Genomic DNA, 143,981 nt, shown 5'->3' with positions numbered 1-143,981 from the left:
CTTTTAATCCAAACAATTTTCTATAATAATTGCGAAAGTAAAAATAATGTTTTCGTTGATTAAAAGAAAAAAATAAACAAATATGACAGAAAGTAGAAACATTTCTAAAATTAGGGATGATTTGTAACTAAGGGAACATACTAGAGAAATGGCTAATTTCCAAAATTACTAAATGTAACACGCCAGGATATTTCTACGCAGTTATAACTGCGGTTGAAAATTTAATACGACTAATCAGGTTTCTAGGAATAGGTTTTTTAAACTACGTAGAAACTCTGGCTAGCAACATATACTGATTTACATGATAGTTTTAGAAGCACTTTTTAAACTTCGACGTGACTAAGGGGCCGCTTAATTAAAAAAAAAAATCACGCGCACCAAGTGGTACTCGCCACACTCCACGGGAGTGAGCCACGCGTGGCCCCCAAAGACGCATGTGGATATTAATTTTCTTAAGAAAATGACATTGCTAATAACTTGGGAGAGGCAGCAAACAATTGTATGTGAATTACTAAAACACAAGAAAAAAATGAATAAATTAGTAATGAAATTATTGTAAATAAATAAATAAATAAAATAGTTATCAAATTAAAAGAAAAACATAAATTAGCTAAACTTTCAAAAATTGAAGAGAAAGCCAACATAAGAAACATTGATCTGGTTAAAATTTTCATGTGAAGATCTGTCCAAATATGACCTTCTAACCTTAGAAAAGTTACGAATATCTGGTTCTTGAGACAATTTCTGTTGAAAATTAGCTCTAAAGTTTTTCACTGACTAGACAGAAGATGTTCTAAAGGAAAATTCTAGTGAATCACGGAGCAAACGGTTTAGGGGCTTTGCGGACTACATGGAAACACTAGCTAGCAACATTTTAATTGTGCATATTAAAATACTTACGGCACACTTCTACATTCCCCCCCTAGAATTCTGTAGAGGGAATTTCTAGATAATCAATCAGTAAAAAGTTAAAACTACATGCTTTAACTTTTTACAGACATTTTTATGCTATAATATTAGCACTAGGATATCTAGTTAAGGGCCGCCGTGCAAAAAGTGGGGTAGCAAAGTAGCAACGCTACTTGGCAGGTTTCAAATTTGTTGGCAGATTTGGTCTGAAAATATCATTTTTACATATAAAAATAATTTTTAGTAAAAAAAAGCTGTTAAAACACAAGTTGTTCTGCTAAAGTGTTGGCAGCTTTTGGAGTTCTGCTACTGGCAAGTTTGGAACATTTCACACACCTGGTTAAGGATTTCGCAGACTACGTGGACCAATTCGTTCAGAAACAAAGGATCTTTACACAGCGACGTTTATAACGTTCAGTTTATTTTAATTCAGACAGGCATATTTAACTGAGGTAATCCCCTCCTCCTCCATCCTTTTTCACAAGAAAAAACGTATTTGTTAAGAATGAATAGAGAAAGAAAATACGAGCACATGTGTCTCCATCTGGCACTTTATCAAGCCTCAGTCACATGAAACAAAAGGTGATTATTTATTTTTATACCAGACAGGGTCTTATTAAGTATTTGTCCTTGAGATAAAGCAAAATTACTGTTTCTAAGAGAATAAAAGAATCAATAATGCATAAGGCCCTAGAAATGCCATATCGTTCAAAATGGATATCCTATATGCAGAAACTGCATTTTCAGTTGGCAAAAAAAAAGCTAAGCAAAAAAAAAAAAATGAAGCCTTCTCTCGAGTTACATCGATTATGTTTCCACATGGAGACACGTAACGTGTTAATCTTTAGATCAATAAGATAGCTAATAGTTTATATAATGTAATTAAATTAAAAGACTTAGCACCAATTTATAAAAACATGGCAGATGGGGGGGGGGATTTTTTAAATTTGTTCTAATGAAGACACCAGAAAATATATATTTTAAAAATCAAGGAGATTTTTTAATGAAAATATCAAATAAACCATTTTAAAAATCAAGAGAGGACGATTACCCCCTGTCCCCTCTAATTATTACCCCTGATTATCAAAATAACTGGAATTTACGTGCAAGCTTTCTTGCATGTAAGATGCATTTAGCTTCACGTTAAGATGCATTTTTTATTTAGATAAACAAAATTTTGCAAAACGCAACAAAAATTGTTAATATATAATTTTTTTTACATTTTTCGAGTTGAACGGTATATAGCCTTGATATGAAATACATGTTTTTATTTAGGGTACAAAAAAAGGAAATATTTTATGCTATGCAGTACAGCGTAATCTATGATCAAGGTTTTCAAATTACAGTAGACAACTGAACCTTCAATTTCGAATAGAGTAAATGAATTTCTAAAAGTAGTCTTCAAGATAGAGGTACTGAAAAATGTCAAACCAAATGGTTACAACTGCCACAGAGGGACAGGGACAGTTTTAGGGAAGGGACAGAGGGAGCACGTGCCCTGGACGTAGAAATTTTTGGGACACAATAATAATAAACAATCTAACAGTTATAGTTATTTTGTAGTTTCTGAAATATTATTAAATGAAATATTAAATGAAAATAATTAATGAATTACTTATTAATTACAAAAACAAACGAAAAAATAATTAAATTATAATAATTAATAATAATTAAACAATTAAAAAAATATTTATTAATTAATATATGTAAAACAATTTTGTTAACAAATGAAAAGTTTGCCTGAAACTTTTGTGGTGGAAGTAGGGGGTGTAATCAATATTTTACCCCAGGCACAAGAAAGGCCAGAACCGCCACACATTTGATATTTTCACACTTCTCAGATGATTCCCCAACACCATTTGTCAGGCTATACTTAAGAGGGGGGGGGGGATCAACACAAAATGTGCTACTGATCCTCTCCTTGAGGACAGCTTAGCAAATAGTTTTCAGCAATTATTTCAGGAGTGTGAAAATGTCAGTCAGGCATTAGTTAGGTTGGACATTGATTACGAGAATCACTATGAGTTTCCTGGCAAGCCTGCTAACTTTCTCAGTCGTTAGGAATGAAAAAGGACCATTTTATGTATTTCATATTTGGATGAACAAGAGTGTATAAATTAAATTGTATAGCTGGAGAATTCTTTTCAATTTGCAGTGGCGGTTCTGGCCTTTCTTGCGCCCGGGACAAAATCTTGATTCGTCATCTCTCACAAACTTTTCAGGCTAAACTTTCATTTACTAACAAAGTTATTTTCAATGTACTAATTAATTTAAAATTTTTTTTTAATATTTTTAAATCTATTTAATTATTATCATTTAATTGTCTTTATTTTATAACTCATTTTACTAATTAATTAAAAATTTACTAATTATTTTCTCATTAACTACACCCTTTACTTAAATTTAATAAAAACAAATTTTCGAAAATTACAAAATGATTAAAACGGTTAGATCATTTATTTGAAATTTTGCGCCCCAAAATTTCCTCATCCAGGGCATATGCCCCTCTCTGCCCACCTCTAAAACCACCTCTGTCAATTTGGAGATGGCTAGGACACGTTTAAGGACTAAATATCGTTCTCCATCTCGGGCTAAACGAAAAGTAGGTCATCCATAAATGGGGGAGGTCATAAGGAGGGAAGGAATTAGAACTTATTGGAAGGGGAATAAATTCAATAGATTTGGATGGACGTGTAGCTAAGGCAGCTTTCTTGGCCTCAGGCGACTTGGTACTGCAGTGAGTTGTCAGTAGTAGTAGTATTCGAGCTAGAAGTGCTGAAACATGTGATATGCCAATAAGGGCTTATCTTCTCTTCCTCCTATAAAGTGAACACGTCTCTCCAAAGTGGACAATAAATTACATCCAGGAGATAAAAGTATTACATATGCCCTTTGATCTTGGCCCGCCAACAAAAAATACGTAAATATGTTAACTCAAAAACATCTTTTAAAAATTATTCTTTGAAAGCAAACAACTTTATTCTTCGAAAATACAGAAAGACAAACCTGTACAGGGATTGAAACCCCTCAAATTGTCTAAGCAACTCCCTTAAAAACTTTGAAATAACAAGTTAAAATCCCATAAAACTCAGAAATATGAAAAACACTTTTAAGCATCAAATAATCTGAATATTCCAACATCCCTTAGTTTCAACCAAGAGCGCATCCAGGATTTTTGCTCATGGGGTGGGAGGGGGGGGGGGAAATAATACAAAAATACAATAAAAATTTGTTTATATGCATCTTTGTTACGTATTTACCAGTCGACAAAAATTTCAGGGGGATGGAGGGTCGAAACCGGTAAACCCCCTCCCCCAGAGACAGGGCGTTTCAACTGCGTATTCTTGAGGAAAGGAAATTCGTCTCCAAATATTGTAGGAAAAGGTCGTAAAGATTTATTGAAGCGAACATTTTTATGAACTTTCCATACAGCTTTCCTAAATTTGTAATATAATATACCATAAAAATGTAATATTCCAGAAAAGAAACGGCAGAATATTTATCAAACCAGCTCAGGGAAGAGGGTCATCAAAGAAACTCACCTGACAAGCAACACAGGCCTCTCCTCTATCCCATCCGCAATCCCTGCCACAGCTCCCATAAAAAGGTGGATAGCCAACGAGAAGAATGTAAGCAATAATACCGAGTGACCAGAGATCGCAACTCTTATCGTACACTGACTCAGTGTCTGTAACAAACGCATCAACAACTTCGGGTGCCATGAACTCTGCACTGCCCACCTGCAAACCAAATGGTATTGTATAAAAAAAAAACAACACATAAATAGATTGCAAACACAAGAAAAAAAAAAGAGTGACCAATAAGTTGATTTAACGCAAAAGTTATACAACCATTAGAAAACAAAAGCCCTTCGCTAGTATGCTTACAAATACCCAGCCGTGATGCGTTTTTTTCTAAGGGGTCCAAATCTTGGGGGGGAGATAAAAATTGGAGGATTTTAATTAGGGAAGAGATTTAACCACATGACATGTTCAGTCAAATTACATTCTTACAAGGATTCCTTCGGCTATTTTTAGGGGGAACCCCCAGTAAGATTTATAGTAGAAAATGAAGAGTCAGGTACAAAATTAAGAAGAGCAAACTCGTCTAAAAAAAGAATTGGGCGTAAAAAAATATTACCTTTTCGTTTAAAAGTATGATATAGTTTTCTGATGTATGGTTCATCATGATTTGTAAAGTAGGCTATCATTTTGTTGCGTGATTTGAAAAAAAAGAACACTTGAAACAAATAAGATTTACAATTTAGAAAGGGCAGAGGTGTGCAAAAAATATAGCCAGTCCCCCCCCCCCCCCCTAAAGACCTAGAGTAGCTTTTCGTGAAGAAACAAAATGCTTACCTGAAAAAAATTCAGAGATTGCAATCTTCCCCTCCTTCACTCCAGGAAATACATGTATGAACTCAAAAGCATTCTCAACGGAGTAAGATTTGGAGGGGGCGGTAAATACTACCATCTTTAGGAGTGACTTAAAAAACCACATTTCTGCTTGTTCTGGTTATCAATTATTGTTGACTTGCTATTAGGTAAGAATATACTGACCATATTTCGTCTAATTTGCCTTTTATGACTCCCCCTCATCCTCTCCCCCCGATATTGGGGGCTTTTTGCTGCCGATTTTCAAGAAGTAAAACTAACAATTTTTCCTTTTTTTTTATTCATATAGCCACCCCAAATGGAGCTTAGAATTAAGTGAAACAAACTCCCTTAAATACAAACTATAAATTACACCCTCCCTCCTCCCCAAAAGCAAAAAAAAAAACAGGAGAACATCTTGGCACTGGAAGTTTGTTTTATCTGCGTAACAAATCCATTTGAATTCGCAGTAAAATCTGGCGGGACTAACAAAACACAATTTAACTCTTGGCAAAACTCTTTTAGATCAAGATACAATCCAGGTCACTTAAAAATAACGGTGAGAAAAAGTCGCGAAAGTTTCGAACAGGTGATTTCAAATGCACACTAGCTTGACTTATGGTAGTGTATTCCAAAAATACAAACGGAAGTTTATGTGACTTTCATCACATCTTATGCACCAGCAAAACATGCTCTAAAACACACTTTCTCTGCTAATACTAGATATGTTCAGCAATTAAAAACCTTTACTTGCGTTTCATACTTCTTTCTAAATTTACATTATTATACTAGATCAACATAGTGATGATACAGTGATAAAAGCTAGAGTGGTGGCAGTGGTCAATTATGGTCCTGAAACATGAATCCTTCAAAAACGGAGGAGGATTTTGTTAGATGTTTTTCAGAGAAATTGTCTGTCTGTGGCTTCTTTTGAACAATAATCTGTCTGACCGAATGTCAAACAGAAAAAATGTGATTCTATGCTATAATGAGAGAAATGTTAAGATGGGTAAGAAACGTTCTGCAGATGAAGGTTGTCAGATTACCAAAGATGGTTCTTCCCGGACCAACATCTAGGGCCAAACAAAAAGCAAGCCATCTCCGATCGGTGTGGGACAAAGTTGTAAGAAATGATTTAAAGAGAATTGGGACTTCCTAGGAGTCTCTAAACAGGGAAACTTTGAATGAATTGGGATGGAAGACTGGCGTGCGCAACGATGTAGGCCTCAGGCAGCTCGGTGTTGCAGTGGTTGTTAGTAGTAGTAGTAGTGGCCTACACGTATATTGATTTGGTCTAATATATGGCATATTAAACAACCTTCTAAGGAACTGTTACACCTAATGGTTTTCTTTGTGTAAACATTCTATTATAAATAAATATCTACCTTTGTGATTGAAAGTTCGTAACTCTCAGCTCTTAAAACAACCGTTTGACATTAAAGAATGGGCATTTGGGTTGAGTATTTTAGCTTTTTTGCCTGTTCCCGATGGAATCTGCTGCTAGTTTAAGCATACCTAATTAACCACATCTTTGTCCAATTAAACATAAATTCCATAAAAATGCGCAATACGACTAGAATCGAAATCTTGGGCATGGCCTTTGTTTCGCCAGATGGTTGGGTTTTCTAATAAAACCCCCAATTGATTGTTACTTGAATGCACTTGGTGGCGCCAACTGGGAAGAGGATATGGAGGGGGTATATGCACAATAGGTCACGGAAAATTTCTTTTTTTTTATGTACTTTCATTACAAAATACTATTTTTTGGTGTTTTAATTATAAAAAAATCTAAAAAATTACTCGCCCCAGATTTTGAATAATGCAGTTAACCCCTCCCCTCAACATTTCTAAGAACTGGCGCAACTGAGCATTTAAAATCAGAATTTATGTTTCATAAAGGCATTGAACATTCTGCACTACAGAAGACACAACAGCTACAACACCATTATAGTTGTTTACTTGATACGCCTTCTTTAAAAACTTTTTTATATGAAATTTCTTCTGTTCATGACTTTAAAATTTAAAATAGTTGCATAGAAAACGCTGGCTTTTCTTGAAAAATTCAGCTTATAGGTCATTCATGGACCCTCTTCAAAGTATAGCAGAAAGCACGTCTTTCTCTCTTTCTTTATTAGATCATACAGAAAATTGAACCAATATATTTATATTTTATTTTGATGCACTCTAGCAAATTATTCCTGGGAAGAACGTCTTTGAAGTTACAGTCTCTCAGCAAATACTTCTCTATTCAACAGAATGAACCCTTGAATCTAGATGTGTTCAAAGCAAATTGGGCAAATCAGAAAAAAAATGGAATGATCCTAGATGCCCTTCTTTCATCAAATTTTTATTGAACAAATCAGATTATACAAACAAAAGCCCTAGGTCCACTTCTTTCTTCGAGAGTTTATTAATGATACCATTTCAATTCTTAAAGTCAAAATGGTAAAAACTGTTAGAGAGAAAAACAAACTTACCAAAGTGAGTAATGGAGAACTGCTGTCTTCATAGAACCTTATTCCAGACCCCAGGTCAAAATCACGGAGTTTAACCGGTAAAGTTTTCCAGTCCAGTTTTTAAATTCAAAATGGTAAAAATTGCCCAGAGGGAAAAATAAGCTTACCGGAGTGAGTAGTTCAGGAGTGAGTAATGGAGAACTGTTGTCTTCGTGGAACCCTATTCCAGACCCCAGGTCAAAATCACGGAGCTTAACCGGTAAAGTTTTCCAGTCCAGTTTTTAAATTCAAAATGGTAAAAATTGCCCAGAGGGAAGAATAAGCTTACCGGAGTGAGTAATTCAGGAGCGAGTAATGGAGAACTGTTGTCTTCGTGGAACCCTATTCCAGACCCCAGGTCAAAATCACGGAGTTTAACCGGTAAAGTTTTCCAGTCCAGTTTTTAAATTCAAAATGGTAAAAATTGCCCAGAGGGAAAAATAAGCTTACCGGAGTGAGTAGTTCAAGAGTGAGTAATGGAGAACTGTTGTCTTCGTGGAACCCTATTCCAGATCCCAGGTCAAAATCAGGGAGTTTAACCGGTAAAGTTTTCCAGTCCAGTTTTTAAATTCAAAATGGTAAAATTGCCCAGAGGGAAGAATAAGCTTACCCGAGTGAGTAGTTCAGGAGTGAGTAATGCAGAACTGTTGTCTTCGTGGAACTGTATTCCAGACCCCGGGTCAAAATCACGGAGTTTAACCGGTAAAGTTCTACAGTCCAGTTTTTAAATTCAAAATAGTAAAAATTGCCCAGAGGGAAAAAAAGCTTACCGGAGTGAGTAATGGAGAACTGTTGTCTATGTGGAACCTTAATCCAGACCCCAGGTCAAAAACACGGAGTTTAACCGGTAAAGTTTTCCAGTCCAGTTTTTAAATTCAAAAGGGTAAAAATTGCCCAGAGGGAAAAAAAGCTTACCGGAGTGAGAAGTTCAGGAGTGAGTAATGGAGAACTGTTGTCTTCGTGGAACCGTATTCCAGACCCCAGGTCAAAATCACAGAGTTTAACCGGAACTACGCTGTCCGGACGGACGCACAGTATGTTTTCCGGCTTCAGGTCGCGGTGAGCAATGCCTAAAAAAAAATAGAATTTTTAATTCGATGAATAGATATGGAGATTTCCTGGAGATGGTAGGTTTTAATTTTTTTTTGTCCAATTTCAAGACCTAATATATTCATGAGTCTTTGTCTAGTACTAGATTGGTGATGTAATCGTGGGAACTGTTGGTGAGTGGATTTCTTATCTATTTATTTTCAGGCGTAGTTCAGTATTAATATGTCCAGTTTTATTATTAATTAGTTATTGTAAGCTGTTTCCCAAATAACGGGCTTTCGATCCATTAATTCCTTAGCAACTGGGGGAATATATGTTAGTATTCGAAACTTGTCTAAGATTTGGCAATAGTAGACAGGGTAAGACTGTCCAATTTTGTCTCGAGATCAGGGATCGAATGAAAACTTTTATTTTTGGGGGAGGGGGAACATTCAAACTTTATGTTGGGGGAGAGAGGGGATTGCAAAAAGGCTTTTCTTACAGAGCCAGTTTTAGGGGGGACATTGCCCCGGACGTAGAAATTTTAGGGGCCGAAAATTTCAAATAAACAATCTAATATTTATAATCATTTTGTTATATTTTGAACTTATTTCTATTAAAACAAAACAGAGGGCGCAGTTTATTTTCCCATATCTTTCTCCACATAAAGTAAGAAAAGTAACATTTAAATAAATGAAAATTCTGAAGAAAATTTTATTCAAATTTGGCCAGAAATTTTGTAGAAGACAGAGATGGGGGAGGGGGGAGCGGGGAAATCAAGATTCTGCCTCTAAACCGCCATTTCCTTCCTCCTATCCTTGGTATTTGATAGGCTTTTGTTTTTTCTCTAACAAAGTTCTTTTTCTAAGTTAACATTCGTGCGTACTTTTTCCCTTCTTTAGCTTGTCGTACGACAAGCTTTGCTGCTAGTCAAGCAAGTCAATATTTTGGCCGGTTTTCGAACATTATCGCATTAACAATATTCTATAGTTTTTCCATATCTTAAGCTAGGTGAAAAATAAACATGATTGCAAGGCAAAAAAAACGAGGGGCTGTCAACTTTCCACAACTTGGCGTACATCTTTGAGCGCCATGTGTGCTACATACTTCAACCCCACATTATACAGTCTTTGCAACGCTTGGGCGAGTCATTTCAAAGCAAGCTGGTGTAAGTAAATTCTTAAATACATTCAAAGACCACACTGACTATACAAGACGTATGACAAACAAGAAAAAATAATATAATTAAATAACCGAGAAAACGAAGATAGTGTCAGCTAGTGGAAAGAAAAGGAGCGAAAAGAACAAAAGCAAATATTTTGGCAAGGACGTCCGCCAACATGGGTGTAATTTGCAATAGGACTGGGGGCAATTGCCTCCTACAGGTTCAAGTTTACTCTCCCCCAGACCTCAGCTTGCCCCCCAGCTGAAGTTTAGTCTCTGCAAAAATCTTGTCAAAACTAAGATAAGCCTTCATAATTCAAGTATCCAGGAAAACAGGTCAGTTTTCTTCACTTTATCTTTGATTTTATGGTAAACATATGGATCATTTTACAATTTTCACTGTCATTTTAAATTGATTTGGGAAAATTGGCTCAAACTTTGCCCCCCCCCCCAGAATTTTGACGAAATTACGTCACTGTCTGTCAAAGTGTTTTCCTATCATTTCTTCCAATTGCTTCCTACCGTCCTGGGAATTGAAACAGAGGTGATGTTTAAAATTGTCAAAAACCAAAGCCAATACCATCCTGAGAAGTTAAACCAAAGTCAATTCGAAATGGCTTTGGTTTAAACCAAAGCCAAAACCAAAAACCACAGTCAAAAACCAAAGCCGAGATCATCCTGAGAAGGCAGATAATTGCAACAGAGCTGATGTTTAAAACTGAATAATTTGCTGGACCAATATCGTACATCTAATTCTAGGGTAAAATTGCATATCAATATAAGACCGAAAATATAAATTTAAACCAAAGCCATTCGAAATAAACCGAGAGCCAAAGAACTGCCATATATTAAAAAGCTGAAAATAGAAGCGACTCTATGACCTTTCTTTGAGTTTTGGAATGTATTTTGAGTTTTCTTTGCGACAGAGAAAATAGGTGTGGTCTTCTTTCTTGCCACCCTTAGGGCGACCTCAAAATTTAATTGTTACTTATAGCAGTCATTTCAACTGAAAGACCTTAGAATGCTATAGACATCAAATATCATTATTTTTAATGATCTTGATGCGTTTTTTCTTTGTGAGTAGAAAGCATCTTATTTGACGAGTTTAGAACAAGATGGGGAAATCCAAATACAATTCTGTACAACATTCAGCACACTGGATAGTCTAATTCATATTAGGTTTATTAGTTTCAACGTAAATTTACTAACATTACTAAGATAGAGAACTGATTTTGGCCAATTTATTTAAAAGTATATCCCTACCCACAAAAATCCTAATCTTTAGAACTATCAGTAAAATGGGTCTTTTTGATTGTATACTTCGAATTTCACCCTTCCTTCCGTTTGAAAATAATATTGCCATATGAGTGCATGCAGTTTATGACTATATGGGACAGGGGAGTCCTAAGAGCAGCAAAAACGGGCAAATCATTCAAGTGAAAATAGACTGACGTCTTGTAAGGGAGGATGTGAAATTTTAAATAAAATGTCTAATCTTTGAAAGAACGAAAAACAATTCCCTAATTGAGCCCTCTGCTCCCCCATCTCCCGTGCAATAATTTTCAATTCAGTAAAATTTTGGGCAGTCAACTTACAAAAAAAAAACGAAGAGAACAACCCAGTCTGTTAAAAAAACCATAAATCTAATAAATGAAAAAAGGTATGCAGAAAAAAAAATATTTGTAGGACTGTCATAAATCGTTGTTTCATTGAAATTGTCAGCCAACAATTTTGTTACAATACCTGAACCCGGAGTTTAATTCTCGGGGGGAGGGATCAAGAAATTTAAATAAAATATCTGATCTTCAAAAGCATACAGAATTTCCTAGTTTATCCGTTTCCTCGCCCTTCCCCCGTACTATTTTATTTAGACCCGTATAAATTTCCGCTAGACTGTTTTTATTATTATTACTATTAACTAAAATATGATAAAAATGTATACAGAAAAACGAGAGTATGGCTATTTATATTAGTAGGATGGAAGCTTTTTCCACCAGTAAATGAATAAGACACAAACAATCTTTGAGGTGTGAGGTAAGGTTATTTCTAAACATACCAGAGACGGACAGCAGATTACAGACAGTAGCGTCACCTAGTAGTATTTTTTTTGACTATTTTCTAATCTGACCAATGGGTCTCTCCAATCCCAAATTAAGAGACAAAATGAAATTGGTACAAATGTAACGGCACTAAATATTCCCTAAATCTGCAGGATTATGAAAAACTAGCGTTTTGCTGAAAACACAAAACAAATACATGATTTATGGTACAGTAGGAACAAAAAGCGCTTTAAAGTGTCTGAACATAGCAAATCAGTAAATTGTTTACTCATTTTTAGTCGGACCCATGGCTGCATTCTCGAATCAGTAAAAAGTCCAAAATGAAATCAGGAAGTCCCATTCGTCCTCCAAGGTAATTTTACGGCCACAAAAATCTTGGCTGGCTTCAAGAGAGCGGTAAGCCGCTCGTGTCTGTCCCACAGGCACTGAATTTATAACTATACAACTGACACAGTAAAGGAGGAGGGGGGTATAAAACCCACCACACTTTTTTGAGGATATAATTGCTAGGAAAATCAAAATAAAGACTTTAAAGTAGTTAAGACTCCTCCTCCCAAGAAAAATAAGTAGAACCCTCAGAAAAATTGGATCTTCGCCCAACATGAAATCCCCGACTTAAGCCTACTTAAGTATACTTTCGGAATGCAATTTTCGAAATGTGGTATTTACACAATTCCTCTCTGTTTTCCCGAAAATATTTTAAAAGAGCTACACTGTAAGAAAAAGCCAACCAAATAAAAAAAAATAGTTTTTTTGGTATTTACATTGAAAAAAAATGTTTTTAGGTATTTCCATTGGGAAAAACAAAAAAATAGCCCCGTCCCCCACCCCCCAAATTTTCGTGTATTAACACTACTAAAGCATTTAATCAACATTTTAATCCTTCCAGTCTGAAAAGGTAGCACTTAGACTTACTATAAAAAATAGATGACACTTCACTCCATGGGGACGACTAGTAGGAAAACTTATTTTCTATGATTCAATAAATTGCTTCTGATGCTAGTAAATGTTCCTGAAAATTTTATTAGGCCTTCAAAATTATTCATACATTTGAAAGAGAGGGATTTAACAGGACGGGAGAAAGATATTCAGTGCCGCTGAGTTTTAGCAGAGTTTAATTTCGTTGAAATTCATTGATACCCTATAATTAAAAATTTGACTTCATTTTATTAGTAACCAATAAAATTTCAGCTACTTTGTGCGCGTGAATTATTTTAAACATGAATTTCTTTTCATCCAAGAATTAGAATTTGGTGACTATAATCGTCCCGATGCTTTTTTTTCTTACTATAGCCTAAAAGGATAGAAGTGCAAAAAATTTTATACCTTTTTTGTGTAAAAAGGCAAGAGATGAAGCCAAATCTCTAATAACCAACGAGGCTTCATGTTCAGTAAAATGAACTCTTCTTTGGATATGGCGCAAAAGCGGGCCACCCACTACCTTCTCAAAGACCAAATAAAATCTGTCATCTTCTTCAAAGAATTCAATGAGCTGGATAATATTGGGATGACCATGGCAGTGGTGAAGCGTTTCAACTTCTTTGAAAACCCGCGATCGACTATGACCAGGTACTTTTAAAATTATCTAAAACAAACGAAGAAAAATGTATCCATCTTTTATATATCCCATCTTCATATCCTAATTACACATAGATGACAGGGGAGATGGATACATATAGATGGCAGGGGAGGGAGACCGTCAGGCCTATATCCCCCTCAAGGTTTTGAGATATTTCCGAAACTTTTACATTTTCTACATAATTCATTTATATTTTCCATTATATTTAAATGCATGACCAGAAATACACCTATCCACGCACCTTAAACATATTCCTATACATATTTAATTTATCTATTTCACTTTAATTGTTGTATTCTATTTTTTTATGTGGCTCTTCCTCTGAGTAAGTGACTCATATTCTATTTCTTTTTATGTGACTTTTCCTCTAAGAAAGTGACTCGTGTCTTCCCTCTACTTTGCAGGCTAAGGTGCCTTTGGGGGAATTAGTATATTGTAACTTATGGGATAAACGCTCACGCTTTCCTAGTCTCCAGGAATACATACAATTTTGTCATATTGAGGAGAAACAAGGACTGTAATAGAAATAATAGTAACTGAATACAGTAGCGGTTCGGGCCTCTCTTCCGCCCAGGGCGAAATCTTGATAAGCACGCCCTCTACTGTCTCACAAAAATTTTCAAAGAAAATTAAAAAAGAATTTCATTTGTTTTAATCCGACTTTCCTCACTTTTGTCTTGGCAAAAATTATTAATAATCTTGTACCAACTGATTGCTTCTAATTCTTTAATTACTTTTATAGTCTTACTTTGTGCTTAAAATTTTATTTAGAATTACTTAAATTTGATCTACTTACTTTAATTTTCAAAGAATGGTGATGAAAATATGGGAAAAACGAAAATTTCTCGATTCAATTTGTTTATAATTACTGTCAACTCCACCCTCTACTTCATTTAAAATAAAAAAATTCATAAGTTATAAAATGATTATCAAAGTCAGATTATTTATTTGAAATTTTGCACCTCAAAATTTTTACACCCCGGGCAAATGCCCGGGGTGCAGAAGTAAACTTTGCCGTTTGCAAAATGAAAACGGTTGCAGTAAACTTTCACCACAAATGTCTACGGGTCAGCTCCTTTATGCTCGCATTGAATAAAAAATAGACATTGAAATTTTAAGCTTAGGAAGGTAGAATATTATACGATTATTTTTTCTAGTTTGTAAAGTTTTTTTTTTTTTATTATTAGAAGTAGCCTATCCCCGATTCAAGCAAAGCTAAAACGCAATGACTGCAATATAAAATATATTAACATACAAATATTTGACATTTAATGTATATTTTTAATTTTATTTGTATTTTCATTTTACATTTTATCTATTTAATTTATATATTATATCTAAATACAAAAATTGCAAATTTTAAATATGTTTAGTTATAATAAACATTAAATTTCAAAAAAAGTGTGCTACATTATGTTTTAGTACTATATGTCACCTGCTTTATTACTACTAAATATTTTTATATTTCGGCAGAAAGTCAACATTAAAACACATTGATCAGACAACAGACATCTGGAATCATTTTTTATTTCTTCAGTAAAATGTGGTGAATCATAGCTATTGACTTACAATTGCAGAATAGACTATAAAGACAAATTGGCATTGTGACTAAAACATATGTTTAAACAATTGTGTTTAACAGGCATCACTGTTACAACGCATTAAAGGAAAAAACACATTTTTTGATAATACCTACATAAAAACGCAAAACTAATATTCGATATCAGCAGTTTATATACAAACACTCAAATCGCATTTGAATGGTTTTTTCCCTCAGAATTTAAAGACGCAAATACAGATTAATTGCATAAGAACAAAAACAATGATGTTGCAATACAATAACAAATGAGGGGGCCACGGCTGTGGAATCGGTTATAAGCTATAACCGACTTTGATTCCAACTTCAACTATAGACATTTTCAATTTGCCGACTCTAACTCCGTTTAGAAAAAATTTATTATAACCCCGACTCCAAAGCCAGGTTTTAAAGCTTCATTTAACCAGATTTTACTATTTATAGACAACTTCGACTCCAGACATTTTCAATATCTATAAATAGGAATAAGTTTGAATGCTGCAAAGTGTTCAGGGAGGGGGTACGAAAGAAATTTATAATTTATTATAATAAATATAAATTTATAAATATAAATTTACTATAATTCCAACCCCACAGCCCTGCTTTAAAGCTTCATTTAACTAGGTTTTACAAGTTAAAGCCAACTTTGACTCCAGACATTTTCAATATCTACAAATAGGACAAAATAAGAATGCTGCAAAGTACTAAGTTCTCTTCTTTAGTTTACACGGTAGTTATGTGCCCAATAGTGTCTGTCTAGGTAATAGTGAGGTGGCACCCACCACTGCACTAACATATTTAGGTCTCCCGATTGGGTCTTCGATTGAGAATACACGAAAGCTTTTCCTGCGGAATGGTGAGCGCAAACTTAAAATTGCTTATGCTAGTGTGGTGACCTTGCAGCTTAATCTGGAACAGGAAGCCCTTTCTCGAATATATAATAGTGTGGCTCTCTTGAGCATTCTATATTTAACCCCATTTTGGGAAATTTTTTACTGAATCTGATAGGTTAGTGTTATGAATGTGCTATTTTAAGTACACGGAATTTTTGCTTCAGGCCCCTCGGTGGTTCAAGAATAGGTATATCGTTAACCGTTTTGGTGTGGTGGAACTGGTTCAGGTCGGAGATGAACAGATTCAGAAACTGAGTAACCAGTTAAGTTAATCTTAATGAAATGTGCCAAAATATGATGCAAATATAATAATTTAGTAACAAATTATTGAAAATACAAAACAGAATTATGGAAAGCAGGCCGCCAAGAATGCAATATATTAAATAACTAACCTAACCAACTCTATATATTAAAATTTTAATTAAAATATACACAGATAGTAGTTTATCTCACTCAGGCTAACTTAATTATCTCCAAATGCACACAGAGAAACCAGTTTAGCATCGGATCAAGAACAACAGTGTGGTCGCTACAATACACAAGTGCCTGGCTTTGTTTTAGAGAGACTCGTGTAAATGTATGTAAAAACTCCACCCAGGCCAGACAAAGGTGGGAGGGTATTAATATAGCCTACTTGTAGAATAACAAAAAAAGTTTCCAAGAGGAAATTTTTTTAGAGCGACTGAAAAGGGATCTAGATGACTCTGGTCAGAATCAGGCGTACTGTCACCTCAACTTTACTCACGTCCAGGTGGAGCAAAACATGTAAAAATTGGCATAGAAATGAAGGCGGAAAACTTGCTTAGTTGGAGGTTATTTCCATTATATTCTGGGTTATACATTTTGTTAATAAAAGTCACATCACAAATTGTTGTGTGATTTGGTTAAAGCTTGAAGAAATGAAGATTATAACAGGTTCTGATCAATTTTGTTGAATATCGCAGCCTCGGACTCCAACTCTCATCGACAATGCGATGCTAACTTCCCTTAGTTGCCTGCAAAAGCTAGTCATAACAGCGGTTAGCAACGCTTGCAGGTTGGAAAACACTCGTCTACAAACACAGACAATTTCAATTTTGATGTCTTGCAGTAACTAGGTTGTTACTGTTTGTTGTAAGGAAATATTTAAGGGAAATAGGAGCTTCCAGGGAGGGTGTAATCAGTGAAGCTTAAACAAGATTGGGACAGAGGAGGAGCGTGCGTAGCTATGTCGGCATCAGGCCGCTTGACGCTACGGTGAGTTGTTAGTAGTAGCCTTAGCAGTCTACAGTTTTTCCGTGATAGCCTCATAAATATACTATCTACTTATAGTAATACAATGCGCATAATTCAGGATTGTCAAATCGGAAAATCTTATATACAACCGAATTGTCAATGCATAAAGGCGCAGAAGAAACTCGTTGCTATTTTAAGTTATCACCAAGTTGAGTGCCCTACCCGACAATAGGAATATCTTGTTTAACCACACCAGTAACGGAAGTAGACATTAACAACAAAAAAAACTAGTTAACCAAGTTTTTTTTTAGAAACTTAAACGAGCACCGCTCCTTCAGACAGGAGCAGGGATCCGAAGTAGGCTCACATTTTATTTAGGTCGATAAGAACAAATACTTCTAATCTGCACTTCTACAAAAATTATAGGATTAAAAGGGCTCTTTATAGGGCTAAATACTATAAGGGCTCAAATTTTCATAAGACAAAAGTATAAGTAAGATCTGAAAAATACAAACAAATAAAATATATTCTAGTGAATCATCAGTTGAAAATAAAAAGACGAAAAAAAAAACTTAGAACCTAGATAAATTGCCCCCTCGAGTTAATTAAGTTATATCGATCTTTAAGTCGTTTCGTCGTATTTTATTTGGTTCTCAAGATATTACGGAATTTGAGTTGTTTTGCTAAATTGTTATATTCCCTTTTATAATTCACAGAAACTTTTGGGAAATCGTAAAAAAGAATAGCAACAAATATTACCCTTTTCCGGTTTATGTAAGCTTTGTGAAATTTAGTCTGCACAACACGACTCTTTTTGGACCACCGAATTGGCTAGTTTTAAAAAGTCGGTAATAACTTATAAAATCCTGTTCTATAAAGATTTAAAAGAGAGCTGTGAAGCTGGAGTCGTGAGACAGAGTTTTAGTAATTTTTTGCTGGATAGAATCGGAGTTGAAACCAGTTATAACTACAGTCGACTCCACAGCCCTTGTGCAAAAACAAATCTTCTTTTTTTAGTTTCGAGACCAATAAGCTGATTTAACGCAGAGGTTATACAACCCTTAGAAATCAAAAGCCCTTCACTAGTATGCTTACACATACCTAGCCGTGATGTGTTTTTTTTTCTAAGGGGTTCAGATCTTGTGGGGAGATAAAAATCGGAGGACTTTCATTAGAAAAGGGATTTAACCACAAGAAATATTCAATCAAGTTAATTTCTTACGAGGTTCTTTCGGACCAATTTTTTAGGGGGAACCCCCAGTAAGATTTATAATAGAGAATTAGGAAACAGGTACAAAATTAAGAGGAGCAAACTCGTCTAAAAGAAGAATTGGACGTAAAAAAAAAACCTTATTCCCTTTTCATTTAAAAGTATGATATGGTTTTCTGATGTATGGTGCATTAAGATTTGTAATGTAGACTATCATTTTCTTGCTTGGTTTGAAAAAAAAACCACATAAAACAAATAAAATTGACAATTTATTAGTTAATAAATTGACAAATAAATGATATATGGGGCGTTTTTGCTGCCGGTTTTCAAGAAATAAAACTTACAATTTTTCCCTTGTTTTATCCATATAGCCACCCAAAATGGAGCATAGAATTAAATGAAAAAATCTGTTATAGATTATACCCTCCCCCCTAACAAGTAAAAAAAGCAGAGACTATCTTGGCATTGGAAGGTTGCTTTATTTGCATAACAAATCCATTAGAATTCGCAGTAAAATCTGGCGGGACTAATAAAAACAATTTAACTCTTGGCAAAACTCTTTTAGATCAAGATACAATCCAGGTCACTTAAAAATAACGGTGAGGAAAAGTTGCGAAAGTTTTGAACAGGTGATTTCAAATGCACACTGGCTGGACTTATGATAGTGTATCCCTAAAATACAACAGGAAGTTTATGTGACTTTCATCACATCTTATGCACTAGCAAAACATACTTTCTATGCTAATACTAGATATGTTCAGCAATTAATAACTTTGCTTACGTTTCATACTTTTTTCTAAATGTACATTATTATACTGGATAAACCTATCGATGACAGTGATAAAAGCTACAGTGGTCAATCATGGTTCTGAAGCGTGAATCCTTCGAAAAACGGAGGGGGATTTTGCTAGATGTTTTTCAGAGGAATTGTCTGTCTGCAGATTCTTTTGAGCAACCATCTGACTGACTGGATTTCAAACAGTAAACTCTACGAAAAAGGTGATTCTATGCTATAATGAGAGAAATGTTAAGATGGGTAGGAAACGTTCTGCGGATAAAGGTTGACAGATTGCAAAGTATGGTTTTTTTCCGACAAGCATAAAGGGCCAAACAAAAAGCAGGTCATCCCCGAGTGGAGTGGGATAAGGTCGTAAGAATGGATTTAAAGGGAATTGAGACTTCTTAGGAGGCTCTAAACAAGGAAGCTTCGAATAAATTGGGATGGAGGGAGGGTGTGCGCCGTGGGGTAGGCCTTAGGCAGCTAGGTGCTGTAGTAGTTGTTAGTAGCAGTTGTGGCCTACCCGTATATTGGTTTAGTCTAATATACGGCATATTAAACAACCTTCTAAGGAACTATTACACCTAATAGTTTTCTCTGGGTAAATATATTATAATATAAATAAATATCTACCTATTTTATTGCCAAAGTTCGTAACTCTCAGCTCTGAAAACAATCATTTGACATTATAGGGTTTGACATTATATTATTTGGTTCATAGGTTTGACATTATAGGGTATCTGGGTTCAGTATTTTAGCTTTTTTGCCTGTTCCCGATGGAATCTGCTGCTAGCTCAGGTCTACCTAATCAACCACATCTTGACATAAACATGCACCAACATAAATTTCACAACCAACATAGGCCTAAATTCCATAAAAATGCACAAGATGATTAGAATCGAAATCTTTGATATGCTGATGGAACTTTTTTTTTCGAAGACAAAGTTGGTAAGACTCAATTTTTGGCATCCAATTTTTCTCAAATGTGACTCCATCTCAAATATGACTTATTAGAATGGTGTATGCGATATTTTTTCCATAATTATCTACTCTATCGGTTTACACCCACCTCTCTCTTACTATTAATTACAAAAAATACATTTCTAATACAATTTTCTTACCGAATGACTCGTTTATTAGGAAATAAAATTCACTAACCAACTGGAATTTAAAAAAAAAAGAAATAAAAAAAAGAGAATTATTAAAACAAGTACATACTTTGACTGCATATTCAATGTCTGTCCAGATGTTAACACAAGTTTGCACGGAGGCGTATGCTCCTTCCCCAAGAAACTCTCCAGTGAGTCTATATAGATCTAAAAAAGAAATCAATATATTTTAAAGCCATGTCAATATCATCAATATATATATATATATATATATATATATATATATATATATATATATATATATATATATATATATATATATATATATATATATATATATATATATATAAATCAATAGTAAAATCAATATATATATATATATATACATATATATAAGACGTATACATATATAACACGTATATTTAAATACAACGACAGCCTATGGCTTTCTCCTGTTTTGATAAAATAAGTAAATAAATAAACGCGATCTTTAAGACTCTAGTTGAGCTTTCGTTTAAGTAATAATTATGGGGCTGTTTTAATCGTTGAATTTTAGTTTTAACCGGGGCAGATCCAGAGGGGGGGGGGACAGGGACCCCAAGATTTTTCTGGCACCTTCATTCCTTGTTTTTATGGCACTTGGTATTAACCAAGTGACATATAGCAGTCGCCAATTCTGTCGGTCTGTCTGTCTGTCGGTCCCGGTTTTGCTACTTCAGGCACTTCCAGGTAAGCTAGGACGATGAAATTTGGCAGGCGTATCAGGACCGGACCAGATTAAATTAAAAATAGTCGTTTTCCCGATTTGACCATCTGGGGGGGGGGGGAGTGGGGGCCCGGTTAATTCGCAAAAGATAGAAAAAAATGACATATTTTTAACTTATCAGCGGGTGATTGGATCTTAATGAAATTTGATGTTTGGAATGATATTGTGTCTCAGAGCTCTTATTTTAAATCCCGACCGGATCTGATGACATTGGGGGGAGTTGGAGGGGGAAAACCTAAGGTCCCGGTTTTGCTACTTTAGGCACTTCCAGGTAAGCTAGGACGATGAAATTTGGCAAGCGTATCAGGGACCGGACCAGATTAAATTAGAAATAGTCGTTTTCCCGATTTGACCATCTGGGGGGGGGGTGGAGTGGGGGCCGGTTAATTAAAAAAAAATAGAAAAAATGAAGTATTTTTAACTTATGAGCGGGTGATTGGATCTTAATGAAATTTGATGTTTGGAATGATATTGTGTCTCAGAGCTCTTATTTTAAATCCCGACTGGGTCTGATGATATTGGGGGGAGTTGGAGGGGGGAAACCTAAAATCTTGGAAAACACTTAGAGTGGAGGGATCGGGATGAAACTTGATGGGAAAAATAAGCGCAAGTCCCAGATACATGATTGACATAATCGGAACTGAATTGCTCTCTTTGGGGTAGTTAGGGGGGGGGGGGAGTAATTCTAAAAATTAGAAAAATGAGGTATTTTCAACTTACGAACGGGTGATCGGATCTCAATGAAATTTGATGTTTAGAAGGATATCGTGTCTTAGAGCTCTTATTTTAAATCCCGACCGGATCTGGTGATGGGGCGGGGAGTTGGGAGGGGGAAAACTAAAACTTGGAAAACACTTAGAGTGGAGGGATCGGGATGAAACATGGTGGGAAAAATAAACACAAGTCCTAGATAGATGATTGACATAAACGGAACGGATCTGCTCTCTTTTGGGTAGTTGGGGGGGGGGGGTATTTCTGAAAAAAAGAGGTATATTTAACTTACGAACGGGTGATCGGATCTCAATGAAATTTGATATTTAGAAGGATATTGTGGCTCAGAGCTCTTATTTTAAACCCGACCGGATCTGGTGACATTGGGGGGGGGGGATGGAGAAACCTAAAAATTGGAAAACACTGAGTGGAGGGATCGGGATGAAACTTGGTGGAAAAAAACACGAGTCCTAGATACATGATTGGCATAACCAGAACGGATCCGCTCTCTTTGGGGTAGTTGGGGGGGGGGGGGTTAATTCTGAAAAATTAGAAAAAATGAGGTATTTTTAACTTACGAACGGGTGATTGGATCTCCATGAAATTTGATTTCTAGAAGGATATCGTGTCTCAAAGCTCTTATTTTAAATCCTGACCGGATCTGGTGACATTGGGGGAAGTTTGGGTTGGGGAAACCTAAAATGATGGGAAACACTTAGATTGGAGGGATTGGGATGAAACTTGGTTGGAAAAATAAGCAGAAGTCTTGCATACGTGATTTACATAATTAGAACGGATCCGCTCAATTGCGGGGGGGGGGGGGTAATTCTGAAAAATAAGAAAAATGACGTATTTTTAACTTACGAAGGAGTGATCGGATCTTCATGAAACTTCATATTTAGAAGGACCTCGTAACTCCGATATCTTACTTTAAGTCTCAACCGGATCAAGCGTAATTGGGGGGGGGGGCAGTTGGGGGGGACCGGAAATATTAGAAAATACTTAAAGCGGTGAGATCAGGATGAAACTGGATGGGAAGAATAGAAACCTGTCTAAGATACGTGACTGACATAACTGGACCGGATCTGCTCTCTTTGGTGGAATCGGGGGGGGGGGGTAATTTTGAAAATTGAGGTATTTGTAACTTACGAAAGGGTGACCAGATCTTAATGAAATTTGATATTTAGAAGGATCTTGTGCTTAAGTTCTAATTTCAAATTCCGACCAGATCCTGTGACATTCGGGGGAGTTGGAGGGGGGAACCGGAATTCTTGGAAAACATGAAAATTGGAGTATTTATATCTTACGAATAGATGATCGGATCGTAATGAAATTTGATTTTTAGAAGGAATTCATGTCTCAGAGCTCTTATTTCAAATCCCGACCAGATCTTTTGACATTGTGGGGATTTGGAGTGGGAAATCTTGGAAAAACACTTGGGGAGTAGGAATCGGGATGAAGCTTGGTGGATAGAATAAACAAATGTCCTTGATACGTGATTGACAGAATCGTACTGGATTCGCTCTCTTTAGGGGAGTTGGGGGGGAGGGGTTCAGTGATTTGGCGAATTCGGTGCTTCTGGACGTGCTAGGGCGATGAAAATTGGTAGGCGTGTCAGGGAGCTGCACAATTTGACTTGATGAAGTCGTTTTCCCAGATTCGACCATCTGGGGGGCAAAAGGGAGAGGCAAAATTAGAAAAAATTAGGTATTTATAACTTACGAGTGGGTGATCGGATCTTAATGAATTTTGAGATTTAGAAGGACTTTGTGACTCAGAGCTCTTATTTTAAATCTTGACCGGCATTAAGCCTCTTATTTTCCTTTTTAAATCAATCTATTGATTCATAGAATTTTGTTAAAGCTCATACCATATGATCTCTTGGCTCTTAGCTCTTCTCGCCTCGTCACAAGTGCCATATGAGCTCTTAGCTCTTGTTATTTTCCTTTTTACTCTTTCTTTAGAATAAATTTGTCAATTATTGGCAACTTTGTCACATTGCCCCCCTTCCACGATTCTGCTCATTAACGCCCTTGTCACATTAGGCTTCCCCCAAGATTTTGCTTTAGATCCGCCCCTGGGTTTAGAGATGACTTAGGACAATTATAGCTGTTATGCTAAGAATAAAAAGGAATCCCTAAGAAACAAAAGACAAAAATTGAGGTACAAAATAAAGCACAAGCACTTTACTATAACTTTTTTACTTATAAAGTATGTCATGCCCACCTCGTGTTTTTGTTTTGAATCTTCAAACAATTCAATTTGTTCAGGTAACAGAATTTTTTTTCTCCTACTGCCTTTAGAGGTAAACGTATCTTTGGTACAGCGCTTATTTCTTTCAGAATTCTACAAATATAAGGAAACAATCATGGACCGGTTTATTTGAATTGTTTTTCAAAAATATACTACATATACTGCGAAAGAATAATTTTGTTCGTTATTTTTCAACTTCAGCTTTTACTCTCATTGGAAAAGCTTATTTTTTTATAAATTAATCATATTGAAAATTTTAGGCTTTGCGCTTGATATTAGACATGGACTAAACTCTAGACCACAAGCCGTGGCCGTCATTTGAATGCAACATCAATATTAGTTTCAAGTAGAGTAGAACTTGGCTACAAGCTAGCATAGAGAACAAGTTGAACGGAACACAAAAAGCATAGATTATCGAATACCCGACACATGTCTGGCAACTTAATCGCTGACACGATTTGCATACTGAACAGCAAAAGCTTGTCTTAGGTAAGAACATAAGACAACGCGATAGAAAAGAGGCAAATACAAGTAGGATAATTTAGGGAATATTATACAAATCATTAGAGCATTCGTAGGTACAATCAGCAAATTACTTGGGGGAGAAAGGTGGAACGAACACAGAACATGATTTTAAAGAGAATACGGCCTTTTGAAGGAGAGGGGGGGGCAAATCTAAGAAAATCTAGTGAAATATATGATATGCAGGAAACATTACGAGCATTAAAACTCCCGGCATACCTGCATTCGTAGAAAAACATACAAACACTTGGGGGTGGGGAGAGAAAGATGGACACGAATATGGTAATCCATTTGGAGGAAGTACGACCTTTTGAGGGAGGGAAAATAATAATAAAAAAACACAAAAGCAGGCGAAGTGTAAAAACCTATAGGAAAAATCGCAATAGTAAAACTCCAGGTATGATAGCATTCCTAGATACAAACAAACAAAGACTTGGGGGAGAGAAAAGTGAGCACAAACACGATAATCCATTCGAATGAGTTCCACCTTTTGAGGGAGGGGGCAGATTGGACCCACATTACCTTTATACTTTCCTGAATAAAGGGTTGATAAGATTTCACACCAGTATCGGGATGATTTTTCAAAATCAAGGCTTTACATGATTTAATATTTTAATTTTGTTTTAGCTCACTTTCCACATTACTTCAGTGGAGATTTGGCTGATCTTTTAGGGTAAAATAAATCAAATCTCTCAAATAGCAACTTCTCGCAATCAAAATCTATTGCTAAGAACCAGAAGTGGTTTTCACCATTTTATGGGGGTATCTACTGAAATTTACAAGAGATATTCCTGTTCTCCCTTTTGAATCTCAAATGAGTTTAACCATTGTTCAAATGTTTTTTTTTCCAATTTTCAGCTTACTCTCCCCTCTACCAACGATTGTTCTATTGTTTCTTATAATTTTCAATTCACTCCCCCCTGTCTTCCATGTAAATGCCTGCAGATCTTATAAAAGGTTTTTTTTTTGCTTGGTTAAGAATCTCAATCGATAAAAACACATTTTCCAAAGGATATTTTTTTTATATTGCACGCTGTAATGGATCAATATCGATTGGTATTGTCATAACATGTCATCAAAATAGGTCAATACGTGAATAATGAAAAAAAATGGTATAAGATTATTTTTTTGAATGCGAACGACTACATTCTACTGTGCTAAGATTCCTTGGCGTTTCCAGAAACACTTAAGTGGCAGAGAGTACGCAACTCCTCGTAATAAGTCTAATAAGTGCAGAATTTTGATATGTAATGGGTCACTTTCACTGGCGCCAATTCACGACAATCTGGGGGGACAATTTTTTTTTTTTAAATAAAAGAGACATTTTGGTGCTTGTGTCTTATAGCCGCCCCACTCAAGTTCTGTCGAGAAGTGAATTTTGGTTAATGCTAATGAAGCAAAAGAAAATATTATGAAAATATAATACTTTATCAACAAAATAATGAAAACTACAACTTAGAAATATGCGCCCAGAACACACAGGCCACAGACGACGATTTGTAAGCCCTAGAAGAAATGAAACGAATTGCACTAACAAATAGTGTTCTACTGTGAGGAAACCACTTATTGACACGCAAACCGAGCTGTTCATACATGGCCTAGTTGTACACTCCAAAAAAAGGTCTTTATCGAAAAAGAATCAAGTCATGCTGTGTCCACTGACGGACCATTTTGTTTTGAACTGCACCCCCTTATCCCAGAAAAGTAATTTCACTTCTTGGCAAATCCCAAACTGTCATTTTAACATCCATCGTTAGACACTGGTTCCTATCAATACAGATCGTATGCTGCATGAATTTCACCCCCCCCCGGTCTGAAAAACTGGTTATTTCATTAGAATTAACCAAACTTCACTTCTCGGCAGAATTTGAGTGTGGTGGCTATAAGACACAAGTGCCGGCATTTTTCAAAGAATATACCCCATAAAGATATTTTTTAAAGTATAGGGAAAAGGAAAAAAAACTTGAGTTGCGCATACCCCCCTGCACCCCCAATTGACGCAACTGGTCAACCCCAACTTTCATTTCCATTGCATTGTTTTTGCCGTTCTAAAATGAATGGAACCAAGTCCCCTAACAGGCAAACATGTGATGAAGCTTGGTCAAAAATGAAAGTAAAAGTCAAAAGAAGAAAATCGAAGTTGTTTTAACTGTTAAACCAAAACCGAGAGGTTATAGTCAAAACAGGAACACATGCTGTGAGTTTTGGTAAAATTCAAGAAGAGATGCTTTCACTAGCTTGGAAAATATTTGCATTAGGATAAAAAAAAATTAGGAACGAAAGCCTAAATTATACCTTAGGAAGTGGTTTTCAAGCTATCTCTCATGCCACCCTATTATTACATAGGACATACTTTTATACAAGCCCCAACGTAGGAAAATGGTATGTTTTCATGATTTTGTTAAGTATGCTTTTCTTTGACTATAGGTTCGGAAAACATAAGTCTATTGACATAATAGTATTTAATGCCGTATTGTGTTCTTTTCGAATATAACACAATCTCTAATTCGTTAAAACCGTACAAATCATGATTTAGCAAAGTCGATAGGCTCAGAACACTTGCTAGGTCTCATGGGTGATGTAGATATATCTTGGAGGTTTCTTTTTTAAAGCCCAGTTTTGACAAGCGCATGGGAGGTTAGCATCCTTTGGAGGGACAGGGGGTGGAGTTAAATACTTCAAATTACCTTCCTGAGGCACCAGCTCTGTAAAACTAAGATATTTTTGACCTAACTCAACTACGTTCCAAGATAGCAAAAAGCCTCTAACACACAATTCTATCGGGGTTTTAATTACTAGTTCTTCGAATTCTATTAAACTTAACTCAAAAGAATTAACTAATATTTCGTAGTTAAATTGGTCTTCTTCTCCCCCCCCCCTCAACAAAAGAATATAAAATGCCCCATCAATGTTTGTTTGAGCATAAGGCGCAATGAAAATCTCATCACACTTTAAATAACATTATTATCGGATATTAAATGCAAGTCTCAATAATACAACTAAGCAATTCAAAAACAGACCAATAGCAATTTTGTAAATATCAACAAGGACAGACAACATAGTAAAACCGGTTTTGGAAATTCAATTCAACAGGCATTCGCGAGGGGATTATGAGTCTACAACATTGAAAAACGCACTACTGTCAATACTGAACCGTCATAAGTAATAATAACAGATTAGAAAACGACAGCAACTTTTATCTTCTGTCATGAATTGTAAAACTGCTTATATCCATATACATTTAACGTTTTACGAAAAACGAACTATTTTATCAACGTCTGTAAAATTTCACATCAATTGGTTCTATCCCACTTTCTAGGGCTGCCATGTGAAAAAGGTAAAGATAGCTAGTACACACTGCCAATGAAAGATGACAGACAGCCAAAGATCTTTCTTTTCGGTCATAAACGAAGAGTAGGTTAAGGGGTGAAGCTTTGGGCATAAGTCTAGAATTACGACTGCTGAGAAGAAAACGTGTTAAGAAAACAATTCGTATTTCATGATAAGCAGAATAATAGTAGTTTAAACATTTTGACAGCCATTCTACTAAATCTTACCCCCACCCTAATATATAGCCCAAATTACATATTCCCCATGCCTTTTCCGGTTCTTGATTTCGTCACTTGATTCAATTTACAAGTAGACGGGCGGAGAACAAGCATGGCAAAATGCATGAATTATTTACTCGGCTATTTATTTGCCCGTTAGGGAAGGTTGGGGTACAGTATAATGAAATTTCAGTTAAAATGCGTACAACTACAATTTTTTCTGTATATTATGAAGTAAGAGTTGTTTTATTAATACATTTCTTTCTAAACAGCCTCAATTCTAGGCTCATAGCAGGCTTTGGACAGACTGAGTTGGAGTAGGAGCATGCGCAACTGTTTTGGCGTTAGGCGACTGAGTACTGCAGCGATTTGTTAGTATTTGTAGTCAAATCAATAATTAATTAAAATAGAATCCTAGTGACTTCAACACAGAGAAAATAACATACTGGCAACAGGATATTCACACTTTTGGGAAATATTTCACATTATCATGCATCAGTTCATTTCACAGAACTTAAGAAGGCCTACTGGAAAAAATTGTGTGATTGGTTAGCTTAACATAATGCACTATATTAGCATAACAATCAGATATAAGTTCAAATCTCCAGGCCAGTAACCGGTGCACCGGTCCTATTAATGTCTTATAAAAAAAAACTATTACTGAAGCAGTCCGGAATTTCGTATAAGATTATTTTGCATTTTCTCTCAAAAGACTTGTTTTACCCCAAAAGTGAAGTTTTCAAACAATACAACTAACTTGTCATTATATTATTCGTTTTTCTGTCAACACAAAAATAACATTATCGAGTGTTCCACTCCATGAGTTCATGCGACGTTTTTCTTCTCTTTTTTGGGAGGGGGCACGGGGTCACATAGTTTCTCACAAGATTTCATTTTGAACTCACAAATCTGGAAGTGTTCGAGTTAAGAAAAAGAAATCCCAGTTGTGATCTTTTTTGTCAGCACTAAAAATCGCCATAAGTGTTTCGTTCCGTAAGTGTGCGCAATTTTTTTTGGAGTGGGGGAGGGGGATCACATATTTGGAAATTTTGGAAAAAAATTGTGACTATTTTTTCAGTGTCTAAAGGTACCAAGACGAAAATACCAAGTGATTGCTTTAGCAAAAGCACGCCAAATAAATAGTGGCTTAATTGGGTCGTATTTCCAGTGATTTTCTTTTTTTTTCTAAGACCAGTGACATTATTATACTAATTCCACAACTTATTAATAAAAAGCTCTTACCATGTTTACCAAAAAGCAGAGCACCTTTAATATTCATGCATGCAACACGACTGACAGCAGTCAACACCTCTAGTAACAACATTTCGGAACACTAACTTACCATGGAATGTGGAAGAATACACACTGGAGTCGGTTCTCTTCTTCCTCCTTCGTCTTTTTTGGGCCTCCTCCTTTTGACGAAGTAATTGGGCCTGTCGCTCATTTGGTGGTAGCTCAACTAACTCCGCTTCGCCTTAAAAAACAAACAATTTATTTTTATAAGTTCTATATACAGCAAAAGTTCGTATCCAGGATTTTTTCGGAGGGGGGGGGGGTACAAAAATACTTTTCCCAGGGGGTTTACAAAAAACTTTAAAAGCGCCTCAAAATTTGCTTACATCCATTTTTGTTACATTTTTGCAAGTCGGGCAAACATTTCGAGTGGAATGAGGGGGTGGGGGGGGGGGTTCAAGTTTAGTGTAATCTCAGAAGGGAAATAACGGAGCCACAGTTTTAGACCCTTTCCGAGTTTACTGTAATTCCATTTATCTTGTGGATTTGTTTGATATCCCTCTCCCTTACCATGCCGTGGCATTTGGAAGGGGTATAGTCAAATTATATCCCCCAAAAAAAATCCTGCGCAACCTGCTGACCCCTAGGGTAGCCACGCTAAGAGACAAATATTGCTAGGATTGAATTTAACGATATATAGACAGAAGGCCTTCAATCCCATGCCCTCCTTTCGAAATATCGATGTTTTCACATTTTATATTCTTACAGTAACATTTTAAAGATTCCCACAATTTCTTATACTTTCCTTACAAATCGCTTAGTTTTTTCTTTGTTTTAAATTCGCACTCATCACAAAACTAAATACTTTTTTAGAAGCCACCAATTTTGCACTAAAAAGCTTCAAGTGAAAGCAAGAAGCTGGATACTGTCATGATGAAACCGAAAGGGTACAATCTCGCGTTTTTTAAATTCTAAGTGAGCACAGTAGGTTGTTCGTGACAAGGGTTTTCCTTTGAGCATTAACAAAATATTAGGATGCAGCGGGTTAAGGAATAAGAAAAGATATGTGAAAATTTTCACGTGCTACTAAATAACGCTCCGTGATTCGGTACATAATGCATATTAGGCAACCTTTAAGCCAAAGGTACTGAAATAGTTTTAGCCCCACTCAGGAGGTTGTACCCTACTTCTTATGAAATAAATTTTCACCCGCAAACAAAATAAATACCACATACTTGCCTGGCATTTTACATTCAGAAGCTAGGGGTGCAAGCAATAAGTTTGATGTTATCATGTCAAAAATGAATGAATATTCAAACCTACTCACAACCGTATAACTACAAATTCAAATTTCCAAGAACATTTCAAATAACCATTTTCTAAGAGCTTCATAAGAGTTCTTACAAAGCAAGGGAGAGCCATGGCCACTTTCCCCCCCCCCCACACTCCATGGGAAATTTTAGCAGGGGTCTACGATTTTCAAGCAAATTAAAATAGAGAAAGGAAATGGCGCAAAATGAAATTAAAAACTAGAATATATAGCTTTTATTTAGCGATATTTACTTGCATTTTTAAAATGTTAGACTTGTTGACTTTAAACCATTTGAAAGGGCATTTAAAGGTTTTTTTTTACAATATCATAATTCTACGCAAATCCTAGGAAGTAGAAACCTTAGAAATCTAATGAGTATATATAGACCCACTAAGTAAATTTCTTACATTTTAACTTATTTTCAAAAGTGAAAAAAAAAAAAAAAAAAAACACTTCAGTCAGTAGGAAGACAATAACTTGAATAGATGCACTTGTGTAATACTTAAGTAAAAAAATATATGGAAACTACCACAGATAATTACCTAACCAACTCTATACATAAACATTTAATAAAAAAAAATATTCCTGCATAGTAGTTTATCCCACTCAGAGTAAATATAATTACCTCCGAGTACACACAAAGAAACCGGTAATTACAAACAACAATGCACAAGTACCCTTGAATATAAATGAATATATATTTGTGATACTACTGCTATTACTAACGACTCACTGCAGCACCGAGCCGCCTGAGGTCAACAAAGCTGTACACACCCCCTCCATCCCAACGTATTTACTCCTTAACCCATATCATAGGGTCCCAGTTCCCTTTTTATCCTTTCGTGAGAACTATTCCCATTCCATTTGGTGACAACCCCTAATAATAGGGCAAATGTTGTTTCTTTTTCAACTTCTTAATTAAAGTATCCGAAAAAAAATTCCTCGATACAAAATATCAAAAAGAAAGTATTTTCAAAATCTAAGGGAGGACCAATGAGTTCGCATTCAGATCAAGAGTCATACCGGATACATAACATACATACCAATGTTATGAAAATAATCCATAAATCAAAATTTGTATTCACGGCCCTTAAATGATGATCAAGTATGAATATCATTCATTAGTATGATTTAAATATTATTCAATATTTTAATATTAATCGATTATCACCAATTTTGTCCATTTACTTGAACACACTATTTACTGCCAAAATGATATAATTGCTCAAAAATTCAATTAGACTAAAAGAAGAATTTTGAGAAAAATTTGTATGATGAGACTTGTAAGATTTCATTTAAAATAACGTTCTTACTTAAATGAAAATCTTCCACCTACATCATGGTTACAGCAGTAGCTGCAATCTAGTAAAAAGCGAACCACAGCCCGGAGTAACATAAAAGTTGAAAAAGGGCAAAAAGAAATTTACTGTCATTTCGAAGAAGAACCTGACCTCCCATGAAAATGGCGTCAGATCGAAACAAAAAGTACACCATTGGAATCAGCATGGTCGGCAACCTTGAGAAGGACGGTTACAGTCCTCCACCTTGAACACCAAGGAAAATCACTTGATTTTCACAGTGCCTAGGTTTAATTTTAGGGTGCCCTCCCCGGGTACTGGTTCATAGGGACGCTGGCTCGTAAGCCACTTTTTGATCTGATCGAGCAAAATTTGAGCCCTAATTTTTCAGCTCTAACGCCCCAGTTCGCTTTGAAAATGTATTCAACTATGCCTGTTACAGTTCCTTCTAATGAAAGATACTTAGCAAATTAAAGTTAATTAAAAACTATCTTAGACATCAGGGATAGCCAAGTAACTGTTGGCAAACTTGAGTTAATCCACATAGAACATGATGTGGCTTTAAAGCTTTCATATGAAGACATCTGCTTCGATAAAAGTATGTAAAGTTAAGTTTTAACTAACAGGACAGATTGATTGTATATAATTTAAATTGTATGTGTACTGGGTCATCAATAAAAATGTGTTTCCTGGAATCTGAGAGTTTTATCTTGAACCTTAGATATATATTTGACAATATATTAATGATAGTAAAACGATAAAATGAATATACAGTAAATAAATATACTTTTTAGAGAATAGAAATACTGTAATATGATACCTATGTTACCGTGAATGTCCAAAATCTGGTTAATCTGGTCAGATAAGACCAAGAACAGATCAGATCAGATCCAGAAAATATCGCATCAGACCGAGAAAAAAAATTAGAAATTTCTTTTTCTGTTTGGATTCAATTAGCTTTGCGAGTCAGCATTTTCAGTCTTATGCTAGCTATGTTGGTAAAAATTAAAATTAGGTTAGATTGTTAGTTTATTTTAGGTTGAATTTGGTTATGAATATCAAAAATTCGTTAACTATCTAACCGAACTAAACCCAACCTGTCATCATCAAACTTTGCATTAAACTGAAAAAGTAGACTGGCAACAGTGACTAAATCCAAGAAAAAAAAAAAATGTATTTCGGGCATTCACCAGTGAATGTCGACATTCACCAACTTCGGATATTCGCGGTAATATTTATAATTGGTTTGTTAACAAGAGGGCGCTAGATGCAATTCTTGCCCCGGGAGCTGACAGTCAGAATCTGCCCATGTAATATAGTAGCAAATCTATAGATAATCGGTGAGATTGGGTATTCCATTCAATATTGTTTCAATATAATGGTCACTAACTTGACAGCCCATCCCCAAACGAGGTCATATATTGCCCCAGGCTATACAGGAAACTTAGCTGGTTCGATTAGGTCTTATCTTCAACAAGGGTTTTCAGACGAAGTCGCCTATGATCTTACTTTTTCTGGTGGCTATAGTCCCCATTGGCGTTTTTAAAGGCTCAGAAGATCAACCAGGCATTTCACGTCAACTAAACAGAAGCAAAATCAGTATGGTCAGCTTAGGACTAAATCTTGCTCCATTAGGCCACAATTTATTTCCGTTTTTTCGTAACAGTTCTGGCTCTTCATGATTTATAGACTAAACTATTTAGCAAGTGTTTTTGTATCTTTTTTTTTAAGTATTTGATCAATATTTGATAGGTTTTGATTGTAAGTGTTATCATTTGTTTTTTCTTTATATTATATTGTAGCGTACTCCTCATTTTTTGAGGGAAATAAAGAAAATAAATAAATTAGGGGGAGAGCGCATGGGACAATTCCATTGTAGACCATTATATTTGGAAAATATGTTGAAAGGTGAACCAAATGGTACTACTCCCTTGTTTTATGAAAATTAAGTTCAGAAGAGGTTATTTAAAAGCGTTACCAAATACAATCGAGATTTTGATTCAGAAGAACTTACTATAATCATGGTTATTCTCCTATTGTTTCATATTTTTTTTTTCTAAACCAGAATTCCAACTGAGATTAGTACTTGTGTATTATTCAGAACACACTCAATAAGTGAGGTTAGGTCCTTTCGTGAAACAAACTACGATGCAGGTACACTTTAATTAGGTTAGCCTAACCTAAATGTTCCTTCTCGTAGGAGAAGTTGTGTCCGTTGACGCACTGTTTTGTTGTGGGCAACAACTCTTATCCTTGAAAAATATAATTACCTCTTTTCAGTCTTTGGCAAATCCCAAATCTTCATTTCAAAATCCATGTTCAGACACTATCTTCTATCACTATGAGTAGCAAACTAAATTGAGTTTTGTCTTTGTGGCTATGAGACCGCAAAATGTACCTTACATCGTAGTTTGTTTCACGAAAGAACATAACTTCACTTATTGATTGTGTTCTTAATAATACACAAGTACCCTGACATTTTGTTTCTTCCAGCAATTATGATAGTTTACCGGCTGTGGTTCACACAGTTGCGCAAAATTAGCTAACTTCGAAGACCACACTGCCTTTCCATGACGAAAGTAAAACAGTTCAAAATAGGGATGAAACTTTTTATTGACAGTGAACAGATATAAAATTTAACTGGATATTTCGAACACATATACAGTGTTTATCATCAGCAGTAAAACTAAAAAAAAGTTTTATATCTGTTCACTGTCAATAAAAAGGTTTCATCCCTATTTTGAACTGTTTAACTTTCGTCAAAAAAAAGCTGCTTTTGCGTTTATTTTTTATTTTTGCGGAAAGCTCGGGAATATTTCAACTGACCCGTTGATATATATATATATATATATATATATATATATATATATATATATATATATATATCTATATATATATATATATATATATATATATATATATATATATATCTATATACATATATATATATATATATATATATATATATATATATATATATATATATATATATATATATATATATATATATATATATATATATCCGTAAACGTAGGCTAAACGCACCCGTTTTCTATTCAATTTCATGTCTCTAGTTTTACTGCGCCTTAACCCTTAGTCACAGCTTAGATACCAATACAGTTATGAAAATTCGATTTATTTTTGGGACACAGTGCGCGGTAGCGATGCTAGCGGCTGGAGACAGGAAACTGGTGGTATCTAATTGGTATCAGGAAACTGGTATTGGTATCTAAGCTGTGTAGTACTGCGTTCCCGCCTATGGTGTTGTAGTACGATCTACGCGTCGGAGCGCGGGCTTGAAGGAGACGCCAAGTTCAGAGCTCTGTACCAAAAGCTTCTCATGGGCAAGATAGGAGTTTTCATAACTGTGTATTGGTATCTAAGCTGTGCCCTTAGTTCTCCTAGTGTGTAATTCGCAGAAAAGAGGAATTGGAGGAACATACAAGGGTTTCTGACTTTCACATGTCATGTACAAAACGTGGCGGAAAGTGGTGACGCCTTGACAACACATTTATTTGGCGGAAAAAATGCATAAAATAATTAGAAAATCACAGGCACTATGAGGAAAAATCACAAATAACTTTAATCTATCTTACAGAACATGAGTTGTAATCCCCTTATCGCTGATGAACTTCTCTTATTACTAGGAAGTAAAAGAATGGTAATTTACAGATTATAGCATGTAAACAATTTAACTATTATTCATTTAATTCCTGAGCACGTTTTCTCGCACGCACTGGAAAAATCCCAACATGTGGATTTGCGTTTCCGCAAAAGGACAGGTAAAAAAATTGTCCTCGATCCGCATAATCTGAAGTTTTCCCCAAAACGCACCATGTAGAATCTAGGGGCAGCAGCTAAAAAAGACCAATTTGATGTGTACAGTTCTGCTTTTTGCTGCAACTGTGTGTAAGCAGTATTGAGTTAGAAAAAAACCGCAGTCAGGTCAATCCAGGGTAGAAGGTCGATACTTATCTTTTAGCAAATACACACTCCAGAATTTGGACCTATAAAATCAGACAATAACCGATTTATTGCTGCCTGTATACGGAGACAATTAGCTTCAACTCAGTGAAAAACAACATTGCAGTTATTCTTTAATAAATATTTAGTTGGTATTTTGGTTAGGTTACATTTTGCATACAGCCCCGCTATACTTAACTTATACTTGGTGTGTGCTAATGCTGTTTCCAAATATAGCCATTACTACTATAGCATTTGCCCTTCCCACGCTTATATCTACGCATTTGGGGACACTAAAGAGTGAAAAAGGGACACGTTTTATAATCTTATTACATAAAACAGAACATTTTCCAACTCTATATATATTTTGGTAAAAAAAATAATAATATCAGTTTCACCAAAGTAGTTCCTCAATACATTTTTTTAGCATCCAGGTTTTGCCAGAGATATCGCAAGCAAAGGGTTTTCTCTAAAGTAAAAGGTTTACATGTTTATACGAGTTTCGTGCTTTAACACTGAGCATTTTGTATGAATGACTTATTTGATTTATTTCCTTTTTCACTATATTTGATGCTAACTATCTGCTTTCCAAAGCGGATTTGGGTCAATAATACAACTATTGACAAGTTTAGTCTCTAGTTTTTGAGATTTAAAGAAGGACACAATATAGCTAAATGACAAATTTGGGATGCTCAGGGGAAACATTCATGGACCAAAAACTTGGCAACCCTGAACTATAATTTTGACCATTGAGAAGATTAGGTCTATGATTGCAATAGTCTTGAATTGATATTATCAAAAAATGATTTGAAAAAACGGATAGCAATTCGGAAAACGTGATAACCTGATTAATAGAAAAACTTTGCGTATTATAAAGCAAGAATTTCATTGTTTTAGGGTTTTCTTTTAGTTTTTCATACATGCTAGGACTATATCTGGGACCATCAGGGGGAGGGGCCGTCCAAAAGAGGGGCAACCGGGGTAAGCTGCCCTGGGTGCCATAGCTGGGGGGGGGGGGACTCGACTTGTTATTTTTCTGAATGAAGAGGGAATTAGTTGCCCTGGGGGCCATCAACCCTAGAAACGCCCTGTTGAGGTGCAGTGTCAGAAAAGCGGAAACAATACTTGGTAAAAGCATAAAGTAAAGAAAATAATTGTACAGCCTAGCCTATCTGTATTTTATGTATGCGTCCTTTAGATGTAGTCAGCCCCCAGGCCAGGAATACTAATAGGCTCACTAAAGTCGGGCCTATGGGCAAACATTGCCAGGGGCTGCAATAAACTATCACTTAGTGATTTTTTTCTTAAGAAGCGGGACTGCTGTGATTTATCGTCATAGTGACAGATGCACTCAGCTGCCATAGCCTACAGCCTACACAAAAAAGGGACTTTAAAACAATATAGAAATTCCATGACCACTTATACACCGACAAAATTCTCCCAAGAAAGGCAGCTGAGAGTTTGGTATTATCTTTCTCTTTCATTACTTTTGGTTCATCAGATCCGTTCTGTTCAGTGCTTCCACTATCCCCAGATTTTCGGGGACTTACCCAAAAATTTCAGAAAAACGGAGCAACAATAAGGCTTGAGCCTAGAAGCATCAAAGCTTTAAATCCGGCGCTATCAACCCCCTGTTACCCTGAAATCCCAGTTTAGCCTTTAAATTGTAAAGAATTTTACGCAAACCATCGCAATTTTTCAAATTAATAGGCTATTAAGGGATTTCTTTTTAAGAAACGAGAAAATCGGCAAATTTTCGTTAATAGCCTAGGGCGGTAAATGTTTAATTTCGTTCCAAGAGCTCTAAACTGGAAACTATGTTGCAAAGCAGCACAATTTCCAGTTTAGAGCATTTAGAAACGCTAATTCTAGAAGCACATCCATTTCTGGTTGATCCTCCTCCTCCATGGGGCAAACTAAAAATGCTTAAAGTGGGCTCGCTTACAGGTAACATTACTTGGAGAGCGGAACGTATTAGTCCATGAGCCCCAAGGGCAGCGGAGTGAGGTCTATATTCTATATTTATTTAATAAACCTCGTTTGAGGTTGTTTTTTTTAGTTTTATCACTCTTTGTTGAATAAATATAGAATATGAACATCGCCCCGCTGCCCGCGAGGCTCATGAACTAATACGCTTCGCTCTATAAGTAATGTTACCTGTAAGCAAGCCCAATTTACACATTTTTAGTCTCGTTGGAGGGGGATTTTAGAAATCTAAAAAATGAATGTGCTTCTCTAATAATGACAAAGAAACGATATGCGATCATAAGAACCATCAACATGCAGTAATACGCACTTTAGAGCACTTGGAACGAAACTAAACATTTACCCCTAGGGCTAAAAATAAGACCTGGACAAAATCGAAATAGGGAAGGGGGCTTTGATTATATTAGGGCAGTACATTCGAAGGGACGCCGAAGATGTGAATATTTCAGCTGGTGAATTAGTAAAGAAAAGTCTTACATTTAAATCGTCATGTAGAGTCGTATCCAGGATTCTTGTTCGAAGGAGGGGGGAAGAAAATTAAAAATGCACCCAAATTGTTTAGCCTATATTCGTTTTTATGGGTTACACATTTTTTTTCTAGGGAGGGGTGTCAAAGTCCACCCTTGGATACGGCCTTGTCAACAATATCTCATTTCTTGAGGGGGCAGAAATGGCGTCTAGCTACAACTGGGGGTAATTACCTTGATCGGAGAAATTGCTATCAACGCTTTCTTCTTTAACCATCGTTGTTTCCCGTATTGTTCCGAGTCGGTGCATAGGAAGCAAATCCAATTGCAATCCAAATTAAATTCTTGTCAATTAAATAAAAGATGGTGAAAGATAAATTAAAAGAAAACGAAACTTATTGCTTTATAAAAGCGTTTATCCAACTACGTTACAACCTCCTCACATGATAGCAAACCGGCGACTAGTTTCAATTGCGTAGTTTCACCCGCTATTTGGATTCTTCTTGAAGAGCGCGTATGCGCCCTGAGCTCTTGTTTGATAACAAAGACTCGTTCCACAGTCAGCTGATATTTAAAAACAAACATCAATGATGCAATATTTTCATCATCAATTTTCGCTCTATTTATTCTAAAAATTAAATTGTTACAAATTTATCATGGCTTGCAGATAAAACTGGGTTTGATAACACTAAAAAAAAAACGGATTTTCTGTGAAAAATAAGCGTACTTCCGTATTAACCAGTACACACTCGAGAATTGAAGTTAATCCTAATCAAATATAGCAAAATATGATGAAAATATAAAACTTTAGAAACACAATTATGAGGACTACTATTTAGAATTGTGGAAAGAGGGCCACCCAGAACACATTATATTAAATACCTAACCAAAATACCAACTTCATATATTAAATATTTTATTAAAATATAGCCTAGCTACAACGTAGTTTATTTCAGAAACCTAAGCTAATTGTCGCCGAACAGAGAATTTTAAATTAGTTTTCCGCTGATCCAATTGAGTAAACTTCTCGAGTGTGTACTGGCTAATACGGAAGCAACAAAATTAAGAGCGAATTTAAAACTTAAATGCGTATAAAAATAACAGATAAAAGATCAAAAATATAAATGAGCTGCAATGACTATAAATGAAGAAACCAACAGAAAACTAAAATAAAGGTAGGCCTATAAGCCTGGAATTAGGGCTGTCGTGAAGGAAATATGTTGAGGAAAACAAGTTTTACTTCATAATATGTAGAATAATTGTCGTAAATTCATTTTGACTGCAAGGTACTTGTCTGTTACAGCGCCTATGTTAAGTTCGTCATCTAAGTAGAACCCCTTTCTCTACCTAACCCTAATGAAATATCACAGAATATGACGAAAATGTAATACTTTAGAGAAAAATTGGGGCTATATATTTGGACATTAGAGGGGGGGAGTATAGCGGATATGCATGCAAAATGTGCTAGGTACAATCATTATGTGTATTATGAAGTAAGAACTGTGTTATAACTACACTGTCCAAATACTTTACCCCTACCCCCTAATGTGCAAATATATAGCCCGAATTATATATTCCCCATCTATTCTGTTACTTGTCTTTGTCTCACGCTAAGATTAAAGAAACTAACGAAAGGAGAGCTAAGAGCTCACATGGCACTTGTGACGAGGACGGAAGAGCCAAGAGCTCATATGGTTTGAGCTCTAGCAAAATTCTAAGAATCAATAGATTGCTTTAAAAGGAAAATCAGAGGCTTAATGCCGGTCGGGATTTAAAATAAGAGCTCTGAGTCACGAGGTCCTTCTAAATATTAAAATTCATTAAGATCCGATCACCCACTCGTAAGTTAAAAATCTCAATTTTTCTAATTTTTCCTCTCCCTTCAGCCCCCCAGATGGTCGAATCGGGGAAAACGACTTTATCCGACTTCTGTATGGATCATACAATCTTACTGGGAAAGCTGCAACATATTGGAGTGAGAGGGATAGCCCTACAATGGTTTGAATCTTAACTTCAAAATAGGTGCATCTACATTGGTGACGACCCGGAGAACGACACTACTGTGAAATTTGGTGTGCCTTAAGGATCTATCCTCGGTCTTCTTTTGTTTTTAGTCCATGTAAATGACCTAACTCGTATCCTAACCCGAATCATGACGATCCAAAATGCTGCAACCCATGCTTTGATCAAACATCTGAGGACATTACTAACGAGCAAGATGAACTTAGAGCATTCGCTGACGACACTACAATGACCTGCTGCGGACTCGATATGCCTTCACTTCAGCGGAAGATTGAAAACATCATAGAAGAGACCTATCTGTGGATGGATGCCAACAAACTTGCCATCAGTGTCAAAAAATCTTGCATCCTATTATTTTCTAGGGTAGGAACCCTTCACCCAGAAATAACAGGAATTGTGACGTCTCGCGGAAAGGTTCAACGACCAGCAAATGGATGTGCAAAATATTTAGGAATAATAGTAGATGAAAACCTTTCTTTCCTTCCTCACATCCATGCTGTAGAATTAAAGCTTTCAAGGAATCTGGGTATCATGAAGAAACTGAAGCACACATTCCCACGTGAAACCCTTACCCTTCTCTACAGTGCTCTCATTAAACCCAACTTACAATATTGCGCAATGGTATGGCAGTCGACGTACAAATCCCATCTGAAAAAACTGGATTCCATCCACAACAATGCCTTGAAGATCATCAAACACACAGAAGATTATCTCTCGCTGAAATCGCTGTTTAAGCTTTCCTGCTTGGTTTTTGCTTTCAGATTCCTCTCCGGCTTTCTTCCACCGCCTTTTAGGAATCTATTCCGTTTGGTATCCGAACAGCATCTTCCAATTACAAGACTATCTGCACAGATCCATATTCGACATACGCCAACAGTGAGGTCGGATTTTTCGCCTGACATCGTCTGTGCTAAGGCTTACAATGCTGAATCTCAGTTACAAAACTGAGATGTAGGAGCTCCCTTGGTTCTTACAAAAAGAGAATTAAAAATTACTTTGTTTTGAATTAGTTTAATTTAAATAATTCTAAATAGAAAAGTGATTTTAACCTTTATGGAGGTTTTTTGTGTGGAGATTGGAGTGGTTTCGTCCTGGATGAGGAGGTGGGGACTCGTAAGGATGATTTTGTTGGTAGGGGCCATGGTTGTATCGATGAGTGGAGGGGGAGCCATAGTGTGTATTTATTTTTGAGGTGATAAGGGACTTTTTGCATAGAGATGAGAGATTATGTATGTTATAACTGTTATAATTTTTTTTTTAATAAACCCGAATGAACTGAATAAACTGATCAAGTCAATTTGTGCAGCTCCCTGACACGCCTACCAATTTTCATCGTCCTAGTACGTCCAGAAGCACCATACTCGCCAAAGCACTGAACCCCACCACCAAACTCCACCAAAGAGAGCGGATCCAGTCCGATTACGTCAATCACGTACCTACGACATTTATATGCGTTTTCCAAGATTTACGGTTCCCCCCTCCAACTTCCCCAATGTCAAAAGATCTGGTAGGGATTTGAAATAAGAGCTCTGAGACACGATTTCCTTCTAAATATCAAATTTCATCAAGGTCCGGTCACTCGTTCTTAGGTTAAAAACACCGCAATTTTTATGATTTTTTCCAAATTAACAACCCCCAGCTCCCTCAAAGAGAACAGATCTGTACCAATTATGTCAATCTCGTATCTATAACTTGTGCTTATTCTTCCCATCAAGTTTCATTCCGATCTCTCCACTCTAAGGGTTTAAAAAGATTTCCGGTTTCCAAGATTTCTGTTTTCCTCCTCCAACTCTGTATGTCCCCGGATCCAATTCGAATTGAAAATGGAGCATCTTAGACATAAGATTCTTCTATATATCAAGTTTCATGAAGATCCGATCACCCATTCGTAAGATACCTCGATTTTCACGTTTTCCAAGAATTCCGGTTTCCCCCTCCAACTCCCTTCAATGTCACCGGATCTGGTCGAGATTTAAAATGAGAGTTTCTAAAGGACAAGATCCTTCTATATATCAAATTTCATTAAGATCTGATCACCCGTTCGTAAGTTACAAATACCTCATTTTTTCTAATTTTTCCGAATTACTCCCCCCCCCCAACTCCGCCAAAGAGAGCGGATCCGATCCGGTTATGTCAGTCACATATCTTGGACTTGTTCTTTCCACCAAGTTTCATCCTGATCTCTCCGCTTTAAGCGTTTTCCAAGATTTCCGGTTCCCCCCCCTTAATGACACTGGATCCGGACGGGATTTAAAATAAGAGATCTGATTTTCGAGGTCCTTCTAAATATGAAGTTTCATTCAGATACGATCACTCTTTCGTAAGTCAAAAATACCTCATTTTTTCTATTTTTTAGAATCAACCCTCTCCCCAACTCCCCTAAAGAGAGCAGATCTGTTCCGGTTATGTCAATCCCGTATCTAGGACTTACGATTATTTTTACCACCAAGTTTCATCCCGATCCCTCCACTATAAGCGTTTTCCAATATTTCAGGTTCCGCCACCCCAAACTTCCCCTTCACCGGATCCGGTCAGGATTTAAGATAAGAGCTCTGAGACACGATATCCTTCTAAAAATCAAATTTCATTAACATCCGATCACTACTTCGTAACTTAAAAATGCCTCATTTTTTTTTAATTTTTCAGAATTAACCCTCCCCCAAAATCCCCAAAAGAGAGCGGATCTGTTCCTGTTATATCAATCATGTATCTATGACTTGTGCTTATTTTCCCCACCAAGTTTCATCCCGATCCCTACAGCGTTTTCCGAGATTTTAGGATCCCCCTCAATCTCCCCAAACTTTAAATTTCATTAAGATCCGATCACTCCTTCGTAAGTTAAAAATGCCTCATTTTTTCCCTAATTTTCAGAATTAACCCCCCCCCCCCAACTCCCCCAAACAGAGCAGATCCGTTCCGGTTATGTCAATCACGTATCTAGGACTTCTGCTTATTCTTACCACCAAGTTTCATCCCGATCCCTCCATTCTAAGCGTTTTCCGAGATTTTAGGTTCCCCTCCCCAAATCCCCCCAATGTCACCAGATCTGGTCGGGAATAAGTAGTAGTAGTAACAAGATATCCTTCCAAACATCAAATTTCATTCAGATCCCATCACCCGTTCGCAAATTAAAAATACTTAATTTTTTCTATTTTTTCCGAATTAACCGACCCCCCACTCCCCCCCCCCATATGGTCAAATCGCGAAAATGACTAACGACTAACTTGATTAATACCAAGTGCCATAAAAATTGGTTCTACAGTGCGTCAATGGATGAAGAGCTTAGCAAAGGCGATATAACATATAAGTACCGACTCAAATTCTACCATAATTTACCCCCGACCAAGGCCGTATCCAGGGGGGTTAGGGGGTTCAAACCCCCTTAAAAAATTTTCTCAACTCGTAAAAACGTAACAAAATGCATATTAACAAATTTTTGATGCGCTTTTTAAAGTTTTTTTCGTCTCTCCCGGAAAAATCCTGAGCATGGACTTGCCCCTCCCTCCTAGTGTGCAAATATGTAGCTCAAATTAAATATTTCCCATGTGTTTTTCCGTTTCTTGATTTATTTACAGTTGTTTCAATTTACGGATAGGCCTACACGGTTTGAAATAATAGGTGATACATTGGAAATAAATATGTTGGGCTATATATTCACACATTGGGAGGGGGATTGTGAGTAAAGTGGAATTGTAGTCAAAATGTATTAACTACAATTTTCCTGCATATTTTGAAGTAAATTTTTTTTTTCTTAACATGTTTCCTTTTCAGCAAAGCCAATCTTAAAAAAAACACGTTCATCGCCTGTTAAAGCTAACTATTCAACCATTCAGGCGGTTCCAAGCCATGTTAATAGCCAATAATACAATAACAATAATACAAAGCCAATAACAAGCCATGTTAATATTAATAAACCTTTATGCACCATTTTCCCATACAATTTCAAATAATATACACACGAAAAAGTTACTTTCAGAAAGTTAATTAAAACAAAAACTAAGCGTCTGCTTAAGACAGGCATCTGTACCCTCTTAATGGTCAAACGACGAGATTATGTCATAAATCCTATTATTTCTGGTAATACTCCACTAAGCATAGATCTGTTAGTACAATTAAAAGCCCCCAATTTAGGTTATTGGCAGTTTTTATTACCTTTCGCACTTATTTATAGTATAAAAATAAGCACAAGATTTAGTGAAAAAATGGTAACATATTTATTTTTTGTAAATTTTCGTAAGTTTGAGAAAATATTATCCGTATTTTTTCTGCAAAATTTGATAATCCTAACATAACCATGACCCTGAAATTTGCGCAACCTACATTAGATAAAAGAGATATGTCTAATATTAACGAATATATATAGATTTTATTTAGTAATATAAAATAAGTAATATAAGTAATATAAGTAATAAGTAATAAGCAAGTAATAAGTAATATAAGTAATAAGTAATATAAGTAATAATAAATATATCCAATATTACAAAGAGTGATAAAACACTGACTAATTATAAAGAGTAAAGCAGGTCGTCCTTGTCTGGGTTGGGAGGATGTCATAAATAAGGATTTAAAGGAAATGGGAACTTCCTGGGAGGGTGTAAAGAGGGAGGCTTTAAATAGATTAGGTTGGAGGAGGAGCGTGCGTAGCTGTGTTGGCCTCAGGCGGCTTGGTGCTGCAGTGAGTTATTAGTAGTAGTAGTAGTAGTAGTATTGCTGGTCCAGAATCCATACAGGTAATTAGTACAGCCTACTTGTTTTCGAAGACTTTTTATCATTCCCATAAGTATAGGTTTCTTTATTTATAATAGGTTTCTAATAAAGGAGTTGATTTGATATTTTCTCAATTTGTCTACAGTTAAGGAACATTGCCGTATTGCAGCCCAAATGTTAAGGTATTTTGTATATTGTAGCTCAACTTCTGTAATTACCAGTAGATTTTTCAAATTCCTCCTAATCAAAATTTCTTTCTGCTTCCATAGTATTTTTAAGCTCAGAACAATCAAAAATAGGGTTTATCTTCCGTTTTTCGACATTTTTGGGTAGATCGGTTTGTTGATCGGCTCATGTAGATCGACTTTTCCATTCTCCATTGTATGTTGTTTCGGAAAATTGAACTGCAATTCAACAACGCAGCTATGGAACCACAGAGGTCTGTAGATAATTTCTCGAATTTCTAGCCGCTTCTTACTTTTCAGATCGAGACAACTGGATACTAAATTCCAAGCCAATTTTGAAAGTCTTTGATCATTTGATCAATTTTGATCATTCTAATAATCACCTTCCTAACTTTGTAAGAACGCAGCCCAAATTGGAAAGGTTCATCACCAATCCGGATGGACCCCAAGATTAACCCTAGGGACCAAGTGATGACTGCTAAAAATATATAATTCATTGGATCATGCTGAACTTCAGGTAGGACATATCCATCAGTATAGAAATAAAGCGTGTGTCCAGTGATGGAGCAGAACCAAAGTCAATGATGGTAACATTGTATAATTCATCAACAAGTACATTGTCACGTTCCAAGTCTTTGCATGCAGTGCCAGCATCTTCCATTCACTAGACGGCATTGACTGTTTGCGTGAAAACAGAGGCAGCTGTGGATTCATTGAGACCTCCATACTCTTTAATGCATTCGCGTCATTGAAGTTTCGTCAGATTCCGTTATTATCCTTTTTTTCGTTATTAGCAATCTTAGACATCCGTCGACATCCTTTTCACTTTATCTAAGACGCAAATTTCATCTGACACCAATTCGCCTTTCTTTAGCTTTCTGAGGTAAGAGGATTTATCCTTGATAAATATTCCTGCTACTTTCTTCGAGTCACGTCGTCTTAATGCAACAAAAACCTTTCCTTGGGCATCTTCACCAAGAACCGAATCTGTTAAAATATACTTGTTACAAAACCAACTGACCGCTCTTTTTTTATATAGCGGCATACTAATCATTAACTTGCTTTTACTATTGATAGACTTTCCCCAATAAGGTGATTTGAGTCCAGGCTATTAATTTTAATAAACATCAAATCATAAAGGTTGCTGAGATCTGGTACTAAACCCAAGAGGAAAATATACCTACACCTCCCTCCCAGAAAAAAGGCTAATTTATGTGTAGTGAAGCATGGTTGCCAGAACGAGAAACGTAGGAGAACAGAGATAAAAAACAAAGTAGTAACACCCGGTGAAAAACAAGAAAAAATGCACATGTATCGGCCAGGATCTCCGCTCATCCGTCCTCAATGCAGAATTAAGAATAAAATAATATATAAATAAAGCAATCTTTTTTAAATCAGTTTTCTCACTGAAGGTCTCGAGCCAAATTGACCTTTCAATCACGTACGAAAAATCTCTGTAGGGAAGGGAGCCAGGTTTGATTTTCCTGTTAGGACAATTAAACCAGGCCCTGATTTTGCTCTCTTGACAAATGCACCATTTCCCTCAGGTACATAAACATGGAGAGGGAAAGAGTTGTTGGACCCAGCCCTCTTTCCTACAGTTTCTAGATTCTTGATGAAGTTCTGACCAAATCAATTAGTTTATTAGGAACCAGGGATAGATTTAATGAGGCAAGATTTATTTCTCAAAAATTTTATATCACAAGCTCAACAGGGCCAAATTCGCACGAAAATGGTAGGGGTAATTGACATACAGAAACAACAACAATTAAAATAACAATTGCTTAAACAACATAATATCAATAACCTGCTGCAGAAATAGACGATACACATTGAGCAACTTCTGGACAAGTTCTGTTTAAGTTTTCCTAGATCAATGAAACTTTCAGTAACACCACGTTTTGGAAGTCCCTTATTTTTGGGATTCTCTTTGAAAAAAAAAATTACAAAAAATGCCCTCCTCCTAGATTTTCGCACATTTCTTTCTATCTTCAATAAAAGATTGAAAGATCACTACCATCATCTATTTCCAACTTATAAGGCTTGACAGACCCTCTGATTTTTTCATATAGGGCGGAGTGTTGCTAGTTGAGACAGGGTTAGGTTGACATAAAAGCTATTTCTAATCTATGTACATCCGCAGGCTCATGCGGGCGAATGAAAACAAGTCACATTACAGTGGCGCAACTGTACGTGTAGTTTCTGAGTTATACAAGATGTGTTGTTATGCTGTGTGGTGAAAATACTGAAAAGTAATTGTTTTACTTCATTTACTTTAAATGGGGTTTTATTCAAACATAACCACCCTCCCTGAGAAAAATAAAAACATCTATGCGCCTGGCTATTGGTTTTTATCTAGCAGCTACAAGATCCGCCGTGCAAAAAGTGGGGTAGCATAGTAGTTATGCTACTTGGCAGTTTTCATGGCATAGTGAAACTTGATGGGAGATTTTGCCTAAAAATACCATTTTTATATATAAAAATGTTTTTTACTCTAAGAAAAGAGGTCAAAGCACAAGTTGTGCTGCTAAAATGTTGGCTGCTTTTGGAATAGTGTCGAATTCTGCTACTGACAGCTTTGGAACTTTTTCGAAAGCTGTACGAGATACACTCTTTTTTAAAGAACAGTTAGAAACAAAGAGAGTGGGAATCAAACCATACCTGACGCCTTCTTACTTGCTTTTAGTTTTATTTAATCGAAATTCTACACCTAAATTCCAACGGTCCGTTGATGCATACCCTTAGTAACATTTGCAATAGAAACAAACAAAAAACAGTTTAATTAATTAGGTAGCAAGAACCAAGCTGAGATTAGAGAGGGCGCGGGCAATAGGCCTATGATACTTAGCAAATTGATCTACGAGCTACATTGGGCCTCGCGAAGTTTTTTTAAAGTTACCTACAGTATCCAATGGTGTCAAAATACAAAAACCTAGAGGGGAGGGGCAAATGTATTTTGCGATATCTGGGGTGCAAAATTGTCGTGTTTAATTTCGTCAATAAAAATACTAACTAAGGTTTTATCAATCAGAAAAGAGTGTTTTTTACTATCTAGAGAGGAGGGCCAATTAATCTAGAGGGCACAGTCCCCCCCAAATAGCGTCACTGATACACTCTCTCACTTTAGAAAAAAAACGCGTTTTACGGCCAAGACACATTCGCACGGTCCTCCTCCATCACAGTCTATTCAAAGCTTCTCTATTTAAACCCTCTGAAGATGCTCCAATTTTCTTCAAATCCTTTCTTATGAAATATTACCGTCCCATTTAAGGACAACCTGCTTTTCATTTGACCTTGGATGGATGACCAAAAAGAAACACCTTTGACAACCGTCATTTTTCAGTTGCAAAACGTGTCTTAGCTACCTCAGCCTTTCTTTCACTATAGCCCTTGAAATTGGGATAATACCACATTTTTTGTACATCTAACAAATCCTCCTCCGTCTTTTGAAGCACCCACATTTCCAAGCCATATTTGACCACTGTTATCAATGGAGTCCCCACTATTCTTGTCTTCGTTTACAGACTCATCTTCTTATTCTTCCAAACTATTTTCAACTGTAGGCCTTGGCTAACCTACTTTTAATACTTTTATTGCATCAACCATCTTTACTAATAGTACTACCCAGAAAAACAAGGCTACCCACCTGACCAATCTCCTTCTCTAACATCATCTCTTCACCTTTATTCCTAGTCTCAGCAACTTAAGACACCTAAACATTAATTTTCAACCGTGTTCGGTTTTTTGTCTCAATTTGCGCCCATTACTTCCACAAAGTGCAAAACTGCATATAAAGATTTTTTCCACAAATCGATTTTTTTCTATTTTTATAAGATGCCTAAACCAAAATAGAAACTTCCACCTCCTTCTAAGGTAAAAACAGCCGCATTGAGTTCCACGAGTCTAGATTTTTATTTAGAGTGTAAGCAAAAGAGAATTCGATTAGCCCTTAAAAGTTCATAAACTTTATTTAACTTCGCTCTGCGACAACTGGATAAAATAATACATTATTTTCATTAAATTAAAATCTTCTTCCTCTTGTTTTTGTACTATCCTGCTTTCACAATAGACTTTTAATTTAAAAAAAATGTTCATTAACTCCAAGACCTTCATACTAGGACAAGTTTAGAGCAATGTAATTACATTCAATACATTTATAGACAATACAGTCAGATTTGTAATGCAAAATATTTAAATTTGAATTGACACCATTGCAAATCCTCTGTTTCATCCCTCATTCCTGCAAATTTTTGTTTATAGAGTGAGACTAAATCAAGATTGCCTCAACATAACACCTCTGAAATTAGGTTAAACTAAGAAGGAGATATCTGATGAATACCTGAACTTCAACAGTCGAATTAACAGGGATAATAACAAGGAAGTTAATGTCAGAACTGAAAAAGCAGGGAATAAGTTATGAAACAGGGGGGGGGGGGCAATCTGCATATATAAACAAGAGCTAAGAGCTCATATGGCACTTGTGACGAGGTCAGAAGAGCCAAGAGCTAAGAGCTCATATGGCATGAGCTCTAGCAAAATTCTAAGTATCAATAGATTGATTAAAAAGAAATCAGAGGCTTAATACCAGTCAGAATTTAAAATAAGAGCTCTGAGACATGAGGTCCTTCTAAATATCAAGATTCATTAAGATCCTATCACCCATTCTTAAGGTTAAAAATACTTCATTTTTTCTGCTTTTTCTGAATTAACCGAACCCCCCCCCCCACTCCCCCCTTCAGATGGTCGAACCAGAGAAACGACTATTTCTAATTTAATCTGGTCTGGTCCCTGATACGCCTGCCAAATTCCAGCGTCCTAGCTTATCTGGAAGTGCCCAAACTAGCAAAACCAGGACAGACCAACAGAATTTGGAATCACTATATGTCACTTGGTAAATACCAAGTGCCATAAAAATACGCTACTTACCTTCATCACAGATACATTCTTTAGCAATGGATACACCTGCCAACTCCTCAGAGCAAAAAACACCAGAGTCTTTGCACTCACTTCCAGATCCATTTGTTTTTCCACAACTCATTGATTTGGGCAAATCATTATCCAATGAAAGGTTCTCCATTACAGCTTCAACATTCATCTACAGAAAAAAACCTCAATAGTTTCAAATGAACACAGACATAGCAAGCAGGAGAGTAGGGGGAGGGGGGCCTGAAGATCTTAATCTTTTAATCAAGTCCAAAAGATCCTTTTTGTAACATTTCTCTATAGTAAATGAGTTCCTTAAACTCCACAAACATAGAATGACAATTTAGCATGCGTCTGGATCTTTGACATTAGTTGAACTACAGCCAACTTTAAGTGCTTACCTCTCTATTATCATAGCTACTCCAATAATTTTACACTTGAACTCTGAAAATCTTATCTCATGTCAATCTGATAATTGATTTACTCTCAAAGAAGTAAACTTTTGATGTTCTGGCCTTGGAAGAACCACACTCAGATTTACAATTGACTTTACTGCATTCAAGTCAACTGCCATAATTCTATGTTTGAACACACTCTCTAGTTCTACCTATAGTAGAACTAGAGAGTGTGGTGTCCAATAAATCATTGAGATTCTAAGATTCCAAGACAGGCTGTATCCAGGACATCAAAACTTGTTTTTCAAAAGTAACATTTTGTATTTTTTTTGCAAGACAGACACCAATTTCAGAGGGGGCAGGGTTGAAATCCAGTAAAACCTCCTCTGGAGACAGCCTTTGACACAATTGTAGTCTTGTGGAATAACACATGTAAGAAAAACAGGTCAGGAGAAGTAAAATTTTATAGCTTAGTAATATACAATGGGTTACAAGAATACTCATAATAAAAAGATTGTAATGCACCTGAAAAGATTTTGCCCAGAATGCAACTTTTCCAATTCCCCATAAAAATCATTGACCTGTGTGTCCACATTTCCAAAGAGAAAGGAAACATCACATATGAAAGACATGTTCACACTAGCAGTAACAAACATCAGAACTTTCATGAGTACTAACATTTTTTAACTGAAACTTCTTAGGTGGGGACCCTTGGTAGAAGAGGGAAAGAAGTTATATATCAGTAAAATAAAATACAAAAGACATTCAGTTACCTTACTAGCAAATTTAGATTCTTGAATGAGCAGGGCTTTTAAAATTAGGCTCGAAAATGGTTCCCTATATTGATAGTTCCCTCCATCTGCAGAATGTACCCAAGCCATCTCAACCTTCCTCTCATTATGGTCCTAGAGTAAATATAGACAAGAAACTGACATGACATTATGGTGGAACAAATTCTATTTTACCAGTGAAATATCAAACTTGTCTAGGTTTTCTAACATAATTCATGTTTGGAGTCTAGTAGGGAATAATTCAACATGAAATTCTAAATCAGCATAAATACATACAGGGGAAATATTGAGAATATCCCCAAAAATCCTGCTTTCTAGTGCTATAATGAGAGAAGGGTTGAGATGTCTCAGGTACATTCTGCAGATTGAGGATGACGGATTGCTGAAGTTTTTCCTTTTCATCCCACTGTCTAGGACTAAACGCAAAGCAGGTTGTCTGCAGTTGGGGTGGGAGGATCTAAACAAAGGACTTTGAATAGACTGGGATGGCAGAGGAGCATTGGTAGCAGTGTTGGCCACAGACAGCTAGTTGCTGCAGTGAGTTTTCAGTAGTAGTAGTAGTAATTGTTTAGGAGTGACAACTAGACTACAAACAGGAACTATGTTAGAAAACCCAGACAAGTTGGATATTTTATTGGTAAAATAGAATTTGTTCCACCACAATGTCATATCAGTTTCTTGTCAATGTTTACTACAAGTGTTAACTTCTCTTGAAAAAGGTCTTACAACAAACAGAACCACAGATATGGTAACTTGAATCCTTTGAATCAAAAGGGTACGAATTAAATTAAGTACAAAAAAATTATGTCAGAGAGTCAACATGGATTTTGAACATTTTTGAAAGGTAATAGAAATAGAATGTCAAGGAAAGGACAAGTAAATGAAAACAAAAATTAAAGTACTACAAAAAATGCACATAGCAATAGCCTACTTATGAAAAATAAGATTAAAACTCCTAGAATTATGTTTTAACAAGCAATGTCAAAGTGTTGGTCAGACATTATTGAGCAATATTGATATCTTTTAACCTGGTTCTCAAATATTCATATACTTCATATTTTCTGACTGAATTGAAATAAATAAATATGCTAAAAAAAACAAATAATAATAAAACACAAACAAAATATGTCTGTTACAGGAGAAAATACAAAACAAGCATTTCTAACTAGTGACTTCTGGTATTCACTTATGGGTACTCCTGAATGATACATTTGACATCATAGACTATTTTGATCAAGAATACCAGCTTGAATGAGCAAACATATTTGTTTTCACTTGTTTAAAAAAAAAACATATTTGTGAAAACCTGTAAAGGAATCATCAAGTCACACATTAGAATTCATAATGCCACTATTAAGGTCAAAAACCTATTGGCGGACAGCCAACCTGGGTTAACATTTATATTCCAAGGTCTTTCTCTATTCTACTCTCTTTCCTTTGGTTTGCTCACAACCACTTCATAGATCCTAATTATCAGGGGGAGGCAATAACCCAGCCCTTCCCTACCTCATAGACATCCATGTATTTAGGCTATAAATGTTACCCAACTAAAAAAATAAAGGCCTAGGTTTGGGTATAAGCTATGCTGAGTATTGTGACTCTTGAGTAGGGAATATGTTAAGAAAACAATTCTCACTCCACAATGGCTCTTGAGGAGGGAATATGTTAAGAAAACAATTCATGGTATGTGTTTAGTTTTGTTCCAAGTGCTCTGAAGTGTGTATTACTGGCTACAGCAAGATTCTGGTGATTGCATATTGTTTCTTTTTCATTATTAGAGAAGTGTATCCATTTTTTAGCTTTCTAAAATCCCACTCTAATGGGACTAAAAATGTGTAAAGTGAGCATGTTTACAGGTAACATTACCTATAAAGCAAAGCATATTATTCCATGAGCCCTGCAACTTTAACCAACACAATCAAGTCCCACCTTGATAAGGAATGTTTCTCCCAGGAGTTCCTTTACAATTGGGAAGTTGTAGAGTCCTCCACAAGAGTTATTTGATCTGATTTTATGTTTTTATGTCTGATTTATGGTTTTATCAAAAACCATAACCTACACTAAATGAACCTTTTTTTTATCCACTGGAGCATCACAAGGATAGAAAATCCTTATATGCTCCAAGCTATGATTTAAGGTAATTTAAGGTAAAACTAAAAAAAAAAAGTCAAACCAGGTTTATTAAGAAAATAGGCTAGAGAATACAGACCTTGCCCTGCTACCTGCAGGGCTCATGAACTAATACACTTTCTATAGGTAATGTTACCTATAAGCTAGCCTACTTTATGCATTTTTAGTATGCCCCATGGAGGAGGAGGGTCAAACAGAAATGGACACACTTCTAGAATTAGCATTTCTAAGTGCTCTAAACTGGAAATTATGGTAAAATTCTAGTTAATTGACTTCTTGCTATCTCAGAAAGGGTTTAGGTTAGGAAAATGAAACTTTCAGGGATGAATCTACAGACTAAAGTATGCCCTGGGAAGGTGTTTTGAAGCAACTACATCCACTCCTTCTCCCTCTAGAGGGCCCTGACCTTTGATGACCTTTAAAAATATGTGTGTTATAAAAGTGAAACCTTGCAAAATAGATCTTCTGCTTAATTGAAGTACAACAAAATTGTTTTCAGCTTCATAGCTTTGCTCAATTCCATTTTATGAAGTTTTAAAGATATGCAAATACATTTCCTAAATTTTGAAAAAAAACATTGATATGGCTCAAAATTCAACTTGAATAACAGGAATTGCATTTTCAGTACTAAAGGCAGAGAAAAAGCAACTAGTAGGGTAAGAGAACCAGTACTGGGACACTTAAATCACTCTGCCTATTCTGGGACAGAGTCTTTGGTTGGATTGCAACATGTCCAATACTGGGACAAAAGACAACAGGTTTTTTGGAAGCAACCCAGAAAAATGTAGCCTATAGATTGGGTTTCCAAAATTAAAGTCTTTTATCCCAGTATTGGACATATTGTAATCCAATCAAAGATTATGTCCCAGAATAGGCAGAGTGATCAAAGTGTCCCAGTACTGGTTGTCTTACCCTAACTGAAAATTAAGGTAAAATGTTGTTTTGTCAAAATTTATACAGTATAGACCTGTCATGTAGACAAATTTCAGGGCCCTCTAGAGGGAGAAGGAGTAGAGGTGGGTACTTTAATAATACCTTCCCGGGACATACTTTAGCCTGTAGACCCATCCCTGAAAGTTTCATTTTCCTAACCTAAACCCTTTCCAGGATAGTAAGAAGTCAATTAACTAGAATTTTACCGGAAATTATGCTCCTTTCTAGCATAGTTTCCAGTTTAGAGCACTTGGAATGAAACTAAACATTTACCCAATTCATACTCCAAAAGGGCTTTTAGCAAGTGGTTTTAGCCAAAATTCTGGCTAGTGAGGATGCCTTTGAATGCAACTGGATTGTAAAACCACAGAGCGTGAAACCTCCTTACATTACAGCAATAAGATACGTGTGATTGTATGTCAGGTGCAAAACTTGAGGGGTGAGAATGTGACAAAGGCGCCAATGAACAAAATCTTGGGGTAGGGGCAATGCGACAAAGGTGCCAATAATTGACCAAAGTTATTTTAAAGAGTGAAAAAACAGGGAAAGAAGGCACCAGAAAAATCTTGGGGGAACCAAGGCCCCCCTGGACCCGCTGGTGCATATATTTACCTTAAAACAACACACCTAATAAAGCTAACAAACGAAATCACCACGCTCGTTTTCAAACTTCATTGAAGCCGCTGTATAATATCATCTATCAAATTCTTATACGATATAAACAAGAGAGCGCTAAATCAAAACAAAGTTATGTATAAAATAATGTATAAGAAATAATACTAATTATGTTCCAAAGAACATCCGAGACTTTGGAGGCTGACAAGACAGGAATTTCAAGCCCATCCCCAAGACAAGACACGATCTAGGTTACTCAGTAAATCAAAGGGATTTGATAATATTAGCTTGAAAATATTAACTTTCGTCGATCTTTTATCGTTTTTTTCATTTTTATTTGATTCCAAATCAGTTAGAACGGATAGAAACTAATTAAATTTGGGCCACCCTAATGCAAAACTAATATAATACTATTACTGAGAACTCAGCTCAGCACCTTTCTACCTGAGACTAACACAGCTGTATTCACTCCTCTTCCAATACAATCCATTTAAAGCTCCACTCTACATCTCTAAGTTTCCGTTTCCGTGGAATCTTTTCTTCTCAGTCCCTACCCCCTCCCTCAAAGTCGATTCATAAAACTAGACCATTAGAGACAAAATCTTCCTGAACTTCCACTTTACTACTACTACTACTACTCACCGTAGTAACAAGCCACTTTCTTGATGTCAACACAGCTTTGCAAACTCCTCTTCCATCCTAATCAATTCAAAGCCTCCCTCTTTACCCTCTAGGAAATTATGATATCTCACAAATCTTTCTTTGTGACATCCTCCACCCCAAACATGGGTGAATTGCTCTCTGTTTAGCTCTAGACGGTTAACCGAAAAGGACAATATTTGGATACCTGTAGTCCTTCATCCACAGAATATGCCCTAGCCATCTCAAACTTTCTTTTATTCTAACCCTAGAAAGCGGGATTTTAACGCACTTTTCGAACATTCAGTCGGCCGGGTACCCAAAACAGTCCGTAGACAATTTCTCTGGAAAACATCTAACGAATCCACCTCCGTTTTCCGGAGTACCCATGCTTCAGCCTTGTATTGGACCAGTGTCATCATTATACCTTTCAAAATAGTTTGATTTAATATTCAATGCATTCAATAGTTCATAGACTTATTTTCCTATTCTTCCAAAATTTTTCCAGCAAACTGTAAAAAATATAAACCTAAATCTACAATTTATTGAAAAAAGAAATAAATTTTTGAGCAATTGTCTGTTTCTTTCCTTTTAATATGTTCCTATCAAATCTATGACAACCAATAGATTAAATAAAACTAAAATTTGAGAAAACTGTTTAATTTTCGACAAAGTACAAAATACCAACCTTCAGGGGGTTTAGGGGGTAAAACGACGCTAGTTTATGATAATTACTGTTTGTGTGATGTTGGGCTTCATTCTTTGGTTAAGCTTCTGTTTGCCCTTGGTTTTATTTTTTAAGTCACAAATATTTTTGTTTATTTCATAATAATAGAAAACCATAAAAGGCCAGGTTCTCACAGGTTTCGCTAGCTATTGCATTCTAAAATCTCTTGAATCCAGAACAACGAGACTTTTGGCTAATAGCAAAATTAGAAAGAATCTGCTTCTAATTTCTTTTTATCTTTATAAATTGTAAAAAAAAAAATTCACTTTGTATAAGAGTTAAACTCTGTTTATTAAAAATTTATATCGCTCTTGCTTTTTAACTGAAAAACTTTGCTATTGTAATTTGACTGCTAATAATCTAATCGCTACACGCTTAAACTACTGTGATTATTAAACACAAGATAGACAAAGGATGCTTTCCACGTCAAGATCATAATTAATAATGCTTATTCTTTTACTGATATCTCCTAGGTATCATAGAAAATTTATTCTCTTTATTTATAAAATATTCAAAGATTTTAATCAGGAGTGGAATTAAAAACGGGAGGAATATAATAAGTCTTAGCCAAATTCTGTATAGTTGATACAGAATTCGTCATAGTTGATTGAATTCTTTAAATTAAATATTGCAACTGATACACTTAAGAATCTTACACTTAAGTATTTTTTCATGTTTTTTTCACACCACTTTCAACTTCAAAAGCCATGATTAATAAAATTAGAATAACTTTTTGACTGCAAAAGTCCTTGCATTGGACTGCTTAAAGACTAGTAAACTTTATCACCTATGTTTTGAATTTTTAAACTACACACCTAGACAGGACTATAGATGTCCTGATTGTATTTGATGATAATAAAACCCAGGAAAAAGTAAAGAAGCACCACCTCCAGTCATTAATAATTATAATCACTTGACATGGAATGTTTGCAAAATGCCTTTTTTAAATAAATCTTAATGCAAGGTGACAATAAACAAAAAATAAAAAAAGAACAAAAATATAAAAATACTTAAATCTTGAAAGCAAAACGCCTATTATTGAAGTCAAGATGATATCTATTTTTAAAAAATACAAGATTTTCCGAAAATATACAACAAAAGGGCATAAGTCAGCTATAGTAATTTAATGGTGCAACAAGGCACTTTAAGTCAGGTGAGACTCTTTAGCCCACAACCTTTAGGCTTTGACTGAGTTAATCCATTTTTTCCATTTTTTTTTTAGTTTTTAGAATGCTCAGAGGTTTCTTTTTCATATTCAAATATTACGAACAGCTCTACATTCTGTTTTGTACTCACAAGGGTAATCGGCAAAGCAAAATAATTGTTTTTCCGCTACAGCATCTTAGACTCATAGAAAACTTCTTTTGTACAATCACTAGATTTTAGTAATACTCGAAAAAAACCAAAATTTCCAATCTCCTCCAGAATTAGCGTGTATCCCTTAACTTTCTTAAAATTAATGAATCAAAGTGTATCCAAACCTCCCCTCCCCATCCGTGTACCCACGGAAGTCAAAATTCTGGATAAAATACAGTATTGTTACGTATATTTGAAGCTTCGAGGTGTCTAGAATAGGTGGCACTAGTCTTGAATAGTGCTTTGTTTTTTAGCACAAGAGTGCTCGTTAGTTTTGATTAAAATTGTCTTTTTTTGCAACATCACTGAAGACTTTGGCTTTGTCTAAACTGCAGTTGAGATTTTTGTGGGTCCTTCTTTTAAAAGCGTTAGTATTCAGAAAGATTCAACATTATTTTTATAGAAACTTTGTCTGGCTCGTAGATGGAATAACAATCTAGGGACCATCTTTGGTGCTATTATTTATCCTGGATGAGAAGCTTGTAAAAAGCGTAAGTAAAGTTTTATTTCTTATTGAAAAACTAGCAAACGGGAAAATTACGATGTAAGCAATGGACTAACAAGTCAAGATAATCTATAAACTATATTTGAAAATTAATTCTTACTTTATCGACAGCTTTCACGGATAAAAGCAACATATAACATTCATTATTTTACTTCATAAGAGTTGAGAGTTCGGAACATGAGAGTAGGTTAAAAATTACTGCCAAAAAGATAAAGTCGATTAGATTACAAATAGATGAAGGTGAATTTATTGGTTAAAGAGAATATCGATTATGTGCTTAGCTTTTCATACAGCCGATAGCTTTTCTTATCTAGGATGTATTATTAGTAAAGACAGTGGATACAGTGAATACATTAAAAGTAGAATAGCGAAGGCCCGGGGTGTTTTTTCACAGTTGAAAAAAGTTTGGAAGCATAGTAGGATAGCTTTGCGCACCACGGATAGAAGCTTGTATGCTAAGTGGACAAGCATGGCGTATAGACATGGCCACTTCGGAAGACAGCAGAGGATTTGTTACATGGTTTTCAGAGGAATTGTCAACGGATTGTTTTGGATACCTGTTTGACTGACTGCATTTCAAACAGTAAACCTTATAAACAACGTGGTTCTATACCACTTTTTAGGGCTATTAAGAGAGAACAGTTACGATGGTTTGACGATGTTTTGTGGATGAAAGATGTCAAATTGCCGACGATCATCCTTTTTGGCTATCCACCACGGGCCAAACGAAAAGCAGGTCGTTCGTCCGCTAATAAGGTGGAATGAGATTGTAAGAAATAATTTAAAAAAAGGTTAAAACTTCTTGGGAGGGTGTACAGACAGAAGTTTAAAATAGATTAGGATTTGTCAATAGTACGCAGAGCCGAGTTGACCTCTAGCGGCTTGATTATTGGCAGTAGTTGCAGTATCTTCAGGAAAATCAGCTTTATAGTTCAGCAGCAATTTACAAACACAGCTAATTTAAACTTATGCTAGAGGTATTTTTCGGCTCCTGAATTTTTATGACAAACGCCGTATAGCATCAATGCAATAACTGCACTTAAATTTTCATTGACTTGGCCAACCTTCCTTAGACTTGGCCAAATTGCGGCTCACAAGCCGCTGGAGACTCTTAGGGGGGGGGGGGTACAAGAAATTAAAAAAAATCATCAACAATTTAGGATATGAAATAAATATGAAAGATAGTTGCTTTGTCAAAATTTGACAAAGCAACATTTAGAGAAGGAGTAGAGGTGGGTAGTTTAAAATACCTTCCTGGGATATACTTTAGCCTGTAGACCTATCCCTGAAAGTTTCACTTTCTTAACCTTACCCCTTTCTGAGATAGCAAGAAGTCACTCAACTAGAATTTTACGGTTTCAAGTTTAGACAGCTTGTGATGAAAGTAAAGTTTTACCATATTATATTGTTGAAAACAACCAAGAAAACAGCACTGAGAAAACAGTAATATTTTGTTGGAGAACAATTGATGACTCATACTTTAATTGAAAATCCATCATTTAAGAGCTTAAAAGGTTCTTAAATGTGAATTTTTCATATTTAAAATAAGTGCTAAAAAAAATGTATTGAGTAGTATGTTCACTTTATTGGTAAGTCAATAATATGAACAGTCATATATTTACCACCTGGCTTGCTATCCCTAATGAGTGTCAGAGATAGACTAGTCTAACTTTGAGGATAGGTAGTTTAAGGAACCAGAAACAAAATATATGACATCAACTAGAATAAAAAACAAAAAGTATAAAATATGACAATAAGTTAGAGAATAATAACACAAAATGACCTTAGGATGAAAGTAGTTTAAACCAAAACAATGGCAAGTCAGGGTACCTTTGAATGCAACTGGATTGGTAAGTCACAAAGGACAAAAGCTCTTTAGATTGCAGCAATAAGCTAGGTGTTTTGGTGGTTCATATGAGATCATTTAGTTTTTTTCAAATAAATAAGTATGGTAATTTGTACTTACCTTTAATCAATCTATTTGAGACAGCAAATTGAATTGAAACAAACCCCCATGCTAGTTTTCAAATTTAATCGCTTCGCAAAATGGTATCTATGAGATTTTTATAAAATTCATAGAAGAGAACTCTGAATAAAAAATCACGGACAAGGTGCCGCACGGACCTTCGAAGTCAAAAAGCACCGTTAACCAAAAACCAGAAAGTTATGGACAAAATTTCGTTTTGTATATATAAAAAATACCAATAACTACACTCTAAAGAACATGGGACTTAGGAGGCTATCAAGACAGGAAACACAAGCCCATCTCTGAGACAAAACACCCAAACACAATTTAGAGCTGCCCAGTAAACCAAAATTCCAATTAAAAAAAATATGATTTGAAAATGTCAGCTTTGATCAATCTTGTGTTTTTTTTTGTTTTTTTTTGCATTTTTCTGTTTACAAATCAGTTAAACCAGATGAAATATGTTAATTATTAAATTAATTAGAGGTGGGTAAGGCTAACGCAAAACTACTACTAATACTATTACTGATATCTCACTCAAGCAGCATTCTGTCTGAGACTAAAACATATGTAAGCACTCCTTTTCAACCACTGTTTGTTCAAAGCTTCCCACTTTATCCCCCCTCCTCCTCAATTCAAAAGACGATTCGCCGAATCAGACCCCTGAGACTATAGCTTAATTTGCACATTACTGAAAGAAAAGTCATTTTGAACAGTTATCTTAGTTTCCTTCCTTTAAATATATCCCAATCAAATCTACCAAAAATCAATTAACTAAATAAAAATAAAATTTGAGAAAATTATTTACTTTTCGGTAAAGCACAAAATACTAGCCCTCTGGGGGTTTTAGGGGGTAAGACCACACTTGTTTATGATAATCACTGTTTGTATAAAGTCGGTCGGACTTCATCCTTTGGTATAGCTTCTGTTTGCTCTTGATTTTATTTCTTAGATCATAATATTTTTTGTTTATTTCATAATAATAGGAAACCAATAAAGGCCAGGTTCTCACTGGCTTTCGCTAGTTATTGCATTCTAAAATCTCGTGAATCCAGAATCACGCGACTTCTGGTTAAAAACGAAATTTTAAAAAATCTGGATTTTAATTTCCTTTTATCTTTATGATTTGTTATTAGTTTTATTTCGTATAAGAGTTAATCTCTGTTTGTTTAAAATTTTATATTGCTCTTGGCTGGAAAATTTATGCTATTGTTAATTTGAACAATAAAAATAAAAAGCTATAGACTTAAACTAGTGTGATATGATGATTCTTAAGCCCAATGTAGGAAAAGGGTGCTTTCCATGTCACGAACATAATTAACAATGCTTATATTTTTTAATGATACTCGTTCCACATAATCGAATTTTAAAAGGTCATGTCCCACCCATTAGAAAATTTCCGCGCCGCACTGATAAAATAGTTAACGATTCAATTCAGGAGCTGAATTAAAAATGTGCAGGATAAAATAAGTCTTAGTCAAATAGAAAATTGATAGAAATCTCTGTATAGAATATTTCAGTTAATACACTTAAGGATCTTAAGGTTACATAGCAGCGCATTGGGTAAGATCTCTGTTTGGTAACACGGGACCCACAGTTCAATTCTAGCAGCAGCAACATACTGCAGGGCTAGGAATTTGACTAGAGAATATGCAAAGGCGTCTCCAAGTTTTTTGACTGCAAAAGTCCTTGCATTGGACTGTTGTAAAAATGGTACATTGTTAACATGTTTTAAAATTTTAAACTACACAGAAAAATAGGACGTTTCGCGTCCAGATTGTATTTAATGATAATGAAACCCAGAACAAAGTCACGAAGCCCCGCCTCTGATCAATAAACATTATAACTTCACAACATAGACTGCTTTCAAAACGTCTTGTTTAAACACAAATATAAAACAGCACAAATATAAAAATTCGTCAATTTTGAAAGCGAAATGTCTATTGCAAAAACACGAATGTCCGTCACTGAAACTCTCCTCCAAAATTAACTTGTGTCCCCTAACCTCCTCATATTTAATGAACCAAGGTGTCTCCACACCTTACTTTCCCTCCCTTCATGTTCACATGACAGTCGAAATTTTGGATAAAAGACAGCACTGTTCCTCATCAAAATTTGAAAATTTGAAGCACTAATCCTGAATAGTGTTTTGTTTTTTAGCGAAAGAGCACCGTACCCCCCCTGGATACGATATTCAAAGTATCTCAAGATTTTTCCAATTCTGTAAAGCATGATATTGATTGAAGCTTTTCAACAATTAAGTTATAATATTAAAGCACCGTTCGAAACTCACAAATTGGCATTTATTGTAATTAACTATTACCGTGCCAGCGAACTATGAACCCAGTCTCAGATTATTCGCAACCAAGTAATAAATACACATGTCATCTACCAGCAAAATATAGCTATTGTGTACCAAAACTTATAAAACTGATGCTTTTATATTTTATTTTTATGTTATTTCTCCTAACAAGGGAATTTTTGGAATGCAGACACCCTTGAAGTGAAGCTTGGCCACATGAGTGATCAAAGGACTTTCATAAAACAACTTACTGCCTTTAACGGATATCTCAAGCTATCCTTGGACATCACCTAAGAGATTCAGCACATCCTCCTCAGCTTGATTCGTAAGATATCAGTTAAAAAAAAAGAAAAAAAAAAAAAAAACAAAAAAAAACATAAGGGTAAACTAAGTTCTTAAAAAGAATTTCAGGCAGTTTTAGAAAACTACCTTCTCAAAAGTGAAAAGTTAGACCCCATTCCTTTGACTGATTAAAATTTCCCTTCTTTAATTTACGCCATTTCTCCTACTTAGGCCTAGCAGGACATTAAATTCATGTATGTTACATTAAGACATTTATTCCAGAAAAATACGACAAAATTACATATAATAGGAATCCTTAATCAGTTAAAACAATCACTATTAAAATATAACTACTATTAAGAAAAAATGACTACTTCAGTAGGAAGCTCAACCGCTCCGTTTTCGTCATATTCGTTTACAGATTAGTGCTCTAATTATCTAGAACAGGACAATCGATAGGTGATGGGAGGATAGGGAATCTTCGACGCCCACGCTTCAAAAAGGACAGTGTTACTTTTTTGAGTGCATGAATGTTAGAAGTTTTATTTCACATTATTTTATTTATAATCGTAGGATCGTTATTTCAGAATATATTTTCATAACAATTTTTCACTGAATGGGAAATATAGACTCCAATCTGAACTTATAGGTTCCAATATAACTTCAGCAGAGGAGAAGGAGATTTATGTGTGCAATTCTTAACTTCCAGCCTCCCTTGCAACGACTGTACTATTTATCTCTATTGCTACCAAACTGATATAAAAAGAGGAGGAAGAAGTTAAATAGATATTTCTCCTCAGGGCCCAGTTTACGCTTTAGACTAGTCTAGACGGGTTATTTCTTCTAGCGACAATAGTCAAAGCAAAAATGCCATGAAACGTATAAACAATATAAATTAGAATTAATTATCAGTTTTCAGCAACTATACTATTAAACAGATTTATGGGCAAAACGATGTATTACGCTAGAAAACAGGAGCAAAAAACATGCAACTAGAAACGGGAAAATAGGAGGGACCGTTATTCTTAGCTTCGTCAGCTAGAAAAATGGTTAGACCTATTCATTAATTATGGTAGGAGAGTTGATAATTTTGATCTTCATGCTAATTAACTAATGGCTCTTTCAATAGCCATTAACCATTAATTAATCATAATAGCTATTAGATATTTTGATAATCCCGTTGGACTGAATTTGTACCTTTACCCGAGAAATATTTAGCCCGAGAAATATTTTTGCAACATAACAGAAAAAATTGATGATTTTTTACCGTGTTTAACGGTGTACCAAAATTCAATATAATTAAAGTACTTTTCGTATAATGAAGTTTAAATTTTCAATATAAGTTCTGCATATTTAATGATTTTAATGTAATTATTGAATTATAAATGGTTATTGCAATAAAATTAAGGATGATCATTGGTACATAGTTTGAGAAAGTAATTCATTTTATCTACTATTTTCTGTAAAAACTATGATCTATTTCTATCTTGGCTGTGATGGTGTGGGGAGGGGGGGTTGCATATTGTCCCTGGCCACTGAAAACCCTAGCTACGCCTCTGCATTAATGCATACAAATACACTGGTTTCCTAAATTTTGAAAAATACCCCTTTTTTGGTATATTCACTGAAGAAATCAGGAATTTACCCCCTTCCCTTAGATTTTGAAATACCAAACATTTGCTGTTTGCTATTTATTACCAATATAATTAACCAGTCAATGATAAAATTTGCTCGGGAATTGGGGGGGCATTGATAAACGAACCTCTATATTACAATTTGGATAGGAAATACCTGGAAGTATATGAATAGGTCAGATTTCAGATGAACCCGACTCCATCCCCCCCCCCCCCTTGTGAACGTCTCTGAGCTAACCTCCCAGATAAAAGCCTGACTACTCTCTTAAACAATTAGAATTATGATAAATTAGAAAAATTAAGTTTTTCTTGAAAAGTTTTATTTACTATTTTAGTAAGACGATCTGCAGAAAAAGCTCAACCAAAACCCAACTCAAGACTCAAATTCACTTTGCCCCCCCCTTTTCTCCTCAACAAAATTAGTCCCAAAGTTCCCACTCGATCCCTCAGTCATGAAACAAAACAGGGTAGACTTGGGGTAGACTCAACCAAAACCCAACTCAAGATTTGAAGTCACCTTGTCCCCCCTTTCTCTTCCACAAAACTACCCCAAAGTTTCAACTCGATCCCTCATCATGAAACAAAACAGGGTAGACTTAATGAAACTCTGGAAAACTCTGCTCAACCAAAACCCAACTCAAGACTCGAAGTCACCTTGCCCCCCCCTTCCTCCTCAACAAAATTAGTCCCGAAGTTCCCACTCGAACCCTCAGTCATGAAACAAAACAGGGTAGACTTAGGGTAGACTCAACCAAAACCCAAATCAAGACTTGAAGTCACCTTGTCCCCCCTTTCTCCTCCACAAAACTATCCCAAAGTTTCAACTCGATCCCTCATCATGAAACAAAACAGGGTAGACTTAATGAAACTCTGGAAAACTCTGCTCAACCAAAACCCAACTCAAGACTCGAAGTCACCTTGCCCCCCTCTTCCTCCTCAACAAAATTAGTCCCGAAGTTCCCACTCGATCCCTCATCATGAAACAAAACAGGGTAGACTTAATGAAACTCGTGGAAAACTCTGCTCAACCAAAACCCAACTCAAGACTCAAAGTCACCTTGCCCCCCCCTTCTCCTCAACAAAATTAGTCCCGAAGTTTTAACTCGATTTGTCAGTCATGAAACAGGGTAGACTTAATGCAACTCAGGAAACACTCATGAAATGCCAGTGCAGGGTAACGAGCTGTAGGTTTAAATCATTCACAGAAACATACACCAACATTTGGTGTATAAATTGAAATTTTTCCTATAAACAGGCTATCTCAAGAGTTACAGACATTTCCCAATCAAATAAAATCTTTATATATTTTTTCAGTTGTATAAAGTTAAATTATATAATTTTATATATAATGTAAAATAATGTCTAAATCATATTACGTTCTTAGATTTTTATTAACTACTACTCAACGGACTAAAAGACGACCATGATTTCTTCCACTGGGAAAGTTAACCATCTCATCTTCATCATATTCATTAGCCAATTGGTACTCTAATAATGCAGAGCGATTATTTTTTCTAGCTATATTAGCTATAAAAAGCGCAAAGAAGAATGTAATAATACATAGACAATTAGTTACTAAGAGTTCATACATGAGTGTCATTGGTTCATACTCTACTAACATTCCCCCAATCAGAGGGCATATCATTTCCCCAGCAGCGGCACCTACAACAAAAACAGATGCCATTTTATTGGAGACACTGAGATGTTGTTCAGCCCATAAGAATCCTGATGGAAATACATTGGCCATTCCAGAGCCCACAAGAGCAGTTCCAATCCGCAAACAAGTCTCACTGGACGAAGCGCCAATTGATAAAATAACAGAGCCGGTGCTAGTTAAAATAAAATCGATAAATAGTAGATTTGAAGGTTGTAAGAATCGAGCTAAAAAAATGCTAATAAATCGAAATGCAGCAAAACTACCCCAAAACACGGCTGTGATATAAGAGCCCTGCGATTTGCTTAAACCCAATTCGCTACGAACAGAAAATGTCATGACCAGCTGTCCGTAGGCAACCTCCATTCCCACATAGAGCAGAAAAAATAATGATAGAAGTGATACTAGTATAAAAACACGAACTTTCCCCTCAACCTGCGCTGGCTTATCCATCACAACTGGTCTGACTTGCTTACCTTTCTTTTTGCATAAGAAACATAAAAATATCAAACCTACATGAAATGTCAAAGCTGCTATTATGATGTAAGCAATATGAATTTTAGTGACACCATATTTTTCAATGGTCTCTGAAAATCCGTCATTTGGGTAGGTGTTGTCGTCATTACCACTGCTAAAAGTATTCTGTGGTTTAGAATAATGGACTTTTGGTTTTGCTGTTGACGAATGTGGAGTAGACATTTCGATATTAGATTCATCTTTAATCCTTAGTCTGCCATCTATGTGATGCTGTTCACTCTCACCTTGACTATCACCATATCTACTCGTGACGATTTTGTCTTCAACCGATTTGCTTACTGCTTCACTTGAGATTGTCACAGAGACAGAATTTTCGGCCGTTTTCGTTGTTGTTAAATTTTCCTCTTTGGCAACACTGCCTGACCAAAAAGAGCCAGCTTGACTCTTAGGTGTGTACACAGTTGAAGAAAAAACTTTAAATACAGACTCAGAGTCGCCATAAGCATTTGTAATAAACTGACGCGAAGAAGAGGAAGAAAGCACCGGAAGATCACCTTTACTTGCGTCTGGGGAAACGATGTTCTCAGTGTTCGGATTATACATTTCAGGCATATTAGTAGAAGTTATATTCTCATCTGTTTTGACAGTAAAAGAGTATTGAAAAACAACAGAACTGGCGGTAGACATGATAATTGATGATTCAGTGGTTTTAGACCCACTGACCATTTCATTGGTAGGGTTTAACTTCTCAGAATCGGCCGCGCTCGAAACCTTACCTATCGCTATTGAATCATTAGTTAGTTCAATGTTGCTATTGTCAGCTTGTGGAATACTTTTAGCTATTAAACTATCATTAACAGTCGATTCTGGTATTACATTAGTTGTCATGTTACTGAAGTCAAAATGTTGTATCGACTTTGTCAATAATATGTCACTTTGATCCAATCCTCTGGGGTCTACTTCGTTTATAAAGTTATTAGAATCTACTTTCGAATAGTAATTCGTAACACTTGGTTCTTCGCCCATGCCCTTACTACTCATGTCAACGCTAGATTGCACAGTTGGGTCTAAAACAGTTCTAGTTTCATCAAGTAATGTGTCATTTACGTCTATTGTTGAATACGGTGAATTTGTGATACCAGTACTTGTCTCTGGAGTAATATTCTTATTAACTAGTATCGTATTCATATTTGGTTGTACCGACAATATACTTGGTTGTTGGGTTCTTACCTCTGCAGTTATACTCATATTACCTACTGATGTATTCGTACTTATTTTTTGGTTGTCAACACTAGGTTGTACCGTCGTGTTATTTAGATCAGTTGAATTTACTGGCGTTTGGGTAGTAGTGACAGGAAGCGTTCCTGGAGTTGGGTTCGGAAGCTTAATTTTTTCCCAATTGACACTGTTGTCAAGGTTCTCACCATCATTGACCTGTGGCTTTGGTTTAGGGATTCGTTTTGTAGTTTGCTCTAAAGGAAGCATAGCAGTCTGTGGAACATTGGATGCTGTAATTATATCCGAGACATTTTCAAACAGCTTAATTTTTTCCCAATTGACACTGTTGTCAAGGTTCTCACCATCATTGACCTGTGGCTTTGGTTTAGGGATTCGTTTTGTAGTTTGCTCTAAAGGAAGCATAGCAGTCTGTGGAACATTGGGTGCTGTAATTATATTCGAGACATTTTCAAACAGCTTAATTTTTTCCCAATTGACACTGTTGTCAAGGTTCTCACCATCATTGACCTGTGGCTTTGGTTTAGGGATTCGTTTTGTAGTTTGCTCTAAAGGAAGCATAGCAGTCTGTGGAACATTGGGTGCTGTAATTATATCCGAGACATTTTCAAACGGCTTAAGAGATGCATAATCATTATCAGAAAGATTAACAATTACTGAAGAGTCTGTACTTATTTGATTGCTGATATTGCGCTCCGCATTTTGTAAGAATTCCGTTGAACTGATAGAATCAGAAGCTAAACTAGGAGTTAATGCTACACTATCAAAAATGGCTGCAGACAATGACTCACCACTCTGAACTGAGGAATCGTTTTCACGTCGGTTTGTGAATGACGAATCATTCTTTGCAATGACAACGTTCTGATAGCCCGTTCCATTTGGTGTCATTTCTGAGTCATTTAAGTTTAATGCGCTAGGAATGAGACTGCTATTACTCGAACTATCATCAATAATATCAGCAGTGTCATTAACTAATAAAGGAAAATGAATGTTTGGGTCAGATTTGTTCAAATTTATCGAACGTTTGTCCCTCCAAGTGTGAGTGGAGAATTCTAGAGAATTTTCAGGAGAAATTGCGAGTCCCCCATCGTTTTCATCAATTATGGGCGATAAAAATGGCTCCGCCAACAAGGGAGCCACAAATGCACCAGCACCAAAGCTGAAATGTAGAGCCTGCATATACGGTCCACTATCTTTTCCCCATAGATCGATACACATCACATTACCTCCTAAAAAGAAAAAAAATTCAATAGGCGATAACTAATAATTATAAAATTGAGTTTCGTGGAGCATAAATATAGCCAAAGACGTGGTTCAATTGATCTTAGTTAACTATTTTACATACTATAGATGCATACTATTCTAAAAGATTACATACTATACTAAAAGATGCAACTCAATTCTTAGAACTATGAATTCCAAACCCCCCCCCCCCATTGCTAGTTGTACTTATGCTATTGATCCCCCGCTCCCTTGTATCTACTAACAACGCGTTTGGTGCAAGTTACAAATAACAGTTCAATAGGGAAAATCCGTTTATTAGACAATGAACCACAACATAATAATCCCTGGAACATTTCAGTCACATACACAGTAGCTTTTTCAGCCTACGAGACTCATCAGCTTTTGATACTGGTATAGGCAATTCATGGACTAATAGATAATTTTCTTCTTTAGCATGTTTAAAGATTACTGATTGGGGGAAATGCATGTTAATAATCGCCCCTCTATCACGTATCAGTCATTAACACTAAACTGTAAATTTTCAACCCCCTCGTCGGTCCTGTAATGCTTGAGCTGAGAAATGGCATGCAGCGGACACAACCCTAAAGGCCATCAATGTATTCCAGTAGAAGAGCATGAGAAGGATTAAAAGTCGGCAGTGGTTTGACTTCGTGAGTAACAAGAAGCTGGTGCAGATCACCCAACAGTCTCGGTTTTTGACCCTAGCAGCTGAGCGTAAATAACGATGGTTTGAATACCTAATTCGAATGCTTCTGCATTTACCCGCAAAGACGATCCTTGACTTCGACCCTACAAAAGCCGGTTGGAAGCGATCTCAGTGCCGACCGAAGAAACGACGGTCTGACACCCAGTCTGAGTTCCTGCCGAAAGGCAGGAACTCAGAAATGGCTCAAAAATCTTAACTGGCGTGATATCCTCTCATTATCTGATGGTGACAAAATGGCACGTTAATTTTGTAGGGAATTGTTCGAAAAATACCCTGAAATTTTCCCACAAAAATTATGTGAATCTAATGAAAAACCATAGATTGCTCGGTATATTTGGGATCTGATAAAATTGAAGAATGAATTGCATTTAAATGGACACGAGGAAGATTTCAAAAGGTTGAGAAATTCAACCGTGTAAAAAATAAGATATTCACGTAAGCAGCATGGTTCATAAATAATCAGCAAAATATATCAATCCAACCCAAGGAAGTTCCATGATACTGTTCAGAATGTTATCGGTAAAAAAGTGACCAAAGTTGAAGTTACAGATAATAATGGTAAATTGCAACCTTATGAGATTAATGCAACCTTATGAGGTTGCATTAATCTCCTGCAACCTTATGAGATTAATGAGCTTTTGCATTGACTCGTAAAATTCATTCGCGACTAACAATACTAACACTTAATGACTCAGTTTTAAATATACTTTTTCTAGAGATTAGTTCAGTTGTTAAGAAGTTGAAGGCACTTGATCCTCGTAAATCTAGTCACCTAAGTGAAATACCAATTAAATTGATTATTGAGTGTGCTAATCTTTTATCTTTTCCTTTAAACGGCAAATTCTAACCAATGTTTTATTGATGGCATTTTCCTTAGTATTTTTAAACAGGCATATGTTACCCCGATCTCCAAATGTTAGGCCCCTAAGGATATTGCTGAAATGAGACTAATTTCAAAAACACCAGCTCTTTCAATTTGGACTTAGAACCAGACATAGAACTGTTCATTATTTGTTTGTATTGTTGGATACCATCCTTAAACATTTAGAAAAAATGGGGCTTATGTTGATGCATTATTTGTTGATATAGTTAAGTTTTTTCATAGTCTCAACCATAATGAAGTAAATATTGAACCATAATCAGATTATGGGTGCCCGTCTATTTGTTGCACGCATGCTTGCTAGTTTTCTTTTTAAAGATCTGACTGCGTCCAGCTCCCTGATCATGAGCCATCTGGATTTTTAGATACTTTTTGCGGTTAGCTACAATGGACTTTACACTTTCTTTTCTATTTTTTTTTAATTGTATTTTAACAACAGTTCGAGAGCGTTTTAAATCTGCTGATGATTTGACTGCTTTATCATTGTAACTAAGCCCTCCGACTACAGAACAGTTTGACTTAACAAGAATTTTTACTGACCTAAAAGCTGAATTTGGAAACGAATAATTGACGGTCAGTGAAACTAAGAGCTCTTATATGACTTTTTCCTTCATTAAGGTCAAAAGCCACTCTTCTCTTATTCCCCTACTGCTGACAAAGAAAACTATTAAAATACTTGGAATACTTTTGGGCAAAGATTTAAGATGGAACTCGCATGTTGACTATCGAACTAAAAAAGACGCCTCACTTTTTCATTTATTTTCCAACCAGAAGAGATTTGGTATGCCAACAGATGTTTTAAAGTCTGCATACTGCAGCACCGTTAGACCTTATCTTGAGTAGGCAAATCCAGCTTGGCATCTAGTTTTGACAAGAGATCAATCAGATAAACTTGAGATAATACAAAAAAGAGCTGTGTAGATTAAACTTGGACATAACTACTCAACGTAAGATGATGCACTAAATTTCTTGAAGTCCCCAGCTCATCGTGGTATACTAACTGACCTTGAGAACCACTCTGCAGATGGACCAGTTACTAGGCTCCGAAAAATAATAAATAATTGTCCACAGTTAATGACTTACCCAGCCTCTAGTACCGAGAGATATTGCAAATCATTTGTCCCTTATTTTACTCGGTATTTTAATTATATTATTTTGACAAATATTTAATGTCTGATGCAAGTTTGTTTCAGGTATTTGCCAGTGTTTTTGAATGTATCAACCATTTACATATTTAAAATTCTGATATATTCCGTATAAACAATTACTTGATTCTTGAATTACATTAATTTTAGGTTAATTTGTTAATGAATCTTTTCAATTTATTGACCTTGAAGAAAAACCGATCGGAGCGAGAGGAAAAGTGTTCAAACGATAAGTAAAAAAATTTCCCAAGAAGCACAGATAACATGTACTTTCACGCGCCAAGTCTCTAAGCCAAACATATTTCTTGCCAAATATCTTCCTCTTTCATATTAGTTTTATGCAAATCATTACTTGTGTTGGTAAAAACAGATGGTTCTGGATAAGAACCATCAAATCTCGAACTCTAGCGTGCTTAACATTTGACATGCTTTCCATTTTTAAATAAACTTGCTCATTTTGCTGGAGGACAAAAGAAAAACCGATCGGTACCATAGGGAAACTAGAGGAAATTCCAAACCCCAAAACCGATCAGTACTATGGGCAAACACGATCGGTTTTACCATGATATAGATCGGTTTTTGAGCGTTTCCCCATGCGTCTGAACTGGCTTTAACTATCAATTGGTATACAAAATTAACATTTCATTTTCTGCAGTTAGTCAGTTCTTTGATTAAAATAAATAATCATACTGACACTTGATATTAGACTAGCTGATATTAGACTAGGATGACAAACCCGCACCAGTTAGAACCCGAGTGATAAATAATCAAAAAAAAAGTTTCGATCGCTTATTTCAAATTAAAAAATAATACATCATTTATGTAGTTCTTTGTCGTTATGTAGTTCTTTTAACAGGATATTAAAAAAGCCAAATATATTTCTTGGCAAACTTGCTCTAACTTGCTTTATTTGTAATTTGATAAATTTATTTAAACTACCCTCTACATCTACTTCAGCACATCAAATTTAACTCTAAGCTTTTATGGGTTTCTATTATGTAGCTTTTGATTACAAATCAATAGTTAATTAATTCTATAGTTAAATTCTATAAGTAAAATTCCATAGTTAATCTATTCTAAAGTTAATTGATAGACAAATCTACGATTATGATGACTTCTCTAGAAGCAAAAACAAGGACTGATAGAGATAGGAATCTTCTAGCTCTTACTGATATTGAATTGCTTATACTCGCCCTTTTTATTTGGGTAATTTATTGGCATTTATGTCGTAAAACCCGTTTAATCGTTAAAGGTGTATGGATAGGGGAGGGGGAGTTAACTCCATTGGACTTAATCTATAAATATCAATAATAATAATAATCAATCATGAGTACAACCTTGATAAAACCGCTTAACTATTTGCAGTATCTGAACTTTTTCATTAAGGTACTTCTGTATCATTCATATTAACCTTTGATCTTAGACGTATTTGACCTTAACCCTTTGATTTTGACCGACCTTAAATTGGTAAAAACCCAATCACACTACGTTAAGCCATCTCCATGAACTTTTTCTTTACGTGAAATCCTTTAATGTTTTGTTTATTGTAGTAGTGTCCACAGGAAACCTGGCTCGTGTCGTCTTTTCTATTGCATTTAGAGTCTCTACATAAGAGGTTTTGTTTGGTCTTACTCAAATCTATTCAAACACTAGCTGTTGGGGTGGCACTTCGCGCCACCCCAACACCTATTTGGTGGGGGCGCTTCGCCCCCCCTCCAAGCGCTCCCGCACGCGTAAGTCGTTACGCGCCATTGTAGTTGTGTCCCTGTGTCCCACCTGTGAATATAGATATATATATATATATATATATATATATATATATATATATATATATATATATATATATATATATATATATATATATATATATACTACGTAAAACTTGCGAATATACAACATTCTTCACTGTACAGCTCAATCCTTATAATGACGTCAGTCGACAAACATGACGTCAGTCGACACACACGTCCCAGTCGTCATTTGTGTCCCGGTGTCCCAGTCTGTAATTTCTCTTTGAGTGTCCGGTTTTTGTTTGTTTCCTTTTTTCTTTTTAGTTTTTTTTTTTGGTTTTTATCTTTTTTAGTTTTTTTCTTTTTTCTTTTTAGTTTTTTTTGTAGTTTTTACCTTTTTTAGTTTTTTTTATTTTTATTTTTTTTTAGTTTTCTTTTTCTCCTTTATTTTTCAGTTTTTTTCCTTTTTTTAGTTTTTTTTCTTTTTCAGTTTTTAGTTTTTTTTAGTCTTTTTTTAGTTTTTTTTATTAGTTTTTAGTTTTTTTTTCTTTTTAGCTTTTTTTTTGTAGTTTTTACCTTTTTTTTAGTTATTTTTTAGTTTTTTTTTTCTTTTTTAGTTTTTAGTTTTTTACCTTTTTTTAGTTTTTTTAGTTTTTTAGCTTTTTTAGTTTTTTTAGTATTTTCTTTTTAGTTATTTTTTGTAGTTTTTATATTTTTTAGTTTTTTTCCTTCTTTTGTATTAATGCTAAAGCCAAGGTTCGAACCTGGAACCTCTCGGACCTAAAAGCTGGAACATAACGCTTTACCAACTCAGCTACTTCGGCTTGAATACATTCGTTTTTAAATTGGTATATGATGAAATAATTCAGACGTCATATGCGGACAGACAGACAGACACACAAACAAATAACTTATTTTTATATATATAGATATAAGTATGACTCTGACTTCCACAAAGAATTATTCGTAAAATGTTTCGCAGAAATAGACTTGTATTATTTTACTACCTGTATCTAAGAAGCCCATTCCAGCTCCCATTAACGACATGGCAGTCATTAAGGCCCCAAAGTTCTTGCACCATGGAGTGGCACCGACTGCTATGGCTGTCCAAGTTAAGCTTGTGAACAGCAGAAGTCGCTGATCGAACCTGTCAAACAGAACACCACCTAAAACGAAGCAGAAAACGAAAAATATTAAAATGGTGTTAAACAGGGTACGAAAAAAAATTGAAATCTAAAAACTAAAAGGCTTTTAAAACAATTCATGGTTATGAGTATTAGATGAGGAGAAACATATGCATAAAAAGAGTATGTTTTTCAGAGTGAACCTAAATATGCAATTTTATAAATTTCAATTCACCCGTCAAAATTTATGACTGTAAGTTTGCATTATTTTAGAAAAAAGAGACACGCATGTCTATTAAGTCTTAACGAAAATTACGTCATTATATAGTGGGTACCTAAGAACGCACAAATTTAATTTTAACCTCACAAAATTCCATATTTTTTGGTGAAGGGATTCACATAAATTTGTTTGCTTCTTTTTGGATTTCAAAATTTTCGGAAGTCTCCCACTAAATCTTAGGGATGTAAGCAAACAAAGGGAGCTTTTTAAGGAGCGCAAACACGACACGAAAAAAGCTGAAATTGAAAGTGGCGTAAAATTCATTGATTGTACCACAAACATTCATACGTTGTATAATTTTAGTCAGAAAAAAGGTACAATTTATCCCAAAGCACCGACAACGCATGCCCTCATTATCTGTAAAACAGCAATCATTAGGGCTATTCGTACCGAACTGACGGTAATAAAATATTGAAAGAGGGCTCAAACAAAAATTATTGGTCTAGAATTATAAGCAATCGGACAGTATCGGAGGGCTGCTCTTTGCCTTGTGGGTGCAGACCCCGAATGTAAAAAAAAAATATATATATAGGAACATGAAAGTCAAAACAGTTATTACAATGAGAAAGATTAAAATATACAAAAATTATGTTTACCCCTAGGGTCAAGGTCCAAAGCTAAGAAATAATTTTTTTCATATATTAAAAAAATCATGATAAATTTTTTGAAGTAAAAACGTTTGTTACGGTTTTTTGTAAGCAAATATTTAACATAAATTACAGCTAAAGAAATATTTGCTTTTTGAATAGATTGGTATATAGTTTCCAGTTCTATACAAATGACTCATTTCAAACAAAGCTTATTATGTCTTATTAACACCAAAAAGATTAACAGCATATAATTTTGGGACCCAAAGACTTTCATCAATTTTTTAAATGAATTTAAGCAAAAGCTTTCCAAATAAGTATTTCAGAGAAAAATTAAGAGTGGCATTAAAGACTAAAACGGGCTGAGATAAAGCCAAATAACATGCCAAACTGAAGATGAACAGAATTTACTATGAAGGGATGAGTAAGGTAAAAGGTAAAGAATACGGCATTATACCTTACAGTCCCTACCGGCGGTGCTGATCTCCGTTTCTTGGCCCTTCAGCCAGGAAGTGCAATGGGAGGTTGGGGGCCAACCATCCTGTGCTTTCGCAAAACCTTCCTGTTTACCTTCCCCAGATTTCTCCAGGTACCCATTTAGAGCTGGGTCAACTCTGGCTGAGCTTACAGAGTCACGCTGCTGACCCCAGTCCCAAACTAAATAATTGGGTACACTAGGATTCGAACCCTCACCCTCTCAGACAAAAGATCCTGAAGCCAGCGCACCAATCCACTCAGCCAGGATGAGCGAAAGCTAAAAACGGAAAAAAAATTAAATGATTCAACTTAAAATAAAGATATCAATATGGATAAAATATATGAAAGCAAAAAAAGAAAAAAAGTCGAAAAAATTAGAATTTACCAAATATAGATCCCAAAAGGTATCCTGTGGATCTTGCAGCAAATATAGACGTAATTTGCGTAACAGAGACATCTACTTGCATTTGAAGATCTAATAAAGTGGGACCAGGAACCGCTATACAAAGACCCTAAAAGAAGAGCAGAAAACTGAAAAAAATAATAACCACACTAAGCATAAGGGATGTGTCTCAATAAACCACAGCCTCACACAATAAGCATTTAAATGAATTCACTCTGAATAAATTACACTTCACAATGATAAATCCCTTCATTTTTGTTTAGAATTTGCCGTCTATATGAAAAGTCCCTCCAGCATATCTATCTATTTTGTCAAATGAGCAATAATTCTAAATCTATCTTTTAATTTGTCTCGAAAAGGGCCTTATACTTGCTTCTAAAAATTGGCATGTAGCCATTGTCCGATATGAAAAAAAGAGTCTAGATGGGCATTGACTTTGGTAAAATTTTTTTAACCCTCCGAGCCTCCTGAATATTTTTCATAAATCATCTGTTGACTGAAATTAAGGACCCCTGGAGGTTGAAAGCCTTGAGCATAGGCAGGAGGAATTTCAAAACACATTTTGTATGGTGATAAGTTCACTGACTCCAAACTTTTAGAGAAAGATATGTCCGTTTGATAGCTGTGAAGTCAATATCAGATTATTAATTATATCGCATTAAACTGGTTGATTGCTTTGTATTAAACACATTGCAGTATACAAATTACAATAATAGTTTATATATCAGAGTTGAATAAGATTGTTCATAATAAAATAATTGTTCATTTTCCAGTGAAAAAACAAAATCTAAAACCACCTAGATAGGTTACAAATTTGGAAAAATTCGCTTAGGACATTAAAAATTTTGGAAAGACTTCTTTCATACCAATGACGTCACAACTACCCAGACGCTATTACCACAATTACCAGACGAAAAATCCCCTATATACCAATATCGTCAAAACTACCCAGACATAATTGCCACGATTACCAGACGAAACACTTATATCATACCAATCACGTCACAATTACCAAACAAAAAACCTCTTCACATACCAATGACGTCACAATTACCCAGACGCCCAATGGTTCTATTTTCTACAGCGAATAAAATAAATAAAGTTGTTATGCGAAAGATAAAAAACTATGTTTCTTTTCACCGAGAAATGATGGGTTCCCCCTCACTTCCAAATAATTGTAAAACCCTAGAATCTAAACAAGATAACTGATAAGCAGCATCAGAGAATATAAACCCCATCCAGACAGATTATGCACATGTTTCAAAACACCATTTTAGAAAACTATCTTATGAGACTACTTGGACCTTCACAAACAAGCAATCACAACAATCCAGCAATTGGAGGAAGTTCGAATCAAATAACGTGGGAAACGTATGAGAAAGGAAACCCAAGTTCCCTTCTGAAAAAAAAAAACAACCAGAGCCATCTAAGTTTGCCTAACAAAGTCGATAAAACGTGATAGTGAGCTTTCTGACATCGACATTGCGTATTGTCATTTCTCTAACTCCAGCTATTTTGACGATGCTACTTAAGATTATCTTACAATTTCCAAGCTAGGAAGATTTGAAGTTTTCAAGATTACACTATTTTCAACTTTACTGTCATGTTCGTCACGTTCTTCGTCATGAGCCAAATCAAAAATTTCGACCATCCCTTAGTTCTATAGCTATCTACCTTAGTTCTGCCCTAGGATGGATGATAGACTATGCATCAACAAATGAAACTGACATCATTTTTATACAATTCTGCCAAAGGCTTATGCCAGCTTTGCCTCCCACTCAAACTATCTGTCTTGGCTTTGTCTTCAATTGGCCAATGACAAACCAGATAGTCTGAGTTAGACACAAATAAGCATTGATTTTAGGCATAATCATTTTTCAGGATTGTATAAAAATGATGTCGTTTTCACTTGTTGGTAGATAGTCTATCATCCGCTTCCCTAGATTTTGAAAATGCCTTTTTTGGAAGTGTAACCATTAAAAAATAGATTTGTTTTTATATTTTCATACAAAAATGACAACAAAATTGTCACCCCTATATTTTGGAAAATACCTTCTACCCCTCCCCTCCCCCTAATTTTTTGTGAATTGACTCCACTTGGTCACTAATTCTATTCAGTGGGGTATAGCTCAAAGAGAATATACTGTCGGGCATTTTTTTTCATGGGGGGAGGACACAAAAACTTTGCAAGACATAAAAAAAAAATTTTAAATCTATTTTTGTCCCTTTTGCACGAGTCCGACAATTTTTTGATGGGAGAGGGGAGAGGGCCAAACTGGGTGTGTCCTGTCCTTGGATATGGCACTGTCTATATTGAATAGTTATAAAGAAAAAGATATAACAAATATAATAAATATCCCATAAAACATTCACTTTTGACCAAATTTTCTTTTCGTTGGGTTTAAATAAGATATTTCTACTAATGAGATTATCATTTTTCTTTCCGTTATTTTCCATACTTTAAAATCATTTAAAATAATATTTTTATAAATTACGAACTCAATGACACACGAAGATAAATTGGAGACTGATAAAATAACCGATTTTACAATAGAAGCTAACTAATATTGAAGTAACTAAAATACACATTATTAAGGCCATATGTGAAACAATCAGATGGAGAGGGGGGTTGCATTTAGGAGTGAATTAGTCATTATATTTGAAAAGAGCATACAAAAAGAAATCGAGAGGTATGTTCACCTTGTCCATATCTCAGATATGGAATCTCGTATGTGTTGACTGCGTGAGCTACTGACACTAATTAACAAAGTTCATAAATGTTAAAAATTAAGATACAGAAAATGTCAGTTGTATTCATTTTTTTTTCTCCTTTGCTTTAGATTAAGCAGAAGACAAAAGAATAAATTTTATTATAAGAAAATTAAAATGCCAAAGTTGACCATTTTACCAGTTGCGCGCACTTTTAGGTCCAAAGATGAAAAAAAGAAGAAAGGACAATCTACCTTCACTACTTAACTTAGGGTTTATCCTTAGTAGCTTAATATAAAATGTAAGTGAGTTATACATTTTCGATTATGCAACAAGGCTAATAAATTCTCAATTACCATTATATTCTTAAAAAGCATATCTCAATAAATCAAAGTTTGGTTAATATTTGAAGGGCAGGTCTGTGCAATATCTGCATGTCTGGCTAATTCCCCCCGCGAACAATTCCCCCCACAGACAAATACCTTTCGGAAAACTTTTCTCACATGCAAGGTCGTATCCAGGAGAGGATTAGCTTGAACCCCCCTGAAATGTTTGGGAAAACCCTAAAAGACACTACATGATTGCAATAAATAATTACGGAACGCTAGGTCCATTTATAATTATAACAGAAACATAATATCTCCCCTCCCTGTAATGTTTGTCCAACTCGTAAAGACGCAGCAAAAATGAATACAGACAATTTTTGACGCATTTTTTAACGTTTCTTTTTTGTACCCCCCCCTCTAAAAAATCCTTTTGCAACCCCCCTCCCAAAAAGAAAAAAATTCTGGATACGATCCTGCCCATATGTAAAATTGAGCTGTCAAAGAGAAACCATTTGAAAAGCATGAGGAAAGCAAGGGACTCTGGAATATTCTAACTATATTTCAGAATACAGGTAAAATAAATGGTGTAGAATATCCTGTTATTCTTACATTTTAATTCCTTCTTTTTCGTGTTTTTGGGGGCTGGAGGGTTAAGTTATAATAGCAGTTTAGGATAAAGCTTAAAGAAAATAAATTCCTTTTTATTTAAAACAAAGAAATTGTTTCATTTTAAATTTTCTTGGTTCTGAATCAGAGTTTGACTCAAAGTTCCAGAAATCAAACTAAATAAACCCATAGAAATGCTTCAGTGGATGCGTTGTACCAAGTGGATGCGTTCTCAATCGCAAGGGGTGAATTAAATAATATATTATAGATATCGGTCCCAGACAGTGCTTCAACTTTACGGCTCTCCTCCTAAAATAGCAATTTCGGGGCCTTTTTTTTCATTACAATTCTTAACGATCTTCTGGATATTTTAATTAGTGACAACTGTAGAAGGGCTACTCTGTGATGGCATTGCACAGAGATACAGACCGGGACTAAGATGTATGAGTAATTACTTCCCAGGGACTTGGTCTGGTACCAACACTTGTAATACATGACACAGGTTCAACCCATAAGATCATAATCGCGTCTACTAGACCACACGTCAGATGATTTCCCGTCTAAAGTACCATTAAGGGACATTTTTTCTATATATAATTTTATGTACAGATTATATATATATATATATATATATATATATATATATATATATATATATATATATGTTATATGTATTTTTTATAGGAATTTTATATATGAATTTTGTTTAGATTACGGGAGTCTAACTCGAAGTGTAGACCAAGCAAAGCAAGTATAGAAAGTTTTCAAAAAACACACCCAATTTTACATCGGGGAGGAATATTGAATTGGGAGGAGGAAATCAACCGCAAGGGGATTTCCCGGAAGAATTTCTGAAGGTGGAATTTTCCACGGGGAATTGGCCTAGAGCCATAAAAGACACTCCATGATTACAAAAAAAAAAAATTATAGAACACTAGGTCCATTTATAATTGTAACAGAAACATAATACCCCCCCCCCCCCCCAAAAAAAAATAAATAAAAAACTTCTACAAGGAGAGTAATTTTATAAAATAGAATTACCCCACCAAGTTGTTATTTCTTCACTGCTTCAATCGAATATTTGAGTTTACTTCTGGCGTTACTTCTTCCTTCTATAAAACTCAAAGAGCTTTTTTTTTTACTGTGATTTCTATTTTTTTTTACATTTCACCAGGTTTCTTTCAACGTTCCTTTCTTTTTTCATGGCTTTTTGCTTTATTCTGTATTCTCATTCCCTTTTTACTCTTGGAAGTTAACACAAATGAAACAGTTCGTGGTAACCAACTGTAAGTAAGAAGCAACCTGGCTCAATAGTAACCGAAACTAAAAAACGAAATTTCGACACCAATAGATATATAAAAAGGGCTGGTTATGTTGATTTAAAATATATTTCATTATAAGAGTTTCATTAAGGTTAGTCTTACGCACTAAAGGCTACAAGCCAAAGAAAATTTGCCTGATTTAAAAAAGGGGGAAACACCCCCTAAAAGTCGTAGAATCTCAATCCTACGATCAGATTCAGCGCATCAGAGAATCCTACTGTAGAGGTTTCAAGCTCCTATCTGCAAAAATGTAGAATTTTTTGTTTTTTGCCAGAAGAAAGATCACGGATGCGTGTTTATTGTCTCTTTTTCCCCCCAGAGGTGACTGTATCAATAAAATGGTCCTAGAACATCGATAAGGGGCTCATTAAAACGGAAATCAAAAGATTTAGGGTTCTTTTTAATTTACCAAAAAGAATGGAGGGCCACTAGGCCCCTCCCACGCCCCTTTTTTTCTCAAAATCGTCCGATCAAAATTTAGCCATTTTGTTAAGCATAATCAAAAAGCCGATTAACTCGACCTTTGAAGATATCATGACCCCCATCAGCCGCTTGGGGAAGGTCTTTAAGTTATAAAATTTACGTATAGTATCGTTTACGTATAGTATTTTTATTTGGAAGTAATAATACATTTTTCGGGAGGGGGGGAGGGAGGAATTTTCTGCTAGGGGGATTTTTTTCACGGGGGAATTTTCCATGCGAGGGAAGCTTTCAGAAGGTGAATTTTTGAGGGAAATTTACACTGGGAGAATTTGCCAGATTTTTTTTTTTACGAAATTCTTCTTATGCCTTGCTTTCCCTTTGCCGACTCAATTTATGCGAGGAGGAATTAATCGTAATTGTTAGGGGTAAAATTTCACCAGGATTGAATTATCTAGAGAATATAGCCGTGGGGAGGAGGGATTTTTCCGTGGAGGTAGAGCCAGATTTCCTGGCATTATTTAAAAAACCATCGGAAATTAAACCAAAACTCCTCCTCAACATATCGCTCATTGTGGTAAAGTTTGAATTTCGTCCCAATTCTTTAAAAACGACTCTTGAAACACAAGGTTCGATTAATTAGAACAATAGAAAGCTGTTAAAAAAAAAAACTAACGCCTACAGAGCAAGGTGTTGAGGAGGAGCAACCACCCTCATATACACAATAGTTTCTGTTAGTTTTAAGTTTTAATGTTGCTTCTTATTTTCAGTTGAAAAAAAAACAACTAGTTTTTCTTTATTAAATAGAAGTAGAAACATCCAGAGCTTTTGTGGGATGCTCTCATTTGAAATCAGAAAAAAAAGTGTTTTTGAAAGATTAGGGGGGAGCGGGCAAATTTACCATTTTTTATGAAGATACGAAAAAGAGCATCTTTCCGCAAAAAACCCTCCCCCTTTAAAAATGAAGTATTCAAATTTAGATGGGTGTGGGGGGGGGAGATAGGAGGGCAAAAGCACCCCTATTCCTTATTGTCATCACTAAATAATTGCATATCAGCAGGTCACTTTTAATTCAACACGGAAAAATCCAGCCAGTCAACTCAGATAACTTAGAAGGCTGAACAACCAGCGAACATATTAAACATTGTGTTTATCATCCATTATTGGAAAAGTTTAAAAATGAGAAAAGAATATCTACCCTCTATTTATTCATATTAAGCAAGATGACATTTCTAGAACAAAGATCAAACAGAGATCAAGAATCTCTAAATTCTTCGATAATCTTTTTGCTCCGAGTAACTCATTGGTACACAGTGCCCCACAAAATTATTCACAGCAGAGGAGGAGGCATAGAAAAATGAGCAATATAAAGACAAAAACGCACCAAAACGAAAAATGCGAGGCAAAGAGCAAGCGTACGAAGCAATCTATGAAACTTGGAGGACCAAGAAATTCTTGGGTGACGTCTCCTGGGAAGAGAATGTAAATGCCGATGGCCGAGTTTTCCATTTAGCAGTTCCGAGCCATCGTATACAATATCCTCTTCTGTTGTATCTGAACCTTCTCCAGGATCGATGCTAGTGGTTTCGTGGTAATGCTTCGGCATCTAGAACCTACAATAATACATGCTATTAAATGAATTGATTTTGAAGAAAAATATATTTGTAATTTTATGTGTATCCTTAATTCTACCTACAGTTATAGCCCGTGATTTATTTTCATATCTTGGTACGAATTAGTGATTCCATTGTGTCACAAATCGACCTCAATTAACAGAGTCCAGTAAAAAATAAGGTATAAAATTTTCGAAAAATTCAGTTAAGAACAAATTAATCGATCTTGAAGAAATACCCCATTTTTTCAAGAAAAAGAAGGAGAGAGTCTCGAATTGAAATTTTGCAATATTTTCTGAATTGAGAGATCATTCACAAAGCTCAAGTCGGAAGAGACTGAAAATGACACCAGAAATTGGAAAATCCCATTACTAAAGCACCCCATTTCCACCCAAGCAAGGCCAGAGTAGGAGGAAAATTAAAATCTTAATTTGTGCAGTATTTAGCGGTTTGAAAGATCTTTCCCTATTAATTTAAGCCTAAGGAGACTGAAAAAGACACTAGAAATTTGAAAAATCCTTCACTAAAGCATCCATTTCCACCCAAACACGTTCAGAGAAGGATGAAACATCAAAATCTTAATTTGTGCAGTATTTAGCGGCTTGAAAGGTCTTTCCCTATTAATTCATGCCTAGGGAGACCGGGAATGACACCAGAATTTGGAAAATTCCATCACTTATACTCCATCTTTCACTCTAGATGGAGTCAGAAGGGGGTAAATACACCATTTCTGCTATAATAATAATATAATACATAATTGAAAAAAATATAACTCTAAGGTCGTTTCCTATTAATTCAAGTCCGGGGAGAGCGAAAAAGACGACAGAATATTAAATTTAAAACAGAACTTCAATTACAACAGAAATTTAAATACGAGATTCTGACTCTTTTTCCCAGGAAAAGGGGTAAAATCCCCCTAAATTTTCGCCACTTGAAACCACTACGTAGCTATGTGAACCTGGCTGGTATATCTGATTAAAACAAAATAATCATTCTACAAAATTTACAAAAAAATCATGCGAATACCATTCTGAAAATGAATACTAGCGTTAAACTTTTAAATATACACATGGATAGAAAGAACTGCCGGGCAGAGACACGGATTTTCTAACTACTTTCGTTAAGATTCTATGACTTTTAACGGGTGTTTTCCCCTATTTTCTAAAATAAGGCAAATTTTCTCAGACTCACAACTTTTGATGGGTAAGACTAAACTTGATTAAACTTATATATTTAAAATCAGCATTAAAATACGATTCTTTTGATGTAACTGTTGGTATCAAAATCCTGTTTTTTAGAGTTTTGGTTACTATTAAGCTGGGTCGCTCCTTACTACAGTTCGTTATCACGAACTATTTGATTATTTAAAACAGAAGCGTTTGTATTAAGATACGTTTTTAATTGAACGACATGAAATCCGACTTTCTAAAATCCGGCGCGTCCTCTAAACTTACCATAATATGGCTACTCGAGGAAGAAATAAATTACCATTTTTAAATATTCTAGTATATCCGTCAGACGGCACATCCATTTAACTCACAATATAAGTATATCATTATTCTTTAGATATAAGGTATAACAAAAACGTACTATCTAAGGGTAGGTATAAAAGAAAAACGTATACCCTCTTGTAAGGATGGATATCTACTATTTGTCTAATAATATGCTCGCCTGGTGGCAGGTATTCTCAGCATAACACCGAGTGATTTTTTTTTTTTTTTACAGAAAAGTGACTGGCTGAAAGTTACGGACACTCATCATTTATATAATCTAAAACTATGCTCACAAATAGAACTGTTTTTAGTCCCTTCAAGTACCGAATAGAACTCGTTTCTTCAGACTGTGGCAACTTCTTCCGACAATTACACTGGAAGTATGTTTAGAAAGTTAAACTGGCACGTCACAAAAAGTGTTTTCAGTAATGAATTACTGAAAAATTACCCAAAAGCAGATTATTGAGTTTTTCTTATTTTTTATACTTTTTTTAGTGCAAAAATCAATATATGCATATCCATCAGTAAACCCCGCGTCTGTAACAGAACCAGTCAATTATTGTAACATTCTATGATTCATCAACGATTACATTGTCGCATTTCAAGTCTTTGTACGCAAGGCCTGCATCTTCCATTCTCTAGACTGCAGTTACTATTTTGTCTGAAAACACAGGCAGATATAGATTCATCTAGACATCCATACTCTTCAATGCACTTTGAATTCTTATCATATTCCGTAATTATCCAATATCCCTCTGTCCACATAATAGTCATGTATTTTTAGGTATCCATCGATAACCTTGACTTTATCTAAGAAGTAAATTTCCTCTGACACAAATTTAAGTTTCTCTAACTTTCTGAGGTAAGGGTATATGACTCTGATATATTTTTAAGCAACTTTTTTAGTTAAATCACCTTTCTACTACTAGAAATTTTCCTTCCCCACCTTCACCTAGAACTATATCATTTAAAAGATACTTATTATGATACTTACTACCGACTTTTTTTGGTGTGACACACTGTTGATAAACATGCCTTAACTATTCACAGGCTTATACTAAGAAGGTTATTGGAAGTCTATATATATATCTTCTATATATATAAAAATAAGTTGTCTGTGTGTGGATCTGTGGATCTGTGGATCAGGTGTGACGTCGTGTTTGTCCGCATATGACGTCTGAATTATTTCACACTAATACAAAAGAAGAAAAAAACTAAAAAAGGTAAAAACTACAAAAAAAACTAAAAAGAAAAAAAACTAAAAAAGCTAAAAAACTAAAAAAAACTAAAAAAAGGTAAAAATCTAATAACTAAAAAAAAACTGAAAAAAATAAAAAAAGGCAAAAACTACAAAAAAAATAAAAACTAATAAAAAAACTAAAAAAGCTAAAAAACTAAAAAAACTAAAAAAAACTAAAAAAAGGTAAAAAACTAAAAAAAACTAAAAACTAAAAAAGAAAAAAACTAAAAAAAAGGAAAAAACTGAAAAATAAAAGAGAAAAAGAAAACTAAAAAAATATGAATAAATATATATAAAAATAAGTTGTTTGTGGGTTATGTCTGTCTGTCTGTCTGTCGAGTGACGTCGTGTTTGTCCGCATATGACGTCTGAATTATTTCACACTAATACAAAAGAAGAAAAAAAACTAAAAAAGGTAAAAACTACAAAAAAAACTAAAAAGAAAAAAAAACTAAAAAAGCTAAAAAACTAAAAAAAACTAAAAAAAGGTAAAAAACTAAAAACTAAAAAAAACTGAAAAAACTAAAAAAAGGCAAAAACTAAAAAAAAAACTAAAAACTAATAAAAAAACTAAAAAAGCTAAAAAACTAAAAAAACTAAAAAAACTAAAAAAAGGTAAAAAACAAAAAAAAAACTAAAAACTAAAAAAGAAAAAAACTAAAAAAAAGGAAAAAACTGAAAAATAAGAGAAAAAGAAAACTAAAAAAATATTAATAAATATAAAAAATATAAATATAAATATAATATAAATTAGCAATCAACAAAGCACCGAGGCACAAATGACGACCGGGACACAGGGAATATAAATGACGACCGGGACACAGGGACATAACTACAAAGGGGACGCCGGGGTGCACAGGGGGATATATAAATGACGATGGCGACTCAGGGAATGGTCGATTAGCAATCACCATCAACAAAGCTCAAGGGCAATCATTAGAATCATGAGGTATAGATCTGAATACGGATTGTTTTCCCATGGACCATTATATGTTGCATGTTCAAGAGTCGGTAAACCTGACAATCTATTTATATGCACAGACAATGGGACAGCAAAGAATGTTGTATATTCGCAAGTTTTACGTAGTTAAAAACATATATATATATATATATATATATATATATATATATATATATATATATATATATATATATATATATATATATATATATATATATATATATATCTATATTCACAGGTGGGACATAGGGACACAACTACAATGGCGCGTAACTAATATGGCGCGTAACGACTTACGCGCGCGGGGGGGGCTTGGGGGGGCGCGAAGCGCCCCCACCAACTAGGTGTTGGGGTGGCGCGAAGCGCCACCCCAACAGCTAGTATATATATATATATATATATATATATATATATATATATATATATATATATATATATATATACATATATATTTATATATATATATATATATATATATATATATATATATATATATATATATATATATATATATATATATATATATATATATATATATATATATATATATAGTACTGGGAGCCCGGCGGCTTCGCCATCCGGCCCCAGAGAGGCAGGCTTCTATATATGGGTTTTAAATTCTCATTGTCGCTTGTCTTCAAACTGAAGACAATGTGAGCCTCTTCTTGATGTCTTGGTGCGACAGGCTTGTATATATTGATTCTTTTTGTCGCTTTTTTTCTAACCACAGACAGTTTGAGCCTCTTCTTGACATTATGGCGTCACCACAAGTTCGATACAACCACTCTGGGAAAAATGCGCACTTTACCTTAAAGTCGTGACCTATTTAGATCGTTTTTGTGGCCAGAAATGTCAAAGGTGCCAGTTTTAAGAAAACGAATATGTAGCCAATTTCGAAGCCGGGGCCGGCAAGGCTACGTGGCAGGCTTGTATAAACTGATTCTTTTTGTCACTTATCTTCTAACCGAAGACAGTGTGAGTCCCTTCTTGATGTCATGGCGGCAAAATTGGTTCGATAGAACCTTCAAATGAGTCGCCTTTGTTTATAAGAAAATTACGATTTAGATAAATTAAAATTTTGTTAATAAATGAAAAATTAGTTTACATTTTGTCTGAACACTTGTCGGAGACAGGTGGGTGGGGCTAATCAAGATTTTGCCCCAGGCACAAAAGAGGCAAGAACTACCACTGTTTTGACTAATTGAAAATTGGAATCGCTTTGGTCTATTTGAAATTCTTTACCTTCATTTTAGTTTGTTTTTTGTCTTCTTGATTTATTTTCATTCCTTCAAAATTTTCAATGGTAAAATGCATTTTTCAAAATCTACGGGAGGGGGGGGGGGCTCAATTTTTCTCCTTCAATGAAAATGCCAAAATGGTATTTCTTTAATGAAGATGCCGAAAACATCTCCCAAATGGAGCTTGTATCCGGATAGAGAGAAACATCAAGGGAAACCAAATTTCAATTATCAGTTAATTGAATAAGTTAATATACTGTATTATAAAATATTACAGTATATTAATAATTAATTAATTATTCGATAATAATTAACATACTAATACTACTACTAACCACTCATCGCAGCACCAAGCCGCCTGATGCCAACATCTCTACGCACACTCATCCATCCCAATCTATTCAAAGCTCTTTACACCTTCACAAGAATTTCCCATTTCCCTTAAATCTTCCTTTAGATCTTTTTTGGTCAACACAGCTATGCATGCTCCTCCTCCATCCCAATCTATTCAAAGCCTCCTTTTTTAAACCCTACCAGGAATTTCTCATTTCCCATGGATCTTTCTTTATGGCATCCACCAACCCAACCGCGGACGGCCTGCTTTCCATTTAGTTCTAGACAGTTGGCCGAAAAGGACAATTTTTGGCAATCTGTCATCCTTCACCCGCAGAACGTGCCCTAGCCACTTTAAACTTTCCTCTCATTATGGCCCTAGAAAGCGGGATCGAACCACACTTTCCGTAAAGCCTACTGTTTAAAATACGGTCAGTCAGCCGAGCAGCCTACCCAGAACAATCCGTATCCAATTTCTCTGGGAAAACATCTAGCAAATCTTCATCCGCCTTTCAGAGTGCCCATGCTTCAGAACCATATTCGACCACTGTCATCACTGTAGCTTCCATTATTCTAATCTTGGTTTGCAGACTTATCTTCCTATTCTTCCAGACCTTTTAAAACTGTGGAAAAACACCTTGAGCCTTGGCTATCCTACTTTTAACATCTTCACTGCTCCCACCGTCGTTTCTAATAATACTACCAAGGTAAGTGTAGCTATCCTCCTGATCAACCTGTTCGTTACCCAACGTAACCTTTCATCTTCACTTATTCCTAACCTTAGCGACTTAGTCTTTTGAACATTAATTTTCAAATCTATTCTAGCACCCTGAACTCGCAAAACCTCTAAAAGCCCGTTCATTTTGCTCAAAACTTCATCTGGAATGCTTAAATCATCAGCAAAATCTAAGTCCAAGAAATATTTTCCTTCCCACTTGATTCCGTGTTCTGCCATTGCCTTTCCTGTGTTCGTTAAGACTAATTCCATCAAAATGATCCATATAAAGGGGAATAGAACCCAACCCTGCTTGACTACTGATTTAATATGAAACCAGCTGCTAACCTCATTTCCTATCTTAACCGCAGCAGTGTTATTCTCGTACATAGTACTAATCACTTTAATGTATTTGTCTGGTATACTATACAAGGATAATACCTTAGCTAAAGCTCTTCAACCAACAGAATCGAACGCTTGCTCATAATCTATAAAACTGAGGACTAAAGATGTTTGACAACTAAGGCACTTCTCTATTATCAACACAAGAGTGAAAATTTCTAATAACCACACTGTTTTTCTCTTATAACTTTGTCTACAGCATCTCTCAGTCTACAAAGTATCATAGTACTAAGTAATTTGCTACCTACAGAGACCAGGCTAATGTCTCGATAATTACCATAGTCACTTTTATCACCTTTCTTATACAGTGGTTTAACTACGGTTTTCTAAAATCAGCAGGTACTTCCCCTTTCTTCTAACTTATTTCTAACCACATAGCCACCACATTTAAGAGAGTCATTTATCACAATATCGGCACGAGGGCCATAATATCCTTTAATCCTTTTAGTACTGTCGCTTATTCTTCCTCACAAAACATATCTTCCTTCACATCCAAGGTATCACAAACTTTTTGATTTTCCTCTATATCTTTTCCTACAACTCTATCTCGGTTTGGCAAATTCTCAGAATGTTCTGTCCATCTCCCTTTAACTCTTTTCTTATCACTAACTATGGCCCGTTCGTATCTTTAATTGGGACAAGTCCTAATTGACTACTCCCTTTCAATTTATTAATATGCCAATAGCCTATAATATTTTGCTATTGTGCGGTCCAGTCGCATATTCCAGATGCTCGGTAAGTTTATCCATGGCCTCCACTTCACACCTACTTAGTTAATATTCTAATGCTTTCTCCACTTTCTTTGCATTCCTCTTGTTTTCACATGATCTATCACTCAGATAATTCCTGTGCAGGCCCCTTCTCATTTCTATTAAACATAAAGCTTTCTCACAAATATTCCTGGCTAAGTTTCTAACGTTTTTTCCTAAGACAACATCGGCAACTTCACAAATTATATTCCTCAAATTATTTCATACATCTTCAAGATTGTCAAATTTTAAACTGTCCAGTTTATAATTGTTCCCGGAAAGTTTCTCTCAAATTCTCATCCTGGAGTCTACCAATATCATAACTGCCCAGGAGGTAGGAACCCTTCCGAAATTTCAGCTTTAAATTAAACTTAGATACTACTAGGCGGTGATTTATGCTTTTAACCTCAATAACATCACTCCTGAATACCCTAGCATCTGGTATTGATCCTACGATGCCAGTAGCCTATTCGGTTTACAATCACATAAATCAATAAAGAGTTGCTGTTTTACTATCACCCGAATACCACGTTAACTTGTGGGCCATTTTACGACCAAATACTGTATTGGTTATAACAAGATTGTAGCAACTGCAGCAATCTATGAAATGAGCGATCACTATTCTATTACTAATTCCTTCCCAGTCAAAACAAGACTTACCAGAGTCTTTATTCATCATGAGCCCTACTCCCTCTCTATATACCCCATCCTTTCTGCCCGATAAATAAATTCTATATTACCGAATTTGATGCTTCTTTTCCCTGGGATATGACCTTCCGAAACTCCTAATAAGTCCAATTTCGAATCGCCAGGATGGACCAGTCAAAATGTCGATACAATACTTACTTTTTAAAGTCATTACATTCTTAGTTCCAATGTCCATATTCTGTAAAACATTGACATTGTTTTTACCTCAGGAAAAGCAATGGTCCTCGATACCAGTGCAAACGGGGACCAACACATCTTCTCAGGTCTAAGCTGAAGCGCTTAGGCCGGCTTATAACCAAACAGCAAGAAGTCTCCAGGACTTTCAGAATGAATGGAGGCATTATGCAACCCTGAGCCCATCTTGGTCACAACATGGCTTTCAGCACTTGGGGATGCTCTTCTATCAACAAGAATTGAAATCCTGCACAGACAATCTCAAGGCTATTACCTCCGAATCATTACATATGTATGCCTACAAATATTATGCTACTACGGGTAGGCAATCCATGGTAGATAAATTAGCTAGGAAGAGGTTTTTCAGCCCGAAAGCAACTGCCAAAACAAACCGAGCCCAGAAGAATTATCCATTAATCAGTACCCCGTACGAATGTTGAGTCGTTTATTAATCAAATAAACAATTATACATTAAAAAATGATAGTGATTAAAAATAATTATTAAGATAAAAAATTAGTACGTAAATATATAATAAATTAATAGAAAATAATAAACTATTATTACTTATAGGACCGTACCTCTTTTTGCAATACATCCCACGGTGTGACATAAATCTTGAAACCGGACAAAACTCCTTCAGTTCCAGAAAACTTTCTCTCAAATTCTCATCCTGGAGTCTACCAACATCATAACTGCCTGGGAGGTAGTTACCCTTCCAAAATCTCAGCTTTAAATTAACCTTAGAAACTACTAGGCGGTGATTTATGCTTTTAACATCAAAACATCACTCCTAAATACCCTAGTATCTGGAATTGATCCTTCCTTGCCAGTCTTCTGTATACAATCACATAATCAATAAGGTTTGCTGTTTTACTATCGCGTGAATACCACGTTAACTGCTGGGTCATTTTATGACCAAATATTGTATTGGTTATAATTGGATTATTATGCCTACAAAATTGCAGCAATCTTTAGCCATTACTGTTTTTTTTTTTCCCTAACCAAATTTACATAGGCTAGTGTACCATCTATCCCGATTTCTACCGACCTGGGCGAAAAAAATCTCCTAATAAAACACCATATTTCTACCTGGGACCCTGTCTATTGTTCCTGTAGCTATAAGTAAAATTCATAAGAGTAACCATATCTCCATTAGTTGGTTCTACAGGGGCATATACTGCTAGAACTGATCCCCTGCACTTTTTAGTTATCAAAGTAAGTCTAAGTTTCATGGGCAACGTGAGGCGTTGCGGCAACCTTTGTTCAGCTTCGCCGAGTAAAGTGTTGCGAGAGCACCACTTTGGTTTTGTTTCCTCGCTCCGATTAAACGCTAAAGTTGTTAATCTGTAAAGATCTTAAAATAAATACTAGATACACCAACTCGCGAAAGTTACAAACCCCTCATTGCAACTAGGAAAAGTTAAAAACCCCTCATCGCTGAAGATGATTGTAGCCTAACAGCCGATTATACTTACAAGTCCCCTACATGTCTTACCGCTGGAACCAAATTGGCCTTACCATCAAATACATAGAAAACAAATAATAGATACACCAACTAGCAAAAGTTGTGAACCCCTCATTGCCAAAAATGATTATGAGCTAACAGCCGACTGTTGCTTAACGCTCTCCTGTATGTCTCACAATTGGTACCGGCCTATTTTTTATTTCAATGTGTACCTTGCTACTGAAGTTATCAACCCCTTTTAACTTTCAAACTAGTATATCTAATGGAGGAATTTTTTCTACCAAAAAATGGAAGTCATATACTTTGATCAGCTCATCAAGAGCTATTGACTGCCGTCGAAAAAAAAAATCTATGGGTCTTAGTTCAAAAGTTGCCTTTTTGCCGTGGGCCAAGTTTCTAACGTCATCACTTAGAAAGGAGCAAAGGATAAACTCTAATTTCTTTAGCAATGAGAGAACTTTTAAAGTTTAAGAGGCACATCTAATACCGTTTATCTACCATAATCCCAAGTGCAAATACCGAATAATAAACTCAGATGAAATCACGAACAGAAATGAGTGGAAACAAGATTTTTAGCCCCAGACAAGAATTGTACGAGGCTTTCCAAAATGCGAAGTCATATTCATCAATCTGGCCTAAGGTCCACACTTTCCATAAAAACCGCTGAGGTTAGACCTTTACCATTTTCTAGGAGTAAGCTGAAATCGGGGTGCTAGGAAAAAAACACGAAAAAACCAAAGTGTTGCTCTTGGAATGAGCGATCACTGTTATATCATTATTTCCTTTCCAGCCTAAAAAAGACTTAGCAGAATCTTTATTCATCATGAGCCCTACTTTCTGTCTATGTACCCCACCCTTCCTGCCCCTAGAATATGAGTTCCTGAAACTCCTAATAAGTTCAGTCGAATCGCCGGGATGGGTCAGTCAAAATGTCCATACGATAGTAACTTTTTAACGTCGTTACATTCCAAGTTCCAATTTTCATATTCTTTAAAACATTGAAATAATTTTTGGCTCAGAAAAGCAATGGTCCCAGATACCTGTGCAGGACGAGGAGCAACAAATCTTCTCAAATCTACACCAAAGCGCTTAGGCCGGCTTAGAATCGGACAGCAAGAAGTTCCAGGACCTCCGGAATGAATGGAGGCTTTGTGCAACCCCGGGCCCGTCTTGGTCACAACATGGCTTTCAGCACTTGTCGATGCTCTTCTATCAACAAGAGTCGAAATCCTCCACAGACAATCTCAAGGCGATTACCTCCAACTCATTATATATTCATGCCTACAAATATTATGCTACTACGAGGAGCCAATCCATAGTGATAAATTAGCTAGCGAGGGGTTTTTCGGCCCGAAAGCACCTGCCAAAATAAGCCAAGCCCAGAAGAATTATCCATTAATCAGAATCCCGTGCGAATGTTGTGTCGTTTATTAATCAAATAAATAATTATAGGCTAACAAGTTATAATGATTAAAAATAATTATTATAATAGAAAAGTAATACCGAAATATATAACAAATTCAAAGAAAATAATAAATTAATTATTATTACTGATAGAACCGCACCTCTTCTTGCAATTAAATAAAAAAATTAAGTTTTTTTTAACTGAAAGTAAGGAGCGACATTAAAACTTAAATCGCACAGAAATTACTTCGTATATGAAAGAGGCTGCTTCCTCATCAGCGCCCCGTTCTTTACGCTAAAGTTTGACTCTTTCTCTCAATTCTTCTTTTTAAAACAGTAAAAAACTATAGCGTAAAGAGCGGGGCGTTGATGAGGACGCAGCCTCTTTCATACACGAAGTAATTTCTGTGCGTTTTAATGTCGCTCCTTACTTTCAGTTAAAAAAAACTTGTTTTTTTATTATTTAATTTCTGAACGTTTTTGAATCAATGCATGTTTTGATTTTGGCTCTCCGCAGAGGAATAATCAAAACGAAATTTGCATTTTTTTTTTTTTTTGGCTAAATGGCTTTCTCATAATTTTGATCGAATGATTTTGAGAAAAAAAGAGCGGGGGACGAAGCCTAGTTGCCCTCCGATTTTTGTTTAATTAAAAAGGCAACTAGAACTTTTAATTTTTTACGAATCTTTTTATTGGTAAAAGATTTACGTAACTTATAAATTAGCTTACGTAAAGAATCTTTGTATTCTCATGTTTTTATTACATATATGAGGGGATTCGCCCCATCGTCAGTACCTCGCTCTTTACACTAAAGCTTAAATTTTATCCCAATTCATTAAGAATGACCCCTGAATCACAAAAGCCGTAGAATAAATAGTTGAAATTACTAAAAATACTTTAGCGTAAAGAGCGAGGTATTAGAAGGAGGTGAGCCCCTCATATGGGTAATAATTTCTGTTTGTTTTAAGTTTTATTGCTGTTCCTTACTTCCAGCTGAAAAAGCTTTTTCACATTTATTTTTTAATTGTTTTTTTTTTAAATAATGCTAGTAAATCCTGCTCTCCCTTCATAGAAATTTTCTTCTCCCATGACAAATTCTCGATGGAAAGTTCCCCCAGCATATCCCCCTCTTCTCAACCCCTCCCCAACCAAAAAAATCCTCCTGAAAACGCCTGTATACTTCCCAATAACCATTACTATATGTAAGCACAGGTCAAAGTTTGTAACTTATTGCCCCTCCCACGGGGACTGTGGGGGAGTAAGTCGTCTCCAAAGACATAGTTATAAGGTTTTTCGACTACGCTGAATAAAATGGCTATCTCAGAATTTTGATCCGTTAACTTTGAGAAAATAATTAGCGTGGGAGGGGGCCTAGGTGCCCTCCAATTTTTTTGGTCACTTAAAAAGGGCACAAGAACTTTTCATTTCCGTTATAATGAGCCCTCTTGCAACATTCTAGGACAACTGGGTCGATACGATCACCCCTGGGAAAAAAAAACAAAAAAATAAACACACATCCGTGATCTGCCTTCTGGCAAAAAATGCAAAATTCCACATTTTTGTAGATAGGAGCTCGAAACTTCTACAGTAGGGTTCTCTGATACGCTGAATCTGATGGTGCGATTTTCGTTAAGATTCTATGACTTTTAGGGGGTGTTTCCCCCTATTTTCTAAAATTACGCACATTTTCTCAGGCTCGTAACTTTTGATGGGTAAGACTGAACTTGATGAAAGTTATATATTTAAAACCAGCACTAAAATGCGATTCTTTTGATGTAGCTATTGGTATCAAAATTCCATTTTTTTAAGTTTTGGTTAGTATTGAGCCGGGTCGCTCCTTACTACAGTTCGTTACCACGAACTGTTTGATACAGCCAGAGTTTTGACATAAATCTTGAAACTGGACAAAACTCCTTCAGCCATTAAGATATCAGTATACCTTGAAATAGCCAACATCATAGACTATATAATTTGCATTATGTCAAATCTTCATACATTTGTGAAATTTACATATACTTCCCTTCCTCAAAGGAATTTTAGGAAAAACATGTTGTTCACCAACTTACCTACATGTTCACCCACATAAGACTTACAGAGACAGTAACACACGGAGTTTTCCAGCTCTATACCTCCATTGAAAGATCCATTTAAACTATTTAATCCGTACTTTCTATATTTCTGGCATTTAACATTTTTCCTTAAATTACTTTCTCCTCCTAATTTACATCTCTTTTCATTTGTTCATTTATCCATATACGAAAATTGAAATATTTTGGAAAATATAAGAAGAATAAAGTAGTAAATAATTAAAGCTTTCACATCTGATATAAACTAACATTAAAAACAGAAAATACAAATAAAAGTAACGGTAACATTTCATTAAAAGAAAGTGCATATCAAGACTTGGTTACATTTACCCTGGCGGCTTCCAAGGATAGGTCCTTTTGAGCTCATGTTTCCATGAATCTCGAGATGTTTTTGATTGTTCCCAAGGTTTACGACGTTAATCATATAATTCTCTTCTGTTTTTGCAATCATGTTTTTCGATTTTTTCTACTATTTGCTTATTTATTATACAAGCTGTCGCTATAATTCATCTTCCTCTTCCTCTTCATATACAGGTAGGGCTTAGAATGTAATGTTAATATACTCGGAAAAAGAATCATTGTAATGGACAGCCTGTGGTAAAATGAGGCAATTAAATTGTAAAGATTATAGAAAACAAGAGCTAAGAGCTCTTATGGCACTTGTGACGAGACAAGAAGAGCTAAAAGTCAAGAGCTCATATGGTATGAGCTCTAACACAGTTCTAAGAATCAATCGATTGATTTAAAAGGAAAATCAGAGGCTTAATGCCGGTCAGGATTTAAAATAAGAATTCTGAGTCACGATGCCCTTCTAAATGTCAAAATTCATTCAGATCCGATCACCCACTTGTAAGTTACAAAAACCTAATTTTCCTCTCCCTTTAGCCTCCCAGATGGTCAAATCTGGGAAAGACTTTATCAAGTCAATTTGTGCAGCTCCCTGACACGCCTACCAATTTTTATCGTCCTAGCACGTCCAGAAGAAGCCAAACTTGCCAAATCCAGTACGGTTACGTCAATCACGTATTAAGGACATTTTCTCATCCTATCCACCAAGCTTCATCCCGATTCCTCCACTCCAAGTGTTTTCCGAGATTTCCCCCTCCAACTCCCCCAATGTCAAAAGATCTGGTCGGAATTTGAAGTAAGAGCTCTGAGACATGAATTCCTTCTAAAATATCAAATTTCATTAAGATCTGGTCACCCTTTCGTAAGGTACAAATACCTCAATTTTCAAAATTCCCCCCCCCCCCCAACTCCACCAAAGAGAGCAGACCCGGTCCGGTTATGTCAGTCACGTATCCTAGACAGGTTTTTATTCCTCCCATTCAGTTTCATCCTGATCTCTCCGCTTTAAGTATTTTCTACGATTTCCAGCCCCCCCCCAATGACGCTGGATCCGGTTGCTATTTAAAATCACAGATCTGGGTTACGAGGTCCTTCTAAATATGAAGTTTCATGAAGATCCAATCACTCCTTCGTAAGTTAAAATACGTCATTTTTTCTAATTTTTGAGAGTTACCCCCCCCCCCCAATAGAGCGGATCCGTTTCAATTATGTAAATCACGTATCTAATATTTCTGCTTATTTTTCCCACCAAGTTTCGTCCCGATCCCTCCAATCTAATCATTTTCCATGATTTTAGGTTCGCCCACCCCAAACTCCCCCCATTGCCACCAGATCCGGTCGGGATTTAAAATACGAGCTTTGAGACACGATATCCTTCTAAATATCAAATTTCATTGAGATCCGATCACCCGTTCGTAAGTTAAAAATACCTCATTTTTTCTAATTTTTCAGAATTACCCCCTCTCCCAACTAACCCAAAGAGAGCGGATCCGTTCTGGTTATGTTAATCATGCATCTAGGACTTGTGCTTATTTTTACCACCCAGTTTCATCCCAATCCCTCCACTCTAAGTGTTTTCCAAGATTTTAGGATTCCCCCCCCCCCCCAATGTCACCAGATCCGGTCGGGATTTAAAATAAGACCTCTGAGACATAATATCCTTCTAAATATCAAATTTCATTGAGATCTGATCACCCGTTCGTAAGTACCTCATTTTTTCCAGAATTAACCCCCCCCCCCCAACTACCCCAAAGAGAGCGGATCCGTTCCGATTATGTCAATCATTTATCTAGGACTTGTCCTTATTTTCCCCACCAAGTTCCATCCCGATCCCTCCACTCTAAGCGTTTTCCAAGATTTAGGTTTCTCCTCCCCCCCCCACCCCCCCCCCCCCCAATGTCACCAGATCCGGTCGGGATTTAAAATAACAGCTCTGAGACAAGACATCCTTCCAAACATCAAATTTCATTAAGATCTGATCAACCGTTCGTAATTTAAAAATACTTCAATTTTTCTATTTTTTCCAAACTAACGGGGCCCCCACTCCCTCCCCCAGATGGTCAAATCGGGAAAACGACTATTTCTAATTTAATCTGGTCCGGTCCCTGATATGCCTGCCGAATTTCGTCGTCCTAGCTTACCTGGAATGCCTAAAGTAGCAAAATCAGGACCGACAGACCAACAGACCGACAGAATTTGCGACTGCTATATGTCACTTGGTTAATACCAAGTGCCATAAAAACACTTCCATTTGTTTAGTAAAAGCCACACTGCAAAAGCTTCGCATTAAACTTAAAAGTCGATCTAAAATTCAATATATTTATTATCGAGGTATGCATAAAATACGTCACGTTCTAAATACACAACATACCAAAATCATGGAATTTAAGCAAAATCGCATCACCAGCAAAAAATTCTAAATATACTGAAAACAAAAGGGCAGAACTAAAATTGTCATTACAATAAACAAAGGCAATCGAAATAAGGGCAAATAAAGTCATTCTATGTATTATTGTGTATTATGGTAAAACTGAATAAAAGTACATACACCAAAAGTAGTTGAAGATAATGCTGAACCCTTAAAGACAAAATATGCAGCACACTGGATTAAACAGCGCAATAATAAGATCTCCAACCAAATGAAATTAGCAGAGCTACTGATTCATTGCAATGTTTCATCAGAGGATGTTAAAAGGATATGCAGCACATTAGATACATCACAGTGGATAAACAGAAACATAAAAAGATCTTATAACCAAATGAAATCAGTAGAGCTACTGATTCATTGCAATGTTTCATCAGAGGATGTTAAAAGGATATGCAGCACATTAGATACACCACAGTGGATAAACAGAAACATAAAAAGATCTTATAACCAAATGAAATCAGTAGAGCTACTGATTCATTGCAATACTTCAGCAAAGGATGTTAACAAGATATGCAACACATTGGATACATCACAATGATTAACTAGAACCATAACAAGATCTCGTAACCAAATGAAATCAGCAGAGATACTGATTCACTGTAATCCTTCAGCAAAGGATGTTAAAAGGATATGCAGCACATTGGATACATAACAATGACTAAAAAGAACAATAATAGGATCTCCAACTGAACGAAATCGTCAGAGCTAGAGATTCATTGCAATGCTTCAGCAAAGAATGTTAACAAGATATGTAGCACATTAGATACATCACAATGACTAAACAGGACCTTAATGAGATCCCCAACCAAACAAAACCAGCAGAGCTACTGATTCATTGCAAAGCTTCAGCAGAGGATGTTGAAAGAACACGCAGCACATTAGATACATCGCAAAGGCTAAACAGAACCATAATAAGATCTTGTAGCCAAATGAAATCAGCAGAGATACTGATTCATTGCAATGCTTCAGCAAAGGATGTTAAAAGGATATGCAGCACATTGGATACATCACAATGACTAAACAGAAAAAGAAGATCTTTAACCAAATGAAATCAGCCGAGTTACTGATTCACTGCGATGCTTTAGAAAAGGATGTCAAAAAGAAGTACAGCCCATTGGATACATCACAATGACTAAACACAACCATGATAAGATCTTTAACCAAATGGAATCAGCAGAGCTATTGTTTCATTGCAATGCTTCAGCAAAGGATGTTAAAAGGATATGCAGCCCATTGGATACACCACAATGACTATAAGGAACACTAATAAGGTATCCAATCGAATGAAAACGCCAGAGCTACAAATTCATTGCAGTGCTTTTAAAAAAAGATGTAAACAAGATATGCAGCACATTGGATACGTCACAATGATTAAATTGCAGGATAATAAGATCCCTAAGCAAAAAAAAAAAAAAAAAAAAAAAAAAACAACACAAAAATCAACAAACAAGCGACCTACCCATTCATTGCAATTACTTTTACTTACTAAAAGGTTATAAATTTTGAGAGAAGAGTTTGTTTGGACAATTCTCTTTAAAGGCAAGTGTATACAGGAAGAAAATCAACATCTTTCCTTCCTTCATACATGGAGGGAGAAATGAATATATACCCCCTTCCTCCTTTGAAATTCTACAACAAAAGTAAAGATTATGCACATATTTGGATACTGGGCATAAAAATCATTAATTTTTTATATCCCTTGGGAATCCCCTTGAGTCCCCAAAATATTTGGCTGGATACATCTATCTATACACACAGACAAGTCACTGACAAAATTTCAAGCTTTTCTCTTCTGGATTTAAGAAACTACATTAGTATTATTGAACAAATAAAAAAACGAATATCTTTTGCCAAGCACTGTACAAATATTCCCCCAATTTTGCAGAAAATTGCCCCCCCCCCCCTACTCTATCTTATATTTAGCTTAGTCACTAAGCTTAACAGAAACTATCATTGAGAGGGAACGAAAACTTCCTAATTCTGTTCCCACTCCACAGCGATTGAGAAGCTATTCTAACTCCACTCTCCCCTAATAGTCTAAACTGTGCTTAAGTATGCCAACAACGACAATGTGACTTGTCAGGGGGGGGGGGGGAGAAGCAGCAGCAAATTTTAAAAATGAAAATCTTTCTAAAATTTATAGAAGGCTAATTTATTTTCTCTTTGGCTTTTAAACACTTCAAAATTTTTATTGCAGAATTATAAAATATCCGGGCTTTGAACCAAACCTACATCTCAGATTCCAAATATGTAATATTCCACAGATGGTGCTATTTGAAATCCTTTCCATGCCCAAGGGGACACCGTGCATGTTTGTTCAAGAATTAGATAGAGGCTTAACTCTTGACTTGCATGACAAATAATGGAGTTCAATACAATGTCAAGCAAGTGTTGCAATTTAAATTGTTACATTTTGATTAAGAAGAACCTTTAAATATTCATTCTCTTTCAATCCTACCATTTCCGCCATCATACTCACAATATATTAATTTTTTTCAAGCACTATATATTTACTTTCTTTCAACGTGAGATAGCCTGTACTCACAGGCTATGTCAACATTTTCACTCTCTGTACATACTCTACTGTGAGTACATACTCACGATATATTTCTTTTTTTCAAGCATTATGTATTTACTGTATAGTGAGAACACACTAACAAAACATTTTTTTCAGCATTATGTATTCACTTCCAATCAATGCCAGACAGCCTGAAATGGAAACGACTTATTTTGGTCAAAGCTCATGGCAAAATTCATTCATCATTTTGGGCATGACAATTATGGTGAGGGGGGGGGGGGTGGCTCCATACGATTGAAAAAAAGTTATTGAACCTGCATATACTGCTTGTTTACTTGCAGTGACAACTTCACCTACATAAAGACTAGTTTGAAACAAAAACCACACTATTAGCATAAAACAAAAATTCAGCACTGTATTTTATTGTCCCTCCCATATTAGATTCCTCTTCAATTGAATTAGGTGTTGAATGACAAACTTAAAAGCATCAAAACCAAAATTTATTTTTTCAGTAGAGACATTAAATGAGGATGGAGGAGCGTGCGTAGCTCAGGCAGCTCGGTGCTACAGGGAATTGTTAGCAGTAAACTTAATCAAAAAGAGCATAATACCCTTGACCCTCCTCTGCTAAACCATAGTTAGCTTCAAAAGGGTGAAAATAAATGAGTGAACGCTACCTTTTTATTTAAAGAAAAAACAAACCTACACCCTCTTTGTTTTTCTCTTTGTTCTGAAAGAGATAGCCTGTTAAAACTTTGAAAAAGTAAAATAAAATAAAGTATCAGCAAAAAGTTAAAGCAGAATAGCAGCAGAACAACATAAAAATGCTAAGTACAAGGAAAATTTATCCTTCAACAAATAACCAAAATAATCATGTGATATTTACTACCACAATATTACACACTAAAATTAGAGTATTTTCCTAGTTGTTAACAAAATTATCAATGAGTTCTTGCAAAGGTTGTAACTCCCTCCTATCTATAAGGCTGAATTCATCAACAAAAAATATGAAATGCTTAAAAGAAGTATTCAAATGTGCCTCCTCTCCAAGATCTACAATTCGACTAAAATGCTGGTGATAAATATTAGCGTAAACTCGGAATAATCTTTTCAGTATCGTTTTCGCAATTGACAAAAAATTCTTTGGAAAAGGAACTCCAATTTTAGAGGGAAAGAGAGTTTCGTCATCTAACTGATCTTGTACCCAGGTCATTAAGTAGTCTATATATTTTGGGGCAGAGCACTTGATAGGTTTTTTCACTGTTTGTCCGTCAGCCCAATGGTATTCGTACTTAGGCCCTGCAGACATAACTGTGCAACTTTCTTCTGTGCAATACTCAGTTATAGTTCCATAGAGCATATTGATCTGATTGAAGAAATCGACTGTATTTACAGCAATCCATTCATTCAGATCTTCACCATCTGGAAGGGCAACAGCCAATCGTAGATTGCCAGAGCCAAGAGTTGCAGCAGCCTGCTTCATCAGGTCATACTGATGGGTTCCTTCTGGGATGTTCTTTTTGGGTTTAAATGTCTTGACATTTTTACTCCCAAAAAGGAAACTCATTCTGAAAGAATGAAAAGTTATTTTCAAAGATGAAGAAGAAGATGTAAATCGTGGATGCGTTCCAGGCACTCTTCCAGTTAACTCTTGACTCTCTTATACAATGACGACCCTCCTAATAATCAACGATGATTTTTTTCATTTAATCCAAATCAGGGAAGGGATCACATTTACTGATGGCTTCAATGGAGTGATTGATAGATCTCCTTTATAGGCCTCATTCAAGCTGTTTTTCAGAAACAAATATATAAATAAGATTGGAAGTGTTTTCTCCAATTCAAACCCTCTGGGAATAATCTGGAGTTAACCTGGTAAGTACATGGAACGATTCCACAGAACATAAAATACATAAGAAAACCAAAACACAATCTAAAAATATGTTTTTCAAAAAGAAAAATAAACGCTATCAAAAATTATTGCTTCAACAAGACTTCAAAAGTTTGAGGAATTATATTAAGATAGCCAATTTAAGTTAGCTCTTCAACAAGAGTGAATAAAGATCACTCACACAAAAATGTAGTTCTTCCTTAAATGATGCTATAATTCATAATAAACTATGTTTTGATTACCATTTATAAACAAAAGACAGACAAAGTTTAAGATAGCATTGTTTTGCATTTAGTCTGTTTGATGGTTAACAGCAGAGGGTTGAATTTAACACAAATATACCATTTTTAGGCCTAAAGATGTGGATTTCCCTACATGATGCCTGAACCTGTAATAAACTGTGGTTTGTTTGATGAGCGTAAAGAGAGACTCTTGCAGATCATTTTAAATTGGATTTTTCTTCAAGCAAAATACAAGGCTGAGAGGTGGGGGTGTCATAAGGAGATCCCAAATTGGAGTATCCCAAGAACAAAAAACTGCAGTTCCCTCAGGAATCGTGTTTAAATTTAAAACTAACACTGCAAGCCATCAGCAAGTAAAAGACAGCCAGAAATCACTTTAAAAAAAAGTCAAAAGAAGGGGTCAGAAGCTGGAAACAAAATGGAGCATTTTTGGGCCTAAAAATGCAGTTTCCCCTTGCATTTTCCTTAAGATTTAAATGAATGGTTTTCTACTAGTCATCCACAAAGAGAAGACACATAAAGATTCCCTTAAAATGGCGTTGTTTGTTAGTTAGCAACCCAAGGTCTTTATATTAGTCAATATTATTGAATTTTATATTAGATCAACAACCTTAGAGAGGAAAGAGGGGTTTACATCTAAGCAACAACTCAGGACAATCCTACCAAAACTTTCATGGTATATTTACCCCCTTCCTGACACACAGATATGAAAAGGTTAATAACTTGATCTTATGAATTATTTATATATATATATATATATATATATATATATATATATATATATATATATATATATATATATATATATATATATATATATATATATTACCGTGAATGTCTGAAATCTGGTTAATGTCGACACTCACTGTTGAATGTATGAAATTCCTTTTTCTCTGCTTGGATTCAATTAGCTTTGAGAGTCAGCTTTTTCAGTCATATGCAGTCCATGATGGTAAAAGTTAAAGTAACATAAGCCAACCTAACCTGTCATCTTCAAACCTTGTATTAATTGAAAAAGTTCACTAGCATCCCCAACTAAATCCAAGTAGAAAAATAGTTGTTTTGGACATTCACCAATTTTGGACGTTAATGGTAACATATATATATATATATATATATATATATATATATATATATATATATATATATTTCTTATTTTAAATTTTGTAAATCTTTACTTGGTTTTCCCCTTTCTTTTAGTAACACTGAGATTGTTTTAAAGCTTAAAGTGAAGGATCATGTAGTCTGTATAAAGAAAAAGTATAAAACATTTGAAGACAAGACAAAAATTATCCTTTTAGGCTACAACTTATTTCTGTTTTTTAGCATCAGTTCTGGCTCTTGATGATTTACATCCTAAATTATTTAGCAAGTGTTTTTGTATCTTTTTTTCTTTTTAATGTTTGATCAATATTTGATATTTTTTTTATTGTAAGCGTTATCATTTGTATTTTCTTTAAATTTATATTGCAGCCTACTCCTCATTTTTTGAGATAAATAAAGAAAATAAATAATAAATAAATAAACTATATATATATATATATATATATATATATATATATATATATATATATATATATATATATATATATATATATATATATATTTAGTTTAGGGGTTTTTGGTATTTTGGAAAGTAGTTGAGGTAGGTGAATGAAACTCAAAAATCATTCCATGTACTTATCAGATTCATAAAGACAGAAAACTCAAAATTAAAGTAAAATATTTTTGTGGATATTTAAATAAGAATAGAAGGAGAGTGGGGAGGTGACCCTGTTATCTCTGATTCAGAAGCACTGGAAGCTGTTATGCCACTATCTGGCTCAGTAGAACTATCTCTGAAGCAAGATATAACTCCTTTGCTCTTAGTCTCCTTCTTCTAACCTTCAACTTTGGTTGCATAATAGGTCGGGGTTCTGAATCAGTATCAGAACATAAGAGATACTTTTTTATCATTAAAATTGAGGATCCATTATTTGATTGAACCTGTCTTCCAACTACTCCTTCACTTAAAAGTCAAGAATTCTAGATAGTTGTTCAGGATTTGGTAGACTCTCTTCATCAATTTGGTCTGAATTTCTAATCCTAGTATCAAAAGAAGGAGGATCTACAAAGAGATAACCTTCTAGATGTGTTAAGATCGCAATAAACGAGGCCCCAGGAACAGAAACTACTTCTCGCAGCTTCTTTAGTCTTTTTGCAATAGCTCCCAAGGTAAATCATGTATCATCATTCTTCTGCATTCTCAAAAATTCTAAAGACTCCAATATCTTAGCCTCATTTAGATTCACACCAGGTTTCAATGTTACCATATAAAGTCATTGGTGGGCAACTTGAGCTGATGTTATACATAAATATCTATTTTGCAACAGAACATTCCTTGCTGATCTGTATGCTAGGGCATACAATCTGAGAGGTAAGCTATATTGAATAGAGGTGATTTGTACTATAACTGACACAAGAAAAATTTATGACAGTAGAGGATTAGTGATTTCTCTTGCAAATAAATGAGCTGCTTGTAGTCTGTGATCTATATCATTGACTTCATTTTCTGAATTCATGCTCATATCAATGTTCATATACTTCAGAACTTAAAAAAAATCATTCAAGAGGTTTCATCTTGAGATAAGGCTAAATATAAGTGCATGGTTTTCTTGGAGGATGCGTGGCAGAACACCTGTGTCATATACAATTTTTTGAGCCCTATAAATAAGGATCAGATAGATTTAGTAGGTTGAGAGCACCTTCCCAGGGTATATTTTATACACTGGATTCCTTCTTGAGAGTTTCATTTATATAACTCATCTAATTTTCAGGATACTAAGAAGCCGTTATGCAATGGGTATCCACAAGGGGGAGGGGTCATAAACCCCCAGAAATGGGGGCTTTGAAGTAAATATAAGAAACCAAAGGAAGAGAAGCAGAATAGAAAACACAATGGAAGCACGGTTGATAGTCAAACCTTGGTTGACTATCAACCAATACTCTACTTCCCATCAAAATCAGACAGAGCCTTGAAATATTGACTTTGTTTTCTGTGCTACGAAAAGTATCATGTCCATAAAACTATAAAATTTCATGGAGCATAATTAAATTAGAAAAAAGTTTTTTTTGCTGAAAGTAAGAAGCAATTTTGTAATTGAAAAAAACAAAAACAAACTGAAATATTCTGCATATAAGGGGGAATGTCCCCTCACCAGCTCGTTGCTTGTTAAGCTACAGTTTTAATGTTTAAAAGGGTCTTTTTGCAATTCAATGGTTCTTGTGTTTCAGAAAATGTTCTTCAAAGTTTGAACCAAAAAATTAATAAAAATCTAAATTTAGAGAAACGAACGTGGAGTTAAGATGGGATAATCACCCCTCATATAAAGAACGATTTCTGTTTTTGCAAACCTGATCCTTACTTTCAGTATAAAAACTTAACAAAGGTATGATATGGGTACCAGATTTTTAAACCCACAAGTTTTTCACAGTTAAATTGTATATATCAGTTACTGTGAACTGATTGGTAGCACCCCAATCTTTCAGTTTTTCTGCTTAAGAATTAAAATATTGCATTGCAACCAAATTTTGGACAAAAATTTAATTATATTTAAAGAATTTGTAATGGTCAGCAGTTTTGTCAAATAAGTTCTTAATAACATTCTTAGTACAGAATTTTAGGTGCACAAAGTCTTTTTTACAATTCAAGTGTCCTTCTGTTTCAGTAAATGTTCCTCAGAATTTGGACAAAAATCAGAATTTAGAGTAGCAAACAAGTAATTGAGAAGGGGAAATCACCCTTCATATAAAGTACAGTTTCTGTTTGTTGCAAGTTTTAAACTTGATCCTAACTCTCAATAGAAAAACTTGCTAAAAAAAAAAAAAAAAAAAAAAAAAAAAAAAAAAAAAAAAAAAACTGATTATTTTTAAAATCATTCCCAGGCCTAACCAAGGTATGATTTTTAAGCTCACCAGTTTCTTGCTGTTTAAGCGTATATATCAGCCATTATAAATTGATTGGTTGTCCTAATTTTTCAGTTTTCTGCTTAAGATTAAAATATTGCATTGCAATCAAATCTTGGACAAAATTTGATTGTATTGTCAAAATTTGTAATGGTCAGTAGTTTTGTCAAGATCATTTGACATTTTTACTACAGAATTTGTGTGTACAAAGAAGGGTTCTGTCGTTCATATAGATGTGAATTCTGATTTTCTACACTGACCAAGCCATTACAATCATTACAATACAGTTTTCAGATGTTTAAAAACATATTTGCATATACGTTATATTTTAGTCTGCATAAATGGAAAAAGACAAACCTTACCAATCAAAATTGCTGAAAATAAATTCCTACTAGCATCCCTCCTCTACCCCAATAAATTTCCTAGCAAGGCTCATGATGGCTTGCCTGTCCTTTTCTATCTCTGTGCTGGTAGGCATGTGAATTTAATATTTTAAGCAGTATAGATAAATATTTTTGCAATGGAAGGGACACCATTACCCCCCCCCCCCATACACACACACAAATAATAAAGGGGTGGATAAAAAATATTTGTGGGAATCAAGAGGGATTATATATCAGTTTCCACCCCATCTCAACACTCATTCAATATTTATCAGGGGGCTTAATTAGACTTAGGATATTTGGCATTAAAATACCCTCTTTGAAGTATTTACCTCAATGTAATACTTAACCACCATAGTAGCTGATCCACACTTACAAATCCCAGCATATTATTTTATGAAATAGGAAGCAAATCAGTTTGCTTAAACAAAGCTTTAAAATAAATGTCAGCAACATTTTTGTGCAACAGCAAGGGTGTTACCCTACAGTACAATTATTCAGGCTTAGTCTAGATGAAAGGAGATTAGAGATTAATTCCTACTCCCTCCCTACACATTTCTACATTTATCTAAAGGCTCATAGAAATTTGGTCATTGTGTAGCCCCTGGCTACACAATGGCCAACCACCCCTCCATTGTAATAGCTGATGTGCACTTATACATCATTAAACAAAATTTCATGGAAAAGTGAATCAACAATATAACCTAAAGTATAAACTATACTTTCTCTATAACCTGGAAAGTATAAAACATGCTTTTTTTTTAAATTTTTAAACTGACTGCTATATCAAAATTTTTAGTCATTAGCATCTAGGTCTACTTTGGGAGGAAATTGTAATTTGGTGTCACAGAATGGCAGAAAACAATACTTTCAACAATACAATTGATGTAGTCTGTCTAATGACCGGGTTCTTATTAGTTATAGCAACCACGCCAATCTTGGGAGACCATGAAGTTAGAAAACAATTCTTGCTTCATGATATTCAGAATAATTGTAGCTAATCCCGTTTTTCATGCGGACCCGCTGTACTTACCCCTCCCCCCTAATGTGCAAAAACGAAGCCCAAATTATACAAGTCAAATGCATTCTGTCACCTGTCACTTATTTTCCGGTTCTTGTTTCGTCACAGTGACTCAATTTACAGGAACACAGGTTGAATTAAGAGAGCCGCATTGGGAGAATATCGGGGAAATATATAATTTGGGCTATATATTTGCACATTAGGAGGGGGCTGGGGGAAGTATAGCGGAAGTATTCTCTATAACCTGGAAAGTATAAAACATGCTTTTTTTTTAAATTTTTAAACTGACTGCTATATCAAAATTTTTAGTCATTAGCATCTAGGTCTACTTTGGGAGGAAATTGTAGTTTGGTGTCACAGAATGGCAGAAAACAATACTTTCCTGTGGCACAAGTAATAAACTTGGTCAAATTGACCAAAGACTTGAAAGCCTAATTAGGGTAAAGCCAAGTCAGATAGTGTCTGTGAGAGCTAAAGCACGCATAATCTTTCTAGAGTTATATTAAAAATGTTTATTTTCACTTCTTCATGGTGGTCTATTATCTTAGGGCAGAACTAAGGAAGGAAGATATGCATTAATGGTAATTCAGATGATCTATCAGTTCTCTCAGGCATTTGAAGGCAATTGGAGACCCTAAAATGATTTAAAAATTAATGACCAACAATGCCCATTAGACTTGCAGGTGAAAAGGGAACTCAGATTTTTATGCTATCTGGGTTCAGCCTACTGAGTAAGTCTGCTGGAATCACAGGTGGGGGCAATCAAGATTTAGGCTTAACACAGGACTGAGAATGTTCAACAGAGTTGCAGGCAAATCAGCAATCTAGATTTTTCTGGTCTCTTAAAAAAGACCTAGAGCTTTTAGTTTATGTTCAAATGAGCTCTTTCCTAACTTCCAAGGACATTTGGCTTGATACAATCACCTATGGAAAAAATGGAAAATAAATGTGCATCTGTGATCTTTCTTCTGAAAACAAAAATTGTAAAAAAAATTCCACATTATTGTAGACGGAAGCTTGAAATCTCTACTGAGGGTTCTCTGATTTAACTACTTTGAATTAAATGTTCAGCAAGATAAGGTGGTGATGAGCTTCTTGTAGAACACCTTGCTGGTGATGAGATATGACAAAGATTTAATATCCCAGGTTAGGCTGCACTTTGCATTGGCCCAGTCATGAATATTCTTTCTTGAATGTACCTATGGCTTTGAACTGGATGGTGGCTTTAGAGAGGCTGTTCCAGAGAGGGACAGCACATACAGACAAGAAGTACTGGCCCTCATGTTGATGGCAACAGGGGGCTTGCAGCTTCTTTGAGTGACCTCTTGTCATACTTGTCATTGCAAGGGATGAGCAGAAAACTTGACTGGCAAGGTTGTTTTTGAGCAGTAATTGTGTCTCCTATCTTCCTTTGATAACTAGGGTGTGGAGTTTGAGAGACACAAGGCACTCCTTGTCTTGCAAAGCTGGTATGAGCTTGGCTGCTTGTCTTTGGACAGTCTCAAGTGCTTTAACATCCATTTTATACAGGAGAGATGCCAGGGTCATTCCAATTTCCAGATGTGAATGTACTGTAGCTTTGTACAGCTTCTTGACCATAAATAGCTTCCTGGTGGTAAATGTTCATTTTATGAGCCCTAGGGCTCATTTTGCTTTAGCAACCTGAGCTTTTGTGTGGCTGTGGAACTTGAATTCGTCCTTGACAATAGCCCCCCAGGTCTTTCTTCTCACTTACAGCCTCAAGTAGGCCATCTCCAATATGGTAAGGTTGTCTAGGGTCATCATGTTTAAGATGCGGGACTTTGCATTTTCATGCATTGAACTGCAAATCCCACTTAGCACAAGCATATAGTGTTAATAGGTTTTTCAGGTGAATTGTACAGACATTAATATACATGCTGAATAATATGAGCCCCAGGATTGTGCCCTGTGGGACTCTCCTAATAACAGGAATTTTGTCCAAATACAATTTTATCAGTGGCATCATAAATTACTGCCCTCTGAGTTCTTCCAGTAAGAAAGGCAACTGTATCATCTTTCACTCTGTATGCCTTCAGTTTCAGGAGAAGAAGTTGATACTGTATTTTATCAAAGTCTTTACTTCATTGAACAATATAACATCCACTGGAAAGCCACCAAGTCATAAGATTCAATGAGGTTTGTGTTTATTCAGCAACCTTTACAAAAACTAAGCTGACATTTTTGAAAGTGACTGATTTCTTTAACAAATCTAAGACTGGCGTTTTCAAAAAGATTGCTTGCTTTTTGGGGGAATGTTTCCATCTTTTTGGGGGATAAGTCAATTTGAAAGCTGGAATGTAAGCTTAAATTTCGTTTTCTTTTTTTTTTTATTTCTGAAGAAATAAGGCATCTCAGTTCAAGAGGAGCATTGTACTGTTTTGAAAAGTTATATTTTATATATTTATTTTAAAATAAAAACATAGTATCTATGTAGGGAGGGTGAATGTTTAGTATAGGCCATTAGAAATGTGAAGATTTTTGCAAAACCTTACTTTAGGGGTATTTGAGATCTTAGAAAGCTGTTGATCTAGGACAGGTAAATGAAGCTTCTAGGTATAACATCAGAGCCTAAAATACCCCTTGAAGGTGTTTTTAAGTTCCTATCTCAACTCGTTCTGTAGCTTATTTTAAGGCTTAGGATGTTGCATAGAGATAAGTCTTTTACTGTATTAATCTTGTGACACAAAAATCTTTCCATAATGTTGGCTTGAATCTTATTTTATTATCAGACTTATTTGGCTATATATTTGTACATAAGGGGCAGGGGAGATAAAGTATTTGACAGCATGAAGTTAGAAAACAATTCCAACTTCATAATATGCAAAATAATTACAACTAACACAGTATGCATGCAGATCAACAATGCTTTACCCCCTCCCTTAATGGGCAAATATATAACCCTAATTGGTTTCTAAAGTGTTTCTAATTTTCATTATCTTTTGGTATTTTTCATTAGGATTAACCTAACTTCATTTCTTGAAGTATTGCTGCTATAACCAGATAAGTTCCATAAATTCAACGAGTTGGTCCCTTTGCCAGGAATCCTTGCCATTTAAAATTTTGCCAAGTTTTTTTTTTTCTTTTTGCATGTAAAATTAGCAATGCTACTGTAGCCTACTCTGTTAGCCTGCTTTTATTTGAGAATTTTTCTAAATATATTTAAAAAGAAACTTATTTAGTATTAATGCACATTTGTGGGTATTGAGAAGGGAACATATTAAGAAAATAATTTTTTCCCTTCTTATTTCTTCATAATATACAGTAAAATTTGTAGCTGACACATTTTGAGGGCAATTTTCCTGTAATTCAACCTCCCACCCTAAGTGAAAACATAGAGCCCAAATTACATATTTCTCATGTGTCACTCTAGTTTCAACTTAATGCCCATAAATTGAATTAATACTGATAAAATCAAGAAATGGAAAAACACATACAAAATATATATGCTAATTTGGGCTATATATTTCCACACTAGGAGCAGTGGGGAGGGGGGTAATTGGGGTATATTATAGTGGAAGAGACACTAAAAATGTGTTAACTGCATTATTTTGTAGAGGACCTATTATGAAGTAGCCTAAGAATAATTTTCTTAACATGTTTCCTTCTCTATAGCCTCAATTGTGCATTTATATCTTTATTCCTAAGAAAAATTAGGCTATCCTTTCCCATCCCCCTAACCATGCTTACTACTACTCTGGTGCCTGCCCCCCTACTAATTTTCAGTGGGCACCCTTGCCCTAAACTAGGACTATTACTTTAAGTTGCCTGCCCAGCATGATATGGTGCAGTGGCATAATTTTGTCAAAATCCTACAGAGGGGGGGGGGGAGTTAGAGCCAATTTTCACATATCAATTAAAGATGACAGTAAAAACCAAAAAATGTGCCATTTGATAACATGTAATACATATTACTGTTCATAGAGTACTGTTCTGACCACAGAAGAAAGCCTATGCCTACACATCAAATACTCAAAGCAATTTGTGAAAAAAGCTATCTTTGGCAGTCTTATATTGAATCATGTAACACCAAAAATAAACTCCCAAAGCCAACATCAAAATAATGATAAATGGTCTGTGTACACAAGAGCAAGAAATAGGATTACTAAGCTTCTTAGAGCCAATTGTAAAGAACTTGAGATGCATATTATTCAATCTAGTATTACACCAACAAAAATGCTTTGGAAGTATATAAATAGAAATAAACCAAACCTGGCACCCTCTATATCAACATTCACACATCCAACTACACAATTAACAATGGATAATGATTTTAAAAAGGCCCACATTTTTAATAAGACTTTTGCTTCTGTTTTCCTTAAGCCAAAACCAATATCCTCATGTTTTGAAATACCAACAACATTGCCTGAAACTACTTTACCCTTTAATGTTTCAGATTTCTAAGTAATTGAAGTGTTTGAGATTCTTGATAAATTAGACACATCAAAATCACCAGATGTAAATAGATTTGCAAATGATATGATCCAAAAAGTAGCTGCAGAAATTGTAGAGCCACTTAGGCTACTTTCATATTTAATTTATCTCTTGCTTGTGGGTCATGTCCCTCTGGCTGGGTGAAAGCATTAGTAAAATTCCTTCATAAAAAGGGTTCCATATCAGATTTTACAAATTATCTGCCAATTTTAATCAAATCTATTTTTTCTCAAGTGATGGAAAAATTGATTGTAGAGCAACTCAGAAGTACTTTGCTGACAATAGTCTTTGGAGTCCTGCTCAACATGATTTAAAAAAAACAATGATCTTATAATACCCAATTTCTTGAGGTAATTGTTGACTTTCAGGGCTTTGCAGACCTAGGTATACTATTTGATTGTGTTAATATTAACTTTTCAAAGGCTTTCAATAAGGTATATCAATACCCTTACTTCTTTGTAAATGTGCTATGTACAACCCTAGACCAAGAACAGTTTCATTCATAGCTTATTATCTAAAGGAGTATACTCAACAGGCAGCTGTCAGGGACATGATATCTCCTCCAATTGAAGTAATAAGTAGGGTACCCTAGGGCAATTGCTCAGAACCTGTTTTATTCTGTTTCTTTGTTAATGACTTCCCCCCTTCTATCCATCATGCATTTTTAAAGTTTTTTTGCTGATGACATGCAAGTCTGCTTACCTATAAAAGATCTAACAGATTTACAACTTATATTAGAGGACCTTGACTCCCTGACTCAATGGTGTGAATCCAATTCTATGTTTATAAATATGTCCAAGTGTGTTGTTTTACATTTTAGTTGTAGGATACCTCCCAACTACATGTATCTTTTGTCTGGTACAAATGTCCCTTCTAAAGAAATGGTGCAAGACCTTGGTATCTATTTCAATACCCAACTAAAATTTGATAAGCATGTTTCAGCAATTGTAAGAAATGCAAACTACCATCTGTCTTTGAAGAGAAGTTTCAGAAAATTCAATTGTCAAAATTTCCTTTTTTTTTACAAGTCTCTTGTTCACCTACTTCTGTCTGTTTTCCTCTAAATGTAATGGATGAGCTTTGCATAGAAAAGGTACAAAGGAGTGAGTCAAGGATGTTTCCTTACCTTCAACATCTTCTCTACAAAGAGACACTTTCTAGGCTTGGTATTCTGTCATTATATTTCAGACAGCATTATGGTGACCTTATCAATGTGTTTTATATTATTAAAGGTATAGACAACCTAGATTTTGATTCATTTTTCAAACACAGTCATTATCACATAGCCTACCAACAACGTTACAAACTGTACCCTTCAAAATCAAATAAGAAAATAGCCTAAGGCAATGCTCATTTTCTAGTAGGGCTCTTTCACATTGGGATAGTCTGCCTATTAAAGTCATATGATATTTGACATTTAGTTATTAGTTATAAGTTGATATTTTGGTTATGAGTTTTGGGTATGAACTCCTTTATTTTTCATTCTTCTTCTAACATTTATAAGTGTTGCTAATTAGCTTATTTTTTTTTTTGTGGTTATAGTGACAAGCATTATTGCTTACCATTTGATATATTAATAAATAAATAGGCTAAATAAATAATAATAAAAGTACTATAAATGTATTTTATAGTACTATAAAGGTAAACAAATATTAAAGAAAACTGCTGTTGATACTTAAATTATGCAAGATTATTTCAGTTTTGACAAGATTTTAGAAGAAACTGAATTTCAGCTGGGGCTAAACTTTGGTTTGGGAGGAACAGAACAAGGTCTGAGAAGGGCAGTTGCCCTCCTTTTCCCATAGCAAATATGCCCCTGATAAGGTGGTGATGAGCCTCCTCTAAACTACATCATAGTTTTTTCCAGTAAAATTCTAGTTTAGTGACTTTTGGCTATCCTGGAAAGGGGCAAGGTTAGGAAAATGAAACTTTCAGGGATAGGTCTAAAGGCTAAATTATATCTTGGGAAGGTATTTTAAAGTATCCACCTCCACTCCTTCTCCCCCTACAGGGCCCTGAAATTTGACTACTTGACAGGTCTATAGCTATTAAAATTTTGACAGAACATTATTTTACCTTAATCTATGGTTACCAGTGCTTTTCTTTGCCTTATGTTCTCAAAATGCAATTCTTGCTATTTGAGTACAATTCTGAGCCACATTAATGTTTATTTCAAAATTTAGGAAATGTATTTGCATATCTCTAAAACCTTATAAATTGGAATAAAGCAAATTTGTAAAGTTGAAAACAATTTTGTTGTACTTAAGTTGAACAGAAGATCTATTTTGCAAGGTTTCACTTTTATAACACACATGTTCTTGAAGGTCATCAAAGGTCAGGACCCTCCAGAGGGAGAGGGAGTGAAGGTAGGTACTTCAAAATACCTTCCCGGCACATACTTTAGCCTTTACACACATCCCTGAAAATTTCATTTTCCTAACCTAACCCCTTTCCAAGAGAGCCAAAAGTCACTAAACAAGAATTTTACCGTTTTTTCCTTTTGGTGAAGAGAAGTACCAAACTGAAACAATATTTTCACCTTCTACCAAGCAGAATAATGGAGAAAAATATAACCTAGCCTATTTGCCAAATCTCTACCTGGTTCCATTATTAGATCCCACCGTGAAAAAATCAACCACTACTATTACTTTAGAGTCTGAGCTTCAAAAAAGTATTCAATCAATTATAATTTAGTAGCCTCACCTTTCAAAATGACTACGAATTCTGATAATCTCTTTGCTTCAACTAAGCAAATCTATTAGGCTAATTCCTGTCAATCGTTTTCTTCTTTTTCTTCTAATAAAAGTCGATGAACTTGACATTATTTAAACGTTAAGTGCTATCTATTTCCATGGTTTTGACATTATCACGTGATTAAAAAATCCTAATCACAAGACTAGGCTTAGATTTAATTCTAAATTGAAGAAAGTATTAGCTTCCAGGTTATTTGATATTTAAAAGAAAAGTCATGGCACTTACAGATGCTGATGTCCAGAAACAGGTAAGTTTGATTGAAAATTGGGCTACAGAGGTAGGAATGACCAGCCTAGATTCTAGCCTATAGCCTATTTATCTCAAATCTAGGTTAGGCTTGTGCTTTATAAGGCTGGGTGAATTTGTTAAGGTCTAGAATTGGGCTATTGAGTAAGTAGGTTAAGAAAGCAATCCTTAGGCCTACTTCATAATTTGCAAGATAATAGGCTGAAAGATAACTACAATCCCGTTAGACTCCCCCCTGTAATGTGCAAATTTATAGCCCAAGTCTCTCCTGTTTTAACCTGTAAATTGAATCTACTGTGACAAAATAAAGGTAAATTCTACTTTATCTACTTTTTGCTACTTTGGAAAGACGTTATATACTTTTTGCTACCTTGGAAAGAGGTTAGGTTAGAAAAAATGAAACTTTCAGTAATGAATCCAGGGCCAAAAGCTTACTCTGAGAAGTATTGCCAATCTCCCATTTTAACTTTCATCTGATTTCTAAGTTTTAGAAATTTGCCTACTTGACAGGTCTATAGGCTACCCATTAAAATTTTGACAAAAAATGTTTATGTTAATTTTCAGTTATCAGTTTCTTTTTCTCTGGTTGTAGTTCTGAAAATGCAATTCGTGTTATTTGAGTAGAATTTTAAGCCATGTCAATGGATTTTTTTTTCTAAATTTAGGAAATGTATGTTTGGATCTTTGAATCATCATAATTTAGGATTCTTCCCCAAGACACCATCAGCAACTTTGCAAATTGTTTTTCTAAAATTATTCCAACCATCTTCCACACTGTCAAATTTTAAACTCCCAAGTTTAGTATTCAAATGTTCTTAAAAAGTTTCTCTCAAACTCTCATCCTGGAGTCTACCAACATCATAAATTTCTGGGATGTTATCCTTCCAATATTTCTGCTTTAGCTGAACCCTAGACACTAGTAGATGGTGATCTTTATTTTTAACATTAATAACAGCACTCCTATGTAACCTAGTATTTTGTATTTATAGGCTATTTTATGTACAAAAGTGTTTTTAATTTTTTGGGTTTGTATTATTTTTTTGTGCTTAGATTTACCCTAAATCACACTTGCTAGCAAAAGGACAATTTTTCATCAACATTGGTTCATAACACAAAATAAAGCCTATTTGAAAAAAACAACAACAACAAATCAGCAAACTTTTGTATAGGTACTTAGGGTGCTGCCTAGCTCTTAAGTGGGAGGGGTATGAAACTGCTATAACATGCTTGTTATATTACCTTAATTTGCACTTCAGAGCAAATTAGTTGCAAGAACTGTGATGTATTTGAATAGAACATTCATATATCTCAGCATCTACAAAATTGTTGGCTTTGTTGGTTTGCATTATTTGTTTGTCCTCACTTCTCATTAGTGGTTGGTTTGTAATCTAAATCTTGAATAACACCAACAAAATTAGTATTTTTTTGCATATTACCTTGATTAATTACCTTAATTTGCACTTCAGAGCTAATTATATTGCAAGAACTGTTGTGTATTTGAATAGAACATTCATGTATCCCAGTATCTACAAAAATTGCTGGCTTTGGTGATTTGTATTATTTGTTTGTCCTCACTTCTCATTAGTGGTTGGTTTATAATCTAAATCTTGAAAAAACACCAGCAAAACTAGTATTTTTCTGCATATTACCGTAATTAATTACCTTAATTTGCACTTTGGAGCAAATATAGATCCATCTTGACCTGTTAATTGCTCCATACTTGATAATATGAATGATGAAACATAAAACACATCCCACAGGTATTTCCAGGGAACACCATTCCATTCAACATCTAATAATTTCTTGAAAACTTCATCTTGTATAAACCTTAAAAGGAGATGGGAACTCTATTGCTCTTGACACATTATAAGAGAAAAGAGAAATATAGTTGAAGAAGAAAAACCACTGAAGAGGCTGTATTTAACTATGGTTTTGCAATATAAGTTTATCCTAAACAATAACAAAATTCTTATTGTACCTTATTAAATTTAGCAAAATTCTATGAACCTGATTATCAGAGTCACCTCCAGTTTAACTGTAACATATACAACTATTATTTCAGTTTAATGGTATTTCTAACCTCAAAAGGAGATAGGTACAGAGATTTCGATTTGCAGAAATATAGAGAGAGGGGCAAGAATTTTTTTCCTTTTCTTTTTTATTGAAGATACAAAAATGGTATATTTTTCAAAATCTAGAAGAGGAAGTAATTTTGTTGTATTTTATATTTTTTCAAGTAAAACTAAAAAAAGGAAATTTTCAAAATCGTAGGGGACAATAGCCCCATGAGGACCCCTGGATAGGCACCCAGACTGTCTTGGTTCTGTCAAGGCTCAATTAGAAAAAGATGAGAAGTGTAACTGAGGGAGAAGAAAGCCCCAAATAAGCTGTATTTTATTTTAGTCTTACAATGTAAATTTACTCTAAAAACTAATAGCAAAATTCTTACTTTCTAAAGATTTAGCAAAACTTGATTTCAGAGTCATGTCCAGTTTAATTGTCAGACAAACAAAGGTGGATCTAGAGAAACATCTTGGGGAGTCTAACATGACAATCAAACCAATAATTGACCAAATTGGATTAAAAAAGATTTAAAAAACGGAATGAGGGCGTATAAGAGAATTTGGGGGTTGCCCCTGGATCCGCCCCTGGACACAAAAGGCTGTCTTGAAATGAGAGTGTTAGTTATATTGTCTCTTGTCAATCATGAGCATTAGTAAGATAAAGGAGATAAGCAGTCACAGAAGAAGATTTGTTTTGTTGCTGAAGAAGAATAATGCCCAGAAAAAGTGGGAATAATTGGGTTTCTTTTTAATCAGCAAGGCAGTTAAAAAAGGGGAGAAAATAAATAAAATAACTAAGAGAAATTTTTTTTTCAGCTGTATATTTTAAAAGATTTTACTAGCTATTTTGCCTACAAGTATGGTACTCTCTGTTAATGAATGTCTTGTCAGTATGTTTCTTGTTGCAATCAAATCTGGGAAAAAAAGTTTATTTTTAATTTATTTTAAACAAAAACAGAGCAGGCCAAAGGGTAGTCTCATTGCTAAGACAATAGAATAGTGCAGCAACAAAACCATAAATGTAACAGTATGGTCAGAGCTGTTCAAAGGGAGGGACTGGGGTGTTGCCCCAGGCACCGAGGCGGGTGTGTGTGTGTGGCTGCAGGTCTGCCCAGTTTGATTGGATTTTTCCTCTTTGATTTGGCTTTTTATGGCCAAACCTACCAAGTGTCTGTGTCTGTCTCAGTTTTCTACTTTAGGCACTTCCAGGTAAGCTAGGACGGTGAAATGTGGCAGGCGTACCAAGAACCGACCAAATTAAATTAAAAATTGTCGTTTCCCCGATTCGACCATCTGGGGAGGACTGGGGGGAGAGTTAAATCGGAAAAATTAGAAAAAATGAGGTATTTTTAACTTACGAACAGGTGATCGGATCTTAATGAAATTTTATTTGGAAGGATATTGTGTCTAAGAGCTTTAATTTTCATTAATGTTTTCAAACATTGTTTTCAAGTATACCTTTTGCACAAGTATTGACTATTTTTACATCTTAAACCTAAAGGCTGCATTACTAAAGTATATGGATAACTAGGCTGGTACAAACACTCAAAAGATTCATTTTTTTTTACTCTCAAGTTTTTTATAAAAGAATGTTATTTTTAAATACCAGGCACTCAGAAAAAATGTTTTTTTTAAAGAAAATTGGAAAAACAAAAGATCCTCCCCGTTGGAATTCCGAGAATTTTAATCAAATTGAAGATACTTTTTTGTCTTTCTAAAATTGTATAAAAAAAGAACATAATTTTTTAAATAGATTAAGCAAATGATGGGCTTTATTGTGGAAGAATTGAGCTAATTTTCAAGCATGGATTTTATATTTTTCATGGATTTGCAAATGATGAGCTTTATTGAGCAAAAATTGAGCTGATGTTTTAATTTAAAATTTTATTTATTTTTGGTTAAAACAAATGATGGGCTTTATTGAGCAAGAATTGGGCTAATATTTTCAGTATAAATTTTCTTTATTTCATGTTTGAAGCAAATGATGGGTTTCATTGACCAGGAATTTACCTAATTTTACAAATATATTCTTTTTCATTGATTAAGTAAATTATGGGTTTCTTGAGCAAGGATTTAGCTAATAATTTAAGCACAAATTTAATTTGTTTCATAGTTTTAGTAAATGATGGGCTTTGTTGAGCAGCAGTTGAACTAATTTTTCAAGTTTAAATTTAATTTTTTTCATAGATTAAGCAAATGATGGGTTTTATTGAGCAAGAAGCTAATGAGAAAGTAGAAGAAATCGATGCTAAAGCAGAGGAGGAATTCAATATTGAGAAAGGGAGACTTGTGCAACAGCATAGACTGAAGATAATGGAGACTTACGACAGAAAAGAAAAGGCAGTAGAACTACAAAAGAAGATGTAAGCAACAAGTATATTTCTAATACAATAATAGTTATAGTAGAATCATAATCATAAAGGGACAATTTAGTTTTCTAAAATATGTTTTTTGGTCTCAAATATGGTAATGCTGAATGGAAAAGCTAAATGATCCAGTTCCAGTTCCAAAAATTATAGAGAGGTATATAGACTATTATCAAGTCCTTTTACCTCTTTGACTCCTTCATTAGAAAAACTAGCCACTGGAAGCACTATTACCTTCCAGTCAGCAAACAATGGGTGCACACTATTTTATAAATTAATACATTATTGTTGATTGTGGGACGTACGGGTACATGAGATGCCTGTCCCCAGCTGTTTAAGGCCACTAGGCTGGCCGGTACCAATACAGCTCTTCCTACTCACTCCTGCACAATCAAAATCTCTAGATAAATCATCTCCTTTTCAGTTGACTTCTTCATGCTTTGATAATAACTAAACAATTTGTCTCTTCTTTAAAATATCTATAGATGCCTTAAATATATCTACCCAACAACAAAGTACACGTGCATATTTTTCAAAATTTCACTCCTGAGTATTTTTCATACTATGAGCTCTTTGGAGTGTTCTCTGGAGTCTGCAAATGATTGTAAGAAAGTAAGGAATTTTAAAAAGAACTGTGCTGGAAACCTGAGGAATACTCAGATAATTCCCTGAAAATCTGAAACAGATAGCCCTTGAGACCAGGCTATTCAAAGAGTTTTTTGTAATGCACTGTGGGGCAAAAGTGAGTCAAGAGCTGTTAATGAGTATTTATTGTGCAAAAATTTGTGATTTTGAAGAACTTATGGAAGTCTGATAGCCATTTGATGGAAATTAAGGGGAAAAAACAATAATATTGACGTTCCTCGGTTTTCCTCAGATGCTTCTATAAAACTTCCAAAAGTAGTATTTTCACTTTTTCTTTCTTACAACTTTCTTTACAATCAATCTTCGACAATTTTATTTACCGTTTCTACCTACCGTTTCTTTTTCAAGTCAATCTTCGACAGTTTTGCTTACTGTTTCTGCTTACCGTTTCTTTTTCAAATCGATCTTCGACCATTTTATTCGCCGTTTTTACCTACCGTTTCTTTCTCAAGTTAATCTTCTACCTACCGTTCTTTTTTTCAAGTCAATCCTCGACAGTTTTACTTACTGTTTCTGCTTACCGCTTTTTCAAATCAATCTTCAACAATTTTATTTACCGTTTCTACCTACCATTTCTTTTTCAAGTCAATCTTCGACAATTTTATTTACCGTTTCTACTTATCATTTCTTTTTCAAATCAATCTTCGACCATTTTATTTACCGTTTTTACCTACCTTTTTTTTTCAAGTTAATCTTCGACAGTTTTACTTACCGTTTCTTTTTCAAATCAATCTTCAACAATTTCATTTACCGTTTCTACCTACCGTTTTTTTTTCAAGTCAATCTTCGACAGTTTTACTTACCGTTTCTGCTTACCGTTTCTTTTTCAATTCAATCTTCAACAATTTTATTTACCGTTTTTACCTACCATTTCTTTTCCAAGTCAATCGTCGACAATTTTATTTACTGTTTCTGCTTACCGTTTCTGTTTCAAATCAATCTTCGACCATTTTATTTACCGTTTTTACCTACCGTTTCTTTTTCAATTTAATCTTCGATAGTTTTACTTACCGTATCTTTTTTAAATCAATCTTCAACAATTTCATTTACCGTTTCTACCTACCGTTTTTTTTTCAAGTCAATCTTCGACAGTTTTACTTACTGTTTCTGCCTACCGTTTCTTTTTCAAATCAATCTTCGACAATTTTATTTACCGTTTCTACCCACCGTTTCTTTTTCAAGTCAATCTTCGGCAGTTTTACTTACCGTTACTGCTTACCGTTTCTTTTTCAAATCAATCTTCGACCATTTTATTTACCGTTTTTATCTACCGTTTCTTTTTCAAGTTAATCTTCGACAGTTTTACTTACCGTTTCTTTTTCAAATCAATCTTCAACAATTTCATTTACCGTTTCTACCTACCGTTTTTTTCAAGTCAATCTTCGACAGTTTCACTTACTGTTTCTGCTTACCGTTCCTTTTTCAAATCAATCTTCGACAATTTTATTTACCGTTTCTACCCACCGTTTGTCAATCTTCGAAAGTTTTACATACCGTTTCTGCTTACCGTTTCTTTTTCAAGTCAATCTTCGACAATTTTATTTACCGTTTCTACCTACCATTTCTTTGTCAAGTCAATCTTTGACAATTTTATTTACCGTTTCTACCTACCGTTTCTTTTTCAATTCAATCTTCAACAATTTTATTTACCGTTTCTTTTTCAATTCAATCTTCAACAATTTTATTTACCGTTTCTACCTACCGTTTCTTTTTTAATTCAATCTTCAACAATTTTATTTACTGTTTCTACCCACCGTTTCTTTTTCAAGTCAATCTTCGGCATTTTTACTTACCGTTACTGCTTACCGTTTCTTTTTCAAATCAATCTTCGACCATTTTATTTACCTTTTTTATCTACCGTTTCTTTTTCAAGTTAATCTTCGACAGTTTTACTTACCGTTTCTTTTTCAAATCTATCTTCAACAATTTCATTTACCGTTTCTACCTACCGTTTTTTTTCAAGTCAATATTCGACAGTTTTACTTACTGTTTCTGCTTACCGTTTCTTTTTCAAATCAATCTTCGACAATTTTATTTACCGTTTCTACCCACCGTTTCTTTTCAAGTCAATCTTCGAAAGTTTTACTTACCGTTTCTGCTTACCGTTTTCTTTTCAAGTCAATCTTCGACAATTTTATTTACCGTTTCTACCTACCATTTCTTTGTCAAGTCAATCTTTGACAATTTTATTTACCGTTTCTTTTTTAATTCAATCTTCAACAATTTTATTTACCGTTTCTACCCACCGTTTCTTTTTGAAGTCAATCTTCGACAGTTTTATTTACCGTTTCTGCTTACCTTTTTTTTTTTTCAAATTGTCAATTGTTTTTTTTTCAAATCAATCTTCAACAATTTCATTTATCGTTTCTACCTTCCGTTTCTTTTTATACAGTTCGTGGTAACGAACTGTAGTAAGGAGCGACCCGGCTCAATAGTAACCAAAACTCTAAAAAATTGAATTTTGATATCAATAGCTGCATAAAAAAAATCGCATTTTAATGCTGATTTTAAATATATAAGTTTCATCAAGTTTAGTCTTACCTATCAAAAGTTACGAGCCTGAGAAAATTTGTCTTATTTAGGAAAATAGGGGGAAACACCCCCTAAAAGTCGTAGGATCTTAACGAAAATGACACCATCAGATTCAGCGTATCAGAGAACCCTACTGTAGAAGTTTCAAGCTCCTATCTATAAAAATGTGGAATTTTGTATTTTTTTGCCAGAAGACAAATCACGGGTGCGTGTTTATTTGTTTGTTTTTTTATTTTTTCCCCAGGGGTCATCGGATCGACCAAGTGGTCCTAGAATGTCGCAAGGGGGCTCATTCTAACGGAAATGAAAAGTTCTAGTGCCCTTTTTAAGTGACCAAAAAAATTGGAGGGCATCTAGGCCCCCTCCCCCGCTCATTTTTTTCCCAACGTTAACCCATCAAAATTTTGAGATAGCCATTTTTTTCAGCATAGTCGAAAACCATAATAACTATGTCTTTGGGGATAACTTACTCCCCCACAATCCCTGGGGGAGGGGCTGCAAGTTACAAACTTTGACCAGTGTTTACATATAGTAATGGTTATTGGGAAGTGTACAGGACGTTTTCAGGGGAATTCTATTTTGTTTGGGGGTGGGGATGAGGAGAGGGAGCTATGTTGGAGGATCTTTCCTTGGAGGAATCTGTCATGGGGGAAGACAAATTCAATGACAAGGGCGCAGGATTCTCTAGCATTACTATAAGAAAACAATGAAAAATAAACATGAAAACGTTTTTTCAAATGATAGGAAGAAGTAGCATTGAAACTCAAAACGAACAGAGATTATTACGCATATGAGAGGTTCTAAAAATACTTTAGCATAAAGAGCGAGGTATTTAGGAGGAGATAAATACCTTGCTCTTTATACTAAAGTATTTTTGGTAATTTTGACTATTTATTCTACGGCCTTTCTGATTCAGGAGTCATTCTTAAAGAATTGGGACAAAACTTACGATTTAGTGTAAAGAGCGAGGTATTAACGAGGGTACAAACCCCCTCGTATACATAATAAAAATATAAGGTCATGAAAGTTTGTTACGTAAGTTTATTCTTAACTTACGTATATTTTTTACTAATAAAAACGTTTGTTAAAAAGTAAAAGTTCTAGTTGCCTTTTTAAGTAACCGAAAAATTGGAGGGCAACTAGGCCTCCTTCTCCACCCCTTATTTCTCAAAATCGTCTGATCAAAACTAAGAGAAAGCCATTTAGCCCAAAAAAGAATTAATATACAATTTCATTTTAATAATTTATGTGCGGAGAGCCAAAACCAAACATGCATTAATCCAAAAACGTTCAGAAATTAATTAAAAAAAAAACAAATTTTTTTAGCTGAAAGTAAGGAGCGACATTAAAACTTAAAACGAACAGAAATTACTCCGTATATGAAATGAGTTTTCCCCTCCGCAATCCCTCGCTCTTTACGCTAAAGTTTGACTCTTTGCCACAATTCTACTTTTTAAAACAATTAAAAGCTTTAGCGTAAAGAGCGAGGGATTGCGGAGGGGACAACTCATTTCATATACGGAGTAATTTCTGTTCGTTTTAAGTTTTAATGTCGCTCCTTACTTTCAGCTAAAAAAAATTTGTTTTATTTTATTTTATTTAATTCAAGTCAATCTTTGACAGTTTTACTTACCGTTTCTTTTTCAAATCAATCTTCGACAATTTTATTTACCTTTTCTACCTACCGTTTCTTTTTCAAGTCAATCTTTGACAGTTTTAATTACCGTTCCTGCTTACCGTTTCTTTTTCAAGTCAATCTTCGGCAATTCTATTTACTGTTTCTACCTACCGTTTCTCTTTCAAGTCAATCTTCAGTAGTTTTACTTACCGTTTCTACTTACCGTTTCTTGTTCAAGTCAATCTTTGACAGTTTCATTTACCGTTTCTTCCCACCGTTTTCAAGTCAATCTTCAACTATTTTATTTACCGTTTCTACCTACTGTTTCTTTTTCAAGTCAATCTTCGACAGTTTTACTTACCGTTTCTGCTTACCGCTTTTTCAAAATCAACCGTTTCTACCTACCGTTTCTTTTTCAAGTCAATCTTTGACAGTTTTACTTAGCGTTTCTTTTTCAAATCAATCTTCCACAATTTTATTTACCTTTTCTACCTACCGTTTCTTTTTCAAGTCAATCTTTGACAGTTTTAATTACCGTTCCTGCTTGCCGTTTCTTTTTCAAGTCAATCTTCGGCTATTTTATTTACTGTTCTACCTACCGTTTCTCTTTCAAGTCAATCTTCAGCAGTTTTACTTACTGTTTCTGCTCACCGTTTCTTTTTCAAATCAATCTTCGACAATTTTATTTACCGTTTCTACCCACCGTTTCTTTTTCAAGTCAATCTTCGAAAGTTTTACTTACCGTTTCTGCTTACCTTTTCTTTTTCAAGTCAATCTTCGACAATTTTATTTACCGTTTCTACCTACCATTTCTTTGTCAAGTCATCTTTGACAATTTTATTTACCGTTTCTACATACCGTTTCCTTTCAAGTCAATCTTCGACAGTTTTACCGTTTCTTTTTCAAATCAATCTTCGACAATTTTACTTTACCGTTTCTACCTAACATTTTTTTTTCAAGTCAATCTTTGATAGTTTTACTTACCGTTTTTTTTTCAAGTCAATCTTCGACAATGCTGAATCAAGCTCGTTTGAGGGTTTTAAAGGCTCAAGATGATCATGTTGGAAATGTTATTGAAGAAACGAAGAAACGACTGAGTGATATTACTCGGGACCAGGCAAAGTATCTAGAGGTCCTTAAGTCTCTGATTGTGCAAGGTCTATTCCAGGTAAGATTGCTTTTTGTGTGTTATTTTCCCTATCTTTTTCTTCTGCAAAAAGCAATTGGAATCACATCACTCGGGGTCCTTGTGGTTTCGAAGTTGGTTGATGCTCCTCCATCTTGTTGATTTATATTCTTCCAAGGGGGGGAGGAGGAACTACTTTGCTTTTTCATAAGGACAAAACAAGGAAACGTAGGGTCTTGCTACCTTTTTACCGAAATTTAAGAATAAAGACCATCTCAAAAACTAAGGGAAACTTATAAGACGAGAATAGTGTTGCCAATTTAGAAATAAATTGTGCCAGTTTTCTAACTCAAATTGTACTGCAAGAAATTGATTTATTTCTTATGGACAGAAGACTGAAACTTCGCTGTAATAAGAAGACAATTTTCGCTAAACTAAAACTTGAAAAGATCTCTGAGTCAGAAAGGAGCATGTAAAAGCCTAATGTACCAGAAAATTTCTATTGCACTGAAAAAAAGTCCAATTGTGCCAGGACCTCCAAATTACACCAAAAACGGTACAATTGTACCACGTTGGTAATGCTGGACTGGAAGCTTGTATTAGTCTCCTGAAAAAAAAAAACAACAACCAAGAATTCCATCTAACGACTCAGTTTGGTGTTTTGTTTTTTGTTTGATTTTTCTTTTGTTTTGTGTTTTTTTTTTTAGATATTGGACATCAGTCTTAAGCTAAATTTTGCATTTTACTTTTGCAGTTGGATTTCACGTCTTTTGATGAAGGTAGGTACTCTGGACAAATATTCCGTTTTTCTTGATTCAGATCAGGTGTATCTGCCTGTCAAAATTTGATCAAAGATAAATAAATAAACTATTCTTGTTTTGAAACTGTAGTTTTGGATGTACGATACCAAGAGTAAATTTTTCAGGAAGGAAATATAGGGAAAGAAAGGGGGACAAGGGGATTTCAAACCTTGCGTAGGGGCAGAAGACAGGGGCCAAACCCTGCGTATGCATTCTCAGGCTGTCAACATGATATATCACCAAATATGTCAAACAGCTTTGGGTATCATGTCTTTTGTGAGTTTTGAGTGGGAAGGATGGGGCGGGGGGGCAAGGTGACATTGAATTATAACTTTGTTGAGAAAATAGGACTAGACTAAAATACATTATGTGCATTCAGATTACCAGCAATATCTCCGAGACGGCTCGGAGGATGGAGTCGAAGCTATTTGATACTGCTTGAGAAGAAATGGGGAGGGAGAGGAGGACTTTAAGTTTTGTGTTGAAAAGATTGGATAAACAAAATGTATTCATGCTTAATTAGCGATGTAAGTCAAAAGACGGTAAGTGTTGCCAAGTTCTTAGAATAAAGTGTTATTGCAATGTCTTGGGAGATCAAGTTAAAATTTTCAGGGAGTTCCTATGTGGGAGGATGAGGATTTTCTTACTTATCTTGCAATGAGTACATCAGCTCGCCGGCAACTCGCCGTGGTGCGAGGACAGTACAGACGGTTGAACTCCGATCTGCTTGGTTGTGAGCCTATGATCTTACTATCTTTAGCTTGTTTGGGCCCTAGTGGCGGCCATTAAGACGGAAACCTCCGATTGGCCCAACGTCCGTCTTAACAAGGCTTATCCACGTCTCGACTTGTCTGTCCTGATGTTTCTTCCATGTGGATTGGCCTAGTGTACCGTATGAACCTCCAATTTTAACTTGGCGGAGGGGATGAGAAGGACTGAAAATATTTTGTCTCATTTATGCCTAAAAGCGTCGGCACTTAAGCCCGAATCTATTCAATAGGATTAGAATCTATTCACCATGAAGTAGCGATGTAAATTGATAAGACACCGGGTTTTTACCCCGCGTCTGAAACTAGGATACCCGTAATATCTCAATAACGAGTGAGGAAATCGAGTTGAAACTTCCGGGGGCTGTTGGGCGGTCAAACGGATCTCAGTTTTTGACTTGGGTGTGGGACCAGAAGTAAATCTAAACATACTGTGCGTATCTATGCGTTTTACTCTACTCTATGATTATCAAAATAGCGTGCCCCCAATATCACGGGAAATGCCTTGGGGATCAAGTTGAAACTTTTAAGAAAGTGTGAGGGACGGGGGGTGACATTTGGACCCCAAATTTTGACTTGGTGAAGAAGGCAGGGGGTGGCGGTGAAAAGTTCTTCTCCTCCGATCCATCTAAAGGTTTTGGCCATTTATATTTGGTGTATATTCATAGTAAAAGTAGGGTATCTGTAATGTTTAGGGAATGACAGGGTAGTCGAGTTCAAACATTCAGAGAGCGGCAAGGAGACTTCAGACATTATGTTTAGGGAAAGAGATAAAAGAGTCAAAATATTTTTTTCTCCTAAATATTAGTTCGTCTGAAAAGGACCAACCGTTTTATTTTATAACATGAAATTTATATCTGTAAGTGACTTGATCAAGGGGGTCCTTATGTACAGAAAAAACTTGAAAATTAGTTTATTTTGCTCAAAAAAGGGGCTCAGATCTTATTTTCTCGATCAACTAGGATTCATAATACTTCTATTCAGCCCGGTTACTTGACTTTGAGTGTTTTTGATTATTCCAGACCACAAGACTAAAAGATTCGAGAGACACAAAGCGAGGCATTAGATTTTATATCTCCAATCGGTTGGATGCGTCCTACCCGAGTGGTTAGCGTGCTAGACTTGAAATCCCGATTACAGGGGTCTTAGTCTTTGTGTCGCTGGTTATTCGGTTCGGAACGGGGTCAATGGTGTTACTCTGTAAGCTTAGCCAGAGTCGACCAGATTCTTAATGACTGGATAAATCTGGGGCAAACACGGGAAGCGTCGGATGATCTGCCCCCAACCATGCATTGCACTCCCGCTCGAAGGCAGACAATCAGGAGATCGGTACCTGCGCTACTCAGACCATTGGTCAGCATGAGAAAAAGAGACCGGTTTGAGAATGGTATTCATGTGTTTATTGATTTTTTTTTTCAGAAAATAAATTTGAGAGTAATTTTGGCTGTATCAGGTCGTTACGTCCGAATATGGGTCCAAAATTCTGTTAATCTCTGACAGGCTTCTAACTTACAGGTCTGGAGTAGGTAGATCTCTATGAAAACAAAAATATTTCGAAGATCGGTTGTATTAACATGTGACACTTGAAACTGGGCATAAATAAATGACTAAACGAAAATAGGAGGAAAATAATATTTCCAAAAAAAGGGTTGTACCCGATCCGTGAAACCCTAAAATTAGCTGTACATTGTTTTGTTCTTAATGGGTGAAACTTTCAGGGTGATTAGACTGGACCAAGGAACCTTAATGAGGACAATTAATTTTGGAAGAAAATATGGTCATATCCATATTTGGCACGAAAAAGCTGAATTTTTACACGCTAACAAGCCTTAAAATTTCAGAAACTTCATTTAAGTATCCCTATTTTCTCGATCCCTCCCTCTAAAAAAAATATTATATAGTACTGATATTTACTGGGTTATTGGTGACCCCTCGGGTGTGTTTAAATGGTGTCAAGTTGTCCTCCGTTGTCCTTTCCATACTGAGAACCTCAACCGTGAACTTCAGACCGTTAATACTTGTCCCTCAAAAGAAAGGGGAGAGTCACCCATCACCTGCCAGCCATCAGCGACAAGGGGTGTTTCAAACGAGGACTTTCTCCCCTCGGATTGTTCCTAAAGGAGTGTTTCTTGCTTCACGGTTGGCACTTCACATGTAATGGGGGATTGAACACCCCGTGCATGATTTTGGAAGCCACTACTGGCTTCAGTCCATCCGATCTCGGTAGCACCCCAAAAAAATACCTTACCTCATGGTAAGACACTAAACAGGACGGCCAGTGATTTAAATTAGTATTCAAAGGCCCCTGTATGTACCTACCACTGGTTTAACTAGCATAGAAATATATTGAATGTAAATTATAGATCAAAATTTTGACTGGATATCAACTTAATTTAAGCCAAAAAACTGAAAAATAAAATTGTACATTTCAATATAAACCAGTAATAAAATTATATCAATAAAAAATAGACTGAAGTTGATTTAATAGAAACGTTTTCCAAAAAAGAAGCTATTCAAAAGAAGCTAAGAGCCATATTAAAATATGAGACGAGCAGAAATAAAGTCATAAATCATTTTAACTTTAAAAAACAGAAATTACTATCATTGAATAAAATGAAACCCAAAACGAACATATATTGAAATAAACGCACATATTAAACATAAAATGTTTTAGAACCCGAAACAGAAACCCAAAAACATTAAAACATCAAACAAACAAAAATTACCATTGGGGCTACCATCCCCTAAACCTTCTAAAGGCCAGAGCATAATTTGCTCCATACTGAAAAAGTAAATTTCTTTGATGATTATAACATAGCAAAATCAAAATTGCTGAGACTTCTAGGTACTAACATAATTATATATTAAACAATCAGTGTATGTTCATTCGTTTTTTCAAGTAGTGTTGATTGTTATTAGTTATTTCTTTTGTTATTGTTAATATTTTTGACGAATATAACCACATTTTCCAAAATAAATATCGTTTTCTGTAAAACTCAAATGACACCCAAGCTATGAAACGGAGGGGGGTGCCACACTTAATGATAAATCTTGATTAGTCTTGGGATGTTGTTTTTGTTGTTGTGTTTCTGTTGATATTTGAAGAAATGGAAAAAAAGTGTTCCTCAGAATAAAAATCGTTTTCACTAAGCAAACGAAGCTTTGAGGAGGTTTAAGGACCTGTAGCCCTACCTCTATGTGTGGTAATTTATGTTCATTTTAAGTTTAACTTGATTTTTCATTTTAATACCTTGTCGTTTTAGGATTTATTCATGTATAGTATCTATTAACTTCATGTTTGATTTGATTTTTCATTTCCAGTTCTGTTTGTTCTGAGTTTCATTTATTTCTGTTCGTTTCAGGTTGAGTCATAATGACAATATTTCTTCTCCTTATATGTTTTAATATAGCCTATTTGCTTTTCTTGGAAAAACTTCTTTTTTTTGAAAGCGCTTTTTAAATTAAATTTTTGAGTAAAAAGCAAACTGAAATTAGCAAGTTTCAGCGCAGTCACCCTCTGTCTAAATATTCGAAAGAAGAAATAAAAAAAATATTCTACAAACTGTTAAATAAATTTTATTACTTTTTTGGGTTATTTCCAGCTCATGGAGGCAACTGTAGCTCTCCGCTGTCGTGAAGTTGATGTTTCACTCGTTCAACGTGCAGTTCCAGATGCTATTAAAGTGTATAAGCAGGCAACGTCAAAAGAAGCAGTTATCAAGATCGACACGGAATGTTTTCTGCCAACTGGAACGTAAGGCATTTACATTTCCAGCTGGCTCTTAAACTTATTTTTTAAACCAATAATATTTCCTCAACATCAAAATTGTTTTAATAGTTTTTTTTTTAAATGATATATATTTGGCAGTCATGTATTTATCATGGGGGTCCTCAGAAAATTACCCTGTGGAAAATTATTGAGTCACTTGACTTAAGACTCTTGCCGCATGATACGTGGCGTTGAGAGTGTAGGGATCCACTCCAGGTGGATCATTCTGCTGCTATGAAAGTGGTCTGCTGCAATGTCGGCCATGTTTAGAAACTTCTGTAGGTTGTCCTTCCACCTGGTCCGAGGTCTACCCCTCGGGTAGGACCAGCCATGGCATTTGGGTTTAAAATCATATATGATTCTAACAGTGGCTGTCAGTGGTATCCGAAGGAGATTCCCAAACCGTTTGGGAGTCCGCTCGAGTATTTGAGTTGATATTGGAACTTGGTGGGTAAATGCAAGGAGCCATTCACACAAAATCGTCCCATCAGAACCCCTCGATTTGACGGAGTTGTTTAATCTGGAAGGCGTCTATCGTGCTGGAAATTCCCCCTTGGGAAAATCCTCCCGTGGTAAATTTTGAACACCCACGGAGAAAATACAACTTTAAAAAAAAGAACTAGAGCTCCCAATTTTCGAACGAATGAGCATCCTCCGAAGTTTCTATGACTACGAGGGGGAGGTTGGTGATGAAGAGGGGAACTTCAATCCCATACGGAGTAATTTCTGCCCATTTTTGGTTTAATGTTACTCTTTTCTTTCATAATAACGGAGGAGACCAGAAATATTGCCGCAAAATCAAGAGGTATTATGTATCAATTTCTACCTTCACTCCGCTTCCTTAGCATTCTGTATTTATCTGAAGACTTAATGAGATTTAGAATATTTTAGCATTTAAATGCACACTTTAAGGCGTCTGCCCCCTCCCTTACTGCGAAACTACTGAACCCTTCTAGGGGTTTCAAGTTCTCATCTACAGAAATTTGGAATTTAGCTTTTTTTCTAACTTTTAGATTGATTCCCTGTTATTCATTTTGTCTGTTGTTGTTTTTTCCACACTTTTATGTTTTTTTATTCTTCCAATTGTATCTTTATTTCTTTTGCTTTCCATGTTGTCTGTTTGTGTGTTTTATTTTTAACGGTTTGTTTCGTTCCATTTTTGCTAAGGAAATTTGATGAATTGTTAAGTTCCATTCTTTTTTTTTGTTACATGTTAAATTTCGTTAAAAAGGTAGACTTCTGGTTCTTTTGTTATCCCTTAGGACATCTGATCGACATTTCGAGGTACCTACTTCATACTTTGTCTGTAGATGCTTACTTTTTCATGTGGGGGAATTTTCCGTGGGGGGGGGGGTATCCTGGGAATGGGGAACAACCAGCGGGATTTATCTTAAGTGTTGTTCGAGATACATATACAATGCCTAAACAAAATTCTAATTTTTAGAAGTAGCTTTTTAAACGCGACAAATTAAATGATTTATTTTTTATTGGTAAGTTGTAACAGTTATAGTGATGAAGAGGTTCGTAAATACGTTCTTGAGACCACGGTGGCTAGCGCACCACAAGGACGATAAAAAACATGATTAAGTTGGTTAATTTTCAGCTAGTAAATAAAATGAAAAGCCAAAGCAGATATTTTGATCAACATTTCGTTAAGCCGTCCTGGGCGCTTAAAAAAGGAAAGAGAAGGATAAACTAAAAAAAAAGGTTTAAGTTTAGTGCATCGAACCAGAGAAGTGGGTTTCTCTAACTTTTGACAGAATAAAAATTTAGCAACATTGAAAAATATGAATTTGAAAGAAATAGATTATCAGAAGAAAAAATTATCAGAGAACATAAATTTTATCAAGTTTTAACGTTTTGTCTAAACATTTTTATAAGAAAATTTTTCTTCTTTTTTTCCCTTTTAACTCTCTCAGTAAAAGTAAAAAAAGATCTGAGAGCTCTACGGCAAATCAGGTTTTGTCTGGCATTTTGTAATTTGTAAATGTTTTTTTTTGTATTTATATGTTCTTATGTACTTTGCGTTTCTTTTTGCATTTGTTATTGATTACTCTTGTAACTTTGTTTCCTGGCTTCGAAAATTACCATGATTCTTTTTTGTATAATCATATCTGAAATTAGTCTCTTATTTCTTTCCTTTCATTTTTTTCTGCTTAGATAAAAAAAAGTCTATTTAAAACTAAATTGCTATTTTTGACCTATATACTGAATGTGTAACCCACATTTGTGATGCTATAGCAAGGGATTTATTCTTGTCCATGTTCTTTTGCAACTATTTGTTTGATGTTTTATTCCTCCAGGATCGAGTTTTTATTTCTTAACGTCTGACGAAAAAAATAATAATATATAATTAAAAAAATAATCGAGAAAACGAGGATAATATCAGGTCATGTAAATGGCTGTGAGGGTAAGTGGCTGATGTTACCCTCGTTTTCTCGGTTATTTTCTAACTATATTGTCCTCTTTTTGTCAAACATCATGGATAGCCAGAGTGGTTCGCCTTATCTAGATTGGTGGCTAAATGCAACTGCAAACTTCAGTCTGTTCGTCTTCACATCTCAGCTCCTACATTTTTTTTACGTCTTTCTTTTATACAATAGTCGTTTTTGTGATTGTCTGTGTCGCATATTTGTATAGATTTTTTTTTTAATTCTCCTGTTTCTTTTAATTGTCTCCCTATTTCACTTTTTGTTATAGTTTATCTTTGTAAGATAATAGTAAGAAAAAAAGAAGGTAAACAGTTAACCTTGCAATTCAAGGATACAATTCCATATATCCAGCCAATAAATAAGGTCTAAGGCAGGAAAGACAGGGGGAATGAGAGGTAATTGCCCCCTCTTTAGAATTTTCTGCCCTCCCTAGATTTTGAAAAGTACATTTTGGGCCCCCTTTAATTTTCGCTAATTGATGCCCTGGGTCTAAGTCGCATATCCTTTATTTGTAAGTATACCACAATTAATGATAAACAAATGTGTTTGTGTATGTGTGTGTGTGGGGGGGGGGGGGTCATTCAAAATGCTAAGAAGTAAGATAATAAACACGAAAATTGGTTAAGAATAGGGAATGAAATAAAACAGAGAGAGTAGTAAAGAGAAAATTGATGGAAAGGCGAAAAGAAATGACCATTTGTAATTATTTGGCATTTAATAAGTAAAAATAATCACATTCTTCAATAAATAAAAATAATCAAATTCATGAATCATTTCTTGAAAATAATCAAACTATTCGAACTCTTTCAGGTTTGGTGGAGTTGAACTTTCGGCCATGCGTGGCCGTATCAGGGTCGTCAATACTCTAGAAACTCGTCTAGATATGATTGCGCAACAATTGCTACCAGATATCCGAAATACGTTATTTGGCAGAAACCCAAACAGAAGATTCCTTGACTGAAAAGACACGTGATTGTCAGTCAAACAATATTTAGGCCAAGTTCCCTTCAGTTGTTGAAAGTTTTAAAACAATGGTCTAACGAGTTGATTTAATTCATTGTGGTGTTCATGTTTTTCTTTTTTTAATTTTCTTTTGTTTTTCGACAGATAATAAATGTTTGCGTGTATCAAATAATTATATAATTGTTTAATTTTATCCAGTAAATTTTGTAATTCTGAAAATGATGCAAATCAAATCTTCAGGCTTCATCAGTTTTACCCTAGGTTCATACGACTGTATTTCGGTGTGTCATCGGATTTTGTCTGTTTTATCCTGTATCCTGAATGAACCGATTTCATGAACGGTTTCATTTTTACTGCTTTTACTGAGAGTAACACCTAAGCTAGCCATATTGTTGCCAAGGCCGTTTCCAAGATTTTTGTTCGGGGAAATTACCCCAAAAGGATGGGTAGGATATACAAGACTGGAGTCGTTCAGGTGTTTTTTTTCTGGGCCTTCTTTTCCTCATAAGCTTCTTTTTACTTCTATCTACGGAAGGGAAACCCTGCTCAAACGACCTCATAGCACCATCAAGGTAGACCTTTCACAAATTCACCTAATCCGAACCATAACTACGACCAATATGCCAGGATAATCATGGAAATGGTGTTCCTCGAGGACTGGAATCTGAGCAATAGATTCTCGGTTTTTTATTTTTGGCTGGCCTGTTAAACCTCCTTCCTGCTATGTGGTTTTATTATCGATTACCTCTTCATCATACTACAACATTTGCAGCCACGAATATATATTGATTTGGAGGTAATAGTCCTGAGACTCGTTGTGCAGAACATCAAATCTTGTTCATAGGAGTGAATTATAACTTTATGGACACTCTGTCGCGGCTGCAATGGGCCTGAGCTTGCAAAAAGCCTTCCCGCAACTTAAGGTCCTAGAGACGCTGTCCAGTTGTAGGGTGGCTTAAGACTTGAGGAGTTAATGGTCACTAGTGGGACGGTTTCCTTTTCTTTAGGCCCTGCCACTTCCATTGTTTTAAAAAGTCTATCAATTTCGCCGTCCAACGCTACCTTATTTGAGAGGCAACTATCATAATGACATTTTTACAGACAAATTTAGACATTTTAAGATGAATTTTACCGACAAATTTAGAAATTTTTGGATGAACTTGTCAGGAGTTTAAATCATTTCCCAGGATTTCGAAAATTGCATTAGACGACAAGGGATTTATTTATTCAGGTAAAAACGATAGGGCAAACTCAAGATGAGTAGGGAAGCTTCTACGTCTTGTTTGGGCTGGGAAAGGTTTAACTAATACGATTTTAGTTGTGCACTTCGATGAAGAAGCACAAGATACCGCTCATAGTGGTATAGGCTGTCCTCTCAGTAAAGGAAAGGATGCAGATTTGGAATATTTTTCCCGGATTATTCTGTATTTATGCTGTAGTTACTAGAGTCGGAAATCTGGCGTTGACCGCTTTCTCGAGGGCGGATCTTTCTGTTATTTTGGGAAAATCTGAGTTCAAGATAGTGAGCTGAAGAGAACTGGAGCATCTATGAATATGCCATTTAGCTAGTTATCATTATAATTTAGTCATCCCTCGAGAACAATCAACCAGGGACGAATTTCCAGCATTTTTATTGGGGAGAAGAGGGGTCACATATCCCGAAAGTCAAGGGGTACGGGATATATGATAATTTTTTCTTTGCATTATTGGTTGCTTTCTAATTTCATGGGTTGCTTTCAAAATACTTGCAAGGGATTGTCTTGGTGCTTCCTTTTCGTTTCCATTCTTCCAAGTAGAAACCCAACAACAATAACTGGAAGTGGTGTGTGAATAGATATATGCTTTGAAAGAAGGAAAACTTATCCAATTGAGGTATTTTTTGTCTAGATTAGGTATTTTTCGCTTCATAATTTGTTTTGTTAAAGATTTGCTTGTGATATTCGTAGATATTTTTGGGGTATATTGCCCTTGGGGGTTTGAAATAAAGTGATCGAGCTGTACATACTCCTGTAGAAGCGACTGACGGGAGACAGCACTGACTTGAAAGAATTCTACATACAGTTGCAGCACCAAATAAACACAATCCCACGTATAAACCTGATGTTTTTATTAGAGACTTTAATACTATAGTTGGAATAAATTTAGATAGACGTTTCTCAAACTTAGTCCAATATGATACTTGGAAGGAAAATAGCAATGGTAGTAACAGACGGCAACAATTTTCATAAAACGGCCACCGCGAAATTCGGCTTCGCGCAGATGCCTGATTTTAAGGCATCATATCATAGGCAGAGCAATAGTACTGCCTAAGTAATGAGCGAAGTGGGCATAATGTATCATTTAATTTTTTTAACCATGGCAATTGGTATAGAAGGAGCTGTAGGACTGAATATACACAATCCCATGCTTAAATGTGATATTTTTATTTGGAGGCTTTAATACTACAATTGGAACAAAATTTAGATAGATGTTATCCAACCTTAGTCCAATGTGAAACAGGAAAGAAAATAGCAACGATCGTAATATTCTAAAACAATTTTCATGAAAGGGCCTCCGCGCGGAGGCTCACGAAATAATTAAGGTATCATATCCTCCAAAAAATAATGATTACCAATTAGTAGTGTCCATAGTTAATTTAAATTTGACATTTAGGTAGAATAACTAATTATCATGCGGTTACGATGTTGATAGACTTCAGGATCAACATTTGAGTAGAACTTCCGGGGAGATAAATGGATAGAAAATTGGAGACTTCAGAATTTAATAATGGGAAAGGTAGATGGGATGATTTTAGGAAAATAGCCAGCGGAAGACCATGAAAAGTGGGGAAGTTAAAAATTGCGGCTGGGGATATTAGTTATGGAAAAAGAGAAAAAAGTTCTGCGTAAGGATGCAGATCTTACGAAACAGATCTGCTGAAAATATGAGGGAAGTAGAGAGAACACTAAACGGCAAACTAAGGAGATGTGAAGTGGAGGAACCGGATAAAATTGCCGAGGAGCCGGAAGACGCTAGACAGCATTATAAAGATATTAAACAAATTTAAAACTACAAAATACGGGGGGGGGGGTAATTTTCTTTCGAGTACTAAGGTCTTTAGGCATGCGGTGTTGATAAACGCCATGGCATTACTTTCCGACATCGGGCATAACTTATTTTCTTAGAATAACTGTCGTATATATTTTTATGAATTAATAAAAGGAATTCTGTAATCTAAGTTGAACAGAAAAGCTGTTTTTACTATTCGCAAGCTCGACAAATTTAAATCCCGACAACCGTGTACTTGATTCAACAAAATGGAAACCGAGCTTAACTTTTCAACAACATTCTGACGAGGGCCGAATTTAAAGTTTTGACACGCCTAAGCCCAAGCATTTTTGCGAGATTTTCGGGGAAATCCCCGAAAATTCAGGGATAGTAGAAACACAGAACAGAACTCAACTGATGAACCGAAAGTAATGAAAGAGAAGTGATACCGAACTCTCAGCTGCCATTCTTGGGAGACATCTGGCAGTTTATAAGTGGCCACGAAATTCCTGTGTTGTTTTAAAATCGTTTCTGTGAAGTGTCAACACGGTGGCGGAGTACACCTTGCACTTTGACGATTTATCACATTGCTCCAGTTTTTGTAAAAAACAACCGCTCAGTAATAATTTATTGCGCCCCTAGGCCCGGCTCTATTAGTGAATCCTGACCTGAACATGCGCAGAAGTAATTAGTTTTGACTAATGAATTAGGGTCTAGTATCAAAAGTAATCCCAAAACAAGTGTTTAAAAATATAACAGGTGTAAATTTTTGTTGTTGAAACTGAGGTAAATTTATATTTCTTCAAATAAATGAATAAGTAAATTTTAATGGTTCTCGGGAGTAGTAGTGTCTACTCTTTTAAATGTCCAATGACGAATTTCGTAAAGTTACGGAAATAAAATTTACTCGTCCGAAAAGCGATACATAATTCTGGGCATAAACGCCTGGGGGAGGAAGGGAGGGATAAAACCTATTTCACGGAATGCCAAGATTTTTCAACGTATCCCTACATCTTAAATATTTGAATTTACCCCCTTCCCTTCCAAAATGTCAGAACCCTTATGCAAGGGCGTAGCCAGGATTTTTGTTCAGGGGGTATTTTCCAAAAGGAGGGGTTTCTAAAAAAAACGCAGAAAAATTAGTTTATATGCATTTTTAAAAGTCGAACACAATATTGAAGGGGGAGGCCGTCAAATCCAGTAGCCCCCCTGGAAACAGCCTTACCCCTTAGTATACAAATACTTGCATTCTCTAATAAATTTTCTACACAAGCACTAATCTAAGAAACGAGACAGACACCATTACAAATTTTATTTCTACATAATAAAAATTTTTTTTTTAACATTAATACTAATTAACTAAATTAACTAATTAATTAATATTAACATGCAATAAAAACAAAACAACAATAATGACTGGCAATATCACAATCTAATAAGGGTAGGATTAAACAATAAAATAAAACATTGATCCTAATCCTATTCCCCAAAATTAAGGTACTAAAGCCCATGATTAATTGAATCCTAATGCATTTCGAAATAATGTGTTGTCACGATCAACTATATCGGGATTGGAGATTATTCAAGCAATCCGAATTTGAAGATTAGAATTTATAGTAGATTGAACTCCAATCTCTTTTCAGCCTTACTGGCGCTAACAACGATTAAATCATTATTATCTTCTTAGCCACATAATCGGCATAAAATTCTGTTCCTTTCGCTGTTGCTCTAGTCAATAAATGATTCATAATCAAGTTAGTTATAAAATATTATGCTCTTCATAACTTGGATCTGTATAAAAAGGAAGAGAGAAGAGAGAAGGGAAGGGGTATACAGTAATATTAGAAAATTGATGCAGAAAAAAAACTACCCAAAGCTGCCCCTGACTCATTCTAAAAATACCTTGTAAAGCTAGGTTCTGAGACAAGTTGAATTTTATTCCGGTAGCCAGATTTCATGTCGCACAGTAAGAAAAAAAAGTTTCAATCTACGTGAATATTCGGTCCGTTTCTATTTCGAATGGAAATTCGAAATAGAAACGAATTTCGAAGGGCCATTGAGCCCTTTGGGATATTTTTTGTTTATAAATGGATGGATATTGATAATAAAAGGAACTTGAATCAAAATTGTAAAATTCGTTATTCAGGCCGACAAAGCAATGGTAAAAATACAGTATCAATTTTTTCATTATTATTTTTATTTTTTTTATAAATTTTTTGAATTTTCATTTTTATATCACTGTTAATTGAGTGCGCATACTGTTTCACATTTACTGCACCCACTATACAATATTGTCATTATTATTTTGTATTATTTCTTAGTTTTTAGCTGTAATTTTTAAACAGTCATTCAAATCGTGTACTGTAGCAGCATTGTAGATTGATTCTTGCTTGGCAACGCAGAGCCAAGGGTTTGATACCAGCAGAACCAAGGATGGGCGACATTCTTGCTACCTGTCCTGTCCATACAAAAAGAGCTGGTAACCGAAAAGTCGACAAGTTTTGACCCTCTATGCGCTATAGTGCTCTACTGGGGTACCTTAATCATTTTATTCGCGAGAATCCCGAAAATTTTGTTTTTAATCAGACATCAACCAGAGTTCGAACAGCAGCGTTTGTGGGTCAATATTTACCATCTTTACAGCGTTACTGGGTTGACACTTGATTATATTTACTATCTCTCCAGAACTTAGCTTAACAGCTTCAGTAGAAGTATCAATCTAAACTGATATGAAAAAAAAACCTAGAAAAGGGAAGACCAAGGTTCAGAATGTTAGCACAGTTGTCGTGAATCAAGTAAATGCACTCGTAACTATACAATCTAAGCTAGCTTAGGAAAGAAAATTAGAGCATTCATAAATGTTAAGAATGCACCACACTACTTTACACCGTCGGGTCTCCTGAAGCCACCTTCTGGAGGCTTTAGACCTTTTATGAAAGTAATAAGGAAGAACAAAGTGAAGGAAGAAAAACACCGGAAGAACAAGAAGACAAACACACCTATAAGTTAATTGGCACATGGCCAAAAACTATTGAAGAAGGATGGCCGAGTTCTCACCCAAAAATGGATTGAACCAAATAACAAATTGCAAGTGTCACCAGGCAAATTTTTGAAGAAGTATTCCTAAGTCCTCCCACTGAAATTGTAGTATCCCATCACACTGGAAAAAAAGTTCACCTTCCTCTTTTACAATTTAGGTTAATTTTGTAGCACAACAGCAATTTGTAATTTTGGTCATTGGACCATCCCAATTTAACTGCAGCGCCATCCCGCTGCCAAACACCCATACTAGTTTTTGGCTAAAAATTATCACGAAAGAATTGTTTTCGTCTTTAGAAGAACTTTTGGAATGACAAAGAAGAATTTATTTTTTCCCAAAATGTCTCTAGAAATACTGCTATTTTATACTATTGTCTTTTGCTAATTTCCTTACATACCTATTAATTAGTATTACTGAATTATTATTTAAAAATTACTTTTATTTCATACTTGCTCTTCTTATTTTAATATTAATTCAAATAAGTTATAAAAGTTGGATTTATTGATTTTTTAAGCCTTTTTAAGTTTCTTTAGTTCATCTAACTTTTGGCTATAATTAAACGAAAAAGACAGGAAATCTCAATCTGTGTACCCACACCTGGCAGCAAGGGTGTATCCAGGATCTTCCTTCGAGGGGGGGGGGGGGGTACAAAAAAGTTTAAAAAACACGCAGAGAATTAGTTTTTTGTACGTTTCTTATTCCGTTTTTACGAATTGGGCTAAAATTTCGGATGGAAGGGGGTTCAAACTCCATAACCTCCACTTCTGGATACGGCCTTGCCTCGCTCAGCAGGAAATTATATCTCAGTTCAAAAATTTAGGCAGTGTTTCGAATTCTGGCGATTTGCTATTGGCCAAAACAGGCACTTCAAACCTTATGTTTTATATTGACTTAATAGAAAGTATAATAGTTTAATATTAATAAATTCATTAATACAAAGTTTATGATCACCTAAATTAAAAATGAGATCAATAAGGGGATGAGTTTTAACTATGTAAGGATTCCTTTGTTTAGCCCTTCGAAAATAAATTATCAGAATTTGGGCGTATATGGGAAACAATCCTCAAAGCTCAGAATTTGGGCGTGTATGGAAAAAAATCTTCAGAATTTGGGCGTATATGAAAAAAATTGTCAGAACTCAGAAATCGGGCGCATATGGAAAAAATCGGTAGAATTGAGGCGTGTATGGAAAATAAATTGTCAGAGCTTAGAAAAAAAAAAAATGAAAGAAAACTGTCAGAACTCAGAAATTGGACGCATATGAAAAAATCTTCAGAATTTGAGCGCATATAAAAAAAAAATTGTAAGAATTTGGGTGTATATATATAAAAAAAAAATTGTAAGAATTTGGGTGTATATATATAAAAAAAAAATGTCAGAACTCAGAGTTTGGGCGCATACAAAAAAAAAATCTTCAGAATTTGGCTGTATATGAAAAAAAAATCGCCAGAACTTAAAAAAAACTGTCAGAACTGAGAAATTGAGCGCATATGGAAAAAAATCTTCAGAATTTGAGCGCATATAAAAAAAAATCGTTTGAATTTGGCCGTATTAGGGAAAAAAAACGTCAGAACTCAGAATTTGGGCACATATGAAAAAAAACAAACAAAAAACAACAGAATTTTGGTGTAAATAGCAAAAAAAAAAAATCACCAGAGCTTAGAATTTGGGCACATATGAAAAAAAAAATCGTCAGAATTTGGGCGTATGGACCCCAAATCCTACCTGTGTATGTATCTTTTCACCCAAAATCTTTGTCAGAGGAAGGGGTCTTAAAAATACTAGAGGACTATTTGTAAAATTACAACTACTTTTTGTAGAGTAGTGAAAAGATAAGAGATAAAATAGATTAAAGGAGAAATGAAAGTTTGAATGGTAACAAAACAGAAAAAATATAGAATAAGGACGAGAAATGTTGGGTGGTAATATAGGCGAAATCCTAGGATATAGCGAAGGTGGTCCGCCCACAAGCGAAATAATGCTGCTATTTGATTAGACAAAATCCTGAAGTAAAAAGTTAAGACAAACATAGAAAGACATAAAACTGAAGTCATTTTGGACTGAAGGTAAAAAACAGTCCGAAGACCACATTCTGGACTGTAGACAAAAATTAGCTTCGAAGAAAAATATACTC

The 143,981-nt window shown here is 35.2% G+C and overlaps 4 protein-coding genes across 5 annotated transcripts; 1 reads left to right on the top strand and 3 right to left on the bottom strand.

Annotated features, from left to right (window-relative positions):
- Window positions 1-4,406: 4,406 nt before the first annotated feature.
- On the bottom strand, window positions 4,407-50,458 carry LOC136040972 (MAP kinase-interacting serine/threonine-protein kinase 2-like). 2 transcript variants are annotated; one of them, XM_065725443.1, is made up of 6 exons: window positions 50,290-50,458; window positions 29,533-29,664; window positions 20,500-20,597; window positions 13,357-13,615; window positions 8,693-8,847; window positions 4,407-4,649 (listed from the first exon to the last, which is right to left on the bottom strand). In XM_065725443.1, exons 1-6 carry the CDS (start codon window positions 50,456-50,458, stop codon window positions 4,422-4,424), a joined length of 1,041 nt encoding a protein of 346 aa, XP_065581515.1. In that variant the 3' UTR covers window positions 4,407-4,421. The 2 variants fall into 2 exon arrangements, with proteins under 2 accessions (XP_065581515.1, XP_065581516.1); XM_065725444.1 differs by lacking the exon at window positions 50,290-50,458 and adding an exon at window positions 38,684-38,931.
- A 12,724-nt stretch (window positions 50,459-63,182) lies between these two features.
- Window positions 63,183-116,497, bottom strand: LOC136040970 (uncharacterized). Its single transcript, XM_065725441.1, has 5 exons — window positions 116,403-116,497; window positions 83,273-83,501; window positions 76,488-76,614; window positions 74,642-74,800; window positions 63,183-69,157 (listed from the first exon to the last, which is right to left on the bottom strand). Exons 2-5 carry the CDS (start codon window positions 83,492-83,494, stop codon window positions 65,964-65,966), a joined length of 3,702 nt encoding a protein of 1,233 aa, XP_065581513.1. The 5' UTR covers window positions 83,495-83,501; window positions 116,403-116,497; the 3' UTR covers window positions 63,183-65,963.
- On the bottom strand, window positions 102,688-103,332 carry LOC136040735 (MOB kinase activator-like 1). The gene has a single exon (XM_065725040.1). It carries the CDS (start codon window positions 103,330-103,332, stop codon window positions 102,688-102,690), a length of 645 nt encoding a protein of 214 aa, XP_065581112.1.
- A 48-nt stretch (window positions 116,498-116,545) lies between the features above and the next one.
- On the top strand, window positions 116,546-135,952 carry LOC136040973 (V-type proton ATPase subunit E-like). Its single transcript, XM_065725445.1, has 5 exons — window positions 116,546-116,700; window positions 120,950-121,125; window positions 126,923-127,091; window positions 132,219-132,370; window positions 135,628-135,952. Exons 1-5 carry the CDS (start codon window positions 116,668-116,670, stop codon window positions 135,776-135,778), a joined length of 681 nt encoding a protein of 226 aa, XP_065581517.1. The 5' UTR covers window positions 116,546-116,667; the 3' UTR covers window positions 135,779-135,952.
- The last annotated feature ends 8,029 nt before the right edge of the window (window positions 135,953-143,981 follow it).

The sequence above is a fragment of the Artemia franciscana genome, chromosome 21 (assembly GCF_032884065.1).
Source record: "Artemia franciscana chromosome 21, ASM3288406v1, whole genome shotgun sequence".
Taxonomy (NCBI): Eukaryota; Metazoa; Arthropoda; class Branchiopoda; order Anostraca; family Artemiidae; genus Artemia; species Artemia franciscana.
The sequence above is the reverse complement of the archived record's forward strand: the minus strand, read 5'-3'. Positions and strand labels throughout refer to the sequence as shown.

Bases quoted from the DNA above. Each gene is read 5' to 3' on its own strand.
- LOC136040735 (XM_065725040.1), bottom strand. From the start codon at position 103,332: ATGAGTTTCCTTTTTGGGAGTAAAAATGTCAAGACATTTAAACCCAAA.
- LOC136040972 (XM_065725443.1), bottom strand. From the start codon at position 50,458: ATGAATGTTGAAGCTGTAATGGAGAACCTTTCATTGGATAATGATTTG. The intron at 20,598-29,532 runs GTAAGTTAGTGT...TTTCTTTTTTAG, and splicing joins GTATTCTTCCACATTCCATG to ATCTATATAGACTCACTGGA. The intron at 8,848-13,356 runs GTATAAAATTTT...ATTTTTTTTTAG, and splicing joins TGCCTTTTTACACAAAAAAG to GCATTGCTCACCGCGACCTG.
- LOC136040973 (XM_065725445.1), top strand. From the start codon at position 116,668: ATGGCACTTACAGATGCTGATGTCCAGAAACAG. The intron at 116,701-120,949 runs GTAAGTTTGATT...TTTTTTTCATAG, and splicing joins ATGCTGATGTCCAGAAACAG to ATTAAGCAAATGATGGGTTT. The intron at 121,126-126,922 runs GTAAGCAACAAG...TTTTTTTTCAAG, and splicing joins GTAGAACTACAAAAGAAGAT to TCAATCTTCGACAATGCTGA.
- LOC136040970 (XM_065725441.1), bottom strand. From the start codon at position 83,494: ATGCCGAAGCATTACCACGAAACCACTAGCATCGATCCTGGAGAAGGT. The intron at 74,801-76,487 runs GTAAATTCTAAT...GCTTCGTTTTAG, and splicing joins CCTTTTGGGATCTATATTTG to GTGGTGTTCTGTTTGACAGG. The intron at 69,158-74,641 runs GTAGTAAAATAA...TTTTCTTTTTAG, and splicing joins AATGGGCTTCTTAGATACAG to GAGGTAATGTGATGTGTATC.